The 142,594-nt window shown below is 45.9% G+C and overlaps 5 protein-coding genes and 1 pseudogene across 12 annotated transcripts in view; 2 read left to right on the forward strand and 4 right to left on the reverse strand.

Annotated features, from left to right (window-relative positions):
- Positions 1–17,322: 17,322 nt before the first annotated feature.
- WDR38 (WD repeat domain 38) lies at positions 17,323–21,757 on the forward strand. Its single transcript, XM_032165104.2, is given in 10 exon segments — positions 17,323–17,447; positions 18,053–18,173; positions 19,518–19,634; positions 19,740–19,837; positions 20,117–20,133; positions 20,135–20,195; positions 20,344–20,475; positions 20,610–20,759; positions 21,244–21,291; positions 21,382–21,757. Coding segments are annotated over 10 exon segments (942 nt in total). The 5' UTR covers positions 17,323–17,378; the 3' UTR covers positions 21,511–21,757.
- A 1-nt stretch (position 21,758) lies between these two features.
- Positions 21,759–25,996, reverse strand: RPL35 (ribosomal protein L35). Its single transcript, XM_032165105.2, has 4 exons — positions 25,848–25,996; positions 25,344–25,480; positions 24,027–24,108; positions 21,759–21,943 (listed from the first exon to the last, which is right to left on the reverse strand). Exons 1-4 carry the CDS (start codon positions 25,848–25,850, stop codon positions 21,794–21,796), a joined length of 372 nt encoding a protein of 123 aa, XP_032020996.1. The 5' UTR covers positions 25,851–25,996; the 3' UTR covers positions 21,759–21,793.
- Positions 25,997–33,070: 7,074 nt separating this feature from the next.
- On the forward strand, positions 33,071–41,336 carry ARPC5L (actin related protein 2/3 complex subunit 5 like). Its single transcript, XM_032165106.2, has 4 exons — positions 33,071–33,370; positions 37,612–37,684; positions 38,898–39,074; positions 40,799–41,336. The coding sequence occupies exons 1-4, from the start codon at positions 33,222–33,224 to the stop codon at positions 40,859–40,861; spliced, it is 462 nt and encodes a 153-aa protein (XP_032020997.1). The 5' UTR covers positions 33,071–33,221; the 3' UTR covers positions 40,862–41,336.
- Positions 41,337–42,253: 917 nt separating this feature from the next.
- Positions 42,254–105,259, reverse strand: GOLGA1 (golgin A1). Of its 6 annotated transcripts, XR_009215247.1 has the most exons (24): positions 105,168–105,259; positions 104,303–104,352; positions 102,786–103,075; positions 95,215–95,305; positions 93,113–93,187; positions 92,074–92,171; positions 90,596–90,628; positions 86,695–86,823; positions 85,357–85,526; positions 84,762–84,873; positions 75,570–75,695; positions 72,049–72,144; positions 64,462–64,557; positions 63,325–63,474; positions 62,542–62,637; positions 54,735–54,824; positions 53,778–53,880; positions 53,487–53,647; positions 52,598–52,741; positions 46,683–46,742; positions 45,980–46,150; positions 45,366–45,452; positions 44,651–44,805; positions 42,254–44,173 (listed from the first exon to the last, which is right to left on the reverse strand). XR_009215247.1 is itself a non-coding variant. In XM_032165107.2 (23 exons), the coding sequence occupies exons 3-23, from the start codon at positions 102,918–102,920 to the stop codon at positions 44,725–44,727; spliced, it is 2,304 nt and encodes a 767-aa protein (XP_032020998.1). In that variant the 5' UTR covers positions 102,921–103,075; positions 104,303–104,352; positions 105,168–105,259; the 3' UTR covers positions 42,254–44,724. The 6 variants fall into 6 exon arrangements, 5 of the variants coding, with proteins under 5 accessions (XP_032020998.1, XP_032021000.1, XP_032020999.1 ...); XM_032165107.2 differs by having other exon boundaries at positions 42,254–44,805; XM_032165109.2 differs by having other exon boundaries at positions 42,254–44,805; positions 105,110–105,245.
- Positions 51,804–51,884, reverse strand: LOC116476101 (U4 spliceosomal RNA; annotated as a pseudogene).
- A 9,274-nt stretch (positions 105,260–114,533) lies between the features above and the next one.
- Positions 114,534–142,594, reverse strand: part of SCAI (suppressor of cancer cell invasion) — a 186,685-nt gene continuing 158,624 nt past the window's right edge. For all 3 annotated transcript variants that reach the window (XM_032165116.2, XM_032165115.2, XM_032165114.2), the window contains 4 exons: positions 137,250–137,322; positions 132,775–132,948; positions 132,474–132,574; positions 114,534–117,444 (listed from right to left, as the gene is read on the reverse strand). In XM_032165116.2, the coding sequence (XP_032021007.1) occupies positions 117,298–117,444; positions 132,474–132,574; positions 132,775–132,948; positions 137,250–137,322 (495 nt within the window). In that variant the 3' untranslated portion in view covers positions 114,534–117,297. The remainder of the gene's footprint in view (positions 117,445–132,473; positions 132,575–132,774; positions 132,949–137,249; positions 137,323–142,594) is intronic.

Here is a 142,594-nt window from a genome sequence, read left to right on the forward strand (position 1 = left end):
GCCGAGGGTGGGGCAGGGTGTGAGAGCCTGGAATCTGAGCTGGGTGGGACAGGGGCAGGGTTCCAATCCAGCCATGAGCTCAGGCAAGTCCCTGCCCCTCTGAGCCAGTTTCATCTGTCAAATGGGGCCAATGACACATCCGATGACTCAAAGAACACTCGCACTAATAAGGCTGTTAAGAGAATCTGGAGGCCGGGCCAGGTGTAGGGGAGAAGCTGCTTACAGATCCACCTGACTGCACCTGAGACAGAGCCCCGGGCAGTGCCAGAGGGCAGGGGACCCCCTGAGCCTGGCATCTTGGCCTTCCCTCCTGAGCTCCCTCCGACGCAGAGCAGACCCGAGCAGCTTCCCTGGGGCCCTAAGTGGGAAGCATGTTTTCCAGCCTCGGGATGGACATGGCCCTGGCGCCAGTGCAGAGGGGCCCCTGTGGACAAGGCTGCCCTCCCAGGCCCCTTCTGTACACCACTCTGGTGCCGTGCCGACCACTCGCTGAGACACACCATAGACCCTTCCTCCGCCAACTGGTTTCAGGATCATCCCATGTTCCTCACCAGGCCCCAGGCTCCAGGTCTGGGTGTACGGGGAGTTTTTCCAGTAGCCTGGCTCCCCTCCAGCCACAGGAGCTTGTTGGAGGCTGGCACACAGCCCGACTTTGACCTCTGGGGAGTTCGTTCTAGAGTTTTATTAATAGCAACAATATCTTGCATTTACTGTGTGCCGGGCTGAACTACACTCTACTTGCATAGAAAATGCACAAGGACTCTGTGAGCTGGGGTCCATGATCCCACTCCTAGGAGAGCAGATGTCCAGTTCCCCACCCAGCCTCACACAGTGGGGATCCAGCTTGGGCAACCTGGCACCAGATGACCCTTTCTCAGGGACTGCATGGCCTTTTGTGGGAAGAACACTGGTTTGAGAGTCTGTAGCCCTGGGTTCTGCCTCCTTGGGGTGACCTTGGACTACCTTCTGACAGTCTGACAGTGGAGATGAATGCTGCTCTGCCTCCCCTGGGTCCTAGATAGGGAATACAACATATATATACACATATATACTTATATATACGTATATATATGTATATATGTATATATAAGTATATATATGTATATATGTATATATAAGTATATATGTATATATAAGTATATATGTGTGTGTGTGTGTATATATATATATAGAGAGAGAGAGAGAGAGTATGCTTATGTGTGGCCTATACCTTATTTTAAGGACATGGCTCATGTGATTATGGGCGCTGGCAAGTCCAAAATGTATAGGGTGGGCCAGCAGGTTGGAAACTCAGGCAGGATTTGATGTTGCAGTTTTGAGGCAGAATGTCTTCTCTGGGAAATGCGTTTTTGCTCTTAAAGCCTTCAACTGATTGGATGAGGCCCATCACCACATCAAGGGTACTTATTTTTTTTTTTTTTGAGACAGAGTCTCACTCTGTCACCCAGACTAGAGAGAAGTGGTGTGATCTTGGCTCACAATAACCTCCGCCTCCTGGGTTCAAGTGATTCTTGTGCCTCAGTCTCCCGAGTAGCTGGGATTACAGGCATGCACCACCATGCCTAGCTAATTTTTTGTGTTTTTAATAAAGACAGGGTTTCACTGTGTTGCCCAGACTGGTCTCAAACTCCTGAGCTCAGGTGATCCGCTCATCTTGGCCTCTCAAAGGGCTAGAATTACAGGAGTGAGCCACCAGGCCTGGCCCCTTTTCTTTTCCAAGATGGAGTTTCACTCTATTGCCCAGGCTGGAGTGAAGTGGTATGATCTCGGTTTACTGCAACCTCCGCCTCCCAGGTTCAAGCAATTCTCGTGCCTCAGCCTCCTAAGTAGCTGGGACTACAGGCACGCACTGCCACATCTGGCTAATTTTTTTGTATTTTTAGCAGAGATAGATGTTTCACCATGTTGGCCAGGCTGGTCTCGAACTCCCGACCTCAAGTGATCCACCCGCCTCGGGCTCCCAAACTGTTGGAATTACAGGTGTGAGCCACCAAGCCCAGCCAAGGGTAATCTTTACTTGAAGTCAGCTGTAGATGTTGACTCAACCCATGTACAAAATACCTTATGGGAACACCTAGATTAGTGTTTGACAAAGTAACTGGGTACCATAGCCTACCCACGTTGATCACACCCCTACTTCACAGCTAGGGAAACTGAGTTTCGGAGAGGTGGACCGCCCAGATCCCACAAATAGAACTGGAAAAGTTATATCCTTGTCTGTAGATATGTCTAAATATATACCGCAGAATGCTAACATCTTTAGGGAGTAGGATTTGAGGTAACTTTTACTTTTTTAAATACCTTTCTTACTGTCTAGTATTTTTTAAATTTCACATGTGTAACTTATAATCACACACAAAAAAACATTAAATGATTTTTCACTTTGAAAAAAAGGAGGACTTCTGGCTGGGCGCGATGGCTCACACCTGTAACCCCAGCACCTTGGGAGGCTGAGGCGGGCAGGTCACTTGAGGTCAGGAGTTTGAGACCAGCCTGGCCGACATGGTGAGACCACCTCCCTCTACTAAAAATACAAAAATTAGGCGGGCATGGTGGTGCATGCCTATAATCCCAGCTTCCCGGGAGGTTGAAGCAGGAGAATCACTTGAACCTGGGGGCAGAGGCTGCAGTGAGATTGTGCCACTGCACTCCAGCCTGGGTGACAGAGCAAGACTCCGTCTTAAATAAATAAATAAATAAATAAATAAATAAATAAATAAATAAATAATAAATAAATAAATAAATAAATAAATAAATAAATAAATAAATAAATAAATAAAATTTAAAAAAAGAAAGGAGAGACAAGGAAATGTATAAAAAGCAAGAAAAAAGGAAGGCACAAAAGAAGGTAGATTTTTTTTAAAACCAAGTAAATCAGTAATTAAGTGTGAACAGACTAGGTAATTAATTCAATTAAGGGAGACACATTGAAACAAAATGATACAGAAAGGTCAACATAAAAGGGTATATGTTATTAGAAGTGTCCAAGAAAAGGATGGGAAAAGATATAGCATGAAAATAACAACCAGAAGAAACATTTTATAATGACAAGTTTAATTTGTCAGGAAAATTAGCAGTTTTTAAATTATATGCATCTGATAAAGTAACTTTAAAATATATAAATACTGGAATAAAAACAGGGAGAAACAGACAAACCAATCATGAGAGTGTAACATACTTTCCTTAGTAATTAATAGAAAAAGCAGGGAAAAAATCAGTGAGAATCTAGAAGATTAAACAAAATTTAAAAACCAGATCTGGCTCACGCCTGTAATCTCAGCACTTTGGGAGACGGAAGCGGGTAGATCATGAGGTCAGGAGATTGAGACCATCCTGACTAACACGGTAAAACCCCGTCTCTACCAAAAATATAAAAAATTAGCCAGGTGTGGTGGTGTGCACCTGTAATCCCAGCTACTCGGCAGGCTGGGGCAGGAGAATCACTTGAACCTGGAGGTGGAGGTTGCAGTGAGCCGAGATTGTGCCACTGCACTCCAGAGCCTGGGTGACAGATCAAGGCTCCGTCTCAAAAAAAAAAAAAAGAAAACAGATCTGGCCAGGCACAGTGGCTCAAACTAGTAATCCCAGCCTCAGGGATACTCAGGGAGGCCAAGGCAGGCGGATCACTCGACCAGCCTGGGCAATATGGCAAAACCCCATCCCTACAAAAAATACAAAGAAATTAGCCAGGCGTGGTGGTGCGTGCCTGTGGTCCCAGCTAGTCGAGAGGCTGAGGTGGGAGGATCACTTGAACCCAGGAGGTGAAGGCTGCAGTGAGCTATGATCATGCCACTACACTCCAGCCTGGGAGACAGAGCAAGACCCTGCAGCCCACACCCACAGAAGACACAACCTTTGCAAGGACAATGCAACATTTATGAAGAGTGACCACTTCCTGGGTTATAAAGCAATCATTCTTTTTTTTATGTGGATACAGAGTCTCACTCTTTCCCAGGCTAGAGTGCAGTGGTGCAATTATAGTTAACCTTAACCTCAAACTCCTGGGTTCAAGCAATTCTCCCACCTCAGCCTGCCCAGTATCTGGGACTTCAGGCACATACTACCACACCTGCTATATATATATATATATTTTTTTTTTTTTTTTTTGAGACAGTTTCACTCTTGTAGTCCAGGCTGGAGTGCAATGGCACAATCTCAGCTCACTTTAACCTCCACCTCCTGGGTTCAAGCAATTCTCCTGCCTCAGCCTCCCGAGTATCTGGGATTGCCGGTGCCTGCCACCATGCCCAATTAATTTTTGTATTTTTAGTAGAGACAGGGGTTCACCATGTTGGCCAGGCTGGTCTTGAACTCCTGACCTCAAGTGATCTGCCCACCTCGGCCTCCCAAAGTGCTGGGATTACAGGCATGAGCCACCGTGCCTGGCCCCTGCTAAATGTTTATCTTTTATTTTTTTGTGGAGATGGGTGCTTGCTTTGTTGCCCAGGTTGGTCTTGAACTCCTGGCTTCTAAGCGATCCTCCCGCCTTGGCCTCCTAGAGTGCTCGGATTGTGGGCATGAGCCACCATGCCCAGCCTCAAGTGGGGATTTGAACTCGGGTCTGGATGGATGCTAAGCCCTTGCAGAGTGCACAATGGGGACTTGCATAGGACGGCACGGCTGCGGGCAGTGGAAGGCTGAGATTTAGGTCTGAACTTCTGGAAAGAAATGGGAGAGGAAATGACCCGATGTTCCTCCTACCCTTACTGGTCAGGAAGGGAAGGGCAATGCCCCAGACAGGCCGAGGAGGGCTTCCTACCCACCCCTACCCCCAGACACAGGGGCCCCGGGCTGGCAGGAGTCCATTCATGAAGTCTCGGGTGGTGGGGGGGCAGCTGAGCAAACATCAGTTCCCTGACCTGACACAAAATGGCCATTGAAACATTTCAGGGCCTGGGGGAGGAGTGGGGCTGCTGAGACAAGCCTCTGAGTGGAGGCGGCGGGCTGCTGCAAGGCACCCCAGCTGCCAACGCTTTCAATTTTGTGATGAGGAAGCTGAGGCCCAGACAAGCCAATACATTAGCCTGGACTCACACAGCCAGTCAGATCCCATCATTCTGACCCACAGGGTGAGGGCCTGGGGGGTGCCCAGTGGAGGCCGGTGCCAAGTTCCATGTGTGAGCCCATGAACCCACAAGTTGCCTGTACTTAGCCCCAGCTCCAGGTGGCTCAGAGCAGCCCTTGCCAGCCCTGAGAGGCTCAGCAAGGAGCTCAAGGCCACACAGCAAGCAGAAACTGCCAGTGTCTCTCTCCCTGCCCGGCCAGGGCGGCTCCCACTTTCTGGCCTGAGCTGTTTCCCACATGATCCCCAGTCTCCCAAGCCCCATCCACCAGCTGTCTCCTTGGAGGGCACTGCGAGGCCGGTCAGATTTCCACAAGGCACATGGGTGCCAGGTGTGCCTGGGACAGCTGGGAGGGCAGGTGGGCGGAGGGGGCTGCTGGTGTCACGAGGCCCCAGCCAGGGATGGGATCCGGCAGCAGCTGCTCCACACCTGCTGCCCGAGGGGGGCCAGGCCCCCATGGGGGAGCCGACTCTGGGTCCGTATCCCAGCTGTGCCACCAAACTGGCTGGTGACCCTCGTTTGGAGTCTCTTCCTCTCCTGGACTCTCGAGTTCCTCGGCTGGTGGAGCTGTGATGGTCAGGTTATTATTAATTATTATCATTATTACCTCCTGGTGGCCTGGGAAGAAATGGTTAGGGCAGAGAACCTAAGCAGAGGTGGCTGGGGGGGCCACTTGACCCCTAAACTTCCACTGGCTTCCTAAAGCTCCACTGGGCCGTCCCTTGCTGCTGCTGAAGGCCCCTGTTGCTCCCCGCGGCTGCCCCAATGCTTGTGACAGCACAGTTCAGAACTCTCATGAGATTGGAGTCATTCTGGCTGGAGGGGGGCCAGAAGCCCAGAATTCCAGCCCTGCGTCTCCTCTTTCTCCACATTTCACCCCCTGACCCCCCTGCACCAGGTGGCTCTGAGGCCACCCTTGGCACCGTCAGGGTTCCATGACACCTACTTTGAAAACCATGGCCCGGAATGCCATCTAAGCCCCTTAGCTAGGCATTCCAGGCCTCCATTCCCCACGCCTCCCCCTAGTCTCTAATTCTTGTTTTCCATAGGTGTCCCCCAGGTGACCTAGTGCCCACCACACCCGATTCCTGGCTGCTTCAGAAACAGGCTCTGCAGCTTTACCCTGGGGCCTTTATAGATGCCGTTTCTGCCTCTCATAATCTTCTTTTCCGCTTAGCACCTGGCAAATACTTCCTTAACTCCAGAGGCCTGGAAGCCCATTGTCTCCTCCCAGAAGACCTCCCTGATTGCTGAAAGAGGGTCCATTGCTCCTCCCTGAGCTTTCTGGGGCCCTGCAGAGGTCAGGGGGCCCAGAGGGGTTGAGGGGCATGATCTGGCAAGGACGGGAGGGAGGGAAAAGGTAGGGATGTAGATGGAAGGCAATGGGGTGGCGGACAGGAGCAAGGGAAGAAGGCGGGGGAAGGCGGGCGTGGGGTCTGGCAGCACCACCTTCTGCCCCTCCCCTCACCCCTAGCGCCTACACCTGTGTCCTCTCTGCTCTCCTCCACCCCACCCTGGGGCCAAGCCATCTTCTCCAGGCTCCAGGGAGGAGAGGAATTCCAGGAGCCCCATTTCAGGGTCCCAGGTAGGCCACCAGTCCAGAGGATCAGGGGATAAGGGGGAACGGTCATGAGCCACCACCCACCCCAGGTTCCACATCTCATGGCTCAGCTCCCAGATGATCTGCCTTCCTGGGCTGCTTTCCCAGGGTGGGGTCGGGTCCCCCTAGAGCCCCAGGAGGTCGGCGTAGGCCTCCAGGACACAGGCCTTCTTCTGCTACCATCACAGACACCACAGGCCTGCTAATCACCCAGGACAGGAAGCCACTTTCTGAGCACCAGCTATGTTCAAGGCCCCGGGCCAGGCACTCACTGGTTTGGTCTCATCTAACTGGGCAACACCTCCATTCTCAGGGGCCAAGCACCACTTCACTGAGGGAAAATGGGGTTCAGTGGAGAAGCTGTTAGAAGGACACTCACCCCCCCAAACTGTGCACAGTCTCCTTTAAAAGAGCAAAGTTGGTGGAAGAAGACAGGGAGCAGACACATGTGCCCTTTGTGTTTTATTCTGATTATTTAATTACCCATTTGTTTTTGTTTCTTACCTTTCCTATGGTGCTGAGTGCCCTTTGTTTTTTATTTTTACTTTTATTTTTATTTTTGTTTTGAGATGGAGTCTCACTCTGTTGCCCATGCTGGAGTGCAGTGGTGCGATCTCGGCTCACTGCAACCTCTGCCTTCCAGGTTCAAGCGATTCTTCTGCCTTAGCTTCCTGAGTAGCTGGGATTATAAGCATGTGCCACTATGCCTGGCTAATTTTTGTATTTTTAGTGGAGATGGGGTTTCACCATATTGGCCAGGCTGGACTCGAACTCTTGGCCTCATGTAATCCGCCCGCCTCAGCCTCCCAAAATGCTGAGATTACAGGTGTGAGCCACCGTGCCTGGTTTATGCTTTAATATTGTTGTGTCCAAGACTGTTTAAGAGTTTTTTGTTTTTTTTTTTTTGAGACAGTCTCGCTCAGTGGCCCAGGCAGGAGTGCAGTGGCATAATTTAAGAATTTTAAAAATTGGGAGTAGGCCCAGTGGCTCATTCCTGTAATCCCAGCACTTTGGGAGGCCAAAATGGGCAGATCACAAGGTCAGGAGATCGAGACCATCCTGGCCAACATGGTGAAACCCTGTCTCCACTAAAAATACAAAAATTAGCCGGGTGTGGTGGCATGCGCCTGTAATCCCAGCTACGCGGGAGGCTGAGGCAGGAGAATCGCTTGAAGCCGGGAGGCAGAGGTTGCAGTGAGCCAAGATCGCACCATGGCTCACGCCTGTAATCCCAACACTTTGGGAGGCTGAGGTGGGCAGATCACGAGGTCAGGAGATCGAGACCGTCCTGGCCAACGTAGTGAAACCCCGCCTCTACTAAAAATACAAAAATTACCTGGGCGTGGTGGCACATGCATGTAGTCCCAGCTACTGGGCAGGCTGAGGCAGTTGAATCGCTTGAACCTGGGAGGCAGAGGTTGCAGTGAGCCAAGATTGCACCACTGCACTCCAGCCTGCCAACAGAGCGAGACTCTGTCTCAAACAAAAAAAACCAAAACAAAACAAACAAAAAAAAACATTGGCCGGGCACAGTGGCTCACGCCTGTAATCCCAGCATTTTGGGAGGCCGAGGCAGTTGGATCACCTGAGGTCAGGAGTTCAAGACCATCCTGGCTAATACAGTGAAACCCTGTCTCTACTAAAAATACAAAAAAAGTAGCCGGGCATGGTGGCGGGCGCCTGTAGTCCCAGCTCCTTGGGAGGCTGAGGCAGAAGAATCACTTTAACTCAGGAGGCAGAGGTGACATCCAGCCTGGGTGACAGAGCTTAAAAATTAAATAAATGAAATAGCATAAAAATCCTCTCTGGCTGGGTTGTGGCCCTACCGCCACAAGCTGGACAGGCCTGTCACAGAGGCCCTGCCTGGCTGGCTGCCCCCTACCCTGCCCTGCACCCTCGATCCACCCCAGACCTGGGCCTGACATCCACAGGGTGGCATGTTCAAGATCTTCCACCGGTGCTCAGCTCAGAGTCTCAGAGACTTTTTCTCTGTAAGACTCACCAGAATGTGGGAGAGGCCCGAGGAGACCCGTGGGTGTGAGTCCCTGAACTTGAGAACTGGGAATGCAGGCTGGGGCTGTGGGCCCACGCTGGGGACAGTGGGTGGCGGTCAAACCCCCTGAGCTTCTCAGGTTCCTTCTGACGTCCAGATCACTTTGCTATCCAAACAGAATGACTGTCTTAGAAAAACACGTATTAAAAAATACAGTAAGATAAACAAGCCTGAGTTTCTAGATCTGGCAAATCGTATTTCAAGAGAGCCAGAGTGAAGGGTATGAATCTGACGCCACAGAGAACAGCCCAGAGATGGCCCGGGGGCTGTTGCTCATGCCTGTAATCCCAGCACTTTGGGAGGCCGAGGTCGGGCAGATCACCTGAGGTCAGGAGTTCGAGACCAGCCTGGCCAACATGGTGAAACCCCATCTCTACTAAAAATACAAAAATTAGCCAGGTGTGGTGGTGCGTGCCTGTAATCCCAGCTACTCAGGAGGCTGAGGCAGGAGAATTGCTTCCACATGGGAGGTGGAGGTTGCAGTGAGCTGAGATCGTGCCATTACACTCCAACCTGGGTGACAAGAGCAAAACCCCATCTCAAAAACAAAACAAAACAAACAAAAAAACAGGCCTGAGGCCAGAAGCCAGTAGAGAAGAGAGCACCATCACCCCACCCTTCTAGAAGGGTGAGCCCAGGAGTCATGGACTCATGAGCCCAGAGTCGCCAAGCAAAGTCGGGGGCAGATTGTTCAGGAAGTGATTTCAGAGTGCTCAGAAGATGGAGTGTGACTGGCAATGCAGACGAAGGTCACTGGAAAGTGAACCAAGCTGCTGTCGTCCCTCTCCATAACAGGTGACCGGGCCCAACCCACACACAGGCTACCTGGATTTCTGTACAACATAGGAGGTTTTCCTTTTTAATTTCTTTTTAAATTGTTTTGTTTCAGGGCTGGGCATGGTGGCTCATGCCTGTAATCCCAGCACTTTGAAAGGTGGAGGCGGGTGGATCACTTGAGGCCGGGAGTTAGAAACCAGCCTGGCCAATATGGTGAAACCCTGTCTCTACTAAAAATACAAAAATTAGCTGGGCTTGGTGGCGCATGCCTGTAATCCCAGCTATTCAGGAGGCTGAGGTGGGAGAATCGCTTGAACCTGGGAGGTGGAGGTTGCAGTGAGCCGAGATCTTGCCACACTGCACTCCAGCCTGGACAACAGAACAAGACTCTGTCTAAAATAAATACATAAATACATAAAATAAAATCTTTCTGTTTTTTTTTGAGTCAATGTTCTGCTGAATGGCTTTTTTGTTTTTTTGTTTATGCCTTTATTTAATTTTGGCCTCCAAAACAGAACAGAATAATATGATGTAACCCATTAAAAGAATAGAGGCCGTTATAGATAACATCCTTCAATACTGAACCCAAGTGTGAGGTTTTTTTTTTTTCTGAGATGGAGTCTCACTCTGTCGCCCAGGCTTGAGTGCAATGGCTCGATCTTGCCTCACCACAACCTCTGCCTCCCAGGTTCAAGGGATTCTCCTGCCTTAGCCTCCTGAGTAGCTGGGACTACAGGTGTGCACCACCACGCCTGGCTAATTTTTGTATTTTTAGTACAGACGGGAGTTTCACCATGTTGGCCAGGCTGGTCTCGAACTCCTTACCTCAGATGATCCAACTGCCTCGGCCTCCCAGAGTTCTGGGATTACAGGCGTGAGCTACCACGCCCGGCCGTGAACCCAAGGGTGAGTTTTTTGTTTTTGTTGTTATCTTGCTGTTTGCTTGCTTGTTTGGCAGCCACATGACTTGTCTTTCTACACCTGCATGGATCAGTTATTGAATTAAACTGCCCCCTGGGAAGAGGTAAATTTGAGTGAAGCAGTTTCTGTTAGTTTAGGGCAATAACCTGAGAAAGTCCTCAGCTGTGAACCATCAGCAGAAACACTTCCGGTTGCTGGAGCGTGAAGGTTTAATCCCTAAAGAGGCCATGGAGCAGCATAGCAGTCACTGCACCCGCCTTGCTTCACTTCAGTCCTTCGTTTCCCAGGATGAGTGTGCTCCATTTGGGACTAGCTCTTCCAGGGCTGTGGTTGGTCACTTTTCATGCACCTTAGTAGCATGCTCTATTTTGTCTCAGGTTCATTTTCCACGTCCTCTGGTTGCTCTTTGGGTGACAAAATGTCTACATCAGTTGAATCAGAATCTAGAAGTCCCTGATTTCAGATGCAGCTTCCACACTTTTCAATCAACTGATTTTGTGATTCTCATTTAGTCACAGTCTCCTGTTTTCTTTTCTTTTCTTTTTTTTTTTTTTGAGACAGTCTCGCTTTGTGGGCCAGGCTGGAGTGCAATGGCGTGACCTCGGCTCACTGCAACCTCTGCCCCCCAGGTTTAAGCAATTCTCTGCCTCAGCTTCCTGAGTAGCTGGAATTACAGGCATATGTCACCACACCCAGCTAATTTTTTGTATTTTTAATAGAGATGGGGTTTCACCATGTTGGCCAGGATGGTCTCAATCTCCTGACCTCATTATCCACCCACCTGGGACTCCCAAAGTGCCAGGATTACAGGCGTGAGCCACCGCACCCAGCCCTCCTGTTTTCTTTAGAGTTCCACATGACTGGGGAGGCCTCACAATCATGACAGAGGGCAAAAGACATGTCTCACGTGGTGGCAGACAGAAGAGAATGAGACTTTTGATACATAAGTTGTTCATATTTATGAAGTACATGTGATATTTTGAGACATATATACAATGAGTAATGATCAGATCAGGGTAATTAGAAAATTCATCACCTCAAACATTGATCAGTTATTTGTGTTGGGAACATTCCAGATCTTCTCTTCTAGCTATTTTGTAACGTACAGTAACTTGTTAACTATAATTGCCCTTGGCCAGGTGTGGTGGCTCATGCCTGTAATCTCAGCAGTTTGGGAGGCTGAGATGGGAGGATTCCTTGCGCCAAAGAGTTTGAGACTAGCCTGGGCAACATCGTGAAACTCCAGCTCTACAACTGTAAGCTCTACAGCTAATTTTTTTTTGTAATTAGTTGGGTGTGGTGCCATGTGTCTGTAGCCCCAGCTACTCAAAAAGTCTGGGCGGGAGGATCACTTGAACCCGAGAGGTCAAGGCTTTAGTGAGAAGTGATTGCGCCACTTCACTCCAGCCTGGGCAACAAAGCAAGGTCCTGTTACAAAACAAAACAAAAAACTATAGTTACCTTACTGTGCTATCAAACACTAGAACTTAGTCCTTCTATCTAACTGTATTTTTTTTTTTTTTTTTTGAGATCGGGTCTCGCTCTGTCACCAGGCTGGAGTGCAGTGGCATGATCTCAGCTCACTGCAACCTCTGCCTTCTGGGTTCAAGCGATTCTCTTGCCTCAGCTTCCCAAGTAGCTGGGACTACAGGTGCATGCCACTATGCCCGGCTATATATTTTTTTGCATTTTTTAGTATAAATTTTTGCAGTTTTAGTAGAAATGGAGTTTCACCATGTTGGCCAGGCTGGTCTCAAACTCCTGACCTCAAGGGATCTGCCTGCCTCAGCCTCCCAAAGTGCTGGGATTACAGCTGTGAGCCACCGTGCCTGGCCAGGGAGCCTTTCTTGATATCTTTGGGGCTACAGTAAAAAATGGTGGACTCATGAGATGATTAACGCTTTCATGATAGCCTAGCTAACCGTCGTGCACCAGGTGCCGTTCCAAGCACTTTACATATATTAATCCTCAAAGCCAACCTCATGCAGCAGGTACTAATTATTATCCTGATTTTAGAGGTGAGGGAAAGGAGGCACGGAAGCATTAGGTAACTGGCCCGAGGTCACAGGTGGTAGGTGATGGAGCCAGATCAGGGTGCAGCTGCCTGGCTCCTGAGGCCACACAGGTGACAGCTGGTTTTAAGCTGACCTAGAGCTTCCCGATTCATTCACAGACCAGGGTGGAGGTGGGGGAAGAATCCCAGGTCTTAATCTGGACGGCCCTCCCCTCACCAAGAAGTGGGTACCTGACCCCAGCTGGGTCAATCACAAGCTCTCTGAGGATCCTGATTTGCTGGGCTGCTCCCGGGACGAGTGAGTAGCACTGCTTCCTGCCCTTCCCTGGTGTGACAGTGTTGCTGTCTTTCCAATCTGTCATCCCAGAGCTTCCTGGTCCCTTTTGGCCAACCATGGTTTCTGTTGTTTGCAACCAGAGAACCCTGCTTGAGGTAGAATCTACATTACCACCAGGGTGCGGTGGCTCACGCCTGTAATCTCAGCACTTTGGGAGGCTGAGGTGGGTGGATCACCTGATGTCTGGAGTTTGAGACCAGCCTGGCCAACATGGTGAAACCCCATTTCTACTAAAAGTACAAAAATTAGCCAGGTGTGGTGGAGGGTGCCTGTAATCCCAGCTACTTGGGAGGCTGAGGCAGGAGAATCTCTTGAACCTGGGGGGTGGAGGTTGCAGTGAGCCAAGATTGCGCCATTGCACTCCAACCTGGGCAACAAGAGCAAAACTCTGTGTCAAAAAAAAAAAAAAAGAATATAAATTACCTTCCTCCCCACCCGGATCTTTTCTAAGGGACTGTGCCCTCCCCGACCCCATGGTTAGCCCACGACTCTGATGGATGGAGGCAAAAAAGATAATCACTGGAGGTCTCTAGTGATAGACCACAGGGCTCTGTTTTTTGTTTGTTTGTTTGCTTTTGAGATGGAATTTCGCTCTCATTGTCCAGGCTGGAGTGCAGTGGCACCATCTCAGCTCACTACAACCTCTGCCTCCCAGGTTCAAGCAATTCTCCTGTCTCAGCCTCCTGAGCAGCTGGGATTACAGGCACACGCCACCATGCCTGGTTGTTTTGTATTTTTAGTAGAGACAGGGTTTCACCATGTTGGCCAGGCTGGTCTCGAACTCCTGACCTCAGGTGATGTACCTGCCTCAGCCTCCCGAAGTTCTGGGATTACAGGCGTGAGCCACCACGCCCAGCCATGGCTCCGTTCTTACCCCTGTCACGTTGATCATTTCCCCAATCTGGACCAGAACACAGGCCTGCTCATAAAATTTGCAGCTGCCACAGCGGCAGAATTAATGCTTTGTGCAATAGAAGTGGGACTTTTAAAATGCTTTCAAGACTAGACGGCTGAATGGGGGCCAAGAAGATGACCTTTAACCAGCATAATGTAAGGTCTTGCGTGCGTTTCCGAAGAACTCATTGTGTGAATACCAGACAGGGGAGGGAGGGCTGGCTGGACAGCAGTTCATGGGAAAAAGCTCTCGTGCATTTGCAGTGAATAACATAGCTCTTGGAAACATAAATGCCTCTAGTAATGCACGCTGCATTACTAGAGATGGAGTGTCTAGGAAACTGGAGGCGGCAGTACCTTTCAGCTTGGTGGTTGTCAGTCCAAACGGTGAGCATGCTTCTAGTTCTGGTCCACACACTTTTTAAGAAGGATAATGACGGGCCAGGCGCAGTGGCTCATGCCTGTAATCCCAGCACTTTGGGAGGCCGAGGCAGGCGGATCACATGTCCGGCTAAATTTTGTATTTTTAGTAGAGACGGGGTTTCACCATGTTGGCCAGGCTGGTCTCGAACTCCTGACCTTGTGATCTGCCTGCCTCGGCCTCCCAAAGTGCTGGATCGAACTCCTGACCTTGTGATCTGCCTGCCTCGGCCTCCCAAAGTGCTGGAATTACAGGGGTGAGCCACTGCATCCGGCTGGGAACAGGTATGTTTTAAAACCTGGAGGGCAGGCACGGCGTGGTGGCTCATGCCTGTAATCCCAGCACTTTGGGAGGCCGAGGTGGGTGGATCACGAGGTCAGGAGTTCGAGACCAGCCTGGCCAACATGGTGAAACCCCGTCTCTACTAAAAATACCAAAATTAGCTGGGCATGGTGGCAGGTGCCTGTAATCCCAGCTACTCGGGAGGCTGAGGCAGGAGAATTGCTTAAACCCAGGAGGCAGAAGTTGCAGTGAGCCCAGATCGCGCCACTGCACTCCAGCCAGCCCAGGAGACAGAGACTCCATCTTAGAAAAAAAAAAAAACCTAGAGGGCAGGAGGAGCAGCTCAGGTATTGGAGCTGGGAGCTGGAACCTCGAAGAAACCAGGGCAATTAGGCTCTCCAACTCTCTCCTACTTCCTCTCTTGCCACAAAACAACATTCTCTGCTTCTTGGGGCACCGGTCAGGAAACGCTGGCTCCCCACTAAACTGTTCGGGACTGGGGGTAGGACTTCGGTTAGGGGATAAGAAATGGGGCAGGGCAAGGAAGCCAGGAAGAGTAAGGAGAGGCAGGCAGGGGCCAGATAGGTGCGGCCGATTCTTTAAGAACAATTCAACAGACACCTGGGGCCCCTGCCCAGCTTAGAGCTGGAATGTGGCTCCTCAAGGCCCCAAGGGTCCTGCCTTTTCTAGTCCCTCCCTTCCTCTCCGGAGAGTTGACCACTCTGGAGATTTGGGGGTTTTGCTTGCTTTTCTTATCCGAATAAATAGAGGGTTTTTTTTTGCCTGCCTTGTTTTTGATTTTTTTTTTTTTTTTTTTTTTTTTTTTGCCGAGCAGATGTTTGAGAGATTTGTTGTTTTTGTTGTTGATTTGTTTTTAGTAGAGATGGGGTTTCGCCATGTTGCCCAGGCTGGTCTTGAACTCCTGGCCTCAAATGATCTGCCTGCCTTGGTCTCCCAAAGAGCTAGGATTACGGCATGAAGCACCGTGCCTGGCCCTGTGGGGTGTTTTAAGGTTGACATGCGTAGCTGAGGAGAGGCAAGCCTGGCCCAGGACCTCCAGTCCCCTTCAGGGAATGGAGCGACAGTGAGAAAAGCCAGCGCGGCATCCATCCTGGACATCTTGATAGAGCTCTCTCCCCGGATAGCCTGGCCAAATAGAGGAGAGAAGGCGGCAGGCTCCCCGAGGAGAAGGAAGAGATAGTCAGTGGTGGAAAATTGGCAGAAACTTCTCCACCACTTCATCCATGGAGATGATGCTCCGGACCCTGGCATTCACGTTGGTGGTTCCACCTACAGATGCCTGAGCCAAGCCCACGGGTTTCGACCCCAGCTCCACCCCTTTGGCCAAGCAGTCATTGGGCCTGGTGGACAAGGTCTACCCTGAGGGTTCTGGGAGTGAAGGGCTGGGCTGGGGAAAGTGGTTCTGGGCCCTCTGGATAGAGCAGGAGCAACCAAGTGGCTGGACAATGTGCCCAGGGCCAGGGCATGGGTTGGGGGGTGCCTGAGCAGGAGAACCAGAGGGCCAGGGGATAGTAGCTCTGAGGAGCTGTGTCTGGGAGCCACATCTGGGTGTGGGGGGACAGCTTTATAGGCCCAGCTCAGAAGGGTCCCACAGTGACCTAGGCCCTCTGGGATCTGGGATGGAGTGGCACTGCCTCAAAGCTGTCATTGTCGCTCCCTCACCCGCCTGACTGTCTGGGACTTAAAATAGCAGGAGCACAGTGGATCTCCTGAGAAGTTTCTGGCAAAGAGGTTTGAGGGGGAGGGGTGTGAGTCGCAGCTGGGAACTCTTGAGTTTGAAGCTCCCAAAGCCCAGCTGCTCCACCCCTGCCCCCAGGGAGCCTAGAATCCATGGGCAGGGCAGGTGGGGGTCCTCTGTTCCCTCCCTGTCCTGCTGTGGGAGTGGGGAGACTGGATCCTGCCGCAGCTCTGCCATGGAGGCACCAGCTAGATGGCTGGGCCAAGTCCTGCCCTCTTCGGACCTCAGTTTCCCAGATGTACCAGGAGTTGTGGACCTCAACATCTGCTGCGAGGTCCCTGGAGTTCATGGCAGGTGGTCCCAGTACAGACCCCCAGAGTCAGACAGCCACGGGCTGAAATCCCAGTTCCACTCCTACTGGCTTGAGTGTCTCTGAGCAAGTCCTCCCAGCTCTCCGGGTCAGTTTCTTCACCTGTAAAATTAACAATGAAACCAAATCCTGCTCGTTCCAAGCTTCAGATTGCACTATCCGGTAAGGATCCTGGCAGCTCCTGGACACTGCCCCTCGGCCCCAGCCTCCACCCCATCCTCAGATGGCACATTTTGTGCTGCCAGGAGTGTTAACAGCGACGTGACCCCACTTTTAATGCCATGTACTTTACACACACTACCTCTGGCTCCCACGCCCTGGAGGACAGAGCTGGCTACTGTCCCAGCGCTCTCCTGGGACATCCTCAACCTCAGTACTGGCCACTCCTGGATGGAAGGGGTATTGGCTCCTGAGGCGGCCCTCTTGGGCATCTACCGTGTGCCAGGCCCTGTGCTTGGCTCACCCCTGGAGTCCTGTGGGGCAGGGCTGATGCTCCCGGTTGTGCAGATGGGGAGAAAGGCTCGTTGCTCCCCTGTATCAAAGGGATGCAGGGACCCTTTGCAGTCCGCAGTCCGCAGTCCGCAGGGCGCGGGGCCGGGCTCTGGGCCGCGTGGTGCGTGTGGCTGGCGCGCCCTCTAGTGGCCGCTCTGTGTGCCGTGTTGCCCCGCGCGAGAGCTGCCCTAGGGTGGACAAGCAGCCGCTGGCGCGGGAAGTCCCTTCTCCCAGCCCGCCGCGGTCCCGCCTGCTGCGGCTCCACCTCCGCTGAGCTGCAAGCGGTCTGGCCCTGCCTGTCAGTCCTCGTGGCTTCGCAGGGACCCCGCCGTGGCTGCACGCCCCGCCCCGATTACCATGGAGACCGCTGGTACACAGTTTCCTCTTTCCTCAGTCCTGGGGTCCCGCGGCCGCCTAGGAGGGAGCCCGCCGGGGCGGGGTGGGGCCGGGTGTCCATGAACAGCGGGGTCCCGGCCACGCTGGCCGTGCGGAGAGTGAAATTCTTCGGCCAGCACGGCGGCGAGGTGAGGTCCAGCGGGCTGTGCCCAGACTACCGGCTTTGGATGCAGAGTGGTTCCTGGTTCTGCGTAGTGGGGGTTCCAGAATGTTCTCTGGGCACTAGCTCAGAACATTGAGTCCACAGTAGACTTTGCTAACCCAAGAAGGATCAGAGTAGGTTCTCAGCTCTAGTGCTGGGCCCCAGCTCCAGAGCAGCTCTAGATTCTAAGCTCTGCCTCTAAAAAGAGCCCTGGGCTCTGGGCTATGCCTCGAGAGGGGCACAAAGCTCCCTGCTGACTCTGGTGTTTTCTGGGGCCCTGGCTCTAAAGTGAACTCAGAGCTTAGAGTAGATTCTGGACTCTGCGTTGTCAGCTGCAGCTCTGGAATGGGCTCTTGGCTCTGGGGTTCCAGGCTCTGGTTCCAGAGAAGGCTCTTGCCTCCAACTGCAGGCTCTGGCTTTACGGGGCTCCAGAGAGGGCCCAGTGGGTCCCGGGTTCTGAGCTCTGGTCGTGGAGTGAGGCTTGAAGTCAAGCTCCAACCCCAGACTCTTGGGGGCAGTGTTTAGGGGTCAGAGATGAGCGGACAGGGGTTTCTTCCCCAGAATGGGACCGCTTTTGTGCTCTGTTTCTAGGTCAACTCTTCTGCCTTCTCCCCTGATGGCCAGATGCTGCTCACAGGCTCAGAGGATGGCTGCGTGTATGGCTGGGAGACCCGGAGTGGGCAGCTTCTCTGGAGGCTGGGTGGCCACACAGGTGGGGCTCCCACACCTGGCTGGGATGACCGAGGCACAAGGGTCTGGCATGCTGCAGAGCTGACTGCAGTGACCTCCGATGAGCTGGGCACGGGTGCAAGGCAGGGCTGGGCAGGATGGGAGATGGGATGAGATGTCTGGGCGCTGGGGCTTAGACTCTAACAGGCCTGGACTCAGATCCTTCTTTAAACACACACACACACACACACACACACACACACACACACACACACACACACACCAACAACAACTGTGATGTAACATACATAATACTTTCTGTTGCATCCTTTTTTATTTTTATTTTTTGTGACAGTCGCTCTCTGTCGTCCAGGCTGGACAACCTCGGCTCACTGCAACCTCCGCCTCCTGGGTTCAAGCAATTCTCTGCCTCAGCCTCTCGAGTAGCTGGGATTACAGACACCCGCCACCGCGCCCAGCAAATTTTTTTGTATTTTTAGTAGAGATGGGGTTTCACCATCTTGGCCAGGCTGGTCTTGAACTCCTGACCTCGTGATCCACCCGCCTCAGCCTCCCAAAGTGCTGGGATTAAAGGCGTGAGCCACTGCACCCGCCTTGTTGTGTCCATTTTTAAGTGTACAGTTCAGAGAATCCAGTACCTTCACATTGTGGTGACACCAATCTCCAGAACTCTTCCTCCTGCAAAACTGAACCTCTGTCCCCACTAAACAAGTCCCCAGTCTCCCTCCTCCCAGCCCCTGACAGCCACTGTTTTTCTTTTTGTCTCGATGAATCTGACCTCTCTGGGTGCCTCTAAGTGGAGTCACACGGTATTTGTCTTTTTGTGACTGGCTTATTTCACTTAGCATGATGTACTTAAGGTTCAGCCATGTCGTGCCTACCACTGTTTTGACTGTGAGCTTGGTCAAGTCCTGTCACCTTGCTGAGCTATTTCCATTGGCATGATGCAAGCAAAGTACCTAGCACCCCTTGAGGACTCAATAGATATAACTATTGTTAATTATTATTCAGGAGACAAGAAAAAATATCAGGCAATTACAGGCAGTCTGGTTAATGCTGCAAGGAAGGAAAATCAGGGGCTGGAGCTCAAAGGAGGCAGTGAACCAAGGCAGCGGTTGTTAGGGCAAGTTTCTGGGAGGTCCCTACTTTGACTTGGGTATTGATTTTTCAGATGAGCACTGAGGTTGGGTGCTCCAAGGCTGACAGCCCAGCCCAGGCCAAGGCATGGAAATCCAGGCATTTCTGGGAAGCTGGAGTTTGGGTGAGGGGAGGCTGGCGACGAGGCTGGAGAAATTAGCAAGGATTGGACTGCGTGGACAGAAGTGGCGGGCGGTGCTCTGTCCCCTGACTGTGGCCACCCGCCCAGGCCCCGTGAAGTTCTGCCGCTTCTCCCCCGATGGCCACCTCTTCGCCAGCGCCTTCTGTGACTACACTGTCCGCCTGTGGAATGTGGCAAGAGCGAAGTGTCTGCGGGTCCTGAAGGGTGAGTGAGCTGGGAGCCAAGCAGCCAGGCCAGCGTTCCCTTTCAGATGGTGCTGTGTCCTGTGTCATGTCACCTTCTTTCCCGACCCCGGGCTGGTGCCTGCAGGTCACCAATGGAGTGTGGAGACGGTCAGCTTCAGCCCTGACTCGAGACAGCTGGCATCAGGTGGCTGGGACAAGCGGGTGATGCTCTGGGAAGTGCAGGTACGTCGAGGGGCTGGGGCCACCAGTCTGGGATTCAAGGGGCAGTTCCAGAGAGGATGTCACCAGTCCTGCCCTCCCAGCTCAAACCCTCCACTGGTTCCCATGGCCCATGCCCACAGCAGGCGACCAAGGCTGCCCCCACCTGGCCACAGCCGCCTCTCCAGGCCTCCCCGCACACTGCAGCCCTCAGGCTTTTTGCACGAGGTCCCCCTTTCCTGGACTGTCAAGGCCCAGGTAGCCAGCTGCCCTCTGCTGCCTCATGCTCAGGGCTCTCTCTAGTCTGGCCAGATGCTGCGCCTTAGTCGGGCACCGCGACTCCGTCCAGAGCAGCGACTTCTCACCCACGGTGAACTGCCTGGTGAGCCTACCCTCTGCCCTGGGCCTCACCTCAGTGGCCCCATACCCACTTGGAGCTGAGTGGTGGGAAGGGGATGGACGCTGGGTCCTGCCTAGGTGCAGAGCGGGTGGGGAGCTGGCTGGGCCAGACTCACAGAAGCTGCCTGCAGGCCACCGGCTCCTGGGACTCCACCGTACGCATCTGGGACCTGCAGACGGGGACCCCAGCAGTCTTCCACCAGGCGCTAGAGGGACACAGTGGCAACATCAGCTGCCTGTGCTATTCACCATCTGGCCTCCTGGTAAGTGGGGTGTCCTGGGTTCCAGGCTGGTCCCTTGCTGGCAGCCAGGCCCTTAAGAACGGTCCCAGGCCACTTAGGGGCCCAGTGAGCTCACAGGCCCGAAACCCCGGGGATCAGAGCTGTCTGCTGTCCAGGCATCCGGCTCCTGGGACAAGACCATCCACATCTGGAAGCCCACAACCAGCAGCCTGCTTATCCAACTGAAGGGCCACGTCACCTGGGTGAAGAGCATAGCCTTCTCTCCCGACGAGCTGTGGCTGGCCAGCGCCGGCTATTCCCGCATGGTAACCACCCCGGGCCCATCCTGCTCCTACCTACCCATCCTCACCCCAGCAGGAGCCCTCAGCACTCACTCCAGAAATGCCCACATCCCCACTTGCCCTAGCTAGGAGGGGGCAAGGGCAGGACCCGGGTGCCAGCCTCTCTACCTAATGGCCAGCACCAAGGTTAGGGCTGGCCCGTTGGTAGTTGCATTGACATTTCCATGACCCAAATGGCATCAGGCAAAAGGGAAGTCCTGCTCTACAATTTCAAATACAGCCCCCAAACAAAACCTACACCAAGAGGTTCAGATGTTGTTTGGGCGGGGGGGCGGTGGCTCACACCTGTAATCCCAGCACTTTGGGAGGTGGAGGTAGGTGGATCACCTGAGGTCAGGAGTTCAGGCAAAAACTCCATCTCAAATTTTGTCTGGCACTTTCCTGGAGGTGGCTTCAGATGGCACAGTGGCCTGGTGAGGCCTCCTGACATGCCCCCCTCCTTTTCCAGGTCAAAGTCTGGGACTGCAACACAGGAAAGTGCCTTGAGACCCTGAAGGTAAGGCACGGCGCTGTGGCACTGAGGGAGCCGTGGACAGCTTCTCCCAAGGCAGGACTTACCTCAAGCCCTACCCTCTACTCTTGGCAGGGAGTCCTGGATGTGGCCCACACCTGTGCCTTCACCCCAGATGGGAAAATCTTAGTGTCTGGAGCTGCCGATCAGACTAGACGTCAAATATCCCGCACATCCAGATCACCCAGGGACCCTCAAACCTAACACCACCTCAGATGGTGCCGACCTCACCCGCTCCCCTCAGTGGCGCACAGGCATGCCGCTTCTCACCACAGGCGCAAAGTGACTGTGCCAGCATCCAACAGATCCCCGTGGCTAGGACTCTCCAGGCACCACCAGAGCAGACAGCTGTGATGGGCAGGACGCTTGCTGGAACCCATCACACACCTGGTCCCCAAAACCAGACCCGCCCACCTCCACCCAATCAGTGGAAGTGCCAGGAAACAAAGCAGTCTCAGCCAGCTGTGCTTTATTGACAATGCGCCCCTCAGGCCTTGACCGCGTACTTCCGCAGCGGGTACAGCCGCTCCTTCCGCTGCTGCTTCTTGGTCTTCAGGTTCTCCTCATGCTTGTTGAGCCGGCGGCGCATGGCGCGTGTCTTCTTAGGCCGCAGGTCCAGGGGCTTGTACTTCTTGCCCTAGGAGACAGACGGCAGGGTGAATCCAAGGACCCGGGGCTGGGGAGGGCCACCCATAGCCACTCAGGAGGAGGCTGCCACCATGGGACTGCCAGCAGGCCACACACATCACTAGCTCAATTAATCCCCCCAAATCTAAGGCTGGTGGGGCCATGCTCATTTCGTGTAAGTCTGCTGACCTACTGGGCTGAGTGTACAGGTCTTGGCAAAGCTGTGGAAGAGCTGGGGCTTGCATCTCAGTCAAGTGACTCCCAACTCAGTGCTCCTTCCACTGCCTGATTCCTAGTCACGAGGACAGTCACATGACAACCTAGTACGGGGCACGCAGCACCCACCAAGCCCCGGGGGTAGTTACCACTACCTCAGCTCTGGTTAGCAAGAGCGTGCCGGGGGCTGAGGCAGTACTCTGTCCATCTGTATGGAGGGCCCACCAGGTGCTGCCTATATGAACGTCCAGCCTCAGAGGCCTGGCTGGCCAAGGCCACTTGCCCCACCTGCTTCCTGCTTTGGGGCCCCTGCCCACAGCTGTCACAGAGCCATCATCTGTCTTTCCATCCTTGGCTCCCACTCCTGCCCCACTTGTTCTCCAGCAGGGGGTTCTAGACCATGGCAGCTCTTACTGGTCTCTCCTGTGTTCTGCAAAGGTCCCCTGGGCCCCCTTCAGGACTGGGCCCTGTGCTGGGAGCTGGCTTGGCAAAGAATCTGACCCAGTCCCTGCTCGGGGTCCCAGCCTAGTGGGGGAAGACTGAACAGGTAACAAGTGGCCCATGGTATGGGGGATTCTGAGGTCACAGGGCCCCAGGCCCCTGCAGGTGGGCAAAGGACTGCAGAAAGATCCTGGACGATGAGGGCCAGCCCTGGAGGGTACTTGGAAGCAGAAAAGTCTTTGTCCTCCCACATCCCTCACTCCTGCTGGCACCGGCTGGGCATTCGTCCTTTTCACATTGGCTAACCCCCTAGAGTTCTGCTGTCCAACAGAGCAGCCACTAGCCACACACGTAGCTGTTGACATTAAAGGTTTACTTTTGCCACACACGTGCTAGTGTCCCCTGAACAGCTAACATACCCACACTATGGCCCTTCTCATTTTTTTGAGATGAGGCCTCACTATGTTGCCTAGGCTACACTTTTAACTCCTGGGCTCAAGCCATCCTCCTGCCTCAGCCTCCCAGTAGCTGGGGTTATAGGCCTGTGGCACTTCATCAGCCACGGCTGCTTTTTCCATGTGTCAAACCTTCAAGTTATTCAAACACAATTTGGGTAGTGATGTGGAACCATTTTGCAGATAAAATTAAAGACCTCCATCAGGTAACTTTGGGGGGAGATTATCCTGGGTAATCCCAGAAGGCCTGATCCAATCAGCTGTAAGTCTTAAGCATAGGGCTGAGGCTCCAAGTACCCACTGGGAACAGCAGCTTCAACCTGAGCCCTGAGTCCCAGCCAGCCCCCACAATCACCTAAGCCCATTCATCAGAATACATTGGATGTATGTGCACACACCGTCTCCCCCTAGTTTTCTCTGCTTGAACCCTAATAAGATGAATGTTAAGGACAAGACCAGAAAATGGTTATCAAAATTCAAGACTAAGAGGGGGCCAGACGCCTGTGCACACCTCCCGGAACACTCAAGCCGACCCTCCCCAAGGTAAGGTTTGGAACCAGGGCCCATCACACCATTGATTGTGGGTGTCTAGGCCTCAGGGCCCTCATCTGAAAAATGAGCATGGCAGGTGCATGGCAGGGACTGACACCCAGTGCCAGTAAGAGGCAGTGAAAACCTTCAATAGCCAGTCCCATCACTGCCCAAGCCACTCAACTGGGAAGGCTGGATTCAAAACCCGAGTCTCCAGCCAGGACACCCCAAGCCCCAATGAATTCTTGACATCTGTAGCCTGAGGAAGTGGTCTGCAGAGCCATGTGCCAGCGCAAGACACTGGTAGAAGAGCGAGCCCAGCAACAAATTGGGAAGGCTAACCACTCTCAGCCCATGCACCAAGGAAAACCTCTTTACCACGCCCCCGGCCAGGGACGGCTAGCACTTGGCTTCCTGCAGCCAACCCTCCCTATGCCCAGGCAGACTCACCTTGTAGAATTTCCTGAGGTTTTCTTTCTGAGTCTGGTTAATAACTGTGAGAACACGGGCAATGGATTTCCGGACGACTCGGCTACGAAACAGAGATGTCAGTGAAGATGAGGAAGACACACAGCACTTTCCAAGGCTCAGGACTCACACATAGGGTAGGGATAGCTGCAGCCTCCCCCATCAGCCCATCCATATTCACTCAGGAGGAAGGCGTTCTGGGAGTGAGGTCTGAGGAGGGAAGGGAGGGGCATGGGATGGGCATTCCAGGAATGGGGCAGGGAATCCAATGCTGTTGAGCTGTAAAGTGTCAGCTGAGACAGCAGAGGCTTTATGAGGAAGTGCAGGCTGGATAAATGAGGCAGATCAGAAAAAGACCTTCAATCCCAGAACACGAATTTATCCTGAGGGCTAAGACTCAACCAATGTCAATTTCAATGAGCTAATGGGAGGGAATCATGCCACAAACCAGGCAATCAGACTAGCTTAGGGAATCGCAGGAAAGAGAAACAAGACGTTTGCAAAGTGGAGTCACTACAAGCCAGGAGACTGAAGCAAGCAACGAGCTGGGGAGAAGTTATTTGTAGTCATGTCAGGATGAGGGAGTCACCTAGTAGACGGCTGGTCAACATGGTTCTTGAAGATTCAGCGTGCAACTGTGCTTGTCCAATCCTCCCACCCCTGCCCCTACTAAGGTTGTTTGGGGGAAATGAGGGTAACCAGCTTTTTTTTTTTTTTTGGAGACAGGGTCTTACCTGTCAACCAGACTGAGGAGCAGTGGCCCCATCATAGCCTCCCAACTCCTGGGCTCAAGTGATCCTCCTGCCTCGGCCTCCAGAGTAGCTGGGACTACAGGCCTGCACCACCACACTCATCTAATTTTTTTTGAGTAGTGGACTTTGTACCCAGGTTGATGAACTCCAAACCCAGGTTCCTTTCACAAACCCAGGTTCCTTTCACAAGTCTCCCGCACTCTTAGCCATGTAAAATAACTTACGCTGCCACTCCAGGGTGCAAGCTGCCAAGGGGGGGAAAGGTGAATTAAAAACTCAAGTGTTGGGGGGAAGCGGAAGGAAAGGGTCCGGGTAGGCTTTGAAGGCAGCATTAAGATGGGTCTCCGGGGATGCACTCCAGGCACAAGGACCTCAAGGTCAAGGCAGGTAAGAGGCTAAGCACACAACGGGTCTCCCATGCGCCCCAGGATGCACGGAGTGGGCATCTAAGCGGCCAGCTCCTTAAGCCAACTTTGAAATCCTCCGACGATCCCGATACACACGTGCTCCCCACCCACGAGTGCTGTGATCCGGCCGCCTCACTTACATCTTAGAAAGCTTGGAGGCCGCACCGCCTGTCACTTTGGCGACGCGCAGCTGGGACAGCTCCACCTTCAGGTCGTCCAGCTGTTTCAGCAGCTCCTCCTTCTTCTTCCCGCGAAGATCTCGAGCCTTGATCTTGGCCTGCGCGCAAGAGAGCGTGTGGCTCAGCCAGGCCACGGGGCCATATCCCCTTCACCTGCGTGGCCAGCCCCCAAAGGCGCGCGACTCGCCATCGACTACAAGTGCGCCGGAGCCCCAACCTGGGCTCAGGACAGTCTCCCTCGCCGGCCGTGCCTCGGGCAGAGTAACCCAAGCCCGGGCCGCGCGCCTCTCCCGGCGCCAAGCCCGGCAGACAAGCGAAGAGGCGGGCTGTGGTGGCGCGAGACCATTCTGCGCGGCGCCCCACAGGCCCGGCTGGCAGATAGAATCCGGGGGCTCAGCCCGCACCGCCTTCCCCAGCCCCCGCGCCTCACAGCGCTCGGATGGCGCCCGATTCCGCCGCTCTCACCATTGCTGCACAGGCTGCCAACGCCGCCACCGCCACCGCCCGCTCCGAGCGAAAGAGGAAGTAGGCGGGACTGACCTCCGCAACTACTGCCGGGTGGTGGCGGGCGCGGCCAATGGCGCCGCAGCGGGGCTCCGCCCCATCTCCCCCGCCCTCGAGGAGCGCCGTGGTACTGCCCGCCCCGCCCGGAAGGGCCGGAGCCCCGCCTTGTGGTGCTCACCTCATTCACGGCACCCCCTGGTAGCCAGGTCGGCGTCACGATGTAGGCGCGCAGTTGGGAAAGCCGAGGCCCAACGTGGGCGGCAGCTAGCAGAGATGGCACACGGAGGACTCAAATTCGTCCATTCAGTCATTCGTTCATTCATTCATTCGTTCATTCATTCATTCGGGAAACCTTGCAGATCTCCCAATCTGGGCAACTCTGAGCTGGGCGCCACTAGTCTGGGGGTGCTGAGGGGAGGAGGGGCCAGAGTTTTCAAAGATGATGAACCGAGGCTCATGTCGTGGAGGAATTTAAAGTGCGAGATGGGCGGGTGGGCGGGCACAGGCAGTTATAATCCAACTCCATAAAGTTTCTGGGGAGGCAGTATGTGGAACTGCAAAGAGCATTTACACCTTTTTTTTTTTTGAGACAGAGCCTCGCTCTGTCGCCAGGGTGCCAGGCCGGAGTGCAGTGTCGCGATCTCGGCTCACTGCAACCTCCGCCTCCCGGGTTCAGCGATTCTCCTGCCCCGGCCTCCCGAGTAGCTGAGTAGCTGGGATTACAGGCATGCACCACCACGCCTGGCTAATTTTTTGTATTTTTAGTAGAGACGGGGTTTCGCCACGTTTCCCAGGCTGATCTTGAACTCCTCAGCTCAGGTGATCCGCTCGCCTCGGCCTCCCAAAGTGCTGGGATTACAGGCGTGAGCCACCACGCCTGGCCCCCAGCCTTTATTTATTTATTTTTATTTTTATTTTTTTTTCAGACAGGGTCTCGCTCTGTCACCCTGGCTGGAGGGCAGTGGCGCGATCTCCGCTCACCAAAACCTCCGCTTCCCAGGTTCAAGCAGACTCTCCCACTTCAGTCTCCTGAGTAGCTGAAACTACAGGTACAAGCCACCAGGCCTGGCTAATTTGTTTATTTTTTGTAGAGCTGTTGCCCAGGCTGGTCTCCTGGGCTCCAGCAATCCGCCGTCTCGGCCTCCCAGGGGTGAGCTACCTCGCCTGGCCATACAGCCTTTTTTATTTTTATTTTATTTTTTATATATTTTTTTGAGATGGAGTCTGGATCTGTCGCCTAGGCTGGAGTGCAGTGGCGCGATCTCGGCTCACTGCAACCTCCACCTCCTGGGTTCAAGAGATTCTCCTGCCTTGGCTTCCCCAGTAACTGGGACTACGGGTGTGTGCCACTACACCCGGCTAAATTTTTGTATTTTTAGTCGAGACAAGGTTTAGCCAGGCTGGTCACGAACCCCTGACCTCAAGTGATCCACCTGCCTCAGCCTCCCAAAATACTGGGATTACAGGCATGAGCCACTGCACTCGGCTAGTACAGCGTTTTTTAAAGTGAACCTGACCAGGTTTCAAATTCTTGCTCTGCTGCCAAGGTAGTAGTTGAGACTCTTGGGAAATCTCTTCCCCTCTCTTGAGTCTCAGTTTGCTCATATGTGAAGCAATTCTCATAAGTATGAGAATTAGAGGAGATACCTGTAAAGCTGTTAACCCGAAATCTGACGCATAACAATGGCTCAAAATATCATCGGTGTTCATGTTCCCAGAGGAAGGAGACGTCAGCAGAGCCTGGAACGTGAAAGGGGAATTCACAAGGCAGGGCACGTTTAGGCTTTCTGATTAATGTCTGCCAACCAGTAGGCATTAATCAGCACTCCAGTGCCACTCCCTTGCCCTTAATAAAGACATGCCACCTCTTAGAGCTATGGTTGAAGCCAGATTGTCCTCTTGTTACTACCACCCACAAGGACACTTCTCCCATCTCCTATGACTAGCAACCTCCTCTGTGCAATCCTTTCCGTAGCCCCAAACAGGCTGAAATAAAATGATATATTTATGTGGCTATTTCCACAGCCAACCTAGAAGTTCTCTGGGGACAGAACCTTGGCGGACACCTGAATTAATTTTTCTAGTCTCCAGGCCCAGCACATGGATGCTTGTTGGATGAATTAATGAACCTTGACCCACACCAAGGTGAGACAGGCTTCCAGGAGGTGGAGGGATATGGGGAAAAAAGAGAGTAGAGTGGGAAAAAAGAGAGTAGAGAGAGGGCAATCCCGGCCTGGCTTAGACTTTTTTTTTTTGAAATGGAGTCTTGCTGTGTCACCCAGGCTGGAGTGCAGTGGCACAATTTCAGCTCACTGTAACCTCCACCTCCCAGGTTCAAGCGATTCTTGTGCCTCAGCCTCCTGAATAGCTGGGATTACATAGGTGCGTGCCACAATGCCCGGCTAATCTTTGCATTTTTGTTTTTTTCCAAAATGGAGTCTTGCTCTATTGCCCAAGCTGGAGTGCAGGGGCACGATCTCGGCTCTCACTGCAACCTCTGCCTCCCAGGTTCAAGCGATTTTCCTGCCTCAGCCTCCTGAGGAACTGGGAATACAGGCACGCACCACCATGCCCAGCTAATTTTTGTTTTTTTAGTAGAGACAGGGTTTCACCATATTTCACCTGGCCACCATGTTGGCCAGGCTGGTATTGAACTCTTAACCTTGTGATCCGCCTGCCTTGGCCTCCCAAAGTGCTGGGATTACAGATGTGAGCCACCGCGCCTGGCCCATCTTTGTATTTTTTGTAGGGATGGGGTTTCACCAGGGTGGTCTCAAACTCCTGACCTCAAGAGATCCGCCTGCCTCGGCCTCCCAAAGTGCTGGGATTACAGGCATGAGCCACGGCACAGTGAGCCCGGATCTTTTTTTTTTTTTTTTTGAGACTAAGTTTCATTCTTGTCACCCAGGCTGGAGTGCAATGGCACGATCTCGGCTCACTGCAACCTCTGCCTTCTGGGTCCAAAGGATTCTCCTGCCTCAGCCTCCCAGCCTGCCTACAGCTACTGTAATTCCAAGTAGCTGGGATTACAGGTGCCTGCCATGACGCCTGGCTAATTTTTATATTTTTAGTAGAGATGGCATTTCACCATGTTAGCCAGGCTGGTCTCAAACTCCTGACCTCAGGTGATCCACCTGCCTCGGCCTCCCAAAGTGTTGGGATTACAGGTGTGAGCCACTGCACCTGGCCGGCATAGCTTAGTCTTAAATGAAAGTCTAGGCCGGGCGCGGTGGCTCGCGTGGTGCACGCCTGTAATCCCAGCTACTCCAGAGGGCTGAAGCAAGAGAGTCGCTTGAACCTGGAGGCAGAGGTTGCAGTGAGCTGATATTGTGCCATTGCACTCCAGCCTGGGCGACAAGGGGGAAACTGTCAAAAAAAAAAAAAAAAAAAAAGGAAAGAAAGAAAGTCTAATGGTGCACAGTGCCTTTGCTGTTATATTTTTAAATGCTTATACTAGAGTTAATGACTCTGCACATCTTTTTAGAACGTGAAGTCATTTGTGACTCTCTTCCACGCCACATCTAGTCAACCAGCAAATTCTGTGTACTCTACCTTCAAAATTTACCCAACTTGAGGCCGGGTGAGGTGGCTCACGTCTGTAATCCTAGCACTTTGGGAGGCCAAGGCGGGTGGATCACCTGAGGTCAAGAGTTCGAGACCAGCCTGGCCAACATGGTGAAACCGTGTCTCTACTAAAAATCCAAAAAAAAATTAGCTGGGCATGGTGGCGGGTGCCTATAATCACAGCTATTCGGGAGGCTGAGGCAGGAGAATCGCTTCAACCCGGGGGCAGAGGTTGCAGTGAGCCAAGATTGCGCCACTTCACTCAAGCCTGGGCGAAAGAGCAAAACTCCATCTCAAAAAAAAAAAAAAAAAAAAAAAAAATTGGGGCTGGGCGTGGTGGCTCACACCTGTAATCCCAGCACTTTGGGAGGCCAAGGTGGGCGGATCATGAGGTCACGAGTTCGAGACCAGCCTGACCAACATGGTGAAAGCCTGTCTCTACTAAAAATATAAAAATTAGCTGGGCTTGGTGGTGTGCACCTGTACTCCCAGCTACTTGGGAGGCTGAGGCAGGAGAATCGCTTGAACCCTGGAGGCGGAGGTTGCAGTGAGCTGAGGTTGGGCCACTGCACTCCAGCCTAGGCAACAGTGTGAGACTCCCTCTTAAAAAAACAAAAAACCAGGTCGGACATGGTGGCTCACGTCTGTAATCCCAGCACTTTAGGAAGCCGAGGCAGGTGGATCACCTGAGGTCAGGAGTTTGAAAACAGCCTGGCCCACATGGTGAAACCCTGTCTCTACTAAAAATACAAAAATTAGCCAGGTGTGGTCGCAGGTGCCGGTAATCCCAGCTACTCCAGAGGCTGAGGCAGGAGAATCACCTGAACCCGGGAGGTGGAGGTTGCAGTGAGCTGAGACTGAGCCACTGCATTCCAGCCTGGGCAACAGAGTGAGGCTCCATCTCAAAAAAAATAAATAAAATAAAATAAAATAAAAAATTGGTGGGGCACGGTGGCTCATGCCTGTAATCCCAGCACTTTGGGAGGCCGAGGTGGGCAGATCACCTGAGGTCAGGAGTTCAACACTAGGCCGACCAACATGGAGAAACCCCGTTTCTACTAAAAATACAATGCGTGGTGGCGCATGCCTGTAATCCCAGCTACTCGGGAGGCTGAGGCAGAATTGCTTGAATCTGGGAGGCAGAGGTTGCGGTGAACTGAGATAGCCCCATTGCAGTCCAGCCTGGGCAATAAGAGCAAAACTCCGTCTCAAAAAAATATAAAAAAATCTACCCAGCTTGTTCCTACCATCCTCATTGGCCCCTGCCTGGTTGGGTTACAACTGTCTGTCCCCTGAATGGTTGCTGTCACCATCTAAATCACCTACTTTGGTTCTCGATCCCAGATGTGTTCTCAATACAGCTGCTTAGAAGGCCCTTTTCAAACAATTCAGACCTCTGATCTATCACTGCTCTCCTCAGAATTTCCAGGGCTGTCCCATTTGAATTAAGACTGAGTCCTTTCCTCGGCCTACAGAGCCCTACTCTCCTCCCAACCCCCATCTCATCTCTCTTCTGTTCCTGGCTGTTTCTCGAATATACTGAGCCCACCCCAACCTCTGAGCTGTCGCTTACTTGCCTCCTTCATTTCCTTCCAGTCTCTGTCTAGTGCCACCTCCTCAGGGACATCTTTTTTTTTTTCTTTTTTTTTTGAGATGGAATCTCACTCCATCGCCCAGGCTGGAGTTCAATGGTGTGATCTCAGCTCACTGCAACCTCTGCCTCCTGGGTTCAAGGGATTCTCCCCGCTCAGCTTCCCGAGCAGCTGGGATTACAGGTGCGCGCCATCATGCCCGGCTAATTTTTGTGTTTTTGTAGAGACGGGGTTTCACCATGTTGGCCAGGCTGGTCTCGAATTCCTGACCTCAGGTGATCTGCCCACCTGGGCCTCCCAAAGTACTGGGATTACAGGTGTGAGCCACTGTGCCGGGGCAGGACACCTCCTTTGATCACTTTATCTAAGGCACACTCAAGCACTGCATCGTTTTTTTCCCCCTCAACACTGTCAGCCCTGACATAGCATGATATGGATTTTTAAATTGTGTCTCCCTGGCTGGAATGAAAGTCCATGACCATGAGCTGGGACATTATTCCATTTACTAGTTTCTTTGGGAGCTGTTTCTTTACTTGTAAAATGGGCATTTCTGGGTTCAAGTTCCTTCTGACCAGGATGTTCTGGGGATATGAATTTCTGCTGTCTCGTGGCAGACCTGAATCACAAATATTTTTTCCCAGATATGGAACTGTATTGCAGGTGGGCTTTGCGTGTTTCCAGGACCCCTGAGACTTTTCTTTTTTTTTTTTTTTTTTTGAGACAGAGTTTTGCCCTTGTCGCTCAGGCTGGAGTGCAATGGCGCGATCTCAGCACAGCGCAACCTCTACCTACCGGTTTCTAGCGATTCTCCTGCCTCAGCCTCCCGAGTAGCTGGGATTACAGGCATGCGCCACCACGCCCGGCTAATTTTGTATTTCTAGTAGAGACGGGGTTTCAGCATTTTGGTCAGGCTGGTCTCAAACTTCTGACCTCAGGTGATCCGCCCACCTTGGCTCCCAAAGTGCTGAGATTACAGGCGGAGACTTCTTCACCACCAGTTTCCCACTATGGGAGTCTGTATCCTTACCACCGAAGGTAAGGTTGCATCATAGTCTGGCAATATTTTTTTGATCTTTAGACACAGTACAATGAGAAGTATTCGAAGCAGTAAAAATGAATCATATTCCGACTACTGACTTTTACTAAAAGGAGTACTATTAGATGAAAATAGTTTTCACACTATTATATAAAAAGACCCATTTTACTTACCCTAAAGCTAAGATCAATTAACAGAACCCCTGGGATAACAGCCCAGGCACCAAATCAGGCATCTCAGAGTCGTCCTTGACTTCCCTAAATCGCTTTCCCCCATCTCAGATTCTGAGAATTTGGTTTCTATCAAGATGTGCCTCTCCAGCCAGGCCTCTCCTGCCAGGACGGTGGCCACAGGGCCATCTCCCTCTCCTGGCGCCCCCAACTGCCTGGCCAAGGTGACTGCTACACACGTGGGGTCGCAGAATCCCTCGAGTCACAACGTCTTCAACGTCTTGTCAGTCCCCTGATCGCACTAAACGTATTTAAAGCCCCCCACTCCTTTAACAGGGTCACCTCTGTGTACAGGCGGCCTCCTCCTACTAAGCGTAGTAGCGTTCAAGGCTCCGAGACACAGGCCCCTCCCGCGTCACTCCCCGGGCACAGGAACTCCTACTCATCCCTCAGTCATCAGCTCGAAGGTTTCTTCTCCAAGAAGCCTGCCCGGCACTCGAGAAGTAGAGCCGCGAGCCTTCTCCCGGGGGCCCAGCCTTCCCCAGTACGGACAGGGATCACCCGGGAGCCCGCGCCGGGCCCCGCTGAGGCCAGGGGCTCCTCGGAGGCGCGGGAAAGCCGAGGAACCAGCGCAGTTACGGCACACACGATGCGGGGCCTGCACGGATACCGGGCGCCCGGTCCTCAGTGGTAAGACAGAGACTCCGCGGAATGGCCACTGAGGTGGGGGTGGCCGCGGAGACCCCATACCGCACTCCAGGTGCCAGGCTCCGCCCCGCCACTGACGGCGCTTCCGGATCCGGCGTGTGCCGGAAGTGGGCGGGCGACGGCGGCTGCGCGCGGAGGCGGTGGAGGAGGTGCTGGGAGCAGCCGGGCGGCCGCTTCCCGCCCCCGAGCCGGAGCCGGTGCGAGCGGAGCAGAGCTGAGGTCCGGCCGCGAGCGGAGCCGGCTGAGCGGGCGCCGAGCTCCCGCCATGGCCCGGAACACGCTGTCCTCGCGCTTCCGCCGGGTGGACATCGACGAATTTGACGAGAACAAATTTGTGGACGAACAGGAGGAGGCGGCGGCGGCGGCGGCGGAGCCAGGCCCGGACCCGAGCGAGGTGGACGGGCTCCTGCGGCAATATCCTTCCCTGACGCGGCGTCCGGGCCTGCGCGCGGCCTTCTCACCTTCCCACCTTCTCGGGCCCCTTCGGGCGGGCCTCCCCTGTCTCCGACCCCCGGCCCCCTCAGGTCAGCCTCCAACTCCCTGCCTACCCGGCTTCCCTGGGCCGTGCTCCCCTGAGCCCCAGTCTCCCTGGGTCCCTCGTCCCCAGCCCTGGCGCCTTCTTCTGCAACGCAGTCCCGCAGGCCCCTGGACCCGGTGGACAGGCTCCCTTGGCAGCCCCGCAGGTCCCGCGCCCTCTTCCCCCCTTGCCTCCTCGTCCCCTCACGCTGTCCCTTCCTCGGGGCCCCAGCACTCCGTCCCTCCTTTGCAGGAAATCGGGCCTGTGGCGGGGCTGGGTCGGCGGCAGGGCCGAGGTGAGCTGCATCTGAGTAACCGAGTGATCAGGGAGGCTGGGGCGCGGTCCTCCGGGGCCCGATTGCTGCATGGCGTGAAGATAGGTGGGTGGACGGCTGTGGGGAAGACAGAACCCAGGAGGGAGTGGAGGCGGCCGCCGTATTTCAACCCTGGGGTCTGAGGTTGTGCCTCTCCTCCCTAGTCAGTCTAACCCTCCCGCTTAATGCTGAGAAAGGGGGACCCTATGGTTCCTCTGGACACCTTGGTGGTCTCAGCCACGCTCAACAAGTGAGTCTTGGCTCCCCCCAGTACCCTTCTGGTGCAGGAAGCAGCGGAAAAAACTAGTAGTTCAGAGCTAAGAAAAACCAGACACCTTGAAGCGAAGTGTGAAAGTAGAGCCCCACGCCTGGAAATGACTGTTCTTGTGGCCACAGAAAACAGCATTTAGAAAAGATTAAAAATAGAGGTGATTGTCACGGCCTTGCTTGGTCCTTTAGCAGTATGAGCGCAGGAAACTGACTTATTCTTACCGGAAGGATTTTTCTTTATTCAAATGGTATTCCAGGAAGCATGTCCCCTCCCCCCGCACGGGCGGGGGCAGCGTTGGAGGTCCATGCTGTACATAAATCAGGTTCTCGGTGTTGAACCAGTTGACTCAGCTTGGAAAGTGGGGCCTGCTGCTTTAGGGGGAGCCCGGCAGTGCTCCTGAGTGTGCCTTTAAACCGGAAACCTTCAGACTTGATTTGAACAGGAATGTGTTTTCGGAAGTGGAGATTCAAGCTTGTAATTCCTGCCCCCATCAGGATCTCCCAATCCACCCTACTTATGAAATGGGGTCAAGGGAAGGGTCCCCAGGAGGGGAGGTTGGTTGTAGTCTGGTGCAGGGCCTAGCTCATGGACAGTCAGTGCTGAAAGGGGCTCCAAGGTCAGGCCTTTGGTCCAGGACCCTCATTGAACAGATGAGATCAAGCCTGTCAGCTGCTGCCTTGGTCTGGGTGCAGAACCTTGTTGAAGGTCATGTCTTGGGACTCCCCTGCCTGGTGACAGGTTCCTTGAGGCTGCTTAGAGACCTGGGCTTAGCACATCCCGGGGATGGTCGTTTCTCCATTCGTGGCAGCGTCAGAAGCGTCAGAAACCTTGTTACCATGGAGAGTGCTCCACTTGGGATTGGGGAAAGGGAGGTTAGCGGATAAAGGTAACTGAAACCCTGGCAAATACGGGGCCCAGGTAGGGAGGAGAATGGAACTGATATTTATTGAGTCTCTATCATGTGCCAAGAATCGGACTTATATTAGACCATTGAGGACAGGGGAGCAGGGAGAGGGATAGATGGATTGGGGTTGGGGAGGGCAGAGCGGGGCCCTGTCCTGGGGCTGTATAGGGAAGTGTAAGTGGCGGGAGATCACACAGATGGAGTAGAAGGAACCCGGCTGTGCATCTGCGCACACCCTGCACTGTCACGCTCTGGCTCTGTGACCTCGGATAGGTCGCATACCCTTTCACAACTCAGCATCCTCTGTTACGTGGCAGACAGCCATGCTGGCTTCCTAGATTCCGTGGGAGCCTCGTGGGCTAACATCAGCATCACTGGGCACACAGCAAGTGTCCTGGACATGCAGCTCGGGTCTGCAGGTAGAGCGGCAACATGGGATTGTGGGAGCAGCTTGGGTGTGAGGGCCATCTAGACAGTTTTGTGACCTTGCGCAGGTAATTTCTGTTTTCTGAGCCTCAATTCCATTGCCTTTAAAATGAGATAATGATTATTGTCACAGGGCTCTTTGGAATGAGATGGCGTGTGAAAGCACCTGGCACAGGATCCGAGACCTTGTGGCGATTTAAAAGTATGAGTTCCTTTCCCCTTCAGTGAAGCAGCTTCTAGACTTCTGGATCACGGCTCTGTCCAGAGCAGTGGTTTTGAGCAATTTTGCATCCTTCCCCTCCACCCCTAGGAAACTGGAGACATTTTGATGGTTACAGCCTGGGGATGCCACTGGAATCCAGTGGGCAGAGGCCTATGACACACAGCTAAGATCCCACGTCAGAGAATCCTGGGTCCACAGTGTCAGTTGTGCCGTGATTGAGGAAGATCTAGAGGAGATCAAGGGCTGGACAGGATTCCCTCAGCACCACAGCCTGTTCTCTGAAAAGGCCTAAAGCCAGCCAAGTATGACAGCCGGCTTCAAGAATGATAGGTGACTTCAGGGAGGTCCTCCCTGTGCCCCACATCTCCCAACTGCTGAAGGCCCTCACCCGTCAATGGGCCGAGTGATTGCTGGACACATGGTGCTGAGTTAATGCCACAGCAGTAGCTTTGTGCCCCCGTGGACTAGTTTTATCCCTCCCCTTCCCCATCCACCATTTGAATGATTTCGTTTGTTAGTTGTGCCAGGTTTACATGAAGAGCAAGTTAGCCTATTTTCTGTTCAGCCTATGGGATCCTGCTTATTGCTTTGGGAACACCACATTAGAAAAGAGTTACAAGGGCCAGGCGCGGTGGCTGACGCCTGTAACCCAGCACTTTGGGGAGGCCGAGGTGGACGGATCACAAGGTCAGGAGATCGAGACCATCCTGTCTAACACAGTGAAACCCCGTCTCTACTAAAAATACAAAAAAAAATTAGCCAGGCGTGGTGGCAGGCGCCTGTCGTCCCAGCTACTCGGGAGGCCGATGCAGGAGAATGGCATGAACCTGGGAGGCGGAGCTTGCAGTGAGCCAATATTGCGCCACTGCACTCTAGCCTGGGCGACAGAGCGAGACTCCATCTCAAAAAAAAAAAAAAGTTACAAAGCAGAGGTTATCAGTGGCTGATACCAGGCTGGCCTTGTTTGGATGGGGAAAAGGAACTCCAGAACTGAAAGACAGAGGGACTGGACTGCCTCTTGAGTGTAGAAGGTGGATCAGAGCCAAGCAGGGAGCTGGGGAACCAGGGCTGGGAGTGGCTCGCCTGGTGGCGCAGACCCAGCTCACTCAAGATGGAGCTCACACTGGGGAAGCCAGGAGATTCAGCTCTGCTCCGAAGGCCCTTCCTGTCTGCACGTGGGTATCACTGCATGAAGAGGAGTAGAGACCTGATTGGGCAGAAGCCATTCCTTGTTCTATTTTTGAAGCTTTTTGGCTGAAGCCAGTGTTTCATACGAGGAAATGAAAGTTGGCTGATGTAATTCAGTTTAAAATAGGTGTCACCTTTGGGGACCTAACCCAGATTGTAATTTTCTTTTGCATGCTGGGTATTCAGAACTCAGCAAAGAATGTGTTGTCAGGATTGCAACTGAGGCTGGGGGGTAAGAGTGGAGACTGGCTTTGTTGGCAAAAGCTTCTGTTAGATTGATGAACTCTTTCCAGGTAACAGCTGGGACCTTACTGATCCCGATAGATCTTCGAAGTTCTAGCACATCTTAATTTCCTTAATAGTTTAATTGATGAAGGGCATTGATGAAGAGTTAGGAGGTCTCCCTTTGTACCTACATTTTCCCCTTTTTTAGAATGAGAAGATGAGAACGACCTCCAGTTCACATGTACGGGTGCTGTGAGGATCCAGTAGGGGAGATTCAGTGCTCAGCACCAAGCAGGTGCAAGTGAACGCAATCCAATTTTACAGCAAGTTACCCCTCCAGCAAGTTCCCCTCCTTGACGTGGAAGGTAGCGAGGGAGGAAGAAGGAGGGTTTGAATGGTTGGCAGAGGTGCCTTGCACCCTCCCCGTGCAGGCTGTAAACAGTCTCTGCCCACCTGGAAGCCGTGGAAGGTGGGTGGCATGGATGAGATCCCATCTGACTGTGTTCCCTGAGCTGTTTCTGAAGTGAGCTTGTTCATGACAGCGTGGACGTGCTTGAGCCTAGCTATCCTTAACTGGTGGTGATGCACAGGGGACATGCTTCGGGCATTCCATGCAGCCTTGCGGAACTCTCCCATCAACACCAAGAATCAAGCTGTGAAGGTAAAGGGGTGGCGCTGCGGCTCTGCTGGGTGCTGTTGGGACCAGGGCTGTGGGTGTCTACCTAGTGGGAGTGTGAGCTCCCCCAGGCTCCGGGTGGCGCCCGTTTCATCCACATCAGAGGGAGTGAGTTGGCACTGGGCAGGGCTTCCACAGAAGCCTCCTGGCGCTCCCTAGGTGGTGAGGCTCCTCTGACATCAAAGCTGTCAGTGTTTACACGAGAACCTCCCCACGGAAGCCTTCCCTCCTGCTCACGGCCTCGTAGGCTGAGAAGTCAGCCTGACCCTGGCTGATGAGGAAAATGGATGAATTCGCTCACCTGTGGTGCTTATGCTCCTACAGGCTGTTGAATAGGCTTTGCCCGAGGATTTTAAGTACCCATACACTTTCCTACCTTCTAAAAACTAAATTGTGCTTACTGCATCACCAAGGCTAAAACTTGGTTCAGAGAAAGGGGTCTCCCTAGAGCTGGGATTCTGGCAGCTGTGACAGCATCTTGAGGTCACCAATGGCTGCACCTTCACAGAGTTCTGGGGAATGGCCCCACCCTTCTGGGTATGAACACAAGAGAGACGCTGCAGCCGAGTCAACCTGGTTTTATTTTTATTTTTTAATAGTCCACCACCATTGTGGAGTATAAGTCCTTATTGGCATCATCTAAAATAGTGATGGACTGGGTGCCATGGTTTATGCCTGTAATCCCAGCACTTTGGGAGGCGGAAGGATCGCTTGAGCTCAGGAGTTTGAGACCAGCCTGGGCAACATAGCGAGACTTTGTCTGTATTAAAAATTAAAAAAAATAATTAGCTGGGCATGGTGGCATGTGCCTGTAGCCCTGAGGTGGGAGGATTGCTTGAGCCTGGGAGAGGCTGCAGTGAGCTGAGATTGTACCACTGCACTCTAGCCTAGGCAACAGAGCAAGACCCTGCCCCTCCCTCCCTCTCTCTCTCTTCTCTTCTCTCTCTCTCTGAGTTGATACTTGTCCTAGTAAACCACTTACTCCCCCCAAAATAAGTAGAATAACTTGTTGGCATAAATAAAAGATACTTTGAAATTTAAATCCACAAAAGACGTTCTAACCCGCTTATTTTAACCATCCTGGACGAATTAGAAACTGGGCGGTGCTTCTGGTGATCTGCGTCCTTGCTTTGGTGTGGGGCATGGCATGGCGGTGCCTGCGCAGCTCTGGGCCTCACTTGCTCTTTTTCGTCTGCAGGAGCGAGCCCAGGGTGTGGTGCTGAAGGTGCTCACAAACTTCAAGAGCAGCGAGATTGAGCAGGCTGTGCAGTCACTGGACAGAAACGGCGTTGACTTGTTAATGAAGTACATTTATAAAGGCTTTGAGAAGCCCACAGAAAATAGCAGCGCAGTGTTACTCCAGTGGCACGAAAAGGTATGTGAATGCTGCCACGCGCCCCAGTGAGCCACCTGGCTTGCCTTGGGGTTCAATCAGCAGGCCTGATTTTCCAGAACAAACGTAGGACGGTCTGATAGGCGTGTGGGGTCAGAGGACGAGCCCCAACCTGGGACATGTGGTCACTTCCCTCTCCCAAGGAAGCTCCTGGTAGGGACCTGCTGTCTCTGGTAATCGCAGTTACTTTTTTGCTTTTTAGCTGCCGACTTATATCAGACATGCCCTTGGTACAGGACATGTGGGCAGATAACATGGCATGGTAAGGTGGTCAGAGAGTCTAGGTAGGAAGGGGACTTGCTGGTTGGTTGGGGCTTCATGATACTTTGTAGTGGTGGAGGCAGCTGTTGGGGATTCTTAGAAACAGAGTCCTCCAGCCAGCTCTAAGGGCTTCCTGCCCTGGCCTCAGCTTTAGCAGGCCAGAGTGAGCAGTGGGCAGAAACCTTGACCTCACTTAATATGGCCTTCATCCAGGTGAAGCAGAAAGAGCTGTGTCTGCCCTTCGCTTGGGTCCGTGTGAGAGCAAGGCCTTTGGCAAGCCTGTGTCCTGCCTGTACCACTGGGGCTGCCTCCCACACCCTCCCCTGCACACCCCTAGTGCCACAATAAGCACGCCCACCATTAAAGCAGACCAGGAGTTACTAACGTGCCTGCCTTCCTCAGGAGGCTCAGTGTTGAGTTGGAAGAGAGGGGTTTTACAGTGGGCCAGTCCTTAAGGTGGTGTGGGTGTTGGGCTGTAGTTGTGGCCTTAGGTCTGCTGGTGGGTGTACTGTGCCTCCTTGGCCTCCCCTCTCCTGGGCTCAGAAGGAAGTGAACAAGTCCTCTGTATGATGAGGAGGCCAGGCCCTCTCGTCCCTTTAAGGCAGCTTGGTGCCTGCCAGTCACCTCAGTGGGCGGCACGCAGTGGGCTTGTGTGCATCTGTAAACTCAGCACTTTGGGAGGCTGAGGCAGGATGATTGCTGGAGCCCAGGAGTTCAAGAACAGCCCAGGCAATATAGTGAGACCCCATCTCTACAAAAAAATAAATTAGGCTGGGTGTGGTGGCTCACGCCTGTAATCCCAGCACTTTGGGAGGCAGAGGCAGGCGGATGACCTGAGGTCAGGAGTTCGAGACCAGCCTGGGCAACATGGTGAAACTCCGTCTCTGCTAAAAATACAAAAATTAGCTGGGGGTGGTGGTGGGCGCCTGTAATCCTAGCTACTTGGGAGGCTGAGGCAGGAGAAGTGCTTGAACCGGGGAGGTGGGGTTGCAGTGAGCCGAGATCGTGCCATTGCACTCCAGCCTGGGCGACAAGAGCGAAACTCCGTCTTAAAAAATAAAATAAATTAGCCGGGCCTGGTGGTGTACACCTGTGGTCCCAGCTACTCAGGAGGATGGCTTGAGCCCAGGACATCAAGGCTGTGCAGTGAGCTGTGATCTGGGCAACAGAGTGAGACCCCGTCTCAAAAGGGAAGCTCGAGGGCTCTGCTTTGTGTGCTGGTGACAGTGTTCTCAAGCCAGTTCTGCCCAAGAGCCAACAGTTCTCGGGACCCCACGGCTCCAGGACAGGGCTCCTTCCCTAGAATGTGCTCTATCTCAGGAATCCTCTTTCGAGGGTCTGTGACAGGATCTAGGTCAGGGAATGTTCCCCCTGTCTCTGGCAAGCCAGGCTCCCCTTGGCCAGCCAGGTCTCATCTGACACGTTTTCTTTTCCTGCCCCCACAGGCCTTAGCAGTAGGAGGACTAGGCTCCATTATAAGAGTTCTTACAGCAAGAAAGACTGTTTAAAAAAAAATAAAAAGACTCATGTTACCTTGAGAAGAATTCTGGATGCCCAGGCTGGTGAAGGAAGGGATTGACAATGGACCATCTTCCTAGGAACTCCCAAGTAAACTATTTCAGGACATGTATCTGCTGAAATGTATTTTATTTTCAAGGTGGAGGGGAAAATCGTGTTTCCTAAATCCTGTTTAGGATCTGATAGTCTATGCCTTTGTCTCCGAGTACTGCAGAACTGACATTTTGATGGTCTACCAGAGTGGTGGCTGGTGTTGGTCAGGTGCACCTGTGTGCACTGGGGGAGGGATGGTTTGGGCAGGTGCAGATCCAAGGGTTGTGGTAAACGGGAGAGCTTGTGTTTTTGAAGTGGGAAAAAACCCAAGAGTTTGTACAGACATCCTGTCTTCCCAGAGAAGGTGGACACTCTTGGGCTCATTGTAAAGTGCCTGCTGCATCAATAAAGCTCTTGGCTTATTAGTATATATATTGCGGTGTGTTTCATGTATGTAAAAAAATGGTAATGAATGGGATGGTAATGAATGAGAGTTCAGTTGTTCCGGAAACCCGATGTGGAAGGAGTAGATCTGTGTCCCTGTTGAGCCACCCCTGGGAGCAAGCATGGCAGTCCACAGGCCCTCTGCCACAGGACGCCAGCCTCGGCCTCAGAGCTGCCGGCTGCTGCAGAGAGGTGTTTGCTGAATAAACTATTTATTGTTTCATACTCCTTTGATTTGTATGTAATTAATTTTGGAGCTTATTTAATAAAGTGCCAAACACTTAATGATTGATCTAGGCTTTAAAAGTCTTCAGTTTGTGGGATTGCACTTGGACTCTTGAGGGTGGGGCCTCAAATGTGCCTGGTCACGTCTCCTGATGCTGGGTTGGCTGTGCTGCAGAATCACTGCTGCATGAACAAGTTTTCTTTAAAGAACTAAACATCAGAAATGGGGAGCAATCAGCAAATAGATGGCATAATTTTGTTCTCCATAACCAGTAACAGCCTCTCTGAAGGGCAAAAATGCTTTTCTTTCCTTTTCAGCACATGTAACTGCAGCTTGCATTCTGTTAAAGGTTAGGGCCCCATTCACACTCCGGAAGCTCCTCTGGGTCATACAGGCCTTGGATGCAGACTTTGACCAAAGTGACACAGTCTTCCCCTCCACAGCTCTCCCCTCCTCAGCCCCTCTGCAGAACCACTGCAATTCTTGGGGGGTAGAATGAGGCTGTTGGCTTCATTAAATTACGTATATTTATTCACCCAAATCCAGTCTGGGAAGGTTCTTTCTGAAAGACAAACATTCTCTAGCCCTTGAAGTTGGCCTTGGAGTGTTAAATATGAGACACAAAATACCAGATTTAATGAGTCAAAGAAATACTGACACACCAAACTAGTAAAATCCATTGTAGTTGCATCTGGATTGAAGAGCTTTAATCAAAAAGTGTATTGCACCACAGATGAATTTTCTACAGCAGTTTTCAAGAATACAATCCCTATTTACAACATGGAAGGAGAGCTCAAGATCCATCGCTCGTATAAAGGGCTATAGATACTGTCGCTAACACAGAAAGTTTTATACAAGTCAAAGTGCATTAAATCACTTAGAATATTTACTCCACTCTTCCTCTTAAAGCTGAAAGAAATTGAACATGCAGGAGGAAAGCCTAATCAGTGAAGCCTTCCTAAAGTGAGTACAGACCTAGGAATGGGCCCCACAGCTACACCTAAAACTGCCGAGGAGCGGGGCCTGGGGTGCGTGTGGGACCAGTTCAATGGCTGGAGAAGCCACGGAGGCAGCGGACGGGCTTCTGTGGAAATGTAGCTGCCTTTGGCTGGCTGTGAGCTACCATGTCTGAGATTCTTTCCTGGAACAGTTGAAAAAGGAAATCCTACTTTGAAAAAAGGCTACCTCTTACCCATCAAACTTGCAAAACAGAAGAGACTCCTGTTTCGTGTTCCCACCAGGTAAATGGAAATTCGTGTTCTAAACAAGGGATAACTGTCTGCAAGGAGGAGCCAGATGAGGAGGTTAGTCACTGGAGAAGGGGCCTCTGGAAGGCAGAGAGCCTGAGCTGGGACTAAGGAGATGCTGCCCTGGCTTGGTTCTTCATGGAAATTTCCTTAGGTTAACGTTGCAAATACGTGTTTTTCTGTGACACATTTTATATACCTATTTTGGCCCTAAGCATGATTGAGAAATACAACTTTCCACCGCTGGATAATGGATAATAAATTTAGGAGCTCCAGTTATTAATTTAGATTTTTATTTAACCAGTGAAACTGTCATCAAACAATAAACGGTTTCCTTTTAGATTCAATATTGTGGCTTTTCCAGAACCAGCATGTTCCCTTTCCTCAGTAACGAGGAATCCATAAAACAAGTTTTTGTTGGTTACTACCAGAGTCATGTGCATGCTACAAGTGCTGCAGCCAGCTGGGCGCCATCTGGGTGTAGTGTCTTTTAAGTATTTGGGGTGGGATGAGGGAGAGAGAGTGGCTCCACACACAAGGCAGACTGCCCCAATGTCTCCATCAAGGCTGGGGGACAGCTGCTGCCCCCACTGGAGACAGCGGACTGTCCTTCAGTAGAAGACAGGTGATCTGCATCGCCCAGTGGTAGCGCGGCACAGAATCAAGACAAAGCACACGAGATCCCACTGCACTTCAGAGGGAGCAGTGCCAGAGTGCGAGTGAGAAGACAAAGGAACAGGAATCCTAGTTTTAGGAAGAATTTCCTCTGGACGCTCTGATTTTAAGAACACCAGTTAAATGGATTTTATAGTACAGAAGACATGTTTATAGTAGTGAAGAACTTCAGCTATAAAAAATAGTTTAAAATGGTTTACCAGCAACCTATCCAAGACAAGTACATTCATTAAAAAGGCAATTGAGTGTATTTGGTACTAAGGGTCTTTTCGTATATTTGCCAGTTTTTTTTTTTTTTTTTTGAGACAGAGTCTGGCTGTGTCCCCCAGGCTGGAGTGCAGTGGCACCATCTCGGCTCACTGCAAGCTCCGCCTCCCGGGTTCACGCCATTCTCCTGCCTCAGCCTCCCAAGTAGCTGGGACTACAGGCGCCCGCCACCACACCCGGCTAATTTTTTTGCATTTTTAGTAGAGACAGGGTTTGACTATGTTGGCCAGGATGGTCTCGAACTCCTGACCTCGTGATCCGTCCACCTCGGCCTCCCAAAGTGCTAGGATTACAGGCTTGAGCCACCGCGCCCGGCCGCTAGTTTTCTTAAGTAAAGTGGAGATACCATCAGAAAGTTGCGTATTCCTCATTCATCCACACTGGCCCTTAAAGATGGATCCTCTGAAGTTCTAGGTGGTTTGAGAGACAAGGTGAAAGAATAGTTTCTTGAGAGGAAGGGATAAAAAGCTTCTAACTCATCTGAATTTTTAAAAGCCACTCCCATAGAGTTCCCATGGAGTTGGCTGTTCCTGGCAGAGGCAGGTGGGTTTGGCCTGCCGGGCACCATCTCAAAGGGCCGTCTCTACCTCCCATAGCATCGCGACATGGTGACTCAGGTGTGCCTGCCAGATGCTGATGGCTTCAGCTGTAAGTGCTAACGTGAAGTTAGAGGATTCAGGTGCAGACGGGGTGCTGGCTGGAGCTGGGATATTAGCAGCACTGTGGAAATCTGGGTAGTGCCAGGACCCTCCTGTTTGGTGACCAGAATGACAGGATCAGCTACCCCCTGAGGTTCAGGTCAGCCTGCAGGGAAGTGGGCCTTAGTCTTGTAAACAATGTTTAGACGCTTGTACAAAATACTGCAGTTACAGTGATTAAAAACCCACCCAGACTGGTGTGTCAGTGTTCTTTTCACAGAAAAAGTGTCAACCCATGGAGCTCCATCCTTGGGTAGTCCCCTCTAGGACCATGGTATCTGAGGGTTTGAGATAGACGGCCGGATGCTGCCCTTGGGAGCTGGTTTCGACCCAAACCATGACATCTGCATTTGAAACAGAAAAGGCTTCTGAGATGCAAATCAGGACTTGGTGCCAGGGAAACTGAACTGCCCCTCCCCTCCCCTGAGCCTGTCACTCCTGCCCCCCACGCATCCTGCCTCTGGCTCTGAGCAGAGCAAGAAGATGGTGCCAGTAACTAGTCTGCAGACCTGCGCTCAGTACAGGAGGGAAATGAGAGAAAAACACTGAGTTGACAGGAACAAGATAGTGGAACTGTAGGTATTTTTTCCTATTAGAGCATTTAGGCAGACGCTTTTGGAATTTGAGTGCTGAGCCAGACCTGGGGCTCTCGATAAAGCGCTATCAATGAAAATGCTTTGAAAAATACGTGGCCTGTTGGTTAAGTACAGCACAGACATTTGGGCACAAAGGATGTCATCGCTAAAAAGTGCTTGGATCAAGTTCATCCAAAAGCAGCCAAGCTGATCATGCAGCTGTGCTGGTACCTACCTTCGGGTGTGGGGCTAAGGGGTCTTAAACTGCTACTGCTGGGATGACTGATGACATATTTTGGAAGCTGGAACAGTAGACCAGAGAACCCTACCTTATATTCCAGAGTTTCCTTGAGCATGTTCTCCTCCTCTTGGGAAAAGTTCAGCAACACTGACACAGCTTTTATAAGATGAAAAGCCTGAAACACAGTTAAGTTTTGCTGCCATAGGCCTTGGTGGAGGTGAGGCAGGGTGGGGTCGGGGGAGCTACATGGCATTTCCTGCTTTCTTTGGTTAGCAGGACCAGGTGGTGGGTGACGCTCTGGCACTCTGAAGTTTGGCAGCAGTGATAGTTTCCTTCTTCCCCTGCATCCTTGGGGGCCTGGCAGGCTTAAGGGAACTACCCCAGCAGCTATCCTACCCTTTGGCAGGACCCAGGAGCAATGGGCAGATTCCGTTCCCGGCTTCCGGCCTCTGGCCTCAGCACCCAGGCCAGGATTTAGAAGTGGAGCCCACGTCTCCCACCAGGAGCCGGTTCCTGCACAGCCTCTCCCGCCAGCCGCTCACTCCACAGGCCAACGCCAGCAGGAGAAATGACTGGGCGCCCACAAGGGCGTCAAATCAGGATGTACGAGGAAAAGGGAGAAACAGGCTGGGCAGGGGTCCCTGCAGGACAGACTGTAGGGCGGGGCCTCAATACCCAAAAGACACCTCAAAAGCCCTTTACCTCAGATTCGCGACAGGACATGAATTTTAAAACCACATGTTTAAGGTACTCAAAGTTGATCTCGCGGGCATCCGTCAGGTCAGCGTTATTCGTGACGGAAGGTGCCATGTTTGCCATCTCAGGTCCAGGTTTCTCGCGGACTTCGAAGAGCTCATTATCGGGTCTGATTTTCTGAAAAACCAGTGGGAAAGATGCTACACTGAACCCTCTGAGGCAGGTGGAAAAAATCACACGGGAGGTTCACCTGGTCCAAACTATGATCACTATCGTAGGGCAAAAAGGGCCCCACCTGGGAAGGAAGCACCTCCAGATGGGCTTGAGGAGGGAGTGACATCATTTGGGGAAATTCAGACATTCCCTTATCCATGGCAAGAACACATGTCCCTGGGGCCTGAAGCTGCTCACATCCCGCATCAGGCCAAGCACGTTAGAGCATCGCTGTGCTGGCGTGGCAGGCAATCCCACTTCCAGATGAGGATGCAGGCTCAGAGAAGGCAGGCACAGGGCTGTGGCCATGGAGCTGCTTCAGAGGTGCATGCAGGCTGGCAGGCTGTCCCACCAGCTAACACTGGACTGCCCAGCTACCCCTTGCGATTAATTAGGGGGTGGGGGGAGCACAGGCAGCGAGGGACCTCAGGAGGACTGGGCACAGGCAGCAGGGGGAGTGCTGGGAAGTGGGGCCAGCTCCCGTGCGGGCACTCACCAGCTCCTTCTGCAGAGTCTTCCGGAGCTCCAGCATCCGCTGCTGCATCTGCTTTATGGTCTGTGACAAGCCCCACCCCACAGAAAGTCAATCATTAGATGCATGTTTCACCAAAGGAAACAGACCCAAAGATCCCACAGGATCCCCTGTACACCTGTGAGGAGCCTCTGCCCTGAGAAGTCATCCTGAGAGGCTGGTGCTCAGCTGTCGCATGCTTGTGCCTACGACTGTTGGGCTGTCATCCTTCTTGGGCCACTGCTTTCACACGCTTGGGTCTCCACGTCCCACAGGGGCCACAGTCCCAGTCCCTCTGTGTGGACATGAGTGCCCCAGCGCTGCCCATCCCTTCCCGGGGGCTTGGTCTTCCACACACAGCCCAGGTGGAAAAGGCTCTGGACCATAGATTTTGCCCTCAAAATTCGATTTTTATGCTGTGATCCCCAAGTAGGATACTTAGGCAAGGACTTACAGTTCTCATCACTCCTGCTCTCTTGAAATACACTAATAATCTGCAATGCTTATTTTTTTATTTTTATTTTTTTTTTGAGATGGAGTCTCACTCTGTCGCCCAGGCTGGAGTGCACTGGCGCTATCTCGGCTCACTGTAAACTCCGCCTCCCGGGTTCACGCCATTCTCCTGCCTCAGCCTCTCCGAGTAGCTGGGACTACAGGCGCCCACCACCACGCCCGGCTAATTTGGGTTTCACCGGTCTCGACTCTGACCTCTGATCCCCCCCGGCCTCCAAATCTGAGATTACAACTGACCACCCCCCACTGCACTTGCTGTGTTGCCCAGGCTGGAATGCAATGACACGATCTCAGCTCACTGCAACCGCCGCCTCCTGGGTTCAAGTGATTCTCCTGCCTCAGCCTCTAGGGGAGCTGAGATTACAGGCATGTACCACCATGCCCGACTCATTTTTGTTTTCTTCTTCTTTTTTTTTTTTAAGATGGAGTTTCACTCTTGTTGCCCAGGTTGGAGTGCAATGGTGCAATCTCAGCTCACTGCAACCTCCGCCTCCTGGGTTCAAACGATTCTCCTGCCTCAGCTTCCAGAGTAGCTGGGATTACAGTTGTGTGCCACCACACCCAGCTAATTTTATTTATTTATTTTTTGAGACAGAGTCTTGCTCTGTTGCCTAGGCTGGATTGCAGTGACATAATCTCGGCTCACTGTAACCTCTGCCTTCTGGGTTCAAGCGATTCTCCTGCCTCAGCCTCCTGAGTAGCTGGGATTACTGGTGCCCGCCATCACGCACGCCCGGCTAATTTTTGTATTTTTAGTAAAGACAGGGTTTCACCATGTTGGCCAGGCTGATCTCGAACTCCTGACCTCAGGTAGCCCATCCACCTTGGCCTCCCAAAGTGCTGGGATTACAGGCATGAGCCACCGCACCTGGCCTTTTTTGTTTTAAGAGACAGCATCTCACTATGTTGTCCAGGCTGGATTCAGTCTTTGAACTCCTGGGCTCAAGCAATTCTCCCACTTCAACCTCCCGAGTAGCTGGGACTACAGCTGTGCACCACCACGCCTGGCTAATTTTCTTTGATGTTTAATTAGTATTATGAGCCTTACATTTATTACACATTCCATACACATTCCATTATTCACTAGACATGCTGAGACATTTTCTCAACTAAAAACTTCATAATATAGAGAAAAAAAAATTTTTTTTTTTTTGAGACGGAGTCTTACGCTGTCCCTGAGGCTGGAATGCAGTGGCACGATCTCGGCTCTCTGCAACCTCTGCCTCCCGGGTTCAAGCAATTCTCCCACCTCAGTCTCCTGAGTAGCTGGGATTACAGGCATGTGCCACCACGCCCAGCTAATTTTTGTCATTTAGTAGAGACAGGATTTCACCATGTTGGCCAGGCTGGTCTCGAACTCCTGGCCTCAGGTGATCTGCCCGCCTCAGCCTCCCAAAGTGGTGAAATTATAGGCATGAGCCACCATGCCTGGTTTTAAATAAAAATTTATTCGAAGTCTCCGAATGGTAATATATCAAAATGCATTCTTCCATGTACCCCCAGTCCACATCCCCATTCTTACACAGCGTGGCTGGAACTGTAAATACATTTTTCATGTATCAGAGTCATCATTGCCTCCTCCAGCTTTCCTAATTGTAACGTCTAATGTGACAGGAACTCCCGGGGATGCCCCTGTCTTACTGCGTGGCTGGGCTTCCTTCCACTTTAAAACAAAGCTGGGATAAGCTTTGTTTCCCCAAGCGAGGAATCCCCATTGTTTCTCTTGGGGATGGAATGACTGAGTCAGAGGACCACAAAAGTGTTTCTAACTTCTCCACTGTGAGGCATTTTAAGTGACCTCCAACACACCCAGTTTTGTAAAATGGCACCTTGCGGCTTTGATTTCTATTCTCTTGGCTGACCATGAGGCTGGACACTGCCCCAAAAGTGCATTGGCTACTTTATCTTATGTTATTTGGTTTCCTGGGTTTTCTTCACTCAGTAATTCATCTAATAATTACTGAGTCCCGACACCGTTCTAGGGGCTGGAGAAACAGCAACAAAAAAGACAAAAGTTCACCCTCAGGGGGAAAAGAATCAATAAACAGGCCGGGTTCGGTGGCTCACACCTGTAATCCCAGCACTTTGGGAGCTGAGGCAGGCGGATCACGAGGTCAGGAGTTTGAGACCAGCCTGGCCAACATGGCAAAACCCTGTCTCTACTAAAAATACAAAAAAGCCAGGCACAGTGGCTCACGCCTGTAATCCCAGCACTTTGGGAGGCTGAGGCGGGCAGATCACGAGGTCAAGAGATCAAGACCATCCTGGCCAACATGGTGAAACCCCATCTCTACTAAAAATACAAAAATTAGCTGGGCGTGGTAGCGCGCGCCTGTAGTCCCAGCTACTTGGGAGGCTGAGGCAGGAGGAGAATTGTTTGAATCCAGGAGGCAGAGGTTGCAGTGAGCTGAGATCGTACCACTACACTCCAGCCTGGCGACAGAGACTCCGTCTCAAAAAAAAAAAAAAAAATTTAGCCAGGCGTGATCGTGGGCACCTGTAATCACAGCTACTCGAGAGGCTGAGGCAAGAGAATCGCTTGAACCAAGGAGGCAGAGGTCTCAGTGAGCCAAGATCATGCCATTGCACTCCAGTCTGGGTGACAGAGGGAGACTCTGTCTCAAAAAAAAAAAAAAAAAAAAATCAATAATCAAATCCGCAGTGTATCAGAGGGTATGAAGAGGCATGGAGAAGAGGCAGCATGGTAAGGGGTGGGGTTCTGGTGGTGAGGCTGGTCGGGGTGGCATAAAGAAAGTGAGGGTGACTAGGGAAAGGCACTTCCAAACGGAAGGCTCAGCAAGTGCCAAGGCCCCGAGGTCGGAGGGTACTTGATGGGAGTGAGGCCCCTGTGGCTGAGAGGGAGTGACGAGGACAGGAGGGGCTCAGCTGGCTGGGGTAATGAGGGGCCACACCACACAGGGCTTTGCGGGCCTGTGCAAAGGCTCAGGCTTTCATAAGAGATCGATAGAGACAGGCTTTCATCAGAGGGCTAAGACAGGAGTGCCAGGGAAACCAGTTAGAAGTCTGATACCATCTTCTAGAGAAGAGACAATGGTAACCTGAAGCAGGTGGCAGCGATGTGAAGTGGTGGATTCTGGGAAATGTGCAAAGGGGGTGCTGAAGGAATCTGCTAACGGCCTGGATGCTGGCGGAGAAAGAACCAAGGCAGACAGGACAACTCCAAGGCTTTTGCCGTCTACTGAGATGGGAAAGGTGGCCATGGCAGCCAGGGAGCACAGTGAAGCCGAAGTGTGTTTTCCGATGTTTTGAGTTTCAGACACCTTAGAGCTCACGTGGAGACAGGTTTGTGAGGCTAGTGTCCGTGGAACTGTCTGGGCGGGAGGTAGGGAGGGGAGCCAGCTGCGCAGGGCATGGCTGAGATCACAGAGGAGGGCGCACAGTGCAGAGAAGAGCTGTGAGGGCTGCCCCTGCGCACGGCGGGTGGCAGTGGGAAGAAGACTGGCCTGTCAGAGGAGACGGAGAAGGAGCAGGCCGTGGATGGGAGCTTCAGGAGGAGGAAGAGACACCTGTCCAAGGCTGCCGACAGGCCAATCAGAGGGAAAATTAGGAATTGCCTTCTAGATTTAGCAATGCAGATGTTACTGATGAGCTTGACAAGAGCGTTTTTCTGTGGAGTGGTGGGGGAAAGGTTGAGAGAGATGAGGAGTGGGAATGGAGATGGCAGATACAGAAAGTTTCAACATGTCAGCACGGGAGGTGAGCAGAGCCGCGGCAGCAGGGCAAAGGGGTGCGAGCCAAGGGCTTTCATAAGGTGCCTGCACAATGGCGCACCTCTCAGTAGATGGGACGATTCCAAGAAAAAACGACCTAGGCAAGAAGGGGGAGGCAGCTGGCATAGTGCTTGGGGAGGTAGGGGAACAGGATATGAGAGGCTGTGGCACGTCCCTTCTCAGAGAAGTAGGAGGCAGGAGCACCAGGGTGAGTGAGGCAGGGTTGAGGTGGAGAGGAAAGAAGGTAGACATGAAGTTGGGGTTAGGGGCAGAGGGGCGTGAAGGCCCACGGATGAGGCGGGGTTGCGGGGAACACTGGGCTGCCTGCAGGACCATGGTCCTGAGCTTCGAGGGGACCTGAATGCCCAGGTGATGGCACTCTCCAGCCAGGTCTGGCTCCATGGCTGCAGGCAGGGAGCAGGGAAGAGTTAGGTTTAGCCCAAGTTTAACCAGAGCTTGGCTAGGGCAGTCTGAGGAAAGGGAGAGAGGCCAGAGAACCGCAGGTGTCGGGAAGGCAGTGGTCCCGTGACAGACACAGACCCAACGCTGAGCAAGGAGGCAGGAAGGCAGCACAGCTGGTAAGGCCAAAGGCTCAAGGGATGGAGGTCCTAGGGGGCAAATGGGAAATTTACAAACAGGCAAAACGAAACTGTGAGGTTGAGCAATGCAAGCTGAGGTGACACTAGGGAAAAAAGGCAGTCATTGCCAGAAGGGCTGGGATGGGAGTGACTGACAGGGCTGCGAGGGGCCCAGGGGGCTGGGCTTCTGGGATGCTGGCAATGTCCTGATTCGCATCGGGGTGGTTACATGGGTTTGCTTTCTGTTAACTCACTGAGACACATATTTGTCTTGTACACTTTCCTGTGTGTATTTTTTTTTCAATTAGCAATAATCGCACCTCAGATAGATCTCATTGGCTATGATACTGCCACTGCGCAAAGCTTCCGTATTTTATATTAGACATAATGAACACCTTCCCCCTTGTAAAAGATCTAAACACACACACACACACACACACACATACACACACACACACACACACACACACAATTTGGGGGCAGAATTTCAGGCCAGAGCAATAGCCGGCTGGCATACTAAACTTCACAGGACACTTTAAGAACCGGGATTAAATGAGATCCTGCATTTATATAGGTGGAAAGGCTGGAGGATGAGGGGTGGGGACCATGACATTTATTGAGCCTCTACCAAATACCAGAGAGTTTATAAAGTTTATACGACGGTTCACAAACACCTTCATTTCATAACCCCCTCCTCCCACCCAAACAAACCCTTAAAGACAGCTATCAGTGCTGTACTTCCACAGCTGTAGAAAGGAAGTACAGACGAAAGAGGACTGCCGCTATGGCCTGGCTGGGGACAGCAGAGCTGGCAGGGAACATGCAGGCTTGCAGCTGCCCAAGCCTGACACTTGGCCAGTTCTCCAGGGGGTGGGGAGAAAAGGGCTGGGAAGGGTGTGGAGGAGGACAGTGCAGGAGGAATGGAAGATCAGGAGGAAGGCCTTTGGGCGAGAGGGGTCATAGTTGCCAGGAGGTGCGGGGGATACCACAAAAACCTCCGAGGACGGACTGGGTCATTTTAGGCCTGAGGGTGGGGACCTGGTGGAGACAGAAACAGCCATGCAAAAGGCATCCTCACCTTATTTTTCTCCAGAAGTTGCTGCTCCAAGTCCTGTTTCTCCTTCTGTAGCTGTGTGAGATCCATGGCCCCAACTTCACCATTTGGTGTTCTTCCTGCAGTTGGAAGCTGGAACACAGGGTCCTGCATGGCCCTCGAGGTCACCTACAAGGTGGTAGCAGCAAATTGACAGCCAGGACAGGTAAGGTGAAGCTGAGCCACAGGTGTACAGGGAAGGGGAGCCAGACTCATCCCTTAGGTATGGGCTGTTGTGCTCCAACAGGCAACTGGCCAGGAAGCAAATTCCTGGAGAAGATCCAATGCCCAATGCCCACAACTAATCACACGACTAGTCTTTGCTGGGATGAAGGGGCTTGCTCTCCTCTGCCTACCGACGGGCGCCATCTGTGATGGGCTCTTCAGGACTCATGGCCTCCTAGCCATATGAGTGCCCTACTTTATTTATTATCTATTTATTTATTTATTGAGACGGAGTCTCGCTCTGTCACCGAGGCTGGAGTGCAGTGGCACGATCTCGGCTCCACCAAGCTCCGCCTCCCGGGTTCACATCATTCTCCTGCCTTAGTCTCCCGAGTAGCTGGGACTACAGGCACCCGCCACCACGCCTGGCTAATTTTTTGTATTTTTAGTAGAGACGGGGTTTCACCGTGTTAGCCAGGATGGTCTGGATCTCCTGAACTCGTGATCCACCCGCCTCGGCCTCCCAAAGTGCTGGGATTACAGGCGTGAGCCACCGTACCCGGCTAAGTGCCCTACTTCAAAGAAAGGACCCTGCATGCAGGGGAGCGTCCTGTCCACCATGTGTCCCCACTGCTGCCTCCTTAGGGGCATTCTTGGCACCTGCCCTGCATCTTGCTGTAGCACCCATGCAGGCGCAGCTGGGACTTACGTGTGACTCATTGACTGAGAGCGCTTCAGCCTGCAGTGGGCCCCGCAGCCTCAGCAGGTCCTCCTGCTCTGCGACCACTGCAGCCTCCTCCGCCTTCAGGGTCCTCAGGGCCTCCAGCTCGGCCTGCAGCTGGTGTATCTGCAGCAGGGCAGAGTTGTGACCTAGGTTGGGGAGGAGGGGAGGGGGCACTGTGAGCCCAGTGACTCCATGCTGCTTGGTGGCAAGGCCGTCACAAGGCAGGATGCTGGGCCTGAAAAGGAGAGAAGGCTCAGCCAGGGACAGACTCCTCACCTCGCTCCAGCTGGAGAATCTCCTGCTCTTTCTGGAGAAGCACTTCGGTTTTTTCCCGCAGATTCTGTTCCTTCTCATCTATTATGGCTGTCAGGTTAGCTGCCTTGGAGAGAAAAATCAACAAGAGGGAAGGTTGCGAGCAGTGACTCCATCTTCCCACAGAAATCTCCACTTTCCCGCTCTCCAGGGTACACCATGAATCCCTCCCTGAAGTCCACGACCCAGAGCAAACCCCCAGCTAAGCTCTGCTCCTATGAACGTGCACAAATCCATTCTCCTTGGTAGGGGCCCTGCACAGGGGCAGTCGCCTCCCACTGCCCCCTGGCCAACAGTGGGTCAACCAGAGACGTGGCCATTCTGCCCAGCCCAACAAGCTGTCATAACTTCCATTTCCTCAGTGCCTGCAACATCCCCAGCACTAGACACGCATTTGATATATGTTACCTCATTATAGAATGGTTTCCCAGAGGTGTAAGTAGAAGGACTACAGTCCTCATCAGAGGAGACTCAGATTTGTTAAGGACTTACCAAAGGCCTAAAGCCACTTAACTAGAAGCTCTGGGGTCAGATGCAAAGTCTACCTTCAAGGGAGGCTTTCCCATACTTCCTGCAAAAACTCAACCCAACCTTACGTGGCCTCTGGGGCAGGTGGGCAATGATAGGTCACCTCACAGAATTAGAGCCCCGTAGGCCCCTGGGCATGGACCATTTTCCAGGTAATTACAGTTGAAAAATCAGAAAAGGGCATCCTATGAGGTGAGGGTTTCTTTATAACATTTGTCTCCCAGCTTCCTAGAGAGCACAGGGGCCCACGCAGCTGACTGCATTCCCTGAGTCCTGAGTTTACTACCCCTACCCTGGAGAGACAGGCCCTCTCCAACAGTCCCACAGTAGGACGGGCCTGCTGCTTGTGGGACTGCAGGGGTACCTCACCCCTCGGCGTGAAACAGGGCCCACCTGTTGCTGGAACTCTTCCCTTTGCTTCCGTACCTCCTCCAGGGCTTGAGCCATGGCCACACTCACAATTTCTCTTTGGCTCCATTCTTCCTACAGTGCAGAAAAACACCGAGCCCCAAAACTTAGTTCACAGTTTTTTAGCTGTATGCCATGCAAGAAGCCCAGCAGACAGGGCACGGCTTTGCAGAGCCAGACCAACATGCTCCCCGCTTCCCCAGGCTCCCAGCCTGGCCCCTCTCTGCCATGCCCTCAGTATCCCTCTCAGAGCTGTCCTGGCAGGCAACCCACCGACTTCTCTGGAAATGGCACACCACTGAGGATCGACTGCCCCACGAGCACCCCTGCCAGGACCCACACCAAGGCTAGGGGCCTATCCTGAAGAGCTGGTCTAAGGACAGTAGCCAAGAACAAGAAGTCAGACTCGCAGGCCACATGAATGGAGTGGGGGACTGGAACAATTGCTTATGGAAAGAATAAGAAGTAATGACCAGGGACGGTGGCTCACACCAATAATCCCAGCACTGCAGGAGGCTGAGGCGGGATGATCGCTTGAACCCAGGAGTTCAAGACCATCCTGGGTAACACAGCGAGGACCTGTCTCTATAAACAATAAGAAAAATTAGCCGAGCATGGTGTCACATGCCTGTAGTGCCAGCTACTCAGGAGGCCGAGGCGAGAGGATTGCTTGTGTCCAGGAGGTTAAGGCTGCAAGAAAATGGATTCCTTCAAGCATCAGCTAGTGAAGGGCTAGGCTGACAAGACAGAACTGAGTCTCTGTGGCTCCAAAGTCTGTGCTAGTGCCGCAGAGCCACATAAGATCCAGCACTGTGGGAGGTGGGGTTGACAGTGCCTGCTCAGGTTCACTGTGGCACAAAGCAGGGCCTGCAGCTTGCAGAAGCCACCAGGCCACCCATGCATGGCTGCCCCTGCACCTGGGGATGATTCTCCAGGATGGGCTTAGGGAACAGCTGCTTTGAAGAGCATGGATGGAGAAAAACAATTCTAAATATGTGTGCACCTAATAGCAGCACTTCAAGATACACGAAGTGAAGACAGACAGAACTAAAGGAAGAAAGAGACAAATCTACCATTGTAGTGGAAGATTGAGCACACCCTTCTCAGTAGCTGATGGAACAAGTAGACTGTTAAATGAAATATGGCCTTGATCCGTCTCACCCAGAGCTTAGCAATTTTATTACCTTCAAATAATCCACCTCAGGCTTCAGCAGTCCTCGCTATTATGAGAGGGTCCCATTCTTTTTTTTTTTTTTTTTTTTTTTTTTTTTTGAGCTTCTCTCTTGTTGCCCAGGCTGGAGTGCAATGGCGCCATCTCAGCTCACTGCAACCTCTGCCTCCTGGGTTCAAACGATTCTCCTGCCTCACCCTCCCGAGTAGCTGGGACTACAGGCATGTGCCACCACACCCGGCTGATTTTTATATTTTTAGTAGAGACCGGGTTTTGCCATGTTGGCCAGGCTGGTCTCAAACTCCTGACCTTAGGTGATCTACCCGCCTTGGCCTCCCAAAGTGCTGGGATTACAGGCATGAGCCACTGCGCCCGGCCTCCCTCCCTCCCTTCTTCCCTTCCTTCCTGAGACAGAGTTTCGCTTTTGTTGCCCAGGCTGGAGTGCAATGGTGCGATCTCGGCTCACTGCAACCTCTGACTCGCGGGTTCAAACGATTCTCCTGCTTCAGCCTCCCAGGTAGCTGGGATTACAGGCATGCACCACTATGCCCAGCTAATTTTTATATTTTTAGTGGAGATGGACTTTCACCATGTTGGTCACGCTGGTCTTGAATTCCTGACCTCATGTGATCCATCCGCTTTGGCCTCCCAAAGTGCTGGGATTACAGGGGTGAGCCACTGCACCGGGCCCATTTTATTTTCTATTTCATTAATTTGTGTGCTTACATTTTTTATTTCTTCCTTGAGTTTGATTTGTGCCTTCTTCTGACTTTTTGAGATGCATACATGGCTCAATTTTCAGGCTTTCTTCCTAAGAGATGCCACTGAGACTGAAATTTCCTTCCATGCACTGCTTTAGTTATACTTGACCAATTTTGATCCATAGTATTTACAAAATCATTTATTTCAAAATATTATAATTTTTTTTTGAGACGGAGTTTTGCTCTTGTCACCCAGGCTGGAGTGCAATGGCACAATCTCAGCTCACTGTGTGAGCCGCTGCGCCCAGCTTTATTTCAAAATATTTAAAAATTTCCATTGTGATTTTTTCTTTGACCTATGGGTTATTTGAAAGTGTATTTCAGGCCGGGCATGGTGGCTCACGCCTGTATCCCAGCACTTTGGGAGGCAAAAGTGGGCGGATCACCTGAAGTTGAGAGTTCGAGACCAGCCTGACCAACATGGAGAAACCCCATCTCTACTGAAAACACAAAATTCGCCTGGTATGGTGGTGCATGCCTGTGATCCCAGCTACTCAGGAGGCTGAGGCAGGAGAATCGCTTGAACCCAGGAGGCGGAGGTTGCAGTGAGTCGAGATTGCGCCATTGCACTCCAGCCTGGGCAACAAGAGAGAAATTCCGTCTCAAAAAAAAAAAAAAAAGTGTATTTCTTAAATGTAAACATATAAGAGTTTTCTATATGTTTACATTTAAATTTTTATGTTTTTGGAAACGGGTTCTTGCTCTGTCACCCAGGCTGGAGTCCAGTTTGTGGTGATAGCTCACCGCAGCCTCGACCTCCTCGGTTCAAGAGAGCGTCCTGCCCCAGTCTCCTGAGTAGCTGGGACTACAGGTGTATGCCTTGATGAATTGTGATGAAACCATCACCCTAATAAAAATAGTAAAAATACCCAGAAAGCTTCCTCCTGTCCTTTTGTAATTTATTGTATTAATTTCAGTTATTCTATTTTTCAGGTTTAAAATTCTATTTGATTCCTTTTTTAAAACTGCTGTCTTGCCAGGCGCGGTGGCTCACGCTTGTAATCCCAGCACTTTGGGAGGCCGAGGCGGGCGGATCACGAGGTCAGGAGATCGAGACCACGGTGAAACCCCGTCTCTACTAAAAATACAAAAAAAATTAGCCGGGCGAGGTGGCGGGCGCCTGTAGTCCCAGCTACTCGGAGAGGCTGAGGCAGGAGAATGGCGTGAACCCGGGAGGCGGAGCTAGCAGTGAGCCGAGACTGTGCCACTGCACTCCAGCCTGGGCGACAGAGCGAGACTCTGTCTCAAAAAAAAAAAAAAAAAAAAAACTGCTGTCTTTTATTATAAGTATAATAAAATAATAGAACTATTCCACATCTTGCTGAAATTTTAAATTTTGTCTTTTATCTCCTTAAACATAGTAAGCATATGATATCTGAGCCCTTGTGAGTCTGTTTCTTTTGTGCTGTTTTGTATTTTTGTTTACCTATCTTTGATTTTGTTTTTTCTAGTCACCCAGGAACACTAATAACCTGGGATCATTTTAATCCAAATTTAGCTAATGGGCTTTTCCTAGGCCACCCCATGTCCTTCAGTTAGTGCAATCAAAGCTGGGGGCGGGGTGCGGATGGGGTGCTGGTTACTTCCCGTTCAAGCTTACTCCTAGTGTGTAGTCCAGTGGTGTGCCTAACCAAAGCTTTCAGGATCTCCCAGGCTGGATCCAAGCTTTAATCAAATTTAAACTCCAAATTTTATTCCCCTAACTCTGAGAAACTATGAAAACTTTAGATAAACTTCCAGCCTCTTCAGGATCAGCAGACACTACCACGGCAAAAGCTGCTTTGCATGCTGGACTCCCGTCCCTCGGCAGGATGGGCCATTCCTCACTGTCCTGTAGGCTCCTACAAGCAGATGCTCTCTTATTTTGGCCAGTTTTTCTGGGAGTCTTCAGGTGAGCTAGTCTGAATTACCTAGTCTACCTTTACTGCAAGTGGAAGCACCTCTCTAGTCTCATTTTAACCTGCTCTCATCAACCATATCCCTACGACTCTACGGTGACTATTCTTCCCAGCGTTACCAACAAACTCAGTCTTGCCAAATCTAATGGTCAGCTCTTTGTCTCCTTTTTTGACCAGTTGGCAGCATATGACAGAGTTCACTACTCAATCCTTCTTGTAGCGCTTTCTGCCCTGTACTTCCAAAGCCCCACATGCACCTGCTTTTACTGCTACCCTACCTGCGGCTCCTTTGGCATCTTCTCTGTCAGCCTTCTCCTTTTGTTCTGAGCCTGTGCCTGCGGGTGTGGTCCTGGCCCTTCATTTTGGCCTCTTTTCTGTCTGCACTCATTGATAGCCATTTGGCTGTAATTTTGCCTATGAGCTATGCTGATTGATGGCTTCCTAATTTAAAGGGGTGTGTGTGTGTGTGTGTGTTTGAAATAGGTTCTTGCTCTGTCATCCAGGCTGGAGTACAGTGGTACGATCTTGCACACTGCAACCTCTGCCTCCTGGGCTCCCAAGCAGCAGCAACTATAGGCACACAGGCTTCCTAATTTAAATATCTACTCAGAATCTGCTCCGATTTCCAGATTTGTCAGCCTACAGACTACTAGATATGCCTGTTGGGTAGGCCTCTGAAGCTCAACATGCCAAAAATGGAATCCACTCTTGACATACCTCCCAGGACCCCCATCTCAGTGGTTTGTACGTACCCTATTCATTCAGTTACCCCAGTGGTTCGCTGCCAGCAGTGCTTTTGCCCCCACGAGACATTTGGCAATGTCTGGAGACACTGTGGTTGTCCTAAGTGGGGCTGCTACTGACATCTAGTGGGTAGATGCTCCTAAGCAGCTTATCATGCATATTTGCAACAAATACAACAAGGAACCTCCGCAACAGAGACCATCCACAACAGAGACCCATCCACAACAGAGAACCTCCAAAACAGAGAACCACCCACAACAGAGACCCTCCACAACAGAGACCCTCCACAACAGAGAACCATCCGCAACAGAGAACCATCCGCAACAGAGAACCTCCGCAACAGAGACCCTCCACAACAGAGAACCACCCACAACAGAGACCCTCCACAACAGAGAACCATCCGCAACAGAGACCCTCCACAACAGAGACCCATGCACAACAGAGACCCTCCACAACAGAGAACCATCCACAACAGAGAACCATCCACAACAGAGACCATCCACAACAGAGACCCCAAAGAGACCCATCCACAACAGAGACCCATCCACAACAGAGAACCCCACAAGAGAACCATCCACAACAGAGACCCTCCACAACAGAGAACCTCCACAACAGAGAACCATCCACAACAGAGAACCACCCACAACAGAGAACCTCCACAACAGAGAACCATCCGGCCTCAAACGTCAATAGTGCTGAGGTGGAGAAACTCTGAGTTATACAAACCAAATCTAGGTGTCATCTACAATTCCTATTTTTCTCCATTCCTAAGTCCTAAAAGTTCCATCTCAGGCAGGGCATGGTGGCTCACGCCTGTAATCCCAGCACTTTGGGAGGCCAAGGCAGGTGGATCACTTGAGGTCAGGAGTTCGAGACCAGCCTGGCCAATATGGTGAACTCCTGTTTCTACCAAAAATACAAAAATTAGCCAGGCATGGGTGGCACGTGCCTTTAGTCCCAGCTACTTGGGAGTTGGGGCATGAGAACTGCTTGAACCCAGGAGGTCGAGGTAACAGTAGGCCGAGATCATTCGACTACACACCAGCCTGGGTGACAAAGTGAGACTCTGTCTCATATACAAAAAACAAAAAGCAAACAAAACAGCTCTATCTCTAAAATAAATCCTGATCTGAATACTTCTCCCCAAGTCCACCACTAACGTGCTAGTCACTTCTGGCCTAGATTCCTAAAAAGTCCCCTAAACAGTCTTCCTGCTTCTGCTCACGCCTCCCTGACCAAACATTCTTCACAGGCAGCCAGAGAAATCCTTTTAAAACAAAACTTCTCACATCACTTATCTGCTTAAGACCTGCCATAGCTGGTTAGGAGTGGTGGCTCATTCCTGTAATCCCAGCACTTTGGGAGGCCAAGGCGAGTGGCTCGCTTGAGCACAGGAGTTTAAAATCAGCCTGGTTAACATAGCAAGACCCTGTCTCTACAAAAGAAAAATTAATAAATTTTGCACACCTGTAGTCTTAGTTATTCATGAGGCTGAGGTGGGAGGATTGCTTGAGCCTGGGGAGTTGAGGCTGCAGCAGTGAGCTGTGATCACACCACTGCACTCCAGCCTGGGCAATAGAGCAAGACTCTGTCTCCAAAAAAAAAAAAAAAAAGACCTGCCAGGACTTCCCATGATTCTTTTTAATGCCTGTGTCCCCCCTCACCACCAGCCATGCTCTCCCCTGGCCACTAGCTGCAGCCACACTGGCCTCTGTGCTATTCTTTGAACAGACTAGGCTTTTTCCTGCCTCAGAGCCTTTATATTTGTTATTTCTTCTGTCTAGAATATTCCTCCTCAAATAGTCACATTGCAGGCCCTTCTGCCAGCATCAAAGCCTTCCCTAACTCCATATGGAAAAGAGACCTCTCCTCCCCCACCTCCCCACTGACTGTCCTTGCCCTGCTCTATTTTCTTCATAGCATTTATCGTTAATTTGTAACTTGGTTACCATCTCTAGTTACAAACTCCATAAGAAAGGAACTTTACCTATTTTTTCCACTGCTATTTATTTTATTTTATTTATTTACTTTTTGGGACAGAGTCTCCCTCTGTCACCCAGGCTGGAGTGCAGTGGCATGATCTTGGCTCACTGCAGCCTCCACCTCCCGGGTTCAAGTCAATCTCCTGCCTCAGCCTCCCAATTGGGATTATAGGCGCACACCACCACACCTGGCTAATTGTAGAATTTTTAGTAGAGATGGGGTTTTACCATGTTGGCCAGGCTAGTCTCGAACTTCTGACCTCAGGTGATCCACCCACCTTGGCCTCTCAAAGTGCTAGGATTACAGGTGTGAGCCACCGCACTGGCTCATTGCTATTTAATACATCCCAGCACTTACAGTGATGCTTGGCACTTACAGATACTCAAATGTTTATTGAAGGAATGCATGAAAAAAAAATCTGACTCCAAAGTCCATGCTTCTCAGGATGCAATGCTACTGCATTAGTACCTAAGTCACTCATCAGATCTGATTACTGGAAGCTTACTAGGTGCAGGCATTCATCTATGGACACTCTCAGAGAAGATCGCTGCCAAAGGATCAATAAGATCTTTGAGTCATGACCAAGCCGGGCAAGTACTACAATGTCCCATTATCCAAGGTGCTTTGAAAGGGGCCAGGGGAGTCTGGGGGCATATAAGAAAGTGACAGAATCTTTCCACCTTTTTATCCAGTTATGTTTAGGGAATGAAAGAGGCATCATCTGATTAAAGCTCCAAGTTTGCAGAAGAGAAAGTGTAACAATCCAGCAGATTGTTTCTTCATTTCTGTACATGGTCCCTGATATAAACAAGCAAAACAAAGGTCCTTATCATCTTTTAAGGCCTTGCTTTAAGGTCTCCCTGGAAATACCAGCAAGAGCAGTGTTTTGACAGCATGACTTTCAAGCAGCAGTTGATGCCACAGAGGAAGGGCTGGCCTCTGTGGTAGGGTGAAGTCAGACCAGCACCACCTCTAACCAACTATGCAACTTGCACAAATGATTTACCCTTGGAACCTCAATGACATTAACTGCCAAATGAATGTAATTCTTCCTACTGTCCTGGATCCCTGAGAGAACTTAATGAAGTGGCAATTTCTGGCCGATGCCTAACAGAACTATTGAACAAATGCTAATTCTACTCCTCTTGTACTGTAAGTATGAGAAGTGGGGCACTGTATACACATGTAGAAAACATGAACACTTTTATGAAACTCTGATTCAACTAGATAAATACCTTCAGCTTCTTTAGTTCAAATTGGTGATTTTGTAAGGAACGTTCATATTCATTCCTGCTTTCTTTAAGGGCTGCATTTTCTTGCTCTAGTTGTCTCTGCCAATTCAGAAGAACATATATATAAAAAAAGTCTTCACTACCATATTTCCCTGGGCGCAGGGAGCATGGACCAGGAAGAAGGCATAGGGAGGAACAATATACATTTTAAAAGCCAATGGGAAGAAGCAGAGGGGACTGGTCAGAAAGTAGGAAGTCTCTGTGGAAACTCCAACGAAAAAGAAAACCCATCTGTTTTGAGTTTTATAAAAAGCAGCCTTTTTACATCCAGTATCATGAGCAGGTGTCTCTGGAAAGATAAGAACTGCTCTCGGCTGGGTGCGGTGGCTCATGCCTATAATTCCAGCACTTTGGGAGGCTGAGGTTGGCAGATCCCTTCAGCCTAGGCGTTCAAGACCAGCCTGGGCAACACAGTGAGACCTTGTCTCTCCAAAAAATTAAAAAATTAGCTGGCTGTGGTGGTGCACGCCTGTAGTCCCAGCTACTTGGGAGGCTGAGGTGGCAGGATCACTTGAGTCTGAGAGGTTGAGGCTGCAGTCAGCTGTAATCATGCCACTGTACTCCAGCCTGGGTGACAGAGTGAGACCCTGTCTCAAATTTTAAAAAGCTGCCTTCTAAAGTGGTTTCCTAGTGCAGAGGCGGTGCTGCACTGTCAAGCACGAGGCTGATTTCGCTGTGCGGGACCCTGGTGCTCCTGGGCCCACCCTCTCTCAGCTCTTCACTCACCATCCCTTGCTCTGCGGCAGTCTGGTCAGCTGCCCGCACTCTCTCCAGGGCCATGATCTGGGCTTCTAGCGCCTGGGTGCGCTCCAAGAACTGCTGCTCCAGAGCAAGGGCCTGCTGCTGCACACGGCTGCTCTCCTGGTTGGCGGCAGCCTGCGGGGAGACCAGAGGACGGTCAGTCAGGGTGACGATGGTTTCCAGTGGGGGATCTTAGTCTGGCCCTAGGTGAAAAGATGAGTGTCCAACAGAAACAACTCTCTCCTGACCCCGTCCCCCCTGGCGTTGCTGAGGTCCCCCCTGCAGGCTCTGCCTGTTGCTCCTGGACCCTGGCCTGTCCAGAAGATGGAATCTTGATGTCATCACTCCATCCTCAAGGTGTGTGAGGACAGCTCTGGGCACCAGCCAGCCCTTAGACACAGGCCTCCTTCACACTACTCAGTGTTGCCTCAGTGGCTGCGGCTTTCCCTGGGGAGAAATTATACTGGGGAGGCAGTATAATACAGCAATGAAGAACAGGGCTTTGACACGAGAAAGATGTGGGTTCTGCCATTTACTGGCTGCGAGCCTGTGGGCTACTGAGCCAATCTTTCTGAGCTTGCCTTGTCTACAGGATGAGGATGACAGTGCATAATCCTCAGGTCTCCTGAAAGGACTAAACGAAAACACGTGCATAGCACTGAGCACAGTGCCTGGGACATGGCGAATATGCAATACACGCTGGCTGGTTTGATTTCCCTGTCTTCTAACTCCATACCACGCCTGGCCTGTGATGACAGGCCACGCCCTTGCCATCCTTTCCCGAGTCTGGGCTTGTTCTCCCTGCCCCTGATTGCAAGTCGAGGCTTGACTCCTAGTGGAGCTGCCACCTCTGACAGCCCCAGGACCAGACTGGACCAGAAGGTGGGATGTAAGGTGGAAAGGAGTTGCTGGTGCACCTCCCAGGTAACTCAGGCCCAGCAGTAGTAGGTCCTGACTCCCTCCACCCCCTGCTGCTGGCCTGCTCACATCCAGCACAAGAACTGTATCTATGGGCAGGTCCAGGTACCGTTGCCGAAGTTGGGAATGAGTTTGGAGCATCTGCAAAGGCCTGGAGAGAAAGCATTAAGGGCCTGGAATGCAGCAGCTCCAATAAGCACTTACGAGCTCCTGTATCTGAGCTTCCTGGGCAGCCACGACGCCCTTGCTCTGCTGGAGCTGCTCCTCAGAGGCCTGCAAGGTCTGCTCCAGTTCTCTCACCTGAGAGGGAAGCAGAAGCATTCTTTCTGTTCACAAGAAGCTGAAGAGTGGTAACAAATGGCTTTAAAATGCAAAGCGATTTAAATAAAACAGGTACATTATAGAAAAATGTAACCTGAGAAAAAAGATACCGCATAAGTCTACCATTATAAAACACGAGCATTCTAATGTATTTTCTTAAACTCTCTTTTAATGACTTTTGTTTATAGCTTTATATAAAGTTTTAATAAGACAATGTAAAACTTTGTATCTTTTCCCTACTCTTAAATGTCCTTCTGTCTCCATGTAATCTTTAGACCTCAGATTATTATTTCCTCAAAAGTGTTTTGTAATTTACTGACCCATTTGCCTACTGTGCTGGCTACTTGTAGGCTTTCTGTTTTTCCCATCTAAAAGAATGCAGCAATTAACATCTTCATACAGTTTTTTTTTTTTTTTTTTTTGAGACAGAGTCTCGCTCTGCCGCCCAGGCTGGAGTGCAGTGGCGTGATCTCGGCTCACTGCAAGCTCCGCCTCCCGGGTTCACGCCATTCTCCTGCCTCAGCCTTCCGAGTAGCTGGGACTACAGGCGCCCGCCAACATGCCCGGCTAATTTTTTGTATTTTTAGTAGAGACAGGGTTTCACCGTGCTAGCCAGGATGGTCTTGATCTCCTGACCTTGTGATCTACCTGCCTTAGCCTCCCAAAGTGCTGGGACTACAGGCGTGGGCCACCATGCCCGGCCTATTTTTTTTTTTTTTTTTTTTTTTTGATATGGAGTGTCACTCTGTCATCAGGCTGGAGTGCAGTGGCGTGATCTCAGCTCACTGCAACCTCCACCTGCTGGGTTCAAGTGATTCTCCTGCCTCAGCCTCCCGGATAGCTGGGACTACAAGCATGCGCCACCACGCCCAGCTAATTTTTTTTTTTTTTTTTTTTTGAGATGGAGTCTTACTCTGTTGCCCAGGCTGGCATGCAGTGGTGCAATCTTGGCTCACTGTAACCTCCACTTCCTGGGTTCAAGCGATTCTCCTACCTCAGCCTCCTGAGTAGCTGGGACTACAGGCACGTGCCTGGCTAATTTTTTGTATTTTTTTAGTAGAGACGGGGTTTCACCATGTTAGCCAGGATGGTCTCGATCTGCTGACCTCGTGATCCGCCTGCCTCGGCCTCCCAAAGTGCTAGGATTACAGGCATGAGCCACCGCACCTGGTTGCTAATTTTTGTATTTTTAATAGAGACAGGGTTTCACCATGTTGGCCAGGACACACAGTATTTTTTTTACCTGGTTTGAATCACTTCCTTAGGACAGATTCCCTGAAGTGGAATCACTGTTCACAATACAAATTCAGGATTTACTCATTCCACAAATACTGAGCAAGACTGACTCCATACCAGGAACTGCACCTGGGCACAAGGCCAGTGCCGTGAGTGGGACAGATGTAGACTGGCCCTCAGGGACTCACTGTCTAGTACTGAGTTGCACTTGGCTCTCCAAGATGGCATTTTTACCAGATTCAAGCTATACCTATGAATTTCTCTTAGAAAGCCTTCTTATTTACTGAATAAGGTCTGGCCTTGGGGAGCTTTATTATTATTATTAGTTTTTGAGACAGAGTCTCGCTCTGTCCGCCCAGGCTGGAGTGCAGTGGCATGATCTTGGCTCACTGCAAGCTCCACCTCCCATGTTCACGCCATTCTCCTGCCTCAGCCTCCTGAGTAGCTGGGACTACAGGCACCTGCCACCATACCCAGCTAATTTTTTCTATTTTTTAGTAGAGACGGGGTTTCACTGTGTTAGCCAGGATGGTCTTGACCTCCTGACCTCGTGATCCACCCACCTTGGACTCCCAAAGTGCTGGGATTACAGGTGTGACCCATTGCGCCCAGCCAGGGAGCTTTATTATTAAACATAAGCACAAGGAAGGCTGTATGCAGCTTGGTGAAGGAGAGGTAGACACACAAGGAGAAGATTTTTTTTTTTTTTTGAGACAGAGTTTTGCTCTGTCGCCCAGGCTTGAGTGCAGTGGCGTGATCTCGGCTCACTGCAAGCTCCGCCGCCTCCTGGGTTCACGCCATTCTCCTGCCTCAGCCTCCCGAGTAGCTGGGACTACAGGCACCTGCCACCAAGCCCGGCTAATTTTTTGTATTTTTAGTAGAGATGGGGTTTCACCGTGTTAGCCAGGATGGTCTCGATCTCCTGACCTCGTGATCCACCCACCTCGGCCTCCCAAAGTGCTGGGATTACAGGCATAAGCCACTGTGCCCGGCCAAGGAGAGGACGTTTTTAAGGCCTAGGCTCCTCACGTACATTCACATCTTAGATTTAACTGAAACAATCCCATGAGAAAGGGGCTACTAGTCCACGGAGAAGAACAGGATTGTTACTAGCTCATGACTGCAAATTTTATTGGTGGTAGCGCCAAAACTAAGACGTTGTTTTTCACTCCTGAGATCAGAAAATACCTAAGTCTCAATTTAGAAGCCAAGTTCAAGACAGATTCAGATCTTCAAGAGATTGAAGAAAAAGTTACCATATCACCCTGCAATTTTATTCCTAGGTATATACTGAAGAGAAATGAAAACACTAAGTCCACACAAAAACCTTGTACAGGAACGTTCATGGTAGCATTATTCACAATAGCCAAAAGATAGAAACAACTCAAATGTCCATCAAAAGCTGGGTGTGGGTTGGGTGCGGTGGCTCATGCCTATAATCCCAGCATTTTGGAAGGCCGAGACGGGTGGATCACTTGAGGCCAGGAGTTTGAGACCAGCCTGGCCAACATGGCAAAACCCCATCTCTACTAAAAATACAAGGCGTGGTGGTCTATATGTGTAGTCCCAGCTACTCAGAAGGCTTAGGCACAAAAATTGCTTAAACCTGCGGGGTGGGGGATGCAGTGAGCCAAGATCACACCGCTGCACTCCAGCCTGGGCAACAGAGCGAGATTTTGTCTAAAAAAAAAAAAAATAAGCTATGCCTTTGCCTCCCTAAGTGCTGGGCTTACAGAGTGGGGGCTTGTGCCTGTAAGCCAAGCACTTAGGGAAACAAAGGCATAGCTTGTGCCCAGGAATTGGAGACCTGCCTGGGCAACATAGGGAGACCGTGTTCTCCACAAAAAGGGGAGAAAAAGACCAAAGAAAAAAAAAGACAAATAGAATTCAAGTGTTCATCAGTGAATGAATGGAGAAACAAAATGTGGTCTATACATATAATGGAATATTATTCAGTCTTAAAAAGGAATAGGCCAAGCATGGTGGCTCACACCTGTAATCCCAGCACTTTGGGAGGCTGAAGTGGGCGGATCACGAGGTCAGGAGATTGAGACCATCCTGGTCAACATGGTGAAACCCCGTCTCTACTAAAATGAAAAAATTAGCCGGGCGTGGTGGCGCGTGCCTGTAGGCGCGCGCCTGTAGTCCCAGCTATTCGGGAGGCTGAGGCAGGGGAATTGCTTGAACCTAGGAGGTGGAGGTTGCAGTGAGCCGAGATTGTGCCACTGCGCTTCAGCCTGATGACGGAGCAAGACTCCATCTCAAAAAAATTCTTAAAAAAAAAAAAAAATTATATTTAAAAAAAAAAAGGAGTGAAAGTCTGACATATGCTACAACATAGATGAACACTGAAGACGTATATACTAAGTCAAATAAGCCAGACACAAAAGGACAAACATTGTATGATTCCACCGATAGGAGGTTATCTAGAGTATCCAAACTCAAAGAGACAGAAAATAGAATGGTGGTTCCCAGACTGGGGTAGGAGGAATTAGGGAGTTACTGTTTAATAAGTGGCGATGGTTGTACAACAATGTACACTGGTCAAAAAGGATATTCAGAAACAGAACTGAAATTATAATAAAACAGTCTTTTCAGAAAAATATAGTTTAAAATGTATTTATCAGGAAATAAGAAAGATTTTTAAAATGAGATAAATATTCAATTCAAGAAATTAAACAAATTGGCCAGCACGGTTACTCACATCTGTAATCCCAGCACTTTGGGCAGCTGAGGTGGGCAGATCACTTGAGGTCAGGAGTTTGAGACCAGCCTGGCCAACATGGTGAAACCCCATCTCCACTAAAAATACAAAAAGGCTGGGCGTGGTGGCTCACGCCTGTAATCCCACCACTTTGGGATGCTAAGGCAGGTGGATCACGAGGTCAGGAGTTCAAGAGCAGCCTGGCCAACATGGTGAAACCTTGTCTCTACTAAGAATACAAAAATTAACAGGGTATGGTCACATGCCTGTAATCCCAGCTACTTGGGAGGCTGAGGCAGGAGAATTGCTTGAACCAGGACACGGGAGGCAGAGATAGCAGTGAGCCAAGATCGCACCACTGGACTCCAGCCTGGGCTACAGAGCCAGATTCTGTCTCAATAAATAAATAAATAAATAAATAAATAAATAAATAAATAAATAAATAAAATAAAATAAAATTAAATTAAATTTAAAAAACACAAAAAAATGAGCTGGGTGTGGTGGTGCACACCCATAATTCCAGCTCTTTGGGAGGCTGAGGCAGGAGAATTGCTTGAGCCTGGGAGGCGGAGGTTGTGGTAGGCTGAGATCAGGACACTACACTCCAGCTTGGGTGATACAGTGGGACTCCATCTCAAAAAATAATAATAATAAAATAAAATAAAATAAAAATAAATAAATAAATAAATGGTGCTGTATTCCCAGTACTTTGGGAGGCTGAGGTGGGTGGATCACTTGAGATCAGGAGTTCGAGACCAGCCTGGCCAACATAGTGAAACCCCGTCTCTACTAAAAATATAAAAATTAGCCAGGCGTGGAGGCAGGCACCTTTTAACCCACCTACTTGGGCGGGTGAGGCAGGAGAATTGTTTGAACCCCGAAGTGGAAGTTGCAGTGAGCCGAGATCATGCCACTGCACTCCAGCCTGGATGAGAGTGAGACACTGCCTCAAATAAATAAATACATACATACATACCAAAAACCTGCAAATGTTATACCAAATAATGAAACTTCAGGCATACTTCCTTTAAGACTGGGAACAAAACAAAGATTCCCACTAACCCTTTTATTGCTTCACTCAGTCTGGAGGTCCTTCAATGCTATATGAACAGAAAATGGAATAAGAGGTGGAAAGATTGGAAGGAGTAAGATAAAGTTGTCATTTTTCATAGATAATATGATTATCTACCTAAGAAAAACAACAAAAAGATCACACAGTAGTAGAGTAAGAAAGTTCAGCAGGGGTGTGATATCCAAGATCAACTTAAAAAAATGGCGGTTCTCTAGAATAACCAGAAATAACCAATTACAAATATGATTAAAAATACAGTTTGGGTGTGGTGGCTCGTGCCTGCAATTCCAGCACTTTGGGAGGCTGAGGCTGAGGTCAGGAGTTCGAGACCAGCCTGGCCAACATGGCAAAACCCCATCTCTACTAAAAATACAAAAATTAGTCGGGCATGGTGGCACATGCCTGTAATCCCAGCTACTCAGGAGGCTGATGCAGAAGAATTGCTTGAACCTGGGAGGCGGAGGTTGCAGGGAGCCGAGATGGCACTATTGCACTCTAGCCTGGGGGATAGAGCGAGACTGTGTCTCCAAAAAAAAAATAAATAAATAAATAAGGGCCGGGTGCAGTGGCTCATGCCTCTATAATCCTAGCACTTTGGGAGGCCAAGGCAGGCGGATCACCTAAGGTCAAGAGTTCGAGACCAGCCTCAACATGGTGAAACCCTGTCTCTACTAAATATACAAAAATTAGCTTAACGTGGTGGCATGTGCCTGTAATCCCAGCTACTCGGGAGGCTGAAGCAGGAGAATCGCTTGAATCCGGGAGGTGGAGGTTGCAGTGAGCCGAGATTGTGCCATTGCACTCCAGCCTGGGCGACAAGAGCAAAACTCTGTCTCAAAAGAAACAAAAGATACCATCACAGTATCAACATAAACTCTAAAGTTTCTAGGAATTAACAACTTAGGCAAGAAAATAAGACATCTATTGAGAAAAATGTAAAATTTTAATAAAACACACAGAAAATAATCTGAATAAATGGAATCTATTTACATTCTTAGAAGGAATAATTAATATTATAAAATGGACAATTCTTCCCAATTAGCCTATACATTTAATGCAATCCCAATAAAAATTCAAGTTGAATTTTTTAGAAACTCAAAAACTTAAAAACTTTAAAGGCCTGTAAATAGTTAAAGTCAACCTTTAAAAAAAAAAAAAGAGAATTTGTCTTATTGGGTGTTGAGATATAGTATAGATATCGCTATAGTAATAAAAACATTGTAGTGTTTACACAAGAGCAGACAATCAGACCAATGGACAGAGAATGCAGAGACAAACTCATGTGCAGATGGAAACAGTATGTGATAAAGTTAGCAACAGAAATCAATTCAGAAAGGACAGACTGTTTAGTAAATGATTTTGAGAAATATGCAGAATTTCTCCATATTTAGATCCCTAAGACCATACAGAAAGACAGTTTGTATGTGAATTAGAGATCTATTATGTGAAGGAAAAATTAAAAAGTTAATAGGGAAAAAACAGTAGATCTCTCTGACTTAGGAGCAGGAATAGATTTTCTAAATGGAACTTCAAACTCCACAGCAAAAAAGTGATGAATCTGATAACACTGAACTTAAGAATGTCTATTCAACAAAGGATCATGGACAAAGTTAACAGAATGACTCAGGACTGAAACTGATAAAGCATTAGGAACAAGAATATACAATGAAATCCTACAAACCAAATAAGAAAAGACTGAAACCCCCAAAGAAAATAAGGAAAGGATATGAATGGGCAATTCCAAAAGCAGAGACTCCCAGGAATTAACAGGCACATGAAGACAAGGCTAAACTCATTAATAACCAAAGCAATGCAAATTAAAGCAATGAAATACCACTCCACATTCAGTAAACTGGCAAAAATTGTAAAGGCTTGGAAATGCCAATGCTGGAAAAGTCAGAAAGGCATATATAGGAACCCTCATGCATGCTGGAGGAGGAGAGCCAGGTGCAGGCTTGCTGGGAAAAATCTTCTCCTATAGTACTTAGTCTCTTTAGGTTTTATGCATGATCTGAGGTGGCAGGAAGAAGGAAGCAATCTGGATGTCTACCACGTAGATAACTACAAAGTACAATGAAGTGGGTACAGACAGAAGTTGAGGCAGCTAAAAGTAATAGAGAAAACATACCCATAGCTGCATCATTTACAGAAATTAAAAACCCAGTGCTACATATTTTAAGGCAACCCAACAAAAAGAGCATCCATATGAACCACAATGGCATGGTATCCTATGGGAGGGAGGCCAATGGGGATAAAAGGGTATAAATAAACATATAACTCAATCATAGTAATGTGACAAGGATGAAGAAAATGACTAACTCAACCCTGTATAGGTAAGATCCAGAAATAATCCCTTCCAGTGAAAAAACTCTGACCAAGAAGATTCTCAGTCACACCATGTTGCCATTCAGCCAGGTTACCACCCAAACTTAGGAAACACCAGGAGTAAGGTCAGTACCCGAGTCTCCAGGGTGTTAATGGCCCTAGCCTGGCTGCTTCTGGCTGCCAAGAGCTGTTGTCTGGTATCCTCCAAATTCTGCTCAGCAAGTGTTTTCTGTAAGTTGGAAGAAGAGTAAAAGAAGACTGTCATTCCCCAATTGAATAAATATTTACAGATTATCTACAACATACTGTGATTTGTGCTGGGCACAAGAGACACGAATACATTTTTAAAAATTCAGCTAATTGAGATATAATTCACATATCATAAAGTACACACAGATAAATTTGAAATAGTCCCTTGACCTTGAGGCTGGAACAAAAGCCTAATAAAAAAAATTACACAATAGAGTACAGTAAGTGTCCACAAAGAGGAAGAAGCACAGGGTGGGAGATACTCCCTGCCACAGGGCAGGTAGGCAGCTTTAGAACTCACAAGGTGGTTAGGGTTCAGGGAGCCTCCCAGGCAGGGGATGACCAACGGCGATGTGAACAGCCTGCTACATTGAAGGAACTACAACTCCTCAGAAGCCAATGATGATGGGTTTAGGTCAAAAAACAAAACTAGAAAGATAGGCAAAAGGGCCAGCTCATGAGAAGCTTTTGAATGTTGCAAAAAGGAATTAGAACTTGATTCTGTAAGCAACATTTTTCAAAGTAGAAATTCTAGGCCGGACGCGGTGGCTCACACCTGTAATCCCAGCACTTTGGGAGGCTGAGGCGGACAGATCACTTTAGGTCAGGAGTTCGAGACCAGCCTGGCTAACGTGGTGAAATCCCATCTCTACTAAAAATATTTTAAAAATTAGCTGGATGTGGTGGTGGGTACCTGTAATCCCAGCTACTCGGGAGGTTGAGGCAGGAGAATTACTTGAACCCAGGAAGCGGAGGTTGCAGTGAGCAGAGATTGCACCACTGAACTCCAGCCTGGGTGAGAGTGAGACTCTGTCTTAAAAAAAAAAATGGGGCTGGGAGCGGTGGCTCACACCTGTAATCCCAGCACTTTGGGAAGCCGAGGTGGGCAGATCACGAGGTCAGGAGTTTGAGACCAGCCTGACCAACATGGTGAAGCCCCGTCTCTACTAAAAATACAAAAAAATTAGCCGGGTGTGGTGGCGTGCACCTGTAGTCCCAGCTACTTGGGAGGCTGAGACAGGAAAATTGCTTGAACCCAGGAAGTGGAGGTTGCAGTGAGCCAAGATCACGCCACTGCACTCTAGCCTGGGCAACAGAGTGAGACTCTGTCTCAAAAAAAAAAAAAAAAAAAGAAAAGAAAAGAAAATGTAGACTCAGCTGAGATAGCTGTTACTGAGATAGTTGTTAATCTCAGCTAGTTGTATAGATTTGAGGCCTTGCTCCAAGCCTAAGAAAATCAGAATTTCTGAGGGTAGGGCCAGAGATATATACTTTATTTACTTATTTATTATTTTTGAGATGGAATTTCACTCTTGTCGCTCAGGCTGGAAAGTAGTGGTGCGATCTTGGCTCACTGCAACCTCCACCTCTTGGGTTCAAGTGATTCTCTTGCTTCAGCCTCCTGAGTAGCTGGAATTACAGGCACCCGCCACCATGCCCAGCTGATTTTTTTTTTTTTGAGACGGAGTCTCACTCTGTCACCAGGCAGGAGTGCAGTGGCATGATCTCAGCTCACTGCAACCTCCCAGGTTCAAGGAATTCTCTTGCCTCAGCCTCCCGAGTAGCTTGGGACTACAGGCATGTGCCACCACGCCCAGCTAATTTTTGTATTTTTAGTAGAGACGGGCTTTCACCATGTTGGCCAGGATGGTCTCGATCTCCTGACCTCGTGATCCGCCCGCCTCAGCCTCCCAAAGTGCTGGCATTATAGGCGTGAGCCACTGCGCCAGGCCTAATTTTTGTATTTTTAATAGAGGCGGGGTTTTGCCATGTTGGCCAGGCTGGTCTTGAACTCCTGACCTCAGGTGATCTGCCCGCCTCAGCTACCCAAAGTGCTGGGATTACGGGTGTGAGCCACCACGCCTGGCCTAGAGATATACACTTTAAACAAACTTCCCAAGTAATTTCTATGCACATTAAACTTTATAATAATGATGATGGCACAATAAGAATACTGATCATGTTAACAGCTGACATATATTGAGACCCTACTATGTTCCGGTTATCATTCTAAGCACTTCACATATTGTAACTTATTTAACCCTAACAATTCTGAGTTTAATAGTATAATAAAACCAATTTTATTGGGGAGGAAGCAAACACAAAGAGATTAAATTACTTGCTCTAAGTCAGGGGTCCCCAACCCTTGGGCCACAGACTTTGTGGCCTGTTAGGAACCAGGCGGCACAGCAGGAGGTGAGTGATGAGTAAGCACTACCGCCTAAGATCTGCCTCCAGTCAGATCAGAGGTGGTGTTAGCTTTTCAGAGGAGCATGAACCCTATTGTGAACTGCGCAAGTGAGGGATCCAGGTTGCACACTCCTTATGAGAATCTAGGGACGATGATGATCTGAGGTGGAACAGTTTTATTCTGAAACCACCCCCTCACCTGCCCCCACCCGACCCCATCTGTGGAAAAACTGTCTTCCACGAAACCAGTCCCTGGTGCCAAATGGGTTGGGAACTGCTGCTCCAAGTCACAGCTGGTAAGTAGAAGAGGCAAAATACAAGCATGGATAGTCTGATTCTAGAAATCAATTTACTCCCTAGAACCCACATTACACTTACTGCAGACTGTTGAAGGGAATTGTAGAAGATGTTTAAGAGAGTGATACAGTCACCAGTGCTGAGTAGGAGGATTGGTTTGGCAGTGAGCATGGAAGACTGTGTCAGAGAGTGAAGGAAGAAAGACTGATGCTGGGTAGGCCAATCTGGAGACTTCTCACATAGGCTAGGCTAGATTTGCTGGAAACCCTGAAGTACAACCAGTGGCAGTGGAGATGGAGGTATTTAGTTGAAACTGACTAAAGAAAGAAAGGGAGGGTCTAATCTAGGAGGAGCCCCATGACCTCAGCTTTGTCAACTTTGTCACGGTGTGGCCAATCACTGGAACAGAAAGAGAGGAAAGAGCAGAATGTGTGCAGACAATGAGCTCAGCCTGATGAGAAAGTTCACTTGCACCACTGGGGAAGAGGCCAGTCTGCACAACAGCCTCCCTCGGGAAGGAGAGAATGCTGCCCAAGGTAATTCTTGCTTTTGCCAAGGGGCAGATGTAGCTATTTTCCTTGGCCACTGCAGAGTACAAAATGGTGGGGAAGAGGGCAGTGCAGAAAGACAAGGCAGCCCAAGTGGCGGAAATCACTAGGTGTGGTTTATTGGTGATGAGATGCTATCCGTTTGTATATATCTCTGCATACAGCTCTCCCTTTCCCTGAGAAAAGCATGTCACCCACAGGTGACATAAGGCTCTTTCTGATGTAAGCAGGACAAGGCAAAGTTGGAGACACTTCTTTTGTTACCATGCTGTTTGCTGGCCCTATAGCTCTGAAACTCTAGGATTTGTGAAGTCACCAGAATCAACCCTGCCTTTCTAACACCAGCCAGCCCAAAGAGAACAGAAGTTACCTCTTTCAGGAGTTCTTGCACGTGTTCTTCTCCTGATAAGTTCTGTTCTAGTCTCTTCTCCAAGGATGCAACCTTCTCTTGCAAATGTGTGATAATGTCTTCTTTCTCTTGAGTTTCAGCAGTGACCTGCAGGTGAAAGCAGAGATCACTTTATACTAGAAGCCCTCTCTTCCTTCCTTCCTGCTTTCTCTTGGGCCATCACATTTTCCTGCAATTCTGTCCTCAACTGTGTCCTAGAAGAACAAACAGCCAAGAGATCTTCCCCGAAAATGGGATACAGAAAATGTGAGATTAGAACCTGGCAAAACTCAGGGATCCAGCTCAGACCTAGTGCAGCAAGAAGCAAACTCTTCCCAATTAAACAACTGACAGTCTGGAACAAAGGCATTACCTACCTGGCAGAGGCAACAGAACTAATCCCACCAAGAAGCACCCAGCCTGCAATGACCTATGGAACAATGCTCCTGAAAGCTGAGGGGCTGGATAAAGCAGTAACAGTGCTGATATAGTGGCTTTAAGGCTAAAGAGAGAACTTCTGAAATGATGAGATTCACCTGGCTCACAGCACAGGGACCACAGCAGAGCTGCCATGCCTCTCACACCTTGGCTCTAGACCAACAGCTGCCCGTTTTATTTCAATCTATTTTTTTTTTTTTGGTTTTTGAGACAGAGTGTCGCTCTGTCACCTAGGCTGGAGTACAGTGGTGCGATCTCGGCTCACTGCAACCTCCACCTCCCGGGTTTATGCCATTCTCCTGCCTCAGTCTCCCGAGTAGCTGGGACTACAGGTGCCCACCACCATACCAAGCTAATTTTTTGTATTTTTAGTAGAGACGGGGTTTCACCGTGTTAGCCAGGATGGTCTCGATCTCCTGACCTCGTGATCCACCAGCCTCGGCCTCCCAAAGTGCTAGGATTACAGGCGTGAGCCACCGTGCCCGGCCAGTCTATCTCTTTAGCTATGATGGTAGTGGTGGTAGCGACAGGTTGGGACTAACTTGGTTCCTTTTACTGCTACTAATCTTCAACTGCTGCTTGTATTAGTCCATTCTCACACTGCTATAAAGAATACCTGAGACTGGGTAATTTATAAAGGAAAGAGATTTAATTGACTCACAGTTCCACATGGCTGGGAGGCCTCAGGAAACTTACAAGCATGGCAGAAGGAGAAGAGGAAGCAAGGTACGTCTTACACCGTGGCAGGATAGAGCAAGCGAGCGAGGGGGGATGTGCCATACTGTAAAACCATCAGCTCTAATGAGAACTCACTCACTATCAGAAGAACAGCAAAGGAGAAATCTGCCTCCATGATCCAATCACCTCCCACCAGGTCCCTCCCTTGACATGTGGGCATTACAATTTGAGATGAGATTTGGGTGGGGACACAGAGCCTAACCATATCACTGCTCAATGTCAAAGCAGAGGATCCAGGAAGCTTTGAATACATGAGTTCTTACATCCCCACTGAGGATGCCCATTCTTCCCCAGAAAAGGTTGTATGGCAACAAAATCTCACTGTGAAGACTTGTACCTCTTCACATATACTCTGTTCCCTCAAATTCCCTTATCTTACACTTCCGTTGCTCCATCTCAAGCCATAAACTTTCATGTTCAGTTGTAACCTGGCCAATCTCTCCTCAGGATAAGAGGCAGCAACCAGGGTGTATGGTTTTGGGAAGAAGTATTTGCCATTCTGAATTCTCACAGGTGGACAACAGAGATAGTGGAGGGCAAGTCTGAAGACTAGATTTATGACCCCGCAATTCAATAAACTTTCATCAAGCCTCAACTCTATCTGTTGTTTTCTGAGGATACAATCAACATAATTCCAGCATGGAGGCTGGTGGTGGAGACAGACACACAACTAATTACAAAACAGTACAACTGTGCTTCAACAGAGGGACACACATGGTGCTATGAGATATCAGATGCAAGAGGGATTAACTGGGAGAATCAGATCAGGCCTCCTGAATGGGCAAGTCCAGGTGAAAGAGGGTGGAAGAGGAACAATCATTCTGCATAAAGGGCAGCACATACAAAGAGGTAACAGACAAGTCCTGCTAGGCTAGAGGCTGGGTGAGGAGGAAAGAACAGCTGAACACAACTCTCAGGTCTGTGGCTCAGACACCTGGGCAAATGGTAACATTATGCAAGGTGGATAACACAGGAAAGACAGCGAGTGTGACAGGAAAAAAAAAGCCAGTTTTGGCCATGTTGACCCATCTTTATGGGTCTCTTATTGATAATGTTAATAGTAGCAATAGTTATAACTGTAATATAGCAGCAGCAGTTATAACAAGATTGCAGCAGCAATATTGAAAAAGAATAACTGTAGGCCGGGCACGGTGGCTCACGCCTGTAATCCCAGCACTTTGGGAGGCTAAGGTGGGCGGATCACGAGGTCACGAGATCGAGACTATCCTGGCTAACACGGTGAAACCCCATTTCTACTAAAAATACAAAAACAAAATTAGCCGGGCGTGGTGGCGGGCGCCTGTAGTCCCAGCTACTCAGGAGGCTGAGGCGGGAGAATCGCGTGAACCTGGGAGGCGGAGCTTGCAGTGAGTGGAGATCGCGCCACTGCACTCCAGCTTGAGCGAGGAGCGACATTCCATCTCAAAGAAAAAAAAAAGGAAAGAAAAAGAATAACTGTTGATGTAAGAGTTGGAGAACATTACCTGATTTCAACTCTAAAGTGACAATGATCAAGACAGTGTGGTAATAGCATAAAGACAGACATAAAGGGTCAAGGGAATGCTGCAAGCACTTCCTATTATGTCTAGTCCTTACAAACGCTCTTTGCCACATCCATTTACAAGGAAAGTGAAGCTTAGGGACTAGCCCAAAGGCACATACCTATTAGCGATAGATTAAGGATTTAAATCCAGGTCTTCTGGATCCAAAGTCTACATTTGTTCCATTATACATCAATCTGAATTCAAGAGGTATAGATGACCCTTTCCAGTTAAAACCAAAACAACACATCTTACACAGGTCACTGTGTTAGGCAAAGTTAGGGACAGAAAAAGAATCAGTGGCCAAGTTCCACTTATGCCTCTTGTGCAACATATTGATATGCAACCTCCTTCTCCAGGCTGGCTGGTTTACTTCAGGCCCTCTACACCTCATGTGGACTAGGAAACAGCTACCAAGCCATACTCCCTGACATCAAACCTGCCCCTTTCCTAATGATCACCCTCTTCACCTACTCCCTCCCGAGTCTGGGCCTCACAGTTACAGTCCCAGAATATGGACTGCATCAATTCTGGGTGGTGGTCACTTGATTCAGACAGACATGAGTCTGAATCCTGGCTCTGTCATTGACTCCAGCTGTACGGTCTTGACAAATCATTTAGCCTTTGATGTCAGATGCTCATTACTATCACCTGTAAAATAGGAAAACACTGTCTAACCAAAGGGTAGTTGTGAGGACTCGATGAGTCCCTATCTGTAAAGCACCTGAATACTGAGCTCAGGGTAAATGCTCAGCTGTTCTTGTTAAATATTCACTAATGATCATTTATGGAATTTCATGTTCACTATTTACTCTATACAACTGGCCCTGCATACCTTCCCAGCCTCATCTAGCACCATTTCCACTTCCTAGGTGCTAACCACTTGTCTATCCTTTCGGTTCTCCCAACATGCCTTTTTTTCCTTCATTATAAATGTATTTATTGCGCCGAGACCAGTGGCTTATGTTTCTAATCCCAGCACTGTGAGAGGCCGAGGCAGGAGGCTTGCTTAAAGCTAAGAGATCAAAACCAGCCCAGGTAACACAGGGAGATCTTTTCCCTACAAAAGTAAAAAAATTGAAAACAAAAAAGGTTGAGGTTGCGGTGAGCTGAGATCGCGCCATTGCACTCCAGCCTGGGCATCAAGAGCAAAACTCTGTCTCAAAAATAAATAAATAAATAGATAAAATAAAATAAATGGCAGGGCGTGGTGACTCACGTGTGTAATCCCAGCACTTTGGGAGGCCGTGGCAGGCAGATCAAGAGGTCAGGAGTTCAAGACCAGCCTGACCAATATGGTGAAACCCTGTCTCTTCTAAAAATACAAAAATTAGCTGGGCATGGTGGCATGTGCCTATAGTCCCAGCTACTTGGGAGGCTGAGGCAAGAGAATCACTTGAACCTGGGAGGTGGAGGCTGCGGTGAGCCAAGATCACACCATTGCATTCCAGCCTGGGCAACAGAGTGAGACTGCATCTCTAAATGAATGAATGAATGAATGAATGAATGAATATACTTATTTAAGTAAAAAAAAAAAAAAGTAAGGTGAATTCCATGAAAATATTATGTTAAGTACAATAAGGTTAGGAAGAACATAAATTGGGAAGTCAAAAGATAATGGCTACAGTTGAGGAACTGCTATCTAGTAGAGTAAAAGATGTGTAATTCTGAACACTGTGGGTTAAATAAAAACAAAATGAAAAGAATTAAAGTAAAATTTTGTTCCCAAACTGACAGACATCTGGTAAGAATAACTAGAAAACAATAGAAAATGCATAAATACTACTACGAATGAAGATAGGGGAGCAACTAAAAAAAGAATATAAGAAATACAATGACAAAACATTAAACATATAGCAAATGAACAATTATGTAGAAAAATATAAATTAACAAAACTTAGGAATAAATATATAAACTTAGAATTACCATTAAGGAAATCTATTCAGTAATTAAAAATCTTCAAAAGCCAGGCAAAGTGGCTCATGCCTGTAATTCCAGGACTTTGGGAGGCTGAGGCAGGAGGATCGCTTGTGCCCTGGAATTCAAAACTAGCCTGGGCAACATAGTGAGACCTTATCTCTAAAAAAAATTTTTTTTTAATTAGCCAGGTGTGGTAGTGTAAGCCTGTAGTCCCAGATATATGGAAGGCTAAAGTGGGAGGATCACTTATGCCCAGGAATTTGAGGCTGCAGTGAGCCATGACTGCACCATTGCACTCTAGCCTGGGTGACAGTGAGACCCTGACGCAAAAAAAAAAAAAACCACTAATGACAAAAATTAAAATTTTGATATGTCCCTAATATATTACTATATAATTGAGAAAAAATAAATTATAGCTCCAGGTATCATATGAACGTTTTTCAGGAGCGCAATGTTGAGCACAAAAAAAGTTAAGTTTAGAAAAATACCTACAGAATGATTTCATTTATATAACATTAACAAGCATGGGAAACTAAAGAAGATATTGTTTAGGGATAAAACTGACAACATTAGAAAGCAAAGTAGACAATGAAGCAATCTCCGGATAGTACTTACTTCCAAAGGAAAAAGGAATGGGATGGAATAGTGAAGGGCACAGAGGGAACCTCAAAGATAAACACATTGTTCTTTTTCTTAACCTGAGGGATAGCTCAGAGGGCTCATTGCCTTATTATACTTTCTATCATACTCATATTTTATAAATATGTTTTTATATATACTCAATAAAGACAAGAAAAAACAAATTCCAAATTTACAATCTTCACACAATACCAGCCCTTCTGTTGCCCAAGCCAGAAGCCCATAAATCACCCATAAAAATACAGACTTTTCTCTTCCTCTCCTCCCATATCTATTACATTAGTAAGTCTGTCAATCTCTTCAATAGTTCTTACATTTGTCTACCCATTATTATCTTCACCACCACACTTGTCAAAGCCTCCATCATCTTATAGTCGAACAACTGCAAAAGCTTCCTAAGTGGAAGACCCTCTCAGTCTCCTAATGGCCACAGTAATCTGTTATTCTCTCTTATTCTGTATGTCACTGGCTTTCTTCTAGTTCCTTGAATGTGCTAATCCTTTTATTTGCCTCAGTTTTTGTTCATGCTGCTCCCTGCTTGAAATTCTCTCCCATCATCCCTTTCTCTCCAGCCTGAGCACTGTATCAAGTGTTACTTCCTTAAGTGTTCTACGGCTCCAAGACTGGATCTGATCTGATATCTTTTTTTTTTTTTTTTTTTGAGACGGAGTTTTGTTCTTATTGCCCAGGCTGGAGTGCAATGGTGCGATCTCGGCTCACTGCAACCTCCACCTCCTGAGTTCAAGCGATTTTCCTGCCTCAGCCTCCCAAGTAGCTGGGATTACAGGCGTGTGCCACCATGCCCAGCTAATGTTGTATTTTTAGGAGAGACAGGGTTTCTCCATGTTGGTCAGGCTGGTCTTGAACTCCCGACCTCAGGTGATCCACCTGCCTCGGCCTCCCAAAGTGCTGGGATTACAGGTGTAAGCCACCAAGCCCAGCCCTGATCTGATATCTTTTAATAGGATCTCACAACATCTCGTAGTTTTCTTTGAGAACACTCATCACTGTTAGTAATTATATATGTGATTACTGATTAATGTCTGACTTCCCTTCTAGACTATAAGCACCACAAAGGCAAGAACTGTATCTATTTTGCTCACCATAATATTATGAACACCCAGCACAGAGCCCAGCACATAGTAAGACTCAACTAGTATTTTTAGAATGAATGAAAATACTGTGACCACAGTCTGGACTTCTCTGAGCCCCATTTTTCCAATTATAAAAACAACAGATGGTTCTAACTGACATCAAAGGGTCCCTTGACTATCAAAGTTGTGGCCAGGTGTCTGTAATCCCAGCACTTTTAAGGGCCGAGGTGGGCAGATCACTTGATGCCAGGAGTTCAAGACCAGCCTGGCCAACATGGTGAAATCCTGTCTCTACTAAAAATATAAAAATTAGCCCAGTTGGTGCCTGTAGTCCCCGTTATTCAGGAGGCTGAGGTGGGAGGATTGCTTGAGCCCAGGAGGTGGAGGTTGCAGTGAGCCAAGATCACGCCATTGCACTCCAGCCTGGGTGACAAAGTGAGATCCTGTCTCAGAAAAAAACAAAACAATACAAAAACCAAAGTTGTGTATGTATTGTCTCCCTTCTTCCATGATCCCAGATGTACTCTAACCTTCTGCCTTTTTTGCCTCCTGCTGTCCTCCTGATCCTTGACATTCCAGTTCCTCTAGGAAGATTTCCTTGACTCCTAGGCTGGAATGTACTTCCCCTATGGCATATCTTTTGTATTTGAAAAATCTAGGGCTGAGTGTGGTGGTCACCTCTGTAATCCCAGCACTTTGGGAGGCTGAGGCGGGTGGATTGCTTGAGCCCAGGAGTTCGAGACCAGCCTGGGCAACATAGTGAAACCCCATCTCTACAGATAATAAAAAAAATTAGCCTGTTGTAGCGGAGTGTGTCTGTAGTCCCAGCTACTTGGGAGGCTGAGGTGGAAGGACCACTTCAGCCTGGGAGGCTGAGGCTGCAGTGAGCCGTTGACGTCACTGCACTCCAGCCTGGGTGAAAGAGCAAGACTGTGTCTCAAAAAAAAAGAAAAAAAAAAAGAAAAAAGAAAAATCTAGTTCATTTACTTGAGACTTCTTGTTTGAGCATTTCCTTTCTTGTGATTACAGTAGGTTTGAGTTCTATAATGAAACTGTAAGCTTCTGAAGGAAAACAATGTCTGTATTGAGATTTTTAGTTCATTGAGGGTAGAAAGCTTGTATCACAGTCATTCATTCATGTATATATTTACTGGGTGCTCCTTATTGTGAGGCAGCAAAGTGCAGTAGAATAAGCATGAGTTTTGGAGTAAGACTTGGGTTAGAATCCAACTCTGTCACTTACTGTTATAACTGTGAACAAGGTCAATAACCTCTCTTAGTTTCCACTTAGGTATCTGTAAGTATAATACTTAGCTAGAAGGGGTATACAGACCTCTATTGACAAAATCTTACTGTACTGTAACTATGCTGTAAGGCTCTGTCTCACTTGAGATCAGCATTTCTGAAAAGATGAGGGTAGGGTGGATGGCACTGCCGAACAGGGGATGGTTCTATGATGTGAGGGGAAGGGCTGGATGTCAATGACTGAAGGATGCTATTGGCATTCAGAACCCAGAGGCCAGGAATGCTAAATGTCCTGCAATGCAATGGACAATCATACAATACAAGTTGTTCTGCTCAAAATGCCAATAAGAAATATCTCATTGGGAAATACTACTTTATTTTATTTATATTTATTTATTTATTTTATTATTTTTTTGAGACAAAGTCTCTCTCTGTCACCCAGGCAGGCTGCAGCACAGTAGTGCAATCTTGGCTCACTCGCAACCTCCACCTCCCAGGTTTAACTGAATCTCCTGCCTCAGCCTCCCAAGTAGCTGGAATTGCAGGCGTATGCCACCACGCCCAGCCTTATTTTTATTTTTAAAGATAGTCTTGCTCTGTTGCCTGGGCTGCAGTGCTGTGATATGGTCATAGCCCACTGCAGCCTTGAATTCCTGAGCTTAAGCGATTCTCTCACCATAGCCTCCCAAACAGCTGGAACTACAGATGCACACCACCACACCTGGCTAATTTTTTTTTTTTGATAGAGATGGGGTCAAGAGGAGGACCTCGTGTGATCCTCCTGCCTTGGCCTACCAAAGTGCTAGGACTACAGGCTTGAGTCACTGTGCTGGGCCTGAGAAATACTACTTTATATTCAATAATATTATCGTTCATCTTTATATTCTCAGAGTTTAGCACAGCCCTAATGTAGAAACAAATGTATGTCAATGAAATGAAAAAACAAATTGTAATGACATCATTTGATTATGTGCCATAAAACAAACTGGATTACAGCCAAGTATGTCAAAGGTACAGCCCTGGTCATGTCAGCCACTGTTATATTTTTCTTGCTCAAGGTCCATTATCTGCTTAAAGACATATTTGAGTCAGGCCAGGCATGGTGGCTCACGCCTGTAATCTCAGCACTTTGGGAGGCCGAGGTTGGTGGATCACGAGGTCAGGAGTTTCAGACCAGCCTGGCCAACATGGTAAAACCCTGTCTCTACTAAAAACACAAAAATTAGCCGGGGTAGTGGCAGGCGCCTATAATCCCTGGGCAACAAGAGCAAGATTCTGTTCCCCCCACCCCCCCCCAAAAAAAAAGACATATTTGAGTCGACCAAATGGTGTATTTTGAGAATTCCTGTCAGGAAAATACTGACTATTTCTGCTAAGCAACCCTTGTTCAGCTGTATGGCCATTTCCATCTGAGTGCAGCCTGGCTAGAACAGGAAATGGAGCCATGTGGACTGCATGAGAAATGTATGTTCAGTAGCCACTCTCAGGCAGAAATTTCTGAAAGAATTTGTTTTTATGAATCTTAGAAATCCAGGTCTTCTCCTCATATTCTACTTACCTTTTGCAAATCAATGGAAAGCTGCTGAATGAGTGCTTGGAGCTCTTGTTCCTTTTGTTCCAGGGCTGTGATCTTACTTTCTGCACCTGTTTTTGAAGCTATCACATGATCTCTTCATCAAAAGAAAGCAGACAATGAACAAATTTGGATATCTCATCTAATATACAGTCTTCTGCAGGAAAAATACAAATGGTTCCTTCCATGTCAGGGCTACAAGCATCATTAGCCACATGCAGGTTTTCAATGGAAAAAGCCTCGGCTCTCTCTGAAGCAGGAGCCCAAAGAGAAAAAGTCCACCCTAGTTTAAGAAAGAAATCCTGACCTGCCTTTCCTTAGTCTATTAATACTTTAAAAACTAAAACCACACTGAATTGCTCAGCAGGGCTGGAAGTGTCCTGAGTTTCAGCAGCTGAAGGGGAAAATGGGTTGGAGGTGGGGTGGGGTCTGAGTCCTAGGCAGGTAAGGATGTGTTCAGAAGCCTTTGCCAGCACTGGAATCAGAAAGTGGTATAATGAACAATGGGGAAAGGTGGGCAGGCTATAGCCAGAACTACACTAACACCTCTTCCCAAGGGCCCCACAGACCAAGCAAGAACCTCTGCTCTTCCAGCGTTGAGTAGTGTCTCTGCAATTCTTCTAGCTTCTGGCTTAAGTCTGATGACATCTGACTGGAGTTCATCAACTCCTCCTGGGTACGACTAAGTTCTCTGGTTCGTGCCTCCAATTCTTGTTCCATTTTCCCTAGACTTTCTTCTTTTTTTAAAAGCTGACACAAAAATACAAAGTTTCATTGGGCTATGCTAAGAAAAATACACTTAAGATCGGGCATGGCTCACGGCTGTAATCCCAACACTTTGGGAGGCCGAGGCAGGTGGATCACTTGAGGTCAGGAGTTTGAGACCAGCCTTGCTAAGATGGCAAAACCGTGTCTCTACTAAAAATACAAAAATTAGCCGGGCGTGGTGGCGGGTACCTGTAATCCCAGCTACTCGGGAGGCTGAGGTGGGAGAATCACTTGAACCTGGGAGGTGGAGGTTGCAATTAGCCAAGATCACACCACTGCACTCCAGCCTGGGTGACAGAGCTAGGCTCCATCTCAAAAAAAAAAAAAAAAAAAGGAAAAAAGAAAAATACACTTAAAAACAAATCTGGGCTGGGTACGGTGGCTCACGTCTGTAATCCCACCATTTTGGGAGGTTGAGGCATGCATATCATTTGAGCCCAGGAGTTTGAGACCAGCCTGGGTAACATGGTGAAACACCACCTCTACAAAAAATACAAAAATTAGCCAGGCATGGTAGTGTGCCTGTAGTCCCAGCTACTCGAGAGGCTTAGGTGGAAGAATCCCTTGAGTCTGGGAGGTCGAGGCTGCAGTGGGCCATGATCATGCCACTGCACTCCAGTTTGGGTGACAGAGTGAGATTCTATCTCAAAAAAAAAAAAAAGAAAAGAAAAAAAATCTAAACTTGTCAGGCATGGTGGCACACACCTATAGTACATGCTTACAGTCCCAGTTACTTGGGAGGCTAAAGTGGGAGGAGAGCTTGAGCCCACGAGTTTGAGGCTGCAGTGTGCTATGATCGCACCTGTGAGCAGCCATTATACTCCAGCCTGGGCAACACCGTGAGACTCCATCTATTTTAAAAAAAAAAATGTGGACCAATAGCCAAACTTCTATAACATTTTTGTCGGCTTATAAGAGAATTTATATACCCGGTAGTTAAAAAAAAAAACAAAAAAAATAAAAAGAACATTTCAAACAGAACTTTTCTATTTTAATAAATTTAAAAACATACAAATATTATTAATATCAAATATGATTAATATCAAATATTACTGGTGTATATTTATCAGCAATTAGAGAGTGATGACTAGTAAAATCAGAGTGAATAATCATCTATTCAGTATTTAGCTACTAAAACAAAAATGCATACCATGTGCTTTATTTTACTTAGTTCCTGCTGCTGGAACCCCTCTAATTCATCCAGTTCATCTCTCCTTTGGAAAAGATTCATACTCTGGTTCTTCATTTCCTGTAACTGGGCTGTCAGAATACTTTTCTCCTATTTGAAAGAAGAAGACATCAACTCAGGCAATGAAAGCATTAGACATCTGTATTACAAAAGTGAAAATCTTTCTTTTTTAAAATTTTTGTCTTTAGAGACAGTCTCACTAGTTGCCCAGGCTGGCCGTGAACTCCTGGGCTCAAGCAATCCTCCCGCCTTGGCCTCCCAAAGTGCTAAGATTACAGACATAAGCCACCACACCCGGCCTGAAAGTGGAATTCTTAATAAAGGAAAAATCTTAAGGAAATCTCATGCCAGTGGACAATAACGCATTGATAATGGGAAGCATTACAGAAATATGGCATCATTTACAAATTCTTTAATTGAATTAATCCTTTAACTAGAGAATTTAATTCCTTATTTAAAAATAAATGTGTTTTAAATAATTGTGAAAAAGGGGAATAAAAGCAAAATTATGTAGAACTTTTTTTTTTTTTGGTAGAGACAGGATCTTGCTCTATTATCCAGGCTGATCTTGAACTCCTGGCCTCAAGACATTCTCCTGCCTCAGCCTCTCAAAGTATTGATAGATACGAGCCATTGTGCATGGCCTATGTAGAACTTTAAAGTTCTTACATCTGTTTAGCAAGTCCAGATATATATTTTACATGTCTATTCTTTCATCGTTGTTTGTTTTTTGACACAGAGTCTCACTCTGTTGCCCAGGTTGGTCTGCAGTGGTGCGATCTTGCTTACTGCAGCCTCCGCCTCCCAAGTTGAAGTGATTCTCATGCCTCAGCTTCCTGAGTAGCTGAGACTACAGGCGTGCACCACCATGTCTGGCTAATTTTTTTGCTTTTAGTAGAGATGAGGTTTCGCCATGTTTGCCAGGCTGGTCTCGAACTCCTGACTTCAGGTGATCCGCCCACCTCCACTTCCCAAAGTGCTGGGATTACAGGCGTAAGCCACTGTGCCCAGTCTTATTTTACATGTCTGTTCTTAGTGACACACTGAACTGGCTGAAAAACATGAGTAACCAGTAAGATTGAATGCCTGAAAAAAATTAAATGCACGTAGATTAAATGTAGAACTGATTTCAGTTAACAAGTAAAAAAAAGAAAAAAAATTAGACATGATTGGTGTCAACAGGTTACAATTTATTAAATGATCATTTCTAGCAGTGGACTCTTGCCTCTAATCCCAGGACTTTGGGAGGCCAAGGTGGGTCTATCGGTTGAACGCAGGAGTTGGAGACCAGCCTGGTGAACACGGTGAAACCCCATCTCTATAAAAAATACAGGCCAGGCGCGGTGGCTCACGCTTGTAATCCCAGCACTTTGGGAGGCCGAGGCGGGCGGATCACGAGGTCAGGAGATCAAGACCACGGTGAAACCCCGTCTCTACCAAAAATACAAAAAATTAGCCGGGCGTGGTGGCGGGCGCCTGTAGTCCCAGCTACTCGGAGAGGCTGAGGCAGGAGAATGGCGTGAACCCGGGAGGCGGAGGTTGCAGTGAGCCGAGATCGCGCCACTGCACTCCAGCCTGGGCGACAGAGCAAGACTCCGTCTCAAAAAAAAAAAAAAAAAAAAAAAAAAATACAAAAAATTAGCCGGGCGTGGTGACATGTGCTTGTAAACCCAGGTACTCGGGAGGCTGAGGTGGGAGAATCACCTGAGCCTGGGAAGTCGAGGCTGCAGTGAGCTATGACTGTGCCACTGCACTACACTCCAGCCTGGGCATTGTGGTGAGACCCTGTCTCAAAAAAAAAAAGAAAAAGAAAAAAAAGAAAAAAGGACTCTCTTAAGGACTAACCCTGCTGTTACAGTTTCTAATTCTTGACTGAAAAAAAAAAAAAACTTTAACAATGAAAAGTAGCTTCAAAGACCTATATAGATGGCTCATTACTATTTCCTACTCCCCAGCCTCTCACACCTGTAATCCCAGCACTTTCGGACGCCGAGGCAGACAGATCACGAGGTCAGGAGATCGAGACCATCCTGTCTAACACAGTGAAACCCTGTCTCTACTAAAAATACAAAAAAATTAGCTGGGTGTGGTGGCGGGTGCCTGTAGTCCCAGCTACTTGGGAGGCTGAGGAGGAGAATGGAGTAAACCCGGGAGGCAGAGCTTGCAATGAGCCAAGATCACGCCACTGTACTCCAGCCTGGGCGACAAAGCAAGGCTCCGTCTCAAAAAAAAAAAAAAAAAAAAAAAGAAAAATTTTCCCCAACCTCTCCTTCAAAAGAACAAAAACAAAACAAAGAGAAAATTCCCTTTGTGAACCTTGTGAACCTAAGTAGGTTTTTCAGTTGGTTCAGTCCTATATGGATACCCTTTACCAAAATTTTAAAAGATAAAAAAACAGTTCAATGAGAATTTCAATTGCCATAATCTTAAGAGTTTCTTTTATGGGAAGAAACCTTAACGCAACCCATATCTCCATATTTAAGAAGACTGTCATTAATAGCATATGTTTGAGGATTTTTTTTTTTTCCAAGCACAGGTTTCCTTGGGACTTGACTTTTCTATAATTCTTTCCTTACATAAAAATGTTGCCAGGCACAGTGGCTCACGTCTGTAATCCTAGCACTTTGGGAGGCCAGGCAGGAGGATCACTTTGGTCTAGGAGCTCAAAATCAGCCTGGGCAACACAGTGAGACTTCATCTCTATTAAAATTTTTTTAAAAATTAGCTGGGCATTGTGGCTCAAGCCTGCAGTCCTGGCTACTCAGGAAGTCTAGGTGGGAAAATCATTTGAGCCCAGGAGGTTGAGGCTGCAATGAGCTGTGATTGTGCCACTCCCAGCCTGGGAGACAGAACAACCCCTTGTCTCAAAAAAAGTTAATGTATTCTCTCAGCTTGATAATCAGATTTCTATAGAACAGAAAGTAAAGTTAACTTGGTGTTTTATGGAAAAAAAATAGTTGACACTAATGATTATTTTAAAACTAAAATGTTTTTCCAATTGTAGACTTGAAATTTCATCTTGTTCATATGTGGGAGCCAGGAATATATTACTTAAGGTACCTGCATGGTGTTATGCAAGCAATGGTACTAGAATAATCAATTTTCCTCATCTACATCTAGCCAAGAGGTTCTCATATATGTTCAATGCTGAGCCTTGAGAAATGCCTTCCTTCCCCACTGCTTCATCTTTAAGTGCTCCTAATATTACCACAGTGTCAATTAGAACCACAGCAAGAAAGAGACGGCCATCTCAAATCAGGCATTTTGAGGATGGTTTAATAAAGGGGCTTATCAAAGCTGTGGGATGGGTAAGATAGCCCAAAAGATAATGTGCTGGTAACAGTTGGCCATAAAGAGGCAAAAAGATGAAGAGAGAGATAAAACCCACAGAGATAAAAACTATGTCAAGAAGGCAAACCAAAGGTTCAACTGAAGCTGTGATTTTTGGCCATGGGATGCAACTAAGCTGAAGAGACCCCACATGGAGAAAGGTGGGGGAAGAAACATCCTGACCACATCTTCTTTCACACATGGTTCTTTCAGGGTTCCCCACTGGCTGAACCCAACCGGATGCCAGAGGGCATTTTGAGCCCTGCTGATACAGTCTCTATCGGCATTCAGGTACACACAGAAAGGGAAGAGAGGAGGAGTGCAGAGTATATCAAGAGGGGCAAACAAAAGACATCCTGCACATTCGCCAAAAAAGGGGAGGATCTGAGGTTTTCAAGTCAATATCTAATCATAAACTGTCCTGCTTCCAAGAGGTGGTATAGCAATCAGTATATTGGTTACCAGATAAAACGTTTTCCAAACCCCAGAGACGAGACCAACAAAAATGAGACAAAAATAAAGATGAACTAACCTTTTCAAGCTGATCCATCTTTTCTGACCATTCCTAAAACAAAACAACAAAAAAGTATGGTTTCCAGTGAAGAGTATCTGTAATACCAAGATTTTCAGAAAACAAAACAACCCAACTCTTCCCAGAAAGCAACTAACCAAACAAAACAAAAAAGCCAATTAAAAAAAAAATCTATAAACTTGGTTTAATATTAAGAAAGGCAAGAGTCATAAAAGTAGAAGAAAATGAACTTTATCTAAGATTCTAGAATAGAATGAATTCATGAATATAAGCCTGCAGATTTTTACTAAGCAGGGCACCCAAGAAAAGCTGTATCTGCTGTTCTGATGCAGCTTTTTGGCTTGTTCCTGGGAGTTTTGCCATGAGTACTGTTATTTCTTGGGAGTGGGTAGCTGGGACCAGCTGAGTTGAGTAATTCTGGAAATGATGTTTAGAAATTAATTCCTGAAACTGGGGGAGTAGGGGGGATCTTTTGCAGTCCCTGATAATTATTTTCCTTTTCATTTTGATTTTACCAACATGCTTTATGCCATCTGTGTAAGTCAAAAGAAAAAGAATTATGCCCTTTATTCACAAACCATAAAATAGTGGGGAAAAAAGCCCATTTGCACAAAGGCAATATCCTGATTGCCTATAATCAGAATTCATTAATTTTAGATTATTTCTTCATTTATATACATTCATACCATAGTTATCCACTAAATATTGGTAAATTGTATTTTTTCTGGCTAGTAAACGTCCTAGATGATGAACAGACACTTTAAAACCAAGCAACCAACCCACCTCCTCCAGATGAAATAAATTATACAATTTCTTAAGTGAAACATAATAAACTGTCTTAATAAATCAAAATTATCATTACAATATATTGATGCTTATCTTAAACTTAAAATGTCATCTATTATTTTGAACAAAATATACTTCATAATTACTGTAATAGCCAGTAACAGAATTATTTTCCTTCCTTGTGGTTATTCATTCAGCATCTTCCAGTGGTTGGTTCTGTTGAGATTATAGGAGTTCCCCTCTGTCCAGCTGGTTGGGATTGAAGAAACGTGGGAACAGAGGTTGGAAAAACTCTGTATACTATGGATTATGACTAGGTTCATAACATCTTCTCCAGGATAAAAGGCCAATGTTTGGGGGTTAGACTTTCAGAGAGCTTTTTAGAGGGGAGAGACCTTTTCTCTTATTTTGGGGCCTGCCATCAGATTACAGATACACTATTTCCCTTCTCAATTTGATGAAACTACACAGATGCAAGGAATGATACTCTCACATTCTGGACACATTTCATGATTAGAACTGTAAAGTTTCTTCACTTTACAAGAAACGGCCAAAGAAAACCTTAACGAACTTATAACATTTCTCTTCTCCTAGGCTATAAATATTTTCTTTAGGTTATGTCATGATTTTTGAAATCATGTCACTAAGTGAAATCTTTCCACCAGTTCTGGGCAGTGCCACATATAAAATACCTGGTCCTTTCTGGCTAATGCCAAAGCCAGTCCTTCTGCCATTTTAGCTCTGTTGGCTTGGAATGTCTCATTCTGCTCTTGAAATTTCCGCATGGAAGCTGTTAACAAAGAGGCTCTATTTGAGATATGAAAACACTTCAGAAACAGCATGACAAATAGCCCATGTGATTACTTTACAACTGTCACCTAATGAAAAAGGCCAAAGTCACATAAGTGGATTGTGATACTAGGAAAAGCTGGATCCACCTCAACTTTCCAGAAGAATATTTTGGCCTTGGTAATAGATCACAGTTTTTGTTTGTTTGTTTCCTTATTGTTTTTGTTTTTTGTAATAGACAAGTATATATATTTAGAAAGATGCCAAAAGGTAACTTTTTAAATGGTACAATGATAGAACACTGAGTTAGGTAGGTTGCCAGAAAACATCAAAGCTGATGCTAAGTTGATGGCTACTACCACTTTATCAGAATTAAAAACAAAAACAAAAATCAAAACAAACAAAAAACCTTTCTTTTACTTTATTTTCCTTAAAAGTTTTAGTACATATCAACAAAAAACATAACTTTCTACTTCTACTAACATCTTTCTTGGATGGTACCCAAAGAACATATGATTGAGGGTAGACTACACAGAATGTATGCTTTATTGCTCAGGGAGTGATGACAGGGATTTCTCCCAGTTACTCAACACAGCAGTAATGAAGCTGTGGTGAGAACCCATTTCCTAATCCAGACCTAAGGGATAGGTACTAGATTTTATTAAAACCTGAGGGTAGCCTAAATAAAGGGGTCAACTGGATAGAGACAAGCTGATACATATAATGACCTACTCCTAAGAGTCATGCCCATAAGCCAACATAAATAAAACTTGTATACTTATAAATATCAGCCAAACGTTTTATCAACCTGATTAAGAAGTATACTACTTATAAAATAAAGATTTGTGCTTTCAAGAAGGACAAACTTAACCATACACTACTGTTTCATTTCAAAAAACTAAACCTTGAAAAGATTGAAAAAAGCAGGAAAAAAATACGTACAATCCTGGTGTTTTTCTAATGCAATTTCAAGCTTCTCTTTTATCTTCTGCAAGTTTCGGACCTGTTCAGCATAGTCTTGGGTGAGGAGGGTGACGCACATACCAGAAATGGACAAACATCAGGAAAGGAAGTTAATTAAACAAAAAAATGAATGGGAATGATGATGATTTTCTTAACCTGAAAACCATTCCTGTTAAGGAAAGCTAGGCAGACAGCCTCCCATTAACAATGAACAACACAGGAAAACAAGTATAGTACAAACTATCCATGGTGTATAAATGGTGAGTACAAAAAGGCAAGTTTGTTTAGCCTTGATAGAAAACAAGAATTAGGCTTAGCCTGGTGATCAGAAATGTCCTGCTATGAAAAACACAGATTTATCTCATGACTTAATTTCAAATCTGTTTCCCCTTCCTTTTCCAGCCTTAGCAGTAGGACAGATCAAAGTGAACTCACTAAACAGCTCGCTTATAGTCCACACAACTCAGGAACAGTAGTTAGGGCAATAACAAACACCTTAGGTGCAGCATTGTCTTTATAGTGATAGCACTTAATTCTCTAAAAAAGTGAGCTCCCTTTCTACACAAGAACTTGGTAACCTACGCCATATTAAATGTGAATGTCAGAATTAATTATCTAGGTGGCCAAAGAAGATAGTTAGGGTTTAGTGAAAACATAGACAGTAGCTCAAATCCCAACTCTGTCAGTCCTTAGCTGGGGACCTTAAGCAAATTATTGGTCCTGTAGTATTAGTTTCTTCATATATTAAATGATGATATTAATTGTATCTACCACAAAAGATGCATTAGATAATAAAACATTTTACATGCCTTAAGTGCTTCGCACACAGTGCTCAATAAAATGTAGCTGTTATTGTTGTTACTGTGACTATTATTATTACTCATACTAAAACTGTACGACAATACTCAGGACATAGTGGGCCCAATAAACGTCAGCCCTCTTCCCTGTCCCTTCTCTAATGTAAGTCAAGCTCAACTATTCTTCCTACCATATGGGGAAGGTACATATGTTATTTTATAACTCTCTCTCCAACATTAAACAAATGTAAAATTACTTTACCTCTGTTACTGATATTATTTATGGGTAGGAGTAACAGGATAGCCGCAATTAAGTTTAAAGCAGATGGAATTAAGACTCTAGCATCAAATAAATCTGGGTTTGGATCCCAGCTCTACCACTTACTACTTGTGAGGACTTAACCTTGCTAAGCCTAATAAGGCTCTAGTGAGGACAAAATAATTAACTGGTAGTTGTGAGCTATGCTATGAACCTTTGATAACTACACAAATACAAATACTTCACATACAATTTGGTGAATTTGGGTCTGATAGCTACACAAATATAAATATTTCACATACCACTTGGTGAATTTGGGTCTGCTGTTTTACTCCAATAAAATGGGCATTAAAAGGCCAAGGGACAAAAAGAGACACAGAAGCCATGAACCACTTTACAGGATGAAGCTTTCTAAATGTATCCACTGGCAGAAACCAAAATAATAACTCACAATTCTATCACGACCCTGCCCTCCTCAGGCAAAGGATATAATGGGAGCTGTGTAAATCGTAAACTGCACACAAAAGACATAATGAGAGTGACACCTTCTATGCAGGTGCTGAAGTCAGAAATACCACTGAAAAGTGGCCCAAAGACCTACAACAACACTTACACAGGTGGTATGAGCTGCAGGAAGTGGCAACACAGCACCAGTCTCTCTCTGGTGCTGATGAATCCAATATCTGTCAGCCATTCCCTTTAAATACTAACCCTATCCCTTTCCACCTGAAAGCAGGCTATGCTAATGGTGGAAGATGGTCAACTCTATTGTACATATATTATCTTTTATTTCCATGGCTAGAAACCTCAGGAGCAGAAAAATTTTTTTAATAAACTTTCAAATTCAGTTTTGAATTTACACTATTTCGTACACTAACAGAAGAGGGTATACTTGCTCCTTTCTAAAAAGATCAAAATGATATGTGAAAATAACTATAAAGTCATCCTATATGGCTATTTTATAGGAAGAGAGTCAAGCAAGGCAAGTTTCCTGTTGTTTGCTTTTTATGAGTTCTCAGACATACCAGAAAGTCTGGCCTCTAACTTCCGTATCTGTTCATTCCTTCTCAGGAGCTGGGATGAAAGATCTTCTCTGGAGCTGCTTCCATCGGAAGCCTGTTGAGGTAGACACAAGGAAGGTCGTATTCATATATGTGTGAGACCACAATACTGAGCCAGAAAGTGACAAGTCTTATTTTAGGTTTGGTTACACTTTAATTAATTGTAATCACTGAAAAGCTGGGCCTAGTTTCTCTACCTGGAAAGTGGAAGCAACACTTTCTTCCTTTTATAAAGTGAAGGAGAGAGGAGATGCTAAACAGATCAATTGTATGTGTACACAGGCTACTGAAATAAATAATAGTAAATAGATCCATTATTACAGCAAGTATATAATACAAAAACTATATTTGCCATGATAAAAAAATCACTTTATCTTTCCAAAAGTAAAGTCCTGGGATAAAGAGGGTGGGAGTTCTTTAGGGATCAAAAGCTGGTCTATGACTACGAATCTTTCACCAATATTGATAAAGTTTCAGTATCTTCATCTATAAAACAAACGGATATCAATCTAAAACTCTAACTTGCATCACAGACTTCAGCAGATAACATGCATTCAACAAACCAATATATTAATGAGGCATACATTTTCCCCAACAAACCAGATTATTTTAAAATAAACGAATACTACTATTACTATAGGCACTGCTTGCGATTGCTAATAACTCAGTTTTTAAAATCTCTTTTACTTTTCATTATACAATTTTTCAAAATATAGAAAGGGAGAGAGATTCGTCTAAAGAATGCTCTCCATCTACTTTCACAATTGCTGATGCTTTCCCTTATTTGCTTCATCAATTTTTACTTTTCTGAAGTAATTTAAATAACAGACATCATGACATTTCATCCTAAATACTCTAAAAACTAAGGCTATTTCTCTTCATAGGCAACATATGATTATCATTCCTAACAAAAAATACTAACATCCAGTCCTTAATCATGTTTCCCATTGTATCCCCGAAATGTTTTTAAAGATTATTCAATAATTCACCTCAAATATTCATCTACATGTCCAGCCACTTGCCCATCCAATATGTACTGAGTCAGGACAGTGGACAGTTAAGAGGAGAGTCTCTGGTGTCAGAAGACCTTGCTTCAGGTTCCAGCTTTACCACTTATGAGCTGTAAGAACTTAGGCTCATTACTCAACTTCTCTGTGCACTGGTTTCCTCATTTGCAATCTGCGATAACAAATAGCATTTGCCTCACAGAGCTGTGATGAGGATTAAGTAAATCAATACTTGTCAAATTCCTAAAACACAGCCTGGCACATATTAGCTTTAATATGTGTCATCTATTACCAGTTGTCTTAGTCTGTTTGAGCGGCTATAATGAAATGCCATAAAGTGTGTGACTTATAAACAACAGAAATGTATTTCTCACAGTTCTGGAGCCTAGGAAGTCCAAAATTAAGGTGCCAGCTGAAGGGCGACAGGCTAGTTAGAGACGACACCGGTGGCAGCCAAGAGATCTTTATTGGAGGCTCAGCGTGCGAGAAGATGAAGAGAAGGGGAGAGAGAGAGAGAGAGAGAGCTGCTGGGGCTGAGTATTTATGTCCTTTAGGGTGCTGTGGTGATTGGTGATTGGTCGGAGGGCTGGACCTCGGGGCTAGCAGGAGGTGTTTCCTTTTGATTGGGTGCTTATTTGGCGGGCTGTGCTTGGCGGGTTTAGGGGGCGCCAATTGGAGAGGGAAGAACCCGGAACCGATGCCTAAGATGGCATCTTTGATTTATCCAACACCAGCAGATTTGGTGTCTAGTGAGGACCCACTTTCCGGTTCATACATGACACCTTCTAGCTGTGCCCTCACATGGTGGAAGGGGCAAGGCAGCTTTCTGGGGCCTCTTTTGTAAGAGCACTAATCCCATTCATGAGGGTTCCTCCCTCATGAGCTAATCATCTCGGAGATGATTCACCTCCTCATTCCATCACTCTGGTGATTAGGTTTCAATATATCAATTTTTGGGGACACAAACATTCAGACCACAGCACTAGCAGTATAAGAAGCTGTTATGATTATTACTGTTAGTGAGACATCCTATGTCTCACTACTGTGCTAAGCACTAGGAATAGTGGTGAAACAAAGAGCTCCTATCCAAAATAACAGCAGCAGCAGCAACAGAAGCTAATTATGAAATGCTTAGAGCCAGACACCATGCTAAGTGCTTTACATTCTACGCAGAAGAACTGACATTACAGGCCTCAGACTGTTATCCTTAGAAAGCCCTGCTTTTAAGGTTGGTCCTTGGCTGGCATCTGAGAACTTAGATTTTGGGAGGGTTCCCATCATTCTGTTAAGAACGGCTCACTGTGCCTAAAATGTTTGTGCAAAAATATGGGTTTACGCTGAATACCTGCTTTCCTTCTGGAGTCTGGATTATTTATTTATTTATTTAGACAGAGTCTTGCTCTGTCACCCAGGCTGGAGTGCAGTGGTACAATGTTGGCTCACTGTAACCTCTGCCTCCTGGGTTCAAGCGATTCTCCTGCCTCCTGAGTAGCTGGGACTACAGGTGTGTGCCACCATGCTCAGCTAATATTTGTATTTTTAGTAGAGACAGGGTTTTGCCATGTTGGCCAGGCTGGTGTCAAATTCCTGACCTCAACTGATCCACCTGCCTTGGTCCCCCAAAGTGCTGCGATTACAGGTATGAGCCACCCCACCCGGCCTGGATTCTGGAATTTCGATACATAGTAGGCAGAGGGTATTCACATGACCAGCCCCCAATAAAAAGCCTGGACACTGAGTCTCTAATGAGCTTCCCTGGTAGACATTTTACATGTGTTGTCACAACTCATTGCTGGGAGAATGGAGCGTGTCCTATGTAACTCCACTGGGAGAAGAATCTTGGAAGCTTGCACCTGTTTCCTCCAAGCTTTTCTCCATGCACCTTTTCCCTTTGCTGACTCCGTTTTAGATCCTTTCACTGTAATAAATGATAGCAGTGAGTAAAACTATATGGTGAGTCTTGTGAATCCTCCTAGTGAATAATCAAATCTGGGGATGATCTTGGGGATCTTTGACACACATACTTTAATAAAGATAGATACAGTTCCTATCCCCATTTTATAGATGTGAAAAATAAGGCAAGGAAAAATGAAGAAACTTGCCCAAAGTCACATAATAATAATAGAGCAGATACGACTCTATAACCTGACCTGAGTTCCTAAGGGCTACACTTCACTTATTGCCTTTCATGAAACTCCCAGTTCAGTGGAAGAGACAAACAATCAAATAATCAATAATAATGCAATACAGCAGGTGCTATTACAGAGGTTAGCAGAAGACAAGGCACCAAACAGCCAGCAGGGGTAAAGGGTAGGGGGCTGCCAGAGGAGAAGGTCAGGTCAAGGGAGTTTGCTGGAGGTAACATATGAGCTGAGTCTTAAGACGCACAAGAGTCTGTCAGAGGAATGCAGGAGTGAAAGGGGAGATGAGACATTCTAGAGACAGGAAATAGCATGTGCAAAAATTGTAGGCATGAAAGAATGTGGTCCATTCTAGAAAGTGCAATAAGTTCAATCTGGCTGTGGCACAGGGTGTAAGAAAGTACAGTGAGATAATGCTGGCCACATAAGCTGAGAGAAGACCATGACAGTTTACCATTATGCTATAATAATGAGTTTGTACTGCATCCTGAAAATGATGGGGAAGCCACTGAGTTTTATGAGTTTTAAGTACTGGAGAGACATAAACAGAGCTGCTTTTAGAAAGATCACTTGGGGCTGTGCACAGCGGCTAGCACCTGCAGTCCCAGTACTTTGGGAGGCCAAGGTGGGCAGATCGTTTGAGCCCAAGAGTTCGAGACCAGCCTAAGCAAAATGGCAAAACTCCGTCGCTACAAAAATCAGCTGGGTGTGGTGGCACGTGCCTGTAGTCCCAACTACTCAAGAGGCTGAAATGGGAGAATCGCTTGAGCCCAGGAGGTTAAGGCTGCAGTGGGCTGTGATCAGGCCACTGCACTCCAGCCTGGGTGACAGAAAGAGATCCCTGTCTCAAAGGAAAAAAAAAGTCACTTTGGGGACAGGGAACCCAGATAGAATACAAGTTTGTCCCAGAAAGAAAGGCAGCTTGAAATCAAATGATAGTATAGGTTGAGTATCTCCTGCCCAAACAGGTTAGGATCAGAAGTGTTTTGGAGTTTGGATTTTTTCAGATTTTGGAATATCTGCGTATACATAATATAATATTTTGGGGATGGGACCCAAGTGTAAACATGAAATTATGTTCCATATACGTTTTATATACATAGCCTGAACATAATTTTATACAATATTTTAAATAATATGCATTAAACAAAGTTGTGTTAAGTATTTATGTGTAAATTTTCCACTTGTGGCCATGTGGGCGCTCAAAAAGTTTAAGATTTTGGAGTATTTCAGATTTCAAATTTTCAGATTAGAGATGCTTAACCTGTGCTAGTAAATGTACTTTTACTACTAGAAGATGGAGTAGGGAGGCAAGTTTGAGACATTGAAGAAATGAAAGCTGCCTGTAATCCTCGCACTTTGGGAGGCTGAGGCAGGAGGATTGCCTGAACTCAGCGGTTCGAGACCAGACTGGGCAACACGGTGAAACCTCATCTCTACTAAAAATACAAAAAATTAGCCGAGTGTGACGGTGTGCGCCTGTAGTCCCAGCTACTTGGGAGGCTGAGTGAGGCAGGAGAATTGCTTGAACCCAGGGTCCAGCCTGGGAGACAGAGGAAGACTCTGTCTCCAAAAAAAAAAAAAAGGAAAAAAGAAATAGAAGCCATAATACATGTTGACTGATTGGACACCTAGAAGTGAAAGGAGGGAAGAGTCTAAAATACCTCCAGGGTTTCTGGCTGGTGACTTGGGAAGATGAAGGTGCACATTTGGAGATGGAAATAATGAATTCAATTTTGTTCATTTAGAATTTGAGATGCCACAGAGGAGGCATCTGTCTGGAGAAATATATGCAGTTGGATATAAGGGTCTGGAGATAGGAACTGAGGATCAGGCTGTATTAAGTTCAAAACTTAAGAAATCCCAAAATAAAGTACTTCCTGAATCCGGGTCAATCTCTGTATTTGGAATACATTACTAAATAAAAGACTTCATTTAGCATGTCAGCATGAAGGCAAAGCAGGTCCTTCTGTCATAGAACCCAGCCTTAAAACTACATCCTTCAGCCCGATGCTCAAATGTGTGCTTATATTTCCTCTTAAATATAGGAGCCAGTGATAATGTAGATCTGGTAATCTTATTGCTCCATCCCGATAACCTAATAGCTTCTGCCATGTAATCTGACCTGGGATCCAGGCAGTATAAGAAAGCAGGAGGAAGACTCATCTGACAATGGAAACAACTTAAATGTCTATCGCCAGGAGAAGACAGAGATTAAATGTGGCCTTTTCAAATGCTGGGATCTTTTTTTTTTTTTAAAAATCTTTAGAGACAGAGTCTTGCTCTGTTGCCTAAGCTGGAGTACAGTGGCACGATCATAGCTCACTACAATCTCAAACTCCTGGGCTCAAGCGATCCTCTTGCCTCTGCCTCCCAAGAAGCTAGGACTACAGGCATACCACCACCGACCTGGCTAATTAAAAAAAAAAAAAAAAACTTTTGTAGAGATGCGGTCTTGCTATGTTGCCCAGACTGGTCTTGAACTTCTGGCCTCAAGCACTCTTCCGCCTTAGCTTCCCAAAGCATTGGGATTACAGGCGTGAGCTTCTGTGTCCAGCCTGGAATCTTATACAGCAGCAAAAATAAATGAACCACAGCTTCCTGTAACATGAATGCATTTTATAAGCATGTTGAATTAAATTTTAAAAAAGGAAATCCAAGAAGTCTACAGTGTGCAACTTTTGTAACTTCAAAAACAAGCAGTATTAAATAATAAATTGTTTATGAATACATACATATCTGGTAAGATATTTTAAAAAGCAAGTAAATGAAAAATACAAAATTTAGAATAGTGGTTATGCTATCCTAAATTGGGTAGAGGAAATTGGAAGAAACATATAAGTGGCTTAACAGAATTGATAATGTTCTATTTCTTCAGATGAGTGATAGATTTACTTTATGCTTTATACTTTACATATATATTATATACATTCTTTTATATATATCCAGCATTATAAATGAGTTTTAAATAAATTTATTGCCAAGTGTGGTGGCTCACCCCTGTAATCCTAGCACTTTGGGAGACCGAGGCCGGCGGATCACGAGGTCAGGAGTTCGAGACCAGCCTGGCCAACATAGTGAAACTGTCTCTACTAAAAATACAAAAATTAGCTGGACGTGGTGGCTGGTACCTGCAGTCCCAGCTACTCAGGAGGCTGAGGCAGGAGAATCACTTGAACCCAGGAGATGGAGGTTGCAGTGAGCCGAGATTGTGCCACTGCACTCCAGCCTAGGTGACAGAGCGAGACTCTATCTCAAAAACAATAAACAAAAAACAAAAAACAAAAAAAAGTTAGCCGGGCGTGGTGGTGGGCACCTGTAGTCCCAGCTACTTGGGAGGCTGAGGCAGGAGAATTGCTTGAACCCAGGAGACAGAGAATGCAATGAGCTGAGATCATGCCACTGCACTCCAGCCTGGCTGACAGAGTGAGACTCTGTCTCAAAAAAAAAAAAAAAAAAAAAAAAAGAAATTTATCTAACTTAAGAGGATCCTGTCATATGCAAAAGCCACACTTTATTTTTTAAGCATGACATTTCCCTCATATAGCAACATCTTCACTTTTTGAAATCTTATAGCCACAAATGTATTTTACTAATAAGAAACATATTGTAGACCGGGCATGGTGGCTCACGCCTGTAATCCCAGCACTCTGGGAGGCCGAGGTGGGCGGAATGCCTGAGCTCAGGAGTTTGAGACCACCCTGGGTAACATGGTGAAAACCTGTCTCTACTAAAATACAAAAAATTAGGCAGGCACGGTGGAACACGCCTGTAGTCCCAGCTACTCGGGAGGCTGAGGCACGAGAATTGCTTGAGTCCCAGAGGCAGAGGTTGCAGTGAACCGAGATCAGGCCACAGCACTCCACTTTGGGCTACAGAGTGAGAGTCTATCTCAAAAAAAAAAAAAAGAAAAAGAAAAAAGAAAAAAAGAAACATACTGTAATCACTGGTGCCATCTTTCCATCAATCGTCCCAATACAACAATGCACTCTGGCTAACCCCATACCACAACTCAGAGACCTTGTTAAGCAGCAATGACTTAGTTGTTATATAAGTATATATGTCTGCAATGAAAACAGGCCCAGACATTTTCAGAAATGAAATGCAAAAGAAGATGTACAAGGTATATAGATGGAAAAACAGTACAAGAGGACACTGGAGAGAATATGGAGAGGAACTCACAGAAAAATAAGGAAAAAAAATAGAGTACCTTAACATTTACAAACCAAACATTAACAAAAAGGTACCTCAGAGTAAGAAGAATCAGATGTACAGGCTCTTATACAGCTATAAACCATGAAAGGTATGAAATAATCAAGCAATTTAAAATATTTATTGGAAGAATTCCCTGCAAAAGTATCTTTATTTCTTAAGTAAAGGTACTTACAAAGTCATCTCCTGAGTCAGCTCCCATTGAGGCAACTGATTCCTTGCTCACAGACCGTGGGATCCTAGTAGCACCTCCTGACCTCTGAGCAACAGCAGTCTCTTCTGCAATTTTCTTCTTCAGTTTTGCAAACATGTTTGCTGTGTGGCTATCCTGCACGGATGACGAGCTCTCAGTAGTCCCGGTGCCTGTGATCAGGATTCAGACACAGGCGCCTACAAAGTTTCAGACATCCAAGCTAGCTGCATTCCCACTTAAATGTGGGCCAAGGGCTTATGGCAACACAGGATCTATAAATCAGATGAAAGAGACAGTTCAAAAGTTAAACACTGGAAAGATTTCACATCTGAGTTGTTAAGTTTTAGATTTCAAAATTAAGTTTCATAACTTACATGTACACTTATAGAACACGATTACTAAACATTTAAAAAGCACTCAGGTGCTACATATGCATATACAGATGAAGAAACCCAGTCTCAAGGAGATGAAGTAACCTACCAAAGATTGTGTGGCTAAGTGGCAGGGCTGGTATTTGAACAGAGGACTCTGATTCACAAATCTCTACATTTTTTTTTTTAATTACAACATGTTGGCTATGACATATAACACACTTGGTAAAATTTCCCAGAGCAGACATCAACATCACATATTCATGACTTAATGATTTCAAATCTTTCCTCCAATAAGCTTAACTACAGTTTAGTGTTCTTTTTTTAAGTTGAAGGCAAAAATGCATGTAATTCAATTCATATGTAATTCAATATTCAATATGTAATTCAATACGTAAAAAGTGTAATATCCTACTGTTTCAGGATGGTTTGCAATCAACTGTCCAACAGGAAAAGCTGGTAACAGAAAACAGAGGACAAGCCAGACAACTCTATTGTGTAAGTATCTGATATCCTTGAACATTTTCTGGAGACGCTGTGTGGTTTTGAGTTTGATAAAATTACCTCCAATCAGTTTCTTTTCTTTCTTTTTTTTTTTTTTTGAGATGGAGTTTCACTCTTGTTGCCCAGGCTAGAGTGCAATGGCACGATCTCGGCTCACAGCAACCTCCACCTCCCGGGTTCAAGCAATTCTCCTGCCTCAGCCTCCCGAGTAGCTGGGATTACAGGAATGCGCCACCACGCCCGACTTATTTTGTATTGTTAGTAGAGATGAGGTTTCTCCGTGTTGGTCAGGCAGGTCTCAAACTCTTGACCTCAGGTGATCCACCTGCCTTGGCCTCCCAAAGTGCTGGGATTACAGGCATAAGCCACGGCGCCCGGCCTCACAGTTTCTTTTCTTAAGAATGTTTGACATGATATTCAAAGTAAGATTCAAAAATCTTTTCCTCCTAATGGTGTATAAAACACTAATATTCTGGTTCCAACCTTAACTTTCCATGTTTTGTGGAGGATACCTAAGCTCTGCTCTGAGATACACAAATGCCATCTTACCACTTCAGATCCTCCATTAAGGCTGTACAATTCTTCAGAAACTTTACTTTCAATGTGTGTAAACCACTTACTCACCTGGCTTATCTACTAGATTTAAAACAGCTTGGAGGTCAAAGCATTCTGTCCTGCATGAAGACAAAGATAAAATGCATTGGGTATTTCTTTTCAAGTGTATGGCCAAAATGTTGAGTGGGGATAGGGGGAGAAGTGAAGGAAGAGGAGGGACAGAAGAAGGATTAAAGGGGGTAAGAAAACCTGTCACAACTCTCAATGGGATACCCTCCCTAACCCTGATCTCCTATGAATTTGTTATTTGCCTAAGAGCTTCACTTACAAGCGCATAGAACAGAATTGATCACCGCAGCGGGTGCCTAAATTCACTTCTTCCTGGGAGCCCTGAGCAAAACAATTTGAATGAGGTTAAGTTTTCCTGGAGCCAGTATTTATTTCTCAGTTGATTACTACGCTCACATACTGTTTACCTGGCCAGACCCTGGGCTGTCTGGTCACGGATTTGTACTGAGAAAAAGCAAGGCAAAATTGGGTAAAGACAGATGCCTAACCCCTACGGAGGCAGGCAGGTGCCTGCCATGGCAGTTTGGATCTCACTCCCTCAGGCTCCCTCCAGCCCCGCCCGTGCTTTGGACTGTCAAAAAAAGGAAGGATCCAACATCTCTCCCATTTGACAGCAGGGAAACTGAGCCCTAGAGAGGAGGAGCGACTTGTCCAAGGTCGCGCAGGGAGGAATCCCAGAACCCTAGGCTCCAGACTCCCAGGCCGGGGCAGCCCGCCTCCGCCCCCACTCTCACCCTTTCAGCACCCCGGTGCCGCCCCCCGCCTTGGGGCTTGGGCAACCCTGACCGGGCCGCTGTGGGGACAGACCGAGGCCACTGAGAGAATAAGGGGCCTGCTCGCATTCCCGGAGTCCTGGCCTGCGCACCTGCCTCTCTCTGGGCAGCCAGCAAAGCCCCGCCTCCCGGGCCTCGCGTGAGCCCCAGCTCGCGTCACCAGCCCCCACCGCCCAGCCGGCGAGCCGAGCAGCGACCCGGAACCGCACGTCTCCCAGCGCGCCGGAAGTGACTGCTAGAGGGGGGTTGGTCCGACGCGCGCATGCGCCCATGCGCGGCCTTGGCGGCTACTGTTACTACCTCTGGGCGGCGGTTGGGCCGGAACGGCTGGAGTTCGCGGGTGCCCAGCCGGGCGCTCCCTCAGCCCAGTTCGCCACGTCAGCGAGCGGCCAGAGCCGCAGATGATGACTGAGTCTCCGAGGCCTCTCGGTCTTTTTCTATTTTAACAGGGGCGCGTGCAGAGCGTGGTAAGTGGGAAGGGCTTCGTGTCAAAAGTGAAAGAACCCAGTCCGTGCCACAGGCCCCGCTGTGCTGTGCTGGCTACAAACCCGGCCGGGGCTGCGCTGGTTGGCCAGGCGCCCCACGCGCCGCCCGGTCCCGCCGCACCCTAGGCAGCTGCCTTGCCACCGAGTGACCCGGGAAGTCTGCGCCTCCATCTTCACTCAGAAGCCAGTAGCTCCAGAAACTAGTCCTAGGACCTTACACCTTAAGACCGGTTTTTGAACTTTGGCGCCTGTCACCTACTGTAGATGATGCGTTTTATATCGCAACCGAGTACATAACGTCCAGCAGAACCACGTTCTTACTATGTAATGCACTTAAAAACGCTGGTGGCAGCTCACTATATTGGATTAGCTTCACCATCTGCTGCTGGGCCGTCTCCTTTCTGCTTAGGAAGAAAGTTCAAAGCATCAGAAGTGCCCGGCGCGCGCCTCTGTGGTCCCAGCTACTCGGAAGACCGAGGTGGGAGGATCTCTTGAGTCCAGGGCTTTCAGACCAGCCTGGGCACCGTGGCGAGACTCCGTCTCTTTAAATAAATAGCAATCATGCAGGCAGTAGGAAAAGAAAAAAACAAAAGAGGAAAAACTATCTTGTTCTGGCTGGGCGCGGTGGCTCACGCCTCTAATCTCAGCACTTTGGGAGGCCGAGGCGGGCGGATCACGAGGTCAGGAGATCGAGAACATCCTGGCTAACACGGTGAAACCCCGTCTCTACTAAAAATACAAAAAATTAGCCGGGCGAGGTGACGGGCGCCTGCAGTCCCCAGCTACTAGGGAGGCTGAGGCAGGAGAATGGCGTGAACCCCGGGGGGGCGGAGCCTGCAGTGAGCCGAGATCGCACCACTGCACTCCAGCCTGGGCGACAGCGAGACTCCGTCTCAAAAAAAAAAAACCAAAACTATCTTGTTCTAAGTCACAGTCCAGGCCGGGCGCGGTGGCTCACGCCTGTAATCCTGACACTTTGAGAGGCCGAGGCGGGTGGTTCACCCGAGGTCAGGAGTTCAGACCAGCCTAAGGTGCCGAAACCCCGTCTCTACTAAAAATACAAAATTAGCCGGGCGTGGTGGCCCATGCCTGTAATCCCAATTACTTGGGAGGCTGAGGCAGGAGAATCGCATGAACCCGGGAGGTGTAGGTTGCAGTGAGTCAAGATCGCGCCATTGCACTCCAGCCTGGGCAACAAGAGCAAAACTCTGTCTCAAACAAAAAGTCACGGTCCAAATCAGTACCCTAAGTCAGGTCCCTGAACTCGTCAATGCCAAGCCAACCATTCCACCTTAAGGAACTCTGTTTCCATCCCCAGACTCGACACAAGCCCAAGAATAAGCAGATTCCACCCAATTCTTCAACAGTCCCTTCTTTCGCGTGTTCCAGTTCTGACCAGCAGGAGCAGGGCAGGGAAAAACCAAAACCAGGATTCAAACATTGACAAATTAACAAGAAGCATCAACCCCAAGATAGTTCAAAGTCTCTGAGATATTTGGATGAAGCAAACCCTAACAGTTCAGCTGTCAATACCGAAAAAGTACCAAAAACTTTAAGCAAATAATGTTTATTTTTATATTGATGATACACTTAATATATATGTGGATTCAAGGTACAAAATTCATGTACAAGAGTTCACACCTGATGAATGTAGACACATTCCTAGAGAACATTTATCAATGTGAAAATTTCTTTAATACACTGACAACAAAAAGCAAATATTCTCTAATCTCGTTATTCAAATAAACATCAAAACAACGTTTCAGTTTTCATCCTCTAGTATTGAAGTGCCCTCAAGGTGGTAGGCACTGTATAGCAGGAGAAAACATTGGAAAGCCTACTGAATCCGCTCTGCAGAATCACAGTGTTTACTCTGAAATTCATTTAGTGAAGTAGTGAAAGGCTATCCTTTATGACAAATCACATCTCATACAAGAGTCAAAAGTGATGAACTCAAGAAAATAAAATGTTTCAAGAACTTCTCAATTTCTAAAATCTATGGAGTATTAACCATAACAGACAAAGAAGAAAAAGGCTGCTGGAAAGGAAGAAAACAAAAAACATCCTGTTTAAGAGAACGTATGGCTTAAGCAATTTAGAACACAACTGACAAGACTTTTACAATACCACAAATGTTCAAGTCAAGTGGTAGTGACAGTATCATTTTCCTCATAGTCATTGGTAGTAAATAGCCCCTTCAAAATTTATTCTACTGTTAACACATATAAAAACTAATGAATCCAAACAGTTTTGCTAAAAGGGCTGAGTTGATGGATTTTTTTCTAAAGTATTAACTCACAATATCCAAATATTAATACAAATGAACGACAAGATTGTTTCAAAGATTACAGTGATTTGTGAATAGCTAAATAGGCAACCAAATAGCTTCATTATTTGCACGACAGATTAGCAGCACTTGGATAAGAATTGTTACATGAAAAATATTGTGCTTCAGTCTCTTGAGGAGAGCTAATAAATATAACTCTATAATCCCTATAGTGTTACAATTCTATAACATTTCAGTTACAGACAAGCACAATTTTTAAAAAGTATTTCACACCACTAGAAAATCGAGTAATTATATCCGCCAAATGAATTACTGCTATGATTTAAACAAGTGCATTTCTGCCTAATAATCAGAATGTAGACAATAAGTTCAGCATTATTTTCAAGGGAAAAAGATCAAACATAACTTATTTTAACTCCTATTTGATTATCTTAACCTTTAGTGATGATTTGAATTTAAAAAAGGGAAACTCAACCTTACAATGGAAACTGCTCAGAGGAAATAAAGTGGCCTGAAATTACAATAATTCTTAGCACAAAGTAACAAGTGATTTATAACTGCTTCATCTGATTCAATGATTAATGAAACCACTATTTATACTGGTGCTACACAACGAAGATAACCTATTTGGATAAGTTATTTTACTTGTAAACTCTACTATGAAAATGTTAGGACTTTGTATTTGCCTTTCCTATTATCTAAGACATTTCTACCTCAACTGGAAGAATGCTCCAAAATAAAGGTTTCTCTGATTGTTGAACAGCAAGGTTTATTAAAAACAAGCAAAAAAACAGTTGGAGAACTAGCCATATGGTCTATGTGGCAAAAGGAATGCATTCAGATAACTATAAAAAGCCACACAAATCAAGTTCTAGATTATTGTACTGAACCATTAGAAGGTCTTTTTAATGGTATAATAAACAATTTAACAAAAACTATTCTTCAGGAAATAGTAATAAAAATTCCTTTTTTTTTTTTTTGAGAATGAGTCTCGCTCTGTCACCCAGACTGGAGTGCAATGGCACGATCTCGGCTCACTGCAACCTTCGCCTCCCAGGTTCAAGCGATTCTCCTGCCTCAGCCTCCCAAGTAGCTGGGATTACAGGCACACACCACCATGCCCGGCTAATTTTTTTTTTTTTTTTTGTATTTTAGTAGAGACAGGGTTTCACTGTGTTGCCCAGGCTGGTCTCCAACTCTTGAGTAATAAAAATTCTTATTGTGCTAAAACACTTTAAGCAAATTTTTCCTGCAGATTTTTAATATACCACAATACATAGTTTTAATTTAGGAAAAAAGCAATTAGTAGCAGGCAAAGAAGGGTGGGAATAGTATTTTTAAAAATACAGTGGCTATCCCTCTATGGTTTGGAAGTATTTACTTTTGGGATTCTCATGTATGATCATTGCAAGTTTTATACTGATTTCATGTTTGAGAAAATTTATGGTGCAAATTGTAATGTTTACAAATCTCAACTTTCAATCATGACAAAGTGGACGTTCACAACAGCTTCAGAAGAGAAAAGAAAATCAGTGATACAACAAACATGTAAGTATCATTTACTGCAGCCCTATAAGAAGGCTAGCCATAATTCCCTATTTCATTCTGAAAGTGATATAACTCAGCCTATTAGCTTTCATTCCATAAGCCTAGGAGAAAAGTATAAAACCTAAAATTACCTATGTCTTAATAAACAATATTACACCTAAAAAGATGATTGTCTTAGTAGATAGACTGGAATTGTCCACCAAAATAGGAAATTGATACCCAATTTATAGTCTATGATGAAATTTAGGCTTGAATAAGTGAGTTTGTAGTTTTAATATAATGTACTTCAAACTATTAAAAAAACTGAGTCTACTATCCAAGTATGTTTAAAAATGGCACTGGTTAGAGTAGTCTGATAACTACTAAAAAGAATTTTTTTTATGCCGGGCACAGTGGCTCACACCTGTAATCCCAGCACTTTGGGAGGCCGAGGCGGGTGGATCACTTGAAGTCAGGAGTTCGAGACCAATCTGGCCAACATGGTGAAACCCCGTTTCTACTAAAAATACAAAATTAGCTGGTCATGGTGGCACACACCTATAATCCCAGCTACTTGGGAAGCTGAGGCAGGAGAATCTCTTGAACCCAGGAGGTGGAGGTTGCAGTGAGCTGAGATCACGCCATTGCATTCCAGCCTGGACAACGAGCAAAATTCCATCTCAAAAAAAAAATATTATTAATTTTTAAAACCACAAAAGAAATTAACAAAAATATTTTAAAATTAAGAATGGTGCTTCAATCAGTGATTAAATTAGTTATACTTAATACAGTTCTCTTTACCCAATTAAAGGCATATCACCCTACATCATCCTGACACCCTTCCCATCAGTAGGTGATTGATTCTATTCACACATCAATTATTTTTCCTTAAACACAAGGCATGCTCAAGTCTTTTTGTTCAAAACTCAATGAAGCTGGAACATAGTGTAGTATTAGGCTTTGAAATTCTGGTTTGAGGAAGATGAATCACTTTTTTTTTTTAAGTGGTCCCATTATCTAGGAAAGACTGAGAGGTACAGCAAAAATAGGTGTAAAGTATCAATGTATAAGAGCGCAGGAGACTAGGGGGAAAGGGCTGGGTTTTCTAAGCAAGTGTTACCTTATTCAACCTCAAAGTTATTGGCTTTACAACAGTTGGGGTCAGAGGTCACATTCACAATGTCAAATCTTTTCTACTGTACTTTTGATTACCACTACTGTCCTCAAATTAATATCCACAAGGAGCCTGAGTCAGTTCCATGAATTTTAAATGGTACAATATCTGTTCTACTACTCTCCAGTGCAAAAACAATGATTTCGTTATTCAAACAAAGATCAGATCCTATGGATGTTTTCACTGATTTTTCAGAAATAATAAATTACCAAATTTTAATATTTATTCAAGAAAAAGGCTGTTATAATTATTTCTAAATTTAATACTATAATTGAAAAGTCTTATGAATAGTTGGCTGTTTTATTTAAAATATAATGAATCAGCAAATGTTAACTTTTTTTGGGTGGTAAAACAGACTCCTGAGATAATTTCTGTATTTTATAATATTGGATCAGATAGATTTAATCTTCCAAAGAATATTGGTGTAAAAAGTTGCTTTGCAGTTACATTTTATCATGCAAAAATAACCTCTACTTAATTTCTGCAGTGAATGTATTTAAGTGTATATTAAACATCTCCTACACTCTTTCATGCAAATAAATGTCAACTGAAGTAACCAAACATTGATACTTGGCAACATTCTATAGGTTCACAAATTGGCACTGCACGTATTTACTATCCTGTTATCCTCCCCAACCCTATCATCCTTGGGAGAGGTTTGAAGGCCCAGATTTTTATAGCACACCATGCATCTAATATTAAAAACTCTACTTCATGTGCGAATATATCATCAACTTGCAGAACACAAGTGGTCTCATAGAGACACAGCAATACGAGTGGAGGCATTTTATTCAGTGGAAGCATTTTCTCAGATGAGCCTACTCACCTTTGATACGCAAGTCCAATAAGAAAAAATCTGTAGCCAGAAATGCCAAGACAGGACTAAACTGATCATAGCTGCTGCAAATATACAAATTAACAACCTCCCGTTCCTCATTAAATCCTACCCTACTTAGGTTAGGCCATCCCTTAGCTAATGCCCCCTTTTCTGTCTCATAGAGACACATAAAACGAGGCACACTGATGAAAAAACAATTGTTTCAAAATCAAAATTCAGTATGAGGCATAAAAATGACAACTGGGAATATATTTCCCCTATTTAATGGACATTTTCCTATGTTTTTAAATGTGATTAAAGCAATTTTTTTCCACAGCCTCTCTATTAAGCCCCAATATAAATAATTTACTACTTAGTAATAATACTTAAATATGGATCAAGAAAATAAAGGACTACTACAGCCTAAGAATCTGCTGGTGTCTCAGTTTCACATACTTAGGTTTGTCAGGTTATATCACTAATTTATCATCAATTTAAATAAAAATTTGCAGGTGATTTTAAAGCTAAGAATATCCAGCTTTCTGTTAAGATCTTCATATCCTAATTTCAACTCCAAATTAGCCCATTTTATCCAAACACAAGCCCCTCAAAATAGAGGCTTATGAATGAGATACAGCCACAACCTAATTACAGCAGCATGAACAATGCCACTAGGATGTCCTCACAGAACTTAAATAAATTCAGCCCACAATGGGTATGGGTACATAATATACACATACTGTATCATTGCATACCAATATATTTACAAATATGTACACATATATACAAAAAGTATACACAAAGATTGCATGTAGCATCACAAAAATATACATATGCCATTACAAATAAAATAAGAATTTCAAATAAATAAGGTCAACAAAAGAGCCCTCAAGGTAAATACCCTCTATGCTTTCCAGACACACACAGGAACATATACACTCAAAATATCACCAGGAGACTCATAGCATTCATATTCATATCAAATCTTTTACTCAGGGTGGGGAGGTGGTTGAATCACCGGCAATGGCCAAATTAGCAGACCTTGGACCTGACTATATTTCCAGTCCAGAATGTTCTCTGAGTATCAGGCTGATTACAAGTCTCCATAAATAAAATTTTTCAGCTGGGTCCAAACTGCTTCTCAGAGACAGAAAGTTACTAAATCACACATGTCAGAGATTAAACTTGGAGGAGAGTGCTAAAGAAAGCTCGATAATACTTAATACATAAATCTGATTTGTCGCTTTTCCCATTATCCTGACTAAATTCAGTATAATTACCACCTAATCTGTTTCAGGGAATTCTATTGCACAAAGGAAACAAAGGGCAGTAGCCAGAAGTTGGAGGGGAGGGAACCACCCGGATCCTCTATCAGGAAAACTCCAGCCACAATTGGATTGCACTTTGCTTCTGAAATCCTGAAACATTTCAATTTGGTAAAAATAAAGAGGGTACAATATATTCTGTGCTTTGAAAGGTTTGAGAGCACCACTTTCTAGGAGAGACACACACATGCAAATGAAGAATACACCCTGGCTAGAATAAAAGATAAAATGTCAGACTTGTGGATTTTTACAATAAAAATTTGATACTGTTTTGTGCCAAAATACAAATCCCTAATTATTCTTTCTTGTTCATTATAGAAAGCAGTCTGAGCTACTGAGAAGACTGGGCTGAGATGAGGAGATCTGAGTTTTAGTTCTAGCTCTATCACTATGAATAGCTTTTTGGGTCTCAGCTTTCTCTTCTGTGAAATAGAGAGGATAGTTGCTTTACCAACTTCAGAAATACACAGATAAATAGAAAATTCCACTGTGCTTCATTTTGTTTTGTGTATAACTGGCTTCTTGCAGTCTTACGCTTTCTATGTTGTTTACAGTGGTACTTAAGAGAGATAAGAGACTATCAGAATCTCCAGGGAGAGTTTGTGCAATTTGAAAACAAAGGAGTGCCCTTTGCTTTGCTCTGTTCTTAGTTCCATTATTTAAATTTTTATGAATTATAAAATTAAATACATTAGGGCTTAAATTTTTTCATATTTATAAAGGGCAGGTGGTACGCATTTTTAAAACATGAAATTCTTTGCCACTATCAGCTCAAGCCCATTGGGCAACTGTCCTTTTAGATAATTCTTCTCCCTTGATTAAAGAAATACAGAAGCTGGGTGAGGTACTAGGAGGGTTTATTAAACTGTATGTTTAGGCTGGGCGTGGTGGCTCATGCCTGTAATCCCAGCACTTTGGGAGGCCGAGGCCAACGGATCACCTGAAGTCAGGAGTTCGAGACCAGCCTGACCAACATGGTGAAACCCCATCTCAAAATACAAAATTAGCTGGGCGTGGTGGCACATGCCTGTAATCCCAGCTACTGGGGAGGCTGAGGCAGGAGAATCACTTGAAACCGGGAGGCGGAGGTTGCAGTGAGCTGAGATCCTGCCACTGCACTGCAGCCTGAGTAACAAGAGCAAAACTCCATCTCAAAAACAAAAAACAAAAAAACTGTTTAAAACTTTCATAAAAAGAAAGAAAAGACAAAGTGTTCATACAAATGTGACCTTCCTAATGAAGCCTACCCTGATCATCACTTTTTCTTTTCTTTTTTTCCAGAGACGAGGTCTTGCTTTGTCATCCAGGCTGGAGTGCAGTGGTGCAATCACAGCTTGCTGCAGCCACAAACTCCTGGGCTCAAGTGACCCTCCCACCTCGGCCTCCCAGGTAGCTGGGACTAATAGGGGCATGCCACCATGCCCTGCTTGATCACTGTTTTAAACATTGTTCTTCTCTTAAGAAAACAAACAAAAGATTTACCTTACCATAATCTACACTTTTCCATCCTACTTAACATTTTCTAACATAAATTACTTACGTTTATTGCCTTACTCCTTCTACTAGAATGTAAGCTTCATGAACACGAGGATTTTTAAGTCTATTTTGTTTGCTTCCCCAATGCCCAGAAGAAAATCTGGAGTATAGTCGTTGTTTAATATGCATTTTTTTGAAGGCATCAATGAAACAACATTTTCCAGCACAGTTTTCCTCTCTTTGAAGATTCAAGATCACTTCAGTCCACTTTAGATTTTTAACTACCAGTAAGGAATTACACTATTAGCTTAAGGGGCAACGTCATAAAGGTCAATGTTGTGATTTCTAAGAACCTCATTTTTAGACAAGCATGTTTCTAATCATAAAAGCTCTAATTTCCTCAGAAGAGTCTCTGTCTGTACTAGTTTCTAAAACAGCTAAGTGGGACCCAGATTTTCTTGAACAAAATCTAGGTAAATATGACCTACAAAAGAAAATGTTGTGTACACTACAAACAGGGTAAATAGTTCTCTTGGTGGTTGGAGTGGGGAAATCAGTATTTTTGGAACCAGGAGTCCAAATTACAGAATCAGAGTTGGAAAGGACCTGGGCCAACCTCTTCATTTTACAGATGAGAGTGCTAACAAGCAGAGACATGAAGACACTTGCCAGAGGGCATAACACTTAAGTTACCAGGAAAGCCAGGACTAGAACTTAGGTTTCCTAGTTCTCAGACCAGTGTTCTTTATGCTTAACAGGGGAGGATAAAGCTCAGAACAGTAAATACTATTTTAAACATTAGAGGACAGGAAACTCTGTGTTGCTAGGAGCATAATTGGCACAGGACTTAAGGAGAATTGAAACAAGAGGTCAGAAAACTGAAGATAGTCTATTGCTGTAGTTCAATGAACACTGTTACTAAAGGATAGCTATGAAGTTTATTAAGATACTGAAAAAAAAAAGGAAAGCAGTCTTTACCTGAAAATGAAAACCCACTAGCAAAGGAAATCTCTTTCCAGGGTAACTTTTCCCAAGCTTTCTGAAATACTGTTTGAAAGAACAAACAAAAATATTTTTAAAAAGTAAACAGGCCAGGTACAGTGACTCAGACCTGTAATCCTAGCACTTTGGGAGGTTGAGGCAGGAGGATCACTTGAGCCCAGGAGTTTGAGGCCGGCCTGCTCAACAAAGTGAGACCACGTCTCTACAAAAAATTAAAAAATAAAGAAAATCAGCCAGGAATGGTGGCGCATGCCTGTAGTCCCAGCTACTTGGGAGGCTGAGGTGAGATTGCCTGAATCCAGGAATTTGAGGCTGCAGTGAGCCATGAATGTATCACTGCACCCCGGCCTGGGCAACAGAGCAAGACTCTGTCTCTTAAAAAAAAAAAAAAAAAAAGTAAACAAAATACTCCCCAAGTCCCCAAACCCCAAAACAGTAACTTTGGACTTCAGGTTTGAAAAATCAGCAAATCAGAGCAGGAATGGGAATAACTTAGACCCAAATTAGTCTCTATGCCAGAAATGAAAACCAAGTTAAAAATAATAGCCAGTTGCGGTGGCTCACGCCTGTAATCCCAGCACTTTGGGAGGCTGAGGCAGGCGGATCACAAGGTCAGGGGTTTGAGACCAGCCTGACCAACATGGTGAAACCCTGTCTCTACTAAAAATACAAAAATTAGCTGGGCATGGTGGCAGGCACCTGTAATCCCACCTATTTGGGAGGCTGAGGCAGGAAAATTGCTTGAACCTGGGAGGCGGAGGTTGCAGTGAGCCGAGAGCGCCATTGCACTCCAATCTGGGCAACAAGAGCAAGACTCTGTTTCAAAAAAAATAAATAAATAAATTTAGGGTATAATTTACCCAGGGCCATGGGAAAGAGATATCAAAAGCAATCAGCTCACTTCTCCTGGGACTGCCAGATGTGATCCTGTACAGAAAATTCGGTATAAGGCCTTTTCATTCATAGATTTCTGAAATTGAATGCTGAGTAATCAAAAAGGAGGGAGGACTTCATAGCAAGTGACTGTGAAATTATAAAGGGAATGACAGGGAAGGAAAACACAAAAAAGAAAAATCTTTATAATATACACTGAGTCCTATTTAAGGTAATAAAAATTTTGTGCATGAATATAAAATACTAAATACAGGGAATGTTAATAAATCTTATTTCCAAATTACCAATGCAAAATCAACTTACATTTTAGGTTTCATAACACCCAGTTACCCCTTACCAAAATTTAAAACATCTATGACTTTGAAGTCTCATAAATTTAAATGAGGCAAAAAATTAAAACTTTATGCCACAGACATCAATCCAGTCTTTAAATGTGATCTCATAAACACCAAGAGTTTAAATAGAATTCCTATTGGAGACATTGTATTATGAAACCAATGACATGGTTTTTTGACTAAGATATTTCAAAGTTGTTTCCTTTTTCATTTCCAGCATTCACAGTCTACAAAGAAAATATGCAAATAAATCTCATAATACTCATACATTCCAAGTAATATTACCACCTCAAGTCCTCAATTAAGATCTAGCTTTCAGATGCAATTCAATCCAATTTCTGAAATTATGACAGTATTGAAAGAAATGATTTCAAAAACTGGCTTGATCATGTTTCAAAGAATCAAACATTTTTCTACCAGCTAAGTTGGAATGAGAAAAAATATATTATGGAGGGACTCTGTTCTTGATTTTCAGTAGTCCATGGTGGCTAGCTTCATCATTATGAACCATTACATATTTCCAAATCCAGACATTTAACTTAGGTCCAAGTATAAGAGTTGGATTTACCTCATTATACAAAAATAAATGATTTACTCTTCTCAGGGTGAGAATAGTGACTATTTGAGTGTAGGATTAGAAGTTGGAGGTAAATATCCATCCCTCAAAATCAAAAAATAAAAATTCCAAGGTTAAGATTTTAAAAGACCTGAAAGGTTGCATTTTAAAACAGTTACCCTAAAAGTGTGAACATTTTTTTTCTCAGTTTGTTTTTAAAATGGTGGCCCTAAATTAAAAAATAAAAACTAAGTAACACCACTATGTGTCTTATCACATTAGAAAACTGCACCATTTAAAATTTGTGGAAAATGAAAACTTGTTTCGACAACAGGGTTTTTGTTTTAATAGTCATCAATGGTATTCTCAAAGAACACGTTTCGAACATCCAGAATGGATGCTAATTCCAAAATGTGCTTCTGGAGATGAGGATTCTCCACTGTTTCATCCCTTGGCAGTTGTGGATATGATTCTGGATAATTTCGTGTTTCCTGGTAGGCAAAGAGAGAAAAGTCAAGTTTTGTAGTCTAATGAAAGAAAATTATACTCATTGATACAGTGTCAAGGAGTAATATAATATGTATTTTCTGTTTGATATTGGAATGATTCTTAATAATATATTTGTTGAATATTGAATTGCTAATATTTAACCATTTTGACCTCTAAAATGACAATTTCAGATGGATCAATGTAATATATTCATTTAGTGAGTTATTCCACAAATGTTTACTGAGGCCTATTGTTGGTAGACACTATGCTCTGTATCACGTGGAAACCATATAATTCATGCTACTGGGGGGAACATCCTAACACATATAGAATTTCAACAAGTATATGTTAAATAAATAAAAAGATATTGCTTTGGAAATTAAAATGAGGCTGGGGCGGCCGGGCACCGTGGCTCATGCCTGTAATCCCAGCAGCATTTTGGGAGGCCGAAGTGGGCAGATCATGGGTCAGGAGTTTGAGACCAGCCTGGCCAACATGCTGAAACCCCATCTCTACTAAAATACAAAAATTAGCCGGGCATGGTGATGGGCACCTGTAATCTCAGCTACTCAGGAGGCTGAGGCAGGAGAACTGCTTGAACCTGGGAGGCGGAGGTTGCAGTGAGTTGAGATCATGCCATTGCACTCCAGCCCAGGTGTTTCGCCATGTTGGCCAGGCTAGTCTCGAACTCCTGACCTCAGGTGATCTGCCCGCCTCAGCCTCCCAAAGTGTTGGGATTACAGGCGTGAGCCACTGCGCCCGGCCTAGAAATTCTTCATTTGTTAAGTTCTATAAACTATAATTCTGCCATACATTTAAAATTTCCTGAAGAAGTTGCTACTTTTCTATACATCTCATGCAACAGTTCATACATACAAATGTTAACTTCTCTCTACCTATAGGACTCACTCACACATTACAAAAATAATTTTTTTTTTTGAGATAAAATCTCACTGTGTTGCCCAGGCTGGCTTACTGCAGCCTTGCAGTGAGCTCAAGCAATCCTCCCACTTCAGTCTCCCCAGAAGCTGGCACTACAGGTGTGCACAACCATGCACAGCTAATTTTTGTATTTTTTGTAGAGACAGGGTCTTGCCATGTTGGCCATGCTGGTCTTGAACTCCTGAGCTCAACCAATCTACACGCCTCGGGCCTCCCAAAGTGCTGGGATTACAGGCGTGAGCCACTGCACCCAGCCCTAATTAGAGGTTTAAATACTACTGTTTCAGAAATTGAAAAAGCAGACAGAAAATCAACAAAAATACAGAAGATACAAAGAACACTCTTTAATTTAGTTTAATTTCAAATGGAACAAATTGACATTTTTATATAATTCCATCTAGTAATAGCAGAATACACTGAATTGTTTTCAAGTGCAGATAAAACGACTGCCAAGATAATTCACATGCTTGGGTTAAAAAACAATCTGAATTTTAAAACTGAAACTATACAGTTAAAGCAATGCTTAAAAGGTAAGTACTTCTGTGCTCAGTAGTTACACAATCCTCCCACTGAAACATCACAGCAATCTCATGAGGTAGCTTCTGTTATCATTTTACAGATAAGTAAACTAAGGCTAAGAAAGGTGAGATCACTCTTCAATGTCACACAGCTAGTGAGAGGCAGCTTGTACTTTTTAGTAAGTACAAGTTTTATTAAGATACAATTAACATACCATACAATTCACCCATTTAAAGTAGACAATTCAGTGGCATTTAGTATACCCAGAAAGTTGTTTAACTATCACCACGACCAATTTTAGAGCATTTCATCACCCCCAAAAGAAGCTCTTTATTCTCTAGCAGATCCCTCCCCCATTCGCCCCAGTCCCCTCCCTCAGCCCTGGATAACCACTCATCTGCTTCTGCTATCTAAAAATTTGCTTATTCTGGACATTCCATATAAATGAGTCATATAATAAGTGGACAAAAATAAAAGGTGGCCGGGCATGGTGGCTCATGCTTGTAATCCCAGCACACTGGGAGGCCAAGGCAGGCGGATCACCTGAGGTCAGGAATTTTAAGACCAGCCTGGCCAACATGGTGAAACCCCATCTCTACTAAAAATACAAAAAATTAGCTGGGCGTGGTGGTGCATATCTGTAGCCCCAGCTACTTGAGAGGTTGAGACAGGAGAATCACTTGAGCCCAAGAGGCGGAGGTTGCAGTGAGCCAAGATCGTGCCACTGCACTCCAGCCTAGGCGACAGAGCGAGACTCTGTCTTAAAAATAAATAAATAAATAAATAAAAATTTAAAAAAAAATTAAAGATAAATGCTTGTGTTAGAAGAGAAGGTTTCAGATCTAAGCTTAAAACACTAGAATATATATTAAAGTAAAAAGGAAAGAATAAAAAAGTATGAATGGAAGTAAATGAAACAGAAAAGAGAAACAACTACTCAGGGGATGGAGATGGATCTCTTGAGCCCAGGAGTTCCAGGTCAGCCTGGACAACATAGCAAGACACTGTCTCAAAAATTTAAAATAAGTAACGCTGGGTGTGATGGCCTTATTTATTTTTTAGTTTCTACCAAAAAATACAAAAATTAGCTGGGCATGGTGGTGGGTGCCTGTAATCCCAGCTACTTGGGAGGCTGAGGCATGAGAATCACTTGAATCCGGGAGGCAGAGGTTGCAGTGAGCTGAGAGCACGCCACTGCCCTCCTGACTGGGCAACAGAGTGAGACTGTCTCAAAAAAAATTTTTTTAAATAAATAAATAAATACATAAGTGAAAAAAAAAAGAAACAAACAGTAGTGAAAAAAAACGAAAGTTAATAGAACTTTACCAAGACCGAAAAAGAAAGAAGAAACAAATTACTAATAAGGGATATGAAAGATCACTACAGTGCCTACAGGAATAAAAGGACAATGGAAAATTATAAACAATATTATGCCAATAAATTAGATAAATGCCTTTCAAGGCACAAATTATCAAATCCATAATGAAATATTAGCAAATTCAACCCAGCAATGCAAAAAAGACAATATATGACCACAAAATGGGTTTAATAGCTATGCAAGGTTGGTTTAATTTTTTTTTTTTTTTTTTGAGATGGAGTTTTGCTCTTGTTGCCCAGGCTGAAGCGCAATGGCACAATCTTGGCTCACCACAACTTCCGCCTGCTGGGTTCAAGCGATTCTCCTGCCTTAGCCATCCCAGTAGCTGGAATTACAGGCATGTGCCACCACGCCCGGCTAATTTTTGTATTTTTAGTAGAGACGGGGTTTCTCCATGTTGGTCAGGTTGGTCTCGAACTCCCTACCTCAGGTGATCTGCCCACCTTGGCCTCCCAAAGTGCTGGGATTACAGGCGTGAGCCACTGCGCCTGATTTAACATTAAAAGATCAATTAATGTTATTCACTCCATTAACAGAATATATTACATCAGTAGATGCAGAAAAAAGTTTTGCGAATCATCCATACCCATTCCTGATACAAACTCGTAGTAAATTAAGAATGGAAGGGAGCTCAGTCAATCTGAGAAAGAGTAACCAACAATTTACATCATAATTTATGGTAAAAGACTACACATCTTTCCCCTAAAATCAGGAAGAAGGCAAGGATGTCCATTTTCACTACTTTTATTCAACATTTTACTAGAAGATCTAGACCTGATATAAAGCACTAATAACAATAAAAGGCATATAGATTGGAAAAAAAGAAGTAAAGCTGTTTTTTGTTTAAGGATGGATGACATGATCCTGTATATAGAAAATTTTAAGGAACATATAAAAAAGCTAAAAGAACTAACAAAATTTAGCAAGACTGCAGGACACAAGGTCAACTGTATTTTTTTTTTTATTTTTTTTTTTTTTAAGAAAGGGTTTCTCATTCTTTCACCCAGGCTGGAGAGCAGTGGCATGCTCATGGCTCAGGGTAGCCTTGACCTCCCAGACTCAAGTGATCCGGTTACCTCAGCCTCCCAGGTAACTGGGGCAATGGGCATGTGCCACCACAACCCGAGTAATTTTTTGTATTTTTTGTAGAGATGGGGTTTCACCATGTTGCCCAGCTGGTCTCCGACTCCTGGGATCAAGTGATCTGCCTGCCTCAGCTTCCCAAAGTGCTGGCATTAAAGGAGTGAGCCAGCATACCCAGCCACAAGGCCAGTGTTTTAAAAGTGCATTTCTATGTATTAGCAACAAGCAACTGAAAAATGAAATAAAAATAATTCAATTTTTTTTTTTTTTGAGACGGAGTCTCACTCTGTTGCCCAGGCTGGAGTGCAGTGGTGCAATCTCGGCTCATTGCAACCTCTGCCTCCCAGGTTCAAGCGATTCTCTTGCCTCAGCCTCCCAAGTAGCTGGGACTACAGGCATACGCCACCACGCTTGGCTGATTTTTTTTTGTATTTTTAGTACAGATGAGGTTTCACCATGTTGGCCAGGCTGGTCTCCAACTCCTGACCTTGTGATCCACCCGCCTCTGCCTCCCAAAGTGCTGAGATTAGAGGTGTGAGGTACCGCGCCTGGCCAAATAATTCAAATTTTTTTTTTTTCAAAGACGGAGTCTCACTCTGTTGTCCAGGCTGGAGTGCAATGGCACGACCTTGGCTCACTGCAACCTCGGCCTCCCGGGATCAAGCGATTCTCCCTGCCTCAGCCTCCTGAGTAACTGGGATTACAGGCACCCGCCACCACACACAGCTAATTTTTGTATTTTTAGTAGAGATGGGGTTTCGCCTTGTTGGCCAGGCTGGTCTTTAACTCCTGACCTCAGGTGACCTGCCCACCTTGGCCTCCCAAAGTGCTGGGATTACAGGTATGAGCCACCATGTCCAGCCAAATAATTCAATTTTTAAAGCATACTGGAACATAAAATATTTTGGAATAAATTATGAAACACATGCAAGACCTGTATGATAAAAACTACAAAATCCTGGTGAAAGAAACTAAACATATAAGTAAATGAGGATATATACCATTATTACTGACTGGAAGATTCAATATTATTAAAATAGTAATTCCCCACAGGTGAATTATATATAGATTTTTAATACAATTCCAAGCAAAATGTGACATAGATGCAAAAATTCATATAGAAGTACAAAGGAACTAACACAACCAAAACACCTAAAAATCTTTTGGGGAAGGGGACTCTCCCTATCAGATTTTAAGACTTTTTTAAAACTACAATAGTAAAGGCAGTAGTGTATTTGAGACAAATTCTGTAGATCAATGGAAGAGAATTTAGAGTTCAGAAATATCCCTATACATATATGCTTAATTGATTTTCAACAAAGTTACCAAAGTAACTCAATGGGAAAAGAAAAATCTTTTCAACATATGGTACTAGGACAACTGCATATGCATATTAAAAATCTTTAACCTTTATCTCACACTGTAAACAAAAATTAACTCAAAATAAACCATAGACCTACATGTAAAAGCTAAAACTATAGAATTTCTAGAAGAAAACATAGAAGTCCAGGCATGGTGGCTCACGCCTGTAATCCCAGTACTTCGGGAGATGAGGCAGAGGGATCACTTGAGGTCAGGAATTCGAGATCAGCCTGGCCAACATAGTGAAAACCCCTCTCTACTAAAAATAACAAAAAAATTAGCTGGGTGTGGTGGTGGGCGCCTATAATACCAGCTACTCGGGAGGCTGAGGAAGGACAATCACTTGAATCCGGGAGGTGGAGGTTGCAGTGAGCCAAGATTGTGCCATTGCACTCCAGCCTGGGTGACAGAGTGAGACTCAGTCTCAAAAAAAAAAAAAAAAAAGAACAAAAAAACAAAATCTCTGTAACTTTAGGTAAAGATTTCTGGGATAATACACAAAAACACAAATCAGAGAAGAAAAACTCAGATTTTTCATTGTAGCTTCAATTTGCATGCAACTAAACTTTTAATTTTGATGAAATTTTAAATACCCCTACATATCCATCAGAATGGTCAGATTTAAAAGTCTGACAACAATGTTGGCAAGACTGAAAAGCAACCTTTAAAAGCTACTGGTGGGAATGTAACTATGGTACAACCACTTTCAGAAAAGGTCTAGCAATTTTTTTTTAATATATATTTATTATACTTTAAATTCTAGGGTACATGTGCCATGCAGGTTTGTTACATATGTATACATGTGCCATGTTGGTGTGCTGCACCCATTAACTCGTCATTTACATTAGGTATATCTCCCAATGCTATCCCTCCCCCCTCCCCCCACCTCACAACAGGCCCTGGTGTGTGATGTTCCCCTTCCCGTGTCCACATGTTCTCATTGTTCAATTCCCACCTAAGAGTGAGAAGATGTGGTGTTTGGTTTTTTGTCCTTGCGATAGTTTGCTGAGAATGATGGTTTCCAGCTTCATCGATATCCCTATAAAGAACATGAACTCATCCTTTTTTATGGATGCATAGTATTCCATGGTGTATACGTGCCACATTTTCTTAATCCAGTCTATCATTGATGGACATTTAGGTTGGTTCGAAGTCTTTGCTATTGTGAATAGTGCTGCAGTAAACATATGTGTGCATGTGTCTTTATAGCAGCATGATTTATAATCCTTTGGGTATATACCCGGTAATGGGATGGCTGGGTCAAATCCCATCCCAGGGATCTAGTTCTAGATCCCTGAGGAATCACCACAATTTCTTATAAAACTAAACACATACCAATACTATGACCAAAAAAATTCAAAACAAATATCTGTGCAAAGGCTTGTACAAGCCTTGTTATTTATAATAAAAAGCAGTTTTATTTCTTTTTTTTTTTTTTTTTTTTTTTGAGACGGAGTCTCGCTCTGTCACCCAGGCTGGAGTGCAGTGGCGCGATCTCGGCTCACTACTAGCTCCGCCTCCCAGGTTCACGCCATTCTCCTGCCTCAGCCTCTCCGAGTAGCTGGGACTACAGGTGCCCGCCACCACGCCCAGCTAATTTTTTGTATTTTTAGTAGAGACGGGGTTTCACCGTGGTCTCGATCTCCTGACCTCGTGATCCGCCCGCCTCGGCCTCCGAAAGTGCTGGGATTACAAGCGTGAGCCACCGCGCCCGGCCAGTTTTATTTCTATTAGCCAACTATTTATTTATTTAAAGACAGGGACTCCCTCTCTCACCCAGGCTGGAATGCAGTGGCATGATCATAATTCACTGTAACATGGAACTCCTGGGGCTCAAGCAATCCTCCAGCTTTGGCCGCCTGAAGTATTCAGATTATAGGCAGGAGCCACCATGACCTGGCCTGTAATAGCCAACACTGTACAACTGCCATGTGTTCATCAGGAGGAGAATGCCTAAACTGTGGTATGTTCAGACAATGGAATACTACTCAGTAACAAAAAGGAATGATCTACTGATATCTGAAACAACAGGGATAAATCTCAAGAACAATGCAATGCTTAGTCACAGAAGGTTTACACAAGAGTCCATACTGTGTGAGTCAAGTTCACGAACAGGTGCAAGTAATCTCGAGTGAAAACAATCAAAAGAGTGACAGCCTCTGGGGTAATGGGTACTGGACTGACTAAAAAGGAGTATAGAAGGAACAATCTGGAATGATGCTATCTTATATAAATTGATAAAGGTTTAGGTTACACAGATGTTATTTCCTCAAAACTCACTTAATGGCAAACTTTAATTTTGTGCATTTCACTATATGTAAACTTTACATAAAAAAGAACTAGTAGGTGGGTCACAGTGGCTCATGCCTATTACCGCACTTTGGGAGGCCAAGGCAGGAGGATTGCTTGAGGCCAGAAGTTTGAGGTCACCCTGGGCAATGTAGCAAAACCCATCTCTACAAAAAAATTTAAAAATTAGCTGCGCATGTTGGTGCACGGTACTCAGGTGGTCCCAGCTATTCAGGAGGCTAGAAGCAGGAGGACTGCTTGAACCCAGGAGACTGAGGCTGCAGTAAGCTACAACTGTATCACTGTACTCCAAACTGCATGACAGACAGAGACTCTGTCTCAAATTTAAAAAAAAAAAAAAAATTAGTAGTTGGGCAGTGGCAATGTGCCTATAGTTCCAGCTACGTTTGACGCTGAGGCAGGAGGATAGCTTGAATCCAGAAGTTCAAGATCAGCCTAGGCAACATAGGAAGATCTCATCTCATTTAAAAAAAAAAAGTAAACATATTACATATATGCATAATGAAGTGTTTGTGGGTGATGTCTGCAATTTACTTCAAAATGCATTAAAAAATAAGATGGTGTCAGGCGTGGTGGCTCATCCCTGTAATCCCAGAACTTTGGGAGGCTGAGGCGGTTGGATCACCTGAGGCCAGGAGTTCGAGACCAGCCTGGCCAATATGGTGAAACTCCATCTCTACTAAAAATACAAAAATTATCTGGGTGTGGTGGCACACACCTGTAATCCCAGCTACTTGGGAGGCTGAGGCAGGAGAATTACTTGAACCCGGGAGGTGGAGGCTGCAGTGAGCAGAGATCACGCCATTGTACTCCAGCCTAGGCAACAGAGCAAGACTTCATCTCAAAAAAAAAAAAAAAAAAGATCTACTGATGAATGGAAATATGTCAGAACTCAAATATAGCTGACCCCTGAACAATGCAGGGGTTAGGGATGCTGAGGCCCCTCCCTAACACAGTTAAAAATCCATGTATAACTTTCAACTCCCTGAAAAATCCATGTATAACTTTCAACTACCTGAAATTTAACTAATAAATGTCCTTTGTGGCAGTTTTTTTTTTTTTCCAGAAAAGGTGCTTTCTTCTGCACTAAAAGCCTGTTCAGGCAGGTATCCTTTCTCCTCAGTGGCACCTGGGAACTTGTCTGCTGCCTCTTGGTTGGCAGAAGCTGCTTCTCGTGTTAACATTTTTAAAGCCAAAGCTCTTTCGAAAATTATCAAACCCTTTTTTGCCAGAATTTAATTCTCTAGCTGTAGATCCTTCACTTTCCTTTTGCTTTGTTATATAACGAGTTTGCTTTTTCTCAAATCATAATATATGTCTTTTTTTTTTTTTTCTTGCTCTGTCGCCCAGGCTGGAGTGCAGTGGTGTGATCTCAGCTCACTGCAACCTCTGCCTTCTGGGTTCAAGCAATTCTCCTGTCTCAGCCTCCCGAGTAGCTGGGACTACAGGCTCATGCCATGACACCCAGCTAATTTTTGTATTTTTAGTAGAGACGGGGGTTTCACCATATTGGTCAGGCTGGTCTTGAATTCTTGACCTGAGGTGATCCACCTGCCTCGGCCTCCAAAGTGCTAGGATTACAGGCGTGAGCTACTGTGCCTGGCCTGTAAGTATGTCTTATAGCAACCTTCCACCTACATAAATGCTACATTTTCATTATGAGATAAAAAGGTATTTCACAAAAAGTGTAAGGTTTTCATGGCTGCTAACGTAGCTACAGTGATGGCTTCACAAATTTTCTTTTTTTACAACACTCCTTACTGGATTAATTTATCTTGAAATGGTAGGCAACCACAATGGCAAACCTTGATCTATGGTACATATCAAGCAATTCAACTTTTTCTTGTAATGTCATGACTTTTCTTCGCTTCTTGGGAGCACTTGAAGCATCACTTCATATGGATCCCATGGTGTTATGCAAGGTTTACTACAGTACTGCACTAAACACAATAAAAAATATGTGAGAACCACTAGAGATCATTTTTTATTACAATACACAATTTACTGGAGAGACAAACTGCTCATGGAAATGACAGGCATTCTAAGCAGTACTTGCAACACTTGAGCTTACTGCCAGAGCAACAGGATGTGGCTACAAAATTATTACAGTAGTACAGTAGGCACTACAGTGATTTTATGCAGTTGTGATTTTTAATTATACTTTAAGTTTTAGGGTACATGTGCACAACTGTGCAGGTTTGTTACATATGTATACATGTGCCATGTTGGTGTGCTGCACCTATTAACTCGTCATTTAGCATTAGGTATATCTCCTAATGCTATCCCTCCCCGCTCCCCCCACCCCACAACAGGCCCCGGTGCGTGATGTTCCCCTTTCTGTGTCCATGTGCTCTCATTGTTCAATTCCCACCTATGAGTGAGAACATGCGGTGCTTGGTTTTTTGTCCTTCCATAAAAAATGATGAGTTCATGTCCTTTGTAGGGACATGGATGAAGCTGGAAACCATCATTCTCAGCAAACTATCACAAGGACAGTTATGATTTAATATTGCATCATTACTTTGGTTTACACTTCTCTGGACTATGAATGGTACCATATATGGTCTGTAAGTATGTGCATAAATTTTAATCATTCATAATAGATTTGTACATATCTTATAGTAGTAAATGATAAAACAGACTAGTGTCTACATATATTTTATGTATTCATGATATACCTTTTTCTTAATTTTTTCAATTTTTTTTGTATGATTTTATTTTATTTTTCTCACTGGCACTGACCTACTGCACTTAAACACTTCCATCAGACTCAAAAAATAATTTTATTTCAGGAGAAAGAAAATATTTTACTGTTAGCTTCTGTTTATACTGTTTCATTATTAAGAGTTTTTTTTTCTTTTTTTAAGAGATAGGATCTTGCTATGTTGCCCAGGCTGATCTCCAATTCCTGGCTTCAAGCAATCCTCCTGCCTCAGCCTCCTAAGTAGCTGGGACTATAGGTATGTGCCACATCTCCCAGCTTGACTTTTTTTTTTTTTTTTTAACTATAATGGAATGTGTTTTTATTCACCCATTGGAAAAGCCTTTGCTACATATTAATACAAACTTGTCACTAATAAATCCTTCTTTAAGTAAGAAAATAATATAACATGAGCATAACTTTGTGTGAGTTTTAATGTCCTGGAGCCTTGTTGCTTTATGTATAAAGTGCAGGTCAGTAAAAATTAAAATGAGGTAATATGGTATAATAGCCTTAACCCAATAAGCATACAATAAAGGATGGCTATAATTTTAACATGAATTCAACTGAAATCCTGATAGGGCAACACCAATAACAATGTTTGCTATATAGCTTACAAATTGTTCTTTGTCATCCCCTCATCTACCCAATGGGAATTAGAGCTAGCCTGTTAGGCTGCTTGACAGGACCACTGAATGCTGGAAATCAACCATATTCTATCCCCTCATTTAACAGATGAGAAAGCAGAGGCTCAGGGAGTTTGGGAAACTTGTCCATAAAGGGACAACTACTTTGTGGCTGAACTATGTCTAGGACCAGGCTCTCTTTATCGACACGAGTATCTCTTTCCTTTCTATGCCCCTTCACGTTTACAAAGCACCTCCTCAGCTCCATGATTTTGTTTATTATGCTACATCACTCAGCTCATGAAAATGGCTTTCTTTTCCTCCTTTCTTGTCACTGGAAGTTTTTTGCATTCTTATAGCAGCTGACTCCATACTAACCCTTAAAATGAAAAAATAAAAAATAAAAAAATACACACACACACGTGAATATGTGGAAGAAACAGCACTAGGTCTCCCTGGACAACCCAGTGCAGGCCACACCCTGGCAGTCACAAAGCACACATAAGAAATTGTCTTCCCATGTGAACTGCTTTTGACACTTCAATGCTAAAGATCTCAGAAGTGCTTCCACTTTGAAAGAAGCCCGGGAACATTTGTAGCCTACCCGTTAATGTGTCTCATTTTGAGACAGAACGGTGAGCAGGTTAACCAGTTGCTCTTCATGTACTTCTTGCAGTAAGTCCTTCAAAGAATGAAGAGTGAAGACAATTCATTTCTCCTCCTGGAACTTTTCCTTCTTATTCTTTTGCTTTTTTAAAGGTTGTTATATTCAGGTAGAGGGATAAGACATTATAAAAGATAAAGGATATCATGTGAGGGAGGAAATCAGACAATTAATCCAAAAAAATCTTCTGTAGAAATTAAAAATAAAAACTTGTGGGCAAGGTAGGAGGCAACAATTTCTTTCCACAGAGCTGTTCCTCAAAAGCAGGAATGAAAAACAACGAAAGACAAAAAAACAGACCTCAGCTGCATAATGAAGCTGGGGTCTTGGCCTGACAGCTTTGAATATCCTTAAAACCGGGCTGGGCATCAAGCGTCTTCTCCAGAATAAGCCAAGGAAGACAAGTCCAGTTTGGTTTTTAAGGCTTTAGTGAGCTCTGCAGCGAGCACATCATGGAGGGACACGCTATCGTGGGAGTACACCCAGTTTTTCTCAGTCCAGTCATAACGCTTGAGTCCACTGGATGGAGAAGATAACCAGATTTACTTGTTTGGCGTCTGCTTGTTGATCATGTAGGTTGCTAGATCTCCACCCAGTTTACCAGTTAAGACACCACTCCCAAAGGAAACATCATAGTCCTCAAATGTGTATGGCTTGTCTGCAAGGTCTTCAAAAAACTCTGCTAAAGAGTCCAGTGACTCCTCTGCTAGTCTTTCATAGGTGGTCTCATCTACAGAGCCTGGGTGGCCCAAAGTTCCTGATTTCCTCAAATTCATCAAATAGACACTCTGCTTTTTGACATTCCAAATCTGGTTGAGGCCATGGAGGTTCAAACTGGCATGGTGGGGTGCACTGGCCATGGCGATTCCAGTGTGCAGGCCCTGGCAGCCACAGAGCGGGGCCAATTCCGCTGGCCGCGGGGCCCAGGTGAGCAATGTTTTCAATATTCCTAGGCTATGTAGTTCATCTGTTTTGCAAACTGTAGGAAATCTCCAAAATTTTTCCAATTTATTTCTTGAAAAAACAAACAAACAAAAAAAAACTGTGTCTTAAGTGGAACTGCACAGTTGGCCCATGCAGTGGTACAATCAGAGCTCACTACAGCCTCAAACTCCTGGGCTCAAGCAATTCTCCCACCTTAGTCTCCTGAAGAGCTGGGACTATAGGCACACATCACTACACCTGGCTAATTTTAAAAATTTCTTTGTAGAAATGAGGTCTCACTATGTTGCCCAGGCTGGTCTCAAACTCCTAGCCTGAAGTGATGCTCCTGTCTCGGCCTCCCAAAGTGCTGAGATTACAGGTATGAGCCACTGCGCCTGGCCCATTGCACAGTTCTTTCACATTTTAAAATTACCGTAATAAAATGGAAAGAAATAATATTCTGAAACCAAAAGCTGCAAAATATTTTTTTAACTGTTCAGGCATACTTGAAAAAAAATTTTACTTACAGAAGTGAAAAATATAATGGCTAAAATATTTAAAACCTCAATGAAGTGTTGTATAGGTACATCCATACACAAAAAAGCAACAGCTAGAAAAGCGGACTATCAAGTCAAGCAAAAGACTTGAACACATTCTTTACAAAGAGAAAAACAGAAGAACACATATGAGAAGTTGCTCAACCTTAACAGTAATCCTGGAAATAAAAATTAAAACCACAATGACCTACCACTTTACACTCAGCAGATTCACAAAAGCTATAAAGTATGACTGCAACAAGTGTTGGAAAGGAAGGATTACAGAAATAGCAACTCATATCCTGCTGGTATAAGTGTAAACTGATACAGCCGCTTTGGAACACAGTCTGGCATTACCTAGTAAAATTAAATATGCTTATATCCTCTGATCTTGCAATTCTACTATTAGGTATATTCCTCAGAGAAAATTTTACATATGTGTACCAGGAAACTGATACAAGAATTTCACAGTAACACCATTTTTTTTTTTCCAAGACTGAGTATTGCTCTGTTGCCCAGGCTGGAGTGCAGCAGCATGATCTCGGCTCACTGCAACCTCCGCCTCCTGGGTTCAGGCAATTCTCTTTCCTCAGCCTCCCGAGTAGTTTGGATTACAGGTGCATGCCACCACATCTGGCTAATTTTTGTATTTTTAGTAGAGACAGGATTTCATCATGTTGGCCAGGTTGGTCTTGAACTCCTTACCTTGTGATCTGCCTGCCTCTGCCTCCCAAAGTGCTGGGATTACAGGTGTGAGCCACTGCGCCTGGCCAGTATCATTTATATAGTAATAAAAACTTTGAAGCAACCCAAATGTTCATTATCAGAAGAATAAGTGATTTGCAATATATAGTCAAACAATGCCTAGTGTTGCATAGTCAAACAAAATGAATGAATGAAAGCTGTAGTCAATCGACATGGCTCAATTTCAGGAATAACTAGAAAAAAGGAAGTTGTAGAACACATACAATATGGATTCATAAATATGTTGTGTAGGAATAGAAATAAATGCTGCAAAACTACGAAGAAAAGTGAATGATTAAAAAAAAAATTTCAGGGCGGGGTGCGGTGGCTCATGCCAATAATCCCAGCACTTTGGAAGGCCAAGGCGGGTGGATCACCTGAGGTCAGGAGATCGAGACCAGCCTGGCCAATATGGTGAAACCCTGTATCTACTAAAAATACAAAAAATTAGCCAGGTGTGGTGGTGGGCGTCTATAATCCCAACTACTACTTGGGAGGCTGAGCCAGGCGAATCGCTTGAACCCAGGAGGCAGAGGTTGCAGTGAGCTGAGATCGGGTCATTGCACTCCAGCCTGGGCAACATGAGTGAAACTCCATCTCTAAATAAATAAATAAATAAAATTCAAGATGTGAGTTTCATCTGAGAGGGATATAGGATCAGGGAGGTATTGAAAATGTTCTACTTTTATTTTTTTTAATTTTTTGAGATGGAGTTTCATTCTTGTCGTCCAGGCTGGAGTGCAGTGGCGCAATCTCTGCTCACTGCAACCTCTGCCTCCTGGGTTCAAGCAATTCTCCTGCCTCAGCCTCCAGAGTAGCTGGGATTACAGGCACGTGCCACCATACCTGGCTAATTTTTTTATTTTTAGTAGAGAAGGAGTTTCAGCATGTTGGCCAGGCTGGTCTCCAACTCATGACCTCAAGTGTTCCACCAGCTCCAACCTCCCAAAGTGCTGAGATTACAGGCGGGAGCCACCACGGCCAGCCAGAAAATGTTCTACTTTTAAACAAACGATAGGTACTCAGATGTGCCTTAATATTGTTAATCTTTATACTTTACGTATTCAAATGTATTTTTTTACTTAACAGACCAATGTGACAGTATATTTGTAAATATTATTTTGAATTTATCCAAAATAATATTATTTTATTATAACCTTATTTTATACAGGTAAAATATAATACATGGCTCTTAAATACCTAAAATGATAAAATTCATCTTTAATAATGTTCTTTGCTTACCCGAAAAATCTTGTGCATCCTCATGGTGGCTGAACAAAAGATAAATCTTGTGAGGAGCAAGCGAAGAAATTCATCTCCAAAAAACTGGAGAAATGCCTGATCTGCAAAGAGGAGAAAAGTGACAGTAAAAAGATGCTTAAATGGAAATTATGTTTCAAAGGGGAAGGAAACTTCAGGAAAGCGTTCTCAACTTTCCTGCCTGGGACACATACCTTTAAAAATTCAAACAATTTAAAATAAGTAACCATTTTAAGCCATTATAGTACATTCTGTTAAATGTGCAGTTAGATTAGGAGGGTACCTATTGAACGTGAATGAGTCAGTAGCTGGGCAATATCACGGTTGATTTTTCGAAGATATTCTTGACACTTTTCCCATAGGCCTCTGCGCATGCTTGACAATCCAGAGACAAATAGGAAGGCCATTAGAGGATTGTTCAAAAAGAGAGTGAAGAGGCTACCTCGCTGAGATTGATCTGTAATAACAAACATGTTATATATATAGACAATAGTTTTGCAAAAGATAAGAGATACATATGAGGAACATTTTAATATACTGATAATATATAAAATTAAAGCTATCTCATTAAATCGTAATTCAACAAAGCAGATTCTTCATGAAACTACAAAAACGTTGGTATGTTGCTTTCTGCTGAACAAACTTAAGAAAGAGCCTAGCAAACTTAAGAGAAATGGAAAATGATCATATTTCTTACCATTTTTTGCCCTCAATTAACAAATTTCATCCAAATATGGCAAGTGTTGGGTTATGGGTTATCTGTGATAGAATTCTCTGATGAGTGCTAGAAATGCCGGTCTTTTTCATTCTCCTCTGAGTTGCTCTCTATGAGCTGCTCTTTCCCTTCCTGTCTCTTACATATGAGTAGTTTCTTTCTTTGGCCCCATACATTGCTGACTGCTCTTACTCCCATGATTTTAGTTACCATTTATATGCCTACGAATTTCTAATTCTCTATCAGTAGCCTAAATTGAATTCCTTAGGTCTGGCACTGCTCTGTCTTGCGGTAGATACTGGACACTAAAAATGTTGACTAGATGAGTAAAATACTGGACACTAAAAATGTGACTAGATGAGTAAAATGTGACTAGATGATTTCAAAGCTTTAGTACAAAGTGTCACTGTTAACACTAATTTCACCTGGTTCTTTTTACTGTTTTTGATATAGGTACTAGAAAATTTAATGACTCACACTCTTACTTCTTTTAAGTACTGCTGCTCTAGGCTACTCTATTCAACCTAACTCTCAAAGGCACCTCAAACTCAACCTGTCAACAACTCAAAGCAAATTATTTCCCCTTTTCTCTACAAATATGCTTCCCATCAGGTATTATCATTTCTACCAGCATCTCAGCCAGAAACCTGGAAGTCTATTCCTGCCTTCCCTCCCCACACCTAGTCCATCACAAAGTCCTATTGGTTCTATGGGTTTAGTGTCTTTGCAGCTGGCTACCAGTCATTGTGCTATCTCCAGCCATCTCCCCATTTTCATCCATGCCCCTCCCCAGTTCATTCTCTAGGAGGTTAACTGAATGCTCTTTCATGCTACTCTCCTGTTTAAATCTTTTGATGGTACAAGTTGAGTATCCCTTATCCAAAATGCTTGGGGCCACAAGTGTTTGAATTTTGGATTTTTTGGGATTTGGAATATTTGCATATACATAATGAGATGTCCTGGGGACAGGTCCCAAGTCTAAACATGAAGTTTATTCATGTTTCATATGTACTGTATACACATAACCTAAAGGTAACTTTACACAATATTTTAAATAATTTTGTACATGAAACAAACCTTGTGCTAAGTACTGATATGTGGAATTTTCCACTTTCAGTATCGTGTTGATACTCAAACTTTTGAATTTTGGAGCATTTCAGATTTTAGGATTAAAAATGCTCAACCTGTACCCCACTGTTTTCCACTTAAATTACTTAACAAATCTTAGAAGTTCTTTCATAATTCAATCACACAATCTCAAACTCTACCCTTTAGCTAGAAGGAATGACTAATTTCTCTATGTGCTCAGCCAGGTGTGGTGGCTCATGCCTGTAATCCCAGCACTTTGGGAGGCCAAGGTGGGTGGATCACTTGAGGTCAAGTGTTCGAGGCCAGCCTGGCCAACATGGCGAAACCCTGTCTCTAGTGAAAATACAAAATTAGGCCAGGCCTGGTGGCTCACGCCTGTAATCCCAGCACTTTTGGAGGCCGAGGCAGGCAGAGCACGAGGTCAGGAGTTTGAGACCAGCCTGGCCAACATAGCGAAAACCCGTCTCTACTAAAAATACAAAAAAATTAGCTGGGAGTGGTGGCGAGTGCCTGTAATCCCAGCTTCTAGGGACGCTGAGGCAAGGAGAATCGCTTGAACTTGGGAGGCGGCGGTTGCAGTGAGCCAAGATTGCACTACTGCATCTAGCCTGGGCGGCAGTGCAAGACTCCATCTCAAAAAATAAAATAAAATAAATTTTTCTACGTGCTCCCTAAGCTGTCTTATCTCATGGCCACAGCACATGCAAATTCTCAGCTGGAACACTCTCGCTCGGTCATTTCCCACCCCCATCTAGTTCTCCATGTTCTTAACGTCCACGTTAGACATTATCTCATCCCCTTCCCTCGTCTTCAGTGTGCTGCTGGTCAGGAGCTCCTCGTCCATTTGCAGGCATCCTCTTGTGAATCACTTATAATAACCGCCCATCAGGCTCTCTCTATCTGCCACAGGACATTTGGCTCTGTGAAGAACGTAACTGTGCTTGTCAGGTCACAGTGCTATCTCCAGTGCCTAGCACGGTACCTGATAATAAATGCTGAATAGCACTTTGGGAGGCCAAGGCAGGCAGATCTCTTGAGCCCAGGAGTTTGAGACCAGCCTAGGCAACACGGTGAGACCCAGTCCCTACAAAAAAAAATACAAAAATTAGCTGGGTGTGGTAGTGTATACCTGTGGTCCCAGCTACTTGAGAGGCTGAAGTGGGAGGATCACCTGAGCCCAGGAGGTAGAGGCTGAAGTGAGCTATGATCACACAACTGTACTCCAGCCTGAGTGACAGAGTGAGACCCCATCTCAAAAAAAAAAAACAAAATTGAATAAATGAAGTAACTCTTGGCTAATGAGAAAACTATAGGCTTTAGATCTCAGAAGTGCTTACTGATCAGCTAGTTTTGCACCCACATGGAGGGCTCTCCCCTTTTGCAGAGGTGAGTAGCAATAATGCCTATGGATAAATCCAAAACATTTCTCACAAAATAATTTTGAATCTGCTTTTGTAATTGAACAATTAATTTAAGGTGTTAGAGGTCTAAGCTTTGTAGCAGGAAGATAGGAAACCGGATCAAAATATGTGAAGGACATGTATTACAACTAAGCATAATAATAATAATGAGAGCACATATTGAGTAGTTACTACATACCCAGCATTATTCTATGAGGTAGATACTATTATTATTTCCATTTGATAGATGAAGAAACTGAGGCACAGAATGACTGAATAATTTCCCAAGGTCACACAGCAAGTAAGTGGCTGAGTCGGGATTCAAATTCAGTCAGTTTGCCTCCAAAGTCTGTTTTTCTCCTCTCTATATATTTTTATATATATATATATTTCTCTTCATTCTATACAATGAAGTCTTTCAGACCAAATAATCTTGGTATTAACCTATTTGATCATGTACATTTAAATAAAACTACATAATGATAGGACAGATTGATGGCAAAAAGTACTGCTCAGTAACTGAAAGAGATTACATTCCTCCAGAAATGATAAGAAACAGGATAACAAAATCTTCAAAGCAGGAGAATTTTACCGTTGTTTGAAGGTAAGTTCTATCCCTTAGTAATTTTACTTTTGGATACATGAAGTTAATATTTCTACATGTTTTTCCCTGTTAAACAGCAGAACTTACCTTAAAACAACGGTGAAAGCCTCCAGCTTCTCTCAGGCATTCAAATGCTGACCATCACTTCCTGTGTCAAACTATGTCAGCAGACAGGACTTCTGGCTGGGAAGTAGCAGTAAAATGCCATCTCCCACAGAGAGACATCAGCACTATTCGCAGTTAGGGAGATAGTGAAACAGTGACAAGTACTGCTAAAACAGTGTTAAGGTTGTTTAGTATTTTACCTACTAAATGACTGGGAGTTAGAATTAGATTTTATGTGTCACTAATTAAAGACAAATTATTAAGGACAAAAAGTCTTTTGATTCTCAGCCATTGAAGAAATGGCCAAAACACTAACCTGTCTCTCTGGCAGACTTAGAAGAGGTTCTTTTATTTTAAAATCACAACAAGGTAAAAATGTGAATAAAAGAAACACTTTAAGTTGTGCCAGTTAGGTTATCCTAACTCTGTGGCATAGACTGAGAAGTTTCCTAGACCAGCAATCTTATAGTCTTAAAAGATGCCTTGGATCTTTTAAAACATGCCTGCAAAGACATAGGAAAACCATGCTACATGGATATGACCAGCAAATCAAAACACCTATAAAACAAATTTTAAAATTTACGAATCATGAGTTCCCCATCAGCAAGGAACAAAACCACTTCTTTCTCAGGGATGAATTATTTCAAGGCCTAATGGTAGCACATTAAGGGATCCTGGTTGTTGGCAAGGCTTCTGGGTATATTTCAGAGCGACACCTGCCATATTAAACACCATAAATCCACACGCAATCATTATGGGAGGAAAAAACAAAGATCAGTACTATTCATAATATAGATAGTGTTTATTTGCAACCTATGGCTATACTAGGCAATGAGGGTACATACCTTGTAAAGCTTTTGGATATGCTGTAGGAGAAAGCAAGCAGACTAGTGGCTGTCCAAACAAGTTTGTGAAATTCTGTAATATATAAGAATTTAAAACTGGCATTAAAGATTTGACCAAAGATAGTTACTTAGTAATTTTCCAAAGTATATTTTTAGTGTATAGATTGGGCCCTTAAACTCATAAATAGATGCAGAAACATCAGCAACAGCTAAGGAGACTGCCATTCATATGTAAGTACCATGCATAATAGGCTTTCTTAAAGGCTCTCAATTGAAATAGTTTACTGAGTGAACTACTGATTTTTTAAACACAATGCATAAACCTGATTGTAGTTTTGCAAAGAGAAGTCATCTGGCTGTATACCAAGAGGCCACTCCATCGAGCAACACACACTGATACACATAAAGGTGAACTTTCCAAGATCCAGGATCTGGCTTTCAGCTCCAAAACCTGATTCCTGGAGTCATCTCTTATTGTGGGTCATAATAACCGCTCTCATGGAATGATGTAAAAGACCAGAATGTCAATGTGTGATTTACAGTAACAAGCTGACACTCAAACTAAAGTACTCTGCATAATTAATCATATCTTTTTCCTGAAGATATATCTACAAGGGAAGTAAAATCATAAGCTGTGTGGTAAAGCAACAAGAAAAATAAAACTCCTAGGAGTAAACTTAATAAGAAATAAAAAATCAAACAACAAAAAAAAATTTTTAAATACTCCTGAATGATAAAATGAAGACTTGAACAAATGTAAAGACACACCATGTTCTTTTTTTTTTGAGTCTTGCTCTTGTCACCCAGGCTGGAGTGCAATGGCACGATCTCGGCTCACTGCAACCTCCGTCTCCCTGGTTCAAGTGATTCTCCTGCCTCAGCCTCCCCAGTAGCTAGGACTACAGGTGCATGCCACCACACCTGGCTAATTTTTGTATTTTTAGTAGAGACGGGATTTTGCCATGTTGCTCAAGCTGGTCTTAAACTCATGAGCTCAAGCGATCCACCCACCTCGGCCTCCCAAAGTGCTGGGATTACAGGCATGAGGCAGCACGCCCAGCCAAGACATACTATGTTCTTAGAGATAAAACAATTCTAAAATGTCATTACACTAACTTATTAAAATTTAAACCAACCTCAATAAAAATAGCCACAGACTTTTTTTCCTACAACTGAAAAAAGTAATTCTAAAGTTCATACGGAAAAACTGGATTGCCCAAGAGAACTCTGAAAAAGAGCAGAGGCGGAACTAGACTCATCAGATATTGAAACATACTTTACACCTCAGTAAGGCCGGGCACAGTGGCTCACGACTGTAATCCCAGCTCTTTGGGAGGTGGGAGAATCACTTGAGCCCAGGAGTTTGAGACCAGCCTGGGCAAAATAGTGAGACCCCGACTCTACAAAGAATAGAAAAAATAGCCAAATGTGGTGGTACATGCTTGTAGTCCCAGCTGCTTGGGAGGCTGAGGTGGGAGGATCACTTGAGCCAGGGAGGTCAAGGCTACAATGAGCTATGATTGTGCCGCTGCACTCCACCCTGGGAAACAGAGCGAGACTCTGCCTCAAAACAAAAAACAAAACAAAACGTAACAAAAGAAAAACTTCAGTAATTAAAGTGGTGCTGGTACAACAGTAGGCAGAAAACCAATGGAACAGAATGAAAAGTCCAGAATTAGACTCCAAAACATTTAGGACTTATGTACACATAATAATGACACCTCAGATTGGTTGGAAAAACTGAATAGCCATCTAAAAGAAAATTGGCTCCATACTTCATACCACACACTAGGACAAATTCCAAATATATCAAAGATGCAAATGTAAAAAATTAAACAATAAAAGTGGTGAAAGAAAACATATTTTTTTGACCTAGACTCTCCTGTTATGATTAACTATGATTGATAAACCTAGTTACATAAAAATCAAAAGCTTATGAATGGTAAAATAGAGCATAAACAAAATCAAAAGTCAAATAATGAACTGAAGAAAATATCTGGAACTCACATTACAAAGGATTAATCTCCTAATACTGAAAGAGCCTCTCAACCAGGCGCGTTGGCTCACGCCCGTAATCCCAGCACTTTGGGAGGCAGAGGTGGGCAGATCACCTGAGGTCAGGAGTGAAGACCAGCCTGGCCAACATAATGAAACCCCGTTTCCACTAAAAATACAAAAATTAGCTGGGCATGGTAGTGCATGCCTGTAATTCCAGCTACTCGGGAAGCTGAAGCAGGAGAGTCACTTGAACCCGGGAAGCGGAGGCTGCAGGGAGCCAAGATCGCACCACTGCACTCCAGTCTGGGCGACAGAGCAAGACTCCTTCTCAAAAAAAAAAAAATTCCATTTTTAACCTATCAGTTTAGCAAAATTTCTAAAAGCTTGAGAATATACACTGTTGGCAAGAATGTGGGGAAATACTCATATGTAGGTAATAGGAGTATAAATTGATATAAACACTTTAGAAGACAATTTAACTTGGCGGCATCTATTACACTCAAATGCATATTAGCACAGAAATTCCCAAATTAGAAATTTTCCCTATAGATACACTATGCAACCAATAAAATAACGTTAAGTATTAAATTATTCATTGAAGCCTTGTTAGTGATAGTGAAGGAATGTAAATAACACAACCAAATGACCAGCAATACAGGATTGGTACAATAAATTATGCTACAATAATACAATGGAATAATAAAGAGCTATAAAAAAGAATGAAGAAGTTCTTTATGAACAGGTATGAAGGGTCACCAATACTTTTTTCCTTTTTTTGAAACAGTTTCGCTCTGTCGCCCAGGCTGGAGTGCAACCTCCACCTCTCAGCTCACTGCAACCTCTGCTGCCCAGGTTCAAGTGATTCTTGTGCCTCAGCCTCCTGAGTAGCTGGGATTACAGGAGAATGCCACTGTGCCTGGCTAATTTTTGTGTTTTTAGTAGAGATGGGGTTTCGCCATGTTGACCAGGCTGGTCTTGAACTCTTGACCTCAAGTGATCTGCCTGCCTCAGCCTCCCAAAGTGCTGGGATTACAAGTGTGAGCCAGCCTCAATACTTCTTATTCAATGAAAAAAGATATGGTGCAATGTGGTATAAGATGTTACTACTATTTACATAACTAAGAAAACTAAAGACTATTTCTTGGCTGGGCATGGTGTCTCATGCCTGTAATCCCAGCACTTTGAAAGGCCAAGGGCAGGCAGATCACTTGAGGTCAGGAATTCGAGACCAACCTGGCCAACATGGTGAAAGCCTATCTCTACTAAAAATACAAAAATTAGCTGGGCGTGGTGGCGTGTGCTTGTAATCCCAGCTACTAGGGAGGCTGAGGCAGGAGAATTGCTAGAACCCAGGAGGCGGAGGTTGCAGGGAGCCAAGATCATGTCACTGTACCCTAGCCTGGGCAACAGAGTAAGACTCCATCTCAAAAAAAAAAAAAAAAAAAGACTATTTGTTTTAATTTGTATATCCATTTACAACTTTTTTTCTAAAAGGATAAGAAACAGGTAACAGTGATTATCTATGGGGAGAGATAGGAATTCAGTGCATTGGGACTAGGTGGGAGGAAGAGATTTCACAATATGCTTTCTTGAAATTTTTGATTCTGTGACTTTGTGAATGTAATACCAGTACTAAAAATATTAAGCAGATAGGCCAGGCGTGGTGGCTCATGCCTGCAATCCCAGCACTTTGGGAGGCTGAGGCAGGCGGATCACGAGGTCAGGTGATTGAGACCATCCTGACTAACACTGTGAAACTCCGTCTCTACTAAAAATACAAAAAAATTAGCCAGGCATGGTGGTGGGTGCCTGTAGTCCCAGCTACTCGGGAGGCTGAGGCAGGAAAATGGCATGAACCCGGGAGGCGGAGGTTGCAGTGAGCTGAGATCAGGCCACTGCACTCCAGCCTGGGTGACAGAGCAAGACTGTCTCAAAAAAAAAAAAAAAAAAAAATTAAGCAAATAATTCAGATAAATTAGAAATATCTTGTAATCCAAACAAAGCGAGTAAATTGAATGATTCTTTTGATAAGGCAGATTGAGGCATTTTCTGCACTACAGATTCCTAAGATGGCTTTAGGGATCTTAGCCATGTCGCTTTTCCTCTTAGATAGTGCTAAAATGGACATTGCTATTATTTATTTCTCAAGGTTTCCTTTTTCTTTGCACTCCTTGCTAACCAACTTCTCTCTTGACTTTTTTTTTTTCCAATAATACTGTGCAGAGAAGTGTTAGCATAGCAAGCCAGACTGCCATCCTTCGAAAGTTTTGCTTATTGGGTTGGCCCCTGGCTGGCTTCTGGGAACTTAGTTTTGGTGAAAATTCCTACCATTAGCAGAACTGATAAAGAGTGGCTTGTTCTCCCTAGAATGTGCAAACAAGATGGCTTATACTGAACACCTGCTTTCCTTCTGGGAGTGTAGCATTTTGTTAAGAGCCAGGCAGAGAATGCCCACAAGACCAGTTCCCAATAAAAACCCTGGTTACTGAGTTCCTAATGAGCTTCGCTGGTAGATAATATTTAATCCATGTTGTCACAACTTGTTGGTTGGGTAATTAAGTGTATCCTGTGTGACTCCACTGGAAGAGGTCCCCTGGAAGTTTGTACTTGGTTTTCTCCAAACTCACCCTACTTATCTTTTTCTTTTGCTGATTTTGCTCTGTATCCTTTTACTGTACTAAATCTTAGCAGTGAGTATGACTATATGCCGAGTCCTGTGAATCTTCCTAGGAAATCACCAAACCTGGGAATCATCTTGGAGACCTCTGACACAAATACATGAATACCTTCTATCAGATAATAATTAAATTTTAGGCCTGAGAAATAGTTTCTTTAAGGTGCTTTACATGTGGCTTTACTCTGATCTATTCATTAATTAATTTTATAGTTTAACTCCCAAAGGATAATCTTATAATCTTTATTTGCAAGTTTTTGCAGAATATCTCATAACTGCCCACATAGATGAAGTGTATGATTCAAAGCTATTGTTTAAGAAAAATTATAGCAAATATATACGAATGAATAAATTTTAACCAGACATAGCTCATATCTAAAGTTGCTATTGAATTTTATATGTTTGTCCTATATCTAACCACTTTGATGAATTTATATTCATATTAGTAGCTTTTCTGTGATTCCTCTTGATTTTCTAAATATAAAATCATACCATCTGCAACTAGTGGTTTTCATCTCATTCTTTCCAATATTCACTGTTTTGTGTCCTCTTTTACTAATCCAAACAACTTTTGTTATTGTTTTATTTGGGGAATGTTATGAATTTCTAGTTGGGACAAAAGTAATACTGTATCATAATGATAGTAACAGGCATTCTCTTTTTCTTGCTTATT

Source organism: Hylobates moloch, unplaced genomic scaffold (assembly GCF_009828535.3).
Source record: "Hylobates moloch isolate HMO894 unplaced genomic scaffold, HMol_V3 SCAFFOLD_10, whole genome shotgun sequence".
Taxonomy (NCBI): Eukaryota; Metazoa; Chordata; class Mammalia; order Primates; family Hylobatidae; genus Hylobates; species Hylobates moloch.

Bases quoted from the DNA above. Each gene is read 5' to 3' on its own strand.
- GOLGA1 (XM_032165107.2), bottom strand. From the start codon at position 102,920: ATGTTTGCAAAACTGAAGAAGAAAATTGCAGAAGAGACTGCTGTTGCT. The intron at 54,825-62,541 runs GTATTTATCTAG...TCTGCACTGTAG, and splicing joins TTGAACTAAAGAAGCTGAAG to GAAGAATGGAGCCAAAGAGA. The intron at 44,806-45,365 runs GTAGGGTTCTCT...TTTCAAATGCAG, and splicing joins AGGAAACTCTGGAATATAAG to ATGTCATGGTTTGGGTCGAA.
- RPL35 (XM_032165105.2), bottom strand. The intron at 24,109-25,343 runs GTAAGTGAGGCG...TCTGTTTCGTAG, and splicing joins GCCTCCAAGCTTTCTAAGAT to CCGAGTCGTCCGGAAATCCA. The intron at 21,944-24,026 runs GTGAGTCTGCCT...TCTGTCTCCTAG, and splicing joins ACCTCAGGAAATTCTACAAG to GGCAAGAAGTACAAGCCCCT.
- ARPC5L (XM_032165106.2), top strand. From the start codon at position 33,222: ATGGCCCGGAACACGCTGTCCTCGCGCTTCCGCCGGGTGGACATCGAC. The intron at 33,371-37,611 runs ATATCCTTCCCT...GTGGTGATGCAC, and splicing joins GTGGACGGGCTCCTGCGGCA to AGGGGACATGCTTCGGGCAT. The intron at 37,685-38,897 runs GTAAAGGGGTGG...TTTCGTCTGCAG, and splicing joins CCAAGAATCAAGCTGTGAAG to GAGCGAGCCCAGGGTGTGGT.